Source organism: Tyto alba, unplaced genomic scaffold (genome assembly GCF_018691265.1).
Source record: "Tyto alba isolate M040663 unplaced genomic scaffold, T.alba_DEE_v4.0 Super-Scaffold_14, whole genome shotgun sequence".
In the NCBI taxonomy this organism is placed as follows: Eukaryota; Metazoa; Chordata; class Aves; order Strigiformes; family Tytonidae; genus Tyto; species Tyto alba.
This window is the reverse complement of record NW_024881276.1, coordinates 37,520,625-37,654,787: the sequence shown is the minus strand read 5'-3', so window position 1 is coordinate 37,654,787 and position 134,163 is coordinate 37,520,625. Positions and strand designations below refer to the sequence as shown.

The 134,163-nt window shown below is 39.2% G+C and overlaps 1 protein-coding gene and 1 long non-coding RNA gene across 3 annotated transcripts; one reads left to right on the top strand and one right to left on the bottom strand.

The window, feature by feature from the left end:
• Positions 1-19,598: 19,598 nt before the first annotated feature.
• On the bottom strand, positions 19,599-114,023 carry LOC104365485 (SAM domain-containing protein SAMSN-1). 2 transcript variants are annotated; one of them, XM_009972287.3, is made up of 17 exons: positions 113,880-114,023; positions 111,024-111,150; positions 96,033-96,170; positions 89,700-89,740; positions 87,266-87,303; positions 85,706-85,792; positions 81,303-81,367; positions 77,730-77,798; positions 73,669-73,792; positions 72,134-72,507; positions 37,891-37,962; positions 37,156-37,311; positions 34,926-35,046; positions 33,351-33,502; positions 30,821-31,027; positions 29,647-29,797; positions 19,599-20,823 (listed from the first exon to the last, which is right to left on the bottom strand). In XM_009972287.3, the coding sequence occupies exons 2-17, from the start codon at positions 111,045-111,047 to the stop codon at positions 20,618-20,620; spliced, it is 2,025 nt and encodes a 674-aa protein (XP_009970589.3). In that variant the 5' UTR covers positions 111,048-111,150; positions 113,880-114,023; the 3' UTR covers positions 19,599-20,617. The 2 variants fall into 2 exon arrangements, with proteins under 2 accessions (XP_009970589.3, XP_009970590.2); XM_009972288.3 differs by lacking the exons at positions 72,134-72,507; positions 73,669-73,792; positions 77,730-77,798; ... (5 more) ...; positions 111,024-111,150; positions 113,880-114,023 and adding an exon at positions 54,578-54,752.
• A 7,832-nt stretch (positions 114,024-121,855) lies between these two features.
• On the top strand, positions 121,856-125,980 carry LOC116960893. The gene is made up of 2 exons (XR_004406661.2): positions 121,856-121,963; positions 125,684-125,980. It is a non-coding gene; the product is annotated as an uncharacterized LOC116960893 (long non-coding RNA).
• The last annotated feature ends 8,183 nt before the right edge of the window (positions 125,981-134,163 follow it).

Sequence of the window (134,163 nt, the reverse complement as noted above, 5' to 3'; positions counted from 1 at the left end):
GCGGTCAAGTCTTCTCCAGCGCCAGCCCCGTGCGGCGGGGGCGATGGGGCCCCGGGCGACGCGCTCGCACCGCCGGGGTCGTGCTGCCGTCCCCTCGGCCCCCGCTCGCCGGGCGGGACGGGGCTGATTCAGTCCCTGGGGCTTGAAACGGAGCCCGTCCGAGCCGCGGGGAGTTTTGCCTGTGATTTTGGAGCGGACCGGTGCCAGGCTGTGCAGGGCCCCGGAGGGGAGGCCGGGGCCCGGTGCCGCGGTAGGTGGCACCCCGTCCCCAGCCAGGGCTGCCTCCCCGCGCCCTCACAGCAGCTGGTGCTCGGGTGGCGCTTAGCGTCTGAAGGCAACTCTGGTGTCTTGCTGGGAGGGTGAAAAATCCCACGGCGTGTTGGCAGAAGAAGAGATAGAAACCTTTCGGCATCCTGGCTGGACCCAAAATTAAATGGATCCGTTCTGCTTCGTTTCTCCTGCTTTTGGATTGTTGCAGCTGTAACTGATGCCTTACTTCTCCTAGGCTGAAGCATAGCCCTTTGAAACAGCCCTTTGGATGTATATTGCCGCACGCCCTCCTCCTGTCCCCCTCCCTCCCCCTCCTGCCCCACTGCCATGTCAGGTAAAACAGCATTTAACAGTGCTTGTTAAATTTGTACTGCACGTTAGTACAGCTGTGGAAACTTGCACTGTAGAAATATCCTCTTTTATAACTATTTTCTGTAGATTTTTTAATCAGGATTTGAAACCATGGAATAGAAATGCTTTTACACTCTTCTGCTGCTGGAGATGTAATTGTGAGACAAGGAATATCTTTAGTGCAGTGCTTTAAACTCACAACAGTTTTTTCTCTCAAAATACTTGTAACACAAATACATTGCACCAGGTGCCCTGGTTTCATTTCTGCATGCCCTCTTCTCAGAGGTTTCACATAACTCAGAAATGGAAAGTCAAACTACACAGCATGCATTTGCTGCTGATGGGCATATACACAGGGGTAGACTAATAAAAATACCACATTTCTTCTCAATACAGTGTACATTTCCAGTGCTGAGTAAATACTAAACACAATGGCTGAAAGATCCTGTTACTAAGGCAACCAACTCCCATGTTATCTTTAAATATATGTACATACTCCCTATGCTACTTGAAAAAAAAAAAAATCGTGTCAAGATTTGGCAAACTGAATTCCTGATGAGATCTGTCTTATAAAGGCTAAAAGTTGCGCGTTCCTCAGACTAGACTCTTGGGTTAACAATAAGAGTAAGAACAGAAGCTGATGGAAAGGAAAAGGATTTTCAAGTTGCAGAATATTGGCCAACTTGTACAGAATAGGTGTTAGGACAAAACCTTTCTAAGGCCTATGTATGCTGTGCCTTCACAGAATGAATAAATTGAAATATTTCATAGCACCTCCTTCCGAGACAGCTCTTTTTGCTTGCTATGTTAGGCAAACCAATGTATTTTTCTAGTATAGTAATCCTTGTTATTAATGAGCCTAAGCAAAGGAATGCCGCACGACATGGAGTATGGTGTGTAGTGCTGACATCATGCTGTTAGTATTTATTTCCATATACATATTTTCAATATTAGAACACATCATATACTATAGCAATCAAGTGTACATAACTTAGTGCTGCTCCAAAAGAGTGAAGACTGTACTTGAGGCAGTACTTGCACAGTAGTTCACATCGAACTGTCTTGGCCACGACTGACTGTTTTTTGCCATAAATGTTTATTTTGAGGGCCACTCAGCTGTACTTTATGCCCAATATAAAAAGAAGAGTTCTCGCAGTGGGGGTTTAGTGCTCATGATTATGCTGGTGCAGTGTCAGTTTAATTCAGGATTGAAAATTAACCCAGACACAGCACCCCAGAAGGGCGGGTGTGTGAAAGCCCATTACTTCATGAGCTGACCTAAACCATCCTTGGAAGCAATCTTTGGTTTCATGGCATGTGACCTGGGGAGTACATGCACTTGAGTGGACCTTGGACTGGACAAGTTTGCAGCTTCTTACAACTCGCCATGCTTTCAGCAAAGAACTACAGGTAACAATATGGTCTATATTCTAGTTTTTAGGAGTTACTTTTTTTTTTTTTTTTTTTTTAAATAATATTTAAATAACTTCAGCTTAGTGCCCTGTCCCAGCATCTTGGGTCGCTAAATGAAGTTCTCTCTGAAGGTGTTATTCAGCCCCATATATTCACTGGCAGTGAGTGTCTCTGAAGAGCCCATTATCAGCAGGTATGAAAGGGGTCACAGAATAACCTTGAAAAACAGTGAAATGGTATTAGGTGAGACTTCCTCCTCCAAGTAAAGTCTTAACCCAAGTCCGCCTCTCAGAGCTGTAAGTACTGAGGCAATTTGCAAATACTTTTTCCATCTTCTCTGTTATGTCTAAAAATTCACCTGTGGGGCACAAAGATCTCTCACTGCTTTTTTTTTTTTTTTTTTTTTTTCTTTAAATCCCTGAGAGAAATGTCTGTCCCTTCTCTCAGATCATGTAATAAGTCTGGGAGGTCCTTAGCCATGTCACTCAGTTAGGTTGCTCTCTCTCCATGGTTTGAGTCCAGGTACTTTCAGCTCTTTTCAACATCTTGGAAGTGACACCATTCTGTTCCTGTTCTTAGAAAATACCAGTGATACACCAAGGTTGAGAAAAATCCTTGCTCCTAAATAAGGTTTTCGGGAGGAAACTTTTCTTGTCTCATTTCTTTCCCAGTCTTTTCAAAGGTTTCCCTTGTGTGGTCGTACAGGCGGTGCTTGTAATTGGGGAAACTCTTCATTTCAAGCACAATTGATACAGTCCGTCTTCCAATTATCCCCCAACAGGGATAATAGTATTTTATTATCCTTAAATCCAAAGGTTAAATGCGTTTTAACCAAAGTGCCCAAACCTAATGCTTAACTGCAGTGTAAATGAGGTCTGTCCCATGCAGTCGTTTTCCTGGCTCGCCAGCAGATGCTCAAGGAAAGCACCTCCCCTCTGTCCATCTGGAGTTCCCAAGCAGCCCTGAGGCTGCGCTTCTCCCTTTTCATCAACAATAAGCTCCTTGCTCTCAAAACCTTCAGGGAATGTGGATTACACATGCATGGAAATGGGATTTTTAGTAACAAGTGGCCAAATGTTCAGACATCTCCTCTAAAGACATTTGTGCTTCTAGTGAAAAAAAAGAGCCTGATTCCAATAAGGAATCTATTTCTAAATTAATAATAATATTTAAAACCCCTCAAGTCTGAGATACATTAAAATACAAGGTGACATTTGAATATGTACTGTGGGCCAGACTCTGATGCTCTAAGGCACGATGAGTACTGTTTTACTTGCAAGTAGTTCCATTAATTTCAGTGACCCAGTTATGGAGTAGGACACCACTCAGCAAGAGAAAAGATGTTTAAAATCTTCCCACAGTGTTTGATGATAATTTGATTTCTGTACTGCCTTCCAGACCCAGTCACCCTGTTCCGCTTTCCCCACAGTGCAGCATCTCTTTCATAGATGCTGACATCTCTAGACGGCTGTCAGCCTTTGTGATGAAGAATATTAGAATAACATTGTAGCTGTGTCAATAAAGCAGATATGCATCCATTCATGAGGAGGATATTTTTTCAGTGACTCTTGTAAAATTCCTTGGATTTTTTTCTTTTAAGTTTTATATTCAGGTTTCTGTGACTATGGTAACTTCTGTGCATTTGCATATTGTAGGCTTTGCAGCCACAGAACTGTATTGGAGATAATTGATTTTCTCCTCAAAGTAATTTGGTGCTCTTCACTTCAGAGATCATCCTTTGGATTATCGACTCCTTATTATTAGTCATTTGCAAAATTATTGCTATGGCTATGAGGTTCACAGCCCTGTCAGACTTCTTTTCCTCAGGGTTTGCTTCCTGACCAGGAAGGTTTTAATCCTCTTGTACTTGTGAAAAAAAAAAAAAAAAAAAGGAAAAAAACCCCAAGCTAGCTCTGCTAGCACCTTCTCCCATATGGCTGACATTTCAAATCAGTTCTTTATCAACACATGCTTCTTGCTTGCCTTTACGATAGCTTCAAAAAATGTTACAAAGTGCTTGGTCAGTGATGATAACCTCTGCAGAGCACTGACTTACAGCAAGGAGAGGAGTGTTTCCAGATGACTACAGTATATTAGCAAATAAGTAGTTTGTGCTTCCAGTTGACTACAGTGTCACCCTTTTCAGTGTTTCAGAGTCAGACTAAGATTACGATAGCTCCACCGCATTTCTTTTTCTGTTTCAAAGGAATTTATAACTTCGGTATAAAACCTCATTCTAGGTTAATGGTACACAAACTGCCTGCCTGCAATTAATTGTATTGTTTAGTCCAAAATTTTCAAATTTATCAGAATAGCTTTTGAAGATTCAGAGTGGACTGACTGTATGAGCCTTTTTGGTTTGGGTTGGATGTTCTTTTAATAACAAAAGGTGAAATTCATGTTTGAAAAGATTTCACCAAACGTATTGATAGCTGTTAAGCTTCTAAAGCACAGTGGTTACTTATGTTGATTTTCAAAGCATTTAGCACTTCACAGAAGTTGTAGTGATAATCTAACTATAAGGGAGTGTTTTGAGTTTCATATACTCCTATTTTTCTGTTTGCACTTTCATAGCAAGAAAGTGGCATTTATCAGGCTCTACAGTGTTCAAACACTGCAGGTAGTAGTAGGAGTGACTCACTGCTTCCGTTACCATCTGTGGTTCTCTGCCTGTGCCTTTGATGATTTCTGGCTTGCAGTTAAGGTAATCATTGAGTAGGAAGGACCTGGTTTTAGTTGTGCAGCTGTATCTGAAATAGGTATTGTGTGGTTGTATCTGAAATAGGTGTAGGGATGAAAATGATGGAGCTGTTGCAGTAACATCCATGTCAGTAGCATGGTAACTTCTACTTTGTGCTTGATTTTGGTGGTGAATCAAGCTCTGTGAGCTAGCTTCCTGCTGAGCTCATCATCCTGTGGAAAGAAGGATACAGAATTGGGACCCAAAAATGTATATACAGTTTTACTGATGTCCCAGTCATGATTTCCATAGTGCTAGAGAAAGACTGATGTGGAAGCGTGGCGTTTTGGGACAAAATACGGTATAACAGTAAGGGCTGTGACTACCAATAACTTTTCTTTCACTGTATAGTGTTAATTTCAGCAGTATTCATATACATTCATGTGCATGTGCGTATACACAAACCTCTCATTTTCCTCTGAATTGATAGCTTTCAGTTTATTAGTAGCCCATGTTGTCTGCCTATGAGGGGCTCAGGAGCATCCTTGTGCACTGGAGAGGGATTCGGAGCTTCATTAGTCTTAGTCTAGCCCTGACAGATGAGTCTCTAATCTCAGCCACATATTTCTCCAGTAAAGGCGATTCCACGATCTTCTCTGTAAACTTGTTCTGTTGCCTAACTTTTCCAATAGTTATAACATTTGCCTAATATTAAATCTAAATTCCCCCTCGTTGCATCTTAAATTCATTACTTCTTATTCTGTCCTTGTTCTCTAATGAGAATAATTGGTCTACATCCTCTCCATAACAGCCCTTTGCATATTTGTAGACAGTAATGCTTCCCCTCAGTCCTCTTTCCTCCAGACCGAGCAGGCCCTGCTCTCGTAACCTTTTCTCAGAGGTCTTATTTACTAACTCTTTAATCATTTTTGTTGCTCTCATCTGAACTCTCTCCAATTTCTCTGTCTGTTTTAAAATGCGGAGCCCCAAAATGAATGCCGTTCTCTGAACGAGGCCTAGCTGGTGCTAAGTAGAGCAGAATAATTACCTTGTTTGTTTAACATGAGGTATTCCTCAGCGTGGCTCTCGCCTCATCTGCCAGAGCTCGGCCCTTTGGCCTCTCTGTCCATTTGCTATCCTTTGTAACCCCACAGAAAACAGGAGCTTTCTAATGTAATGTTTTTAGGGCAAAGACAAATAAATTAAGTCCTGATGTCTTAATTATCCCCCTTTCCAAAGGAGAGGCACTCCCCTCCCTTACTTACAACATGGAGGAGCATCCGTCAGCCAAGCTCTCAGGTCTTGGGGAGGTCCAGGGGGCTCTGAGGTCCTTCACCCCACCCCACAGTTGCTCCTCACTAGAAGCCGTCGTGCTATGGCTTTGCTCTCCCCTTCCCCACGCCTGCCCAGGGGCTGTGACCTCCCACGCCTTCCCCTCATGTCTGCCCTGCAGCTGGGACGCTTTCCCCGAGTGCCGTTAATGGAGACCAGCGCTGCCATGGCCCAGGGCTGCGAGAGCCCCCAGGAGGTTTTGCTTGGTGAGGTGGTTTCGGCTTGAGGCCGGCAGTTTCACCGCTGTCTCCCCACATCACCGCACAGTTTGACGTTACGTCTCGGGTAGAACCGAGCGCGGAGCCCAGGATGGCTGCTGCGAGCCCACGTCACAGAGCGGTGTGAGGGCAGCGCTGCTGAGGGCCCGCTTTGGGGGTGAGAGGCACCCCAATATTTTTAGTGAGGATTCACCATTACCCTTTTGGCCTGCCAGGAGTCAAGCCTTGCGACTCGACCCTTGGGTTTCCCCAGTCCCCTGCATCTCCGGAGACCTGCCCAGGGAGCGTCGCACGGGTGGGAAGGATGGGTCCGGGTAGTGGGGCTGGCAGCCACCAGCACACTGGTAACAGAAATAGCAGGGTCAGAGGAAGAAGAGCACATTATTTTTTTCAGTCACATCCAGCAAGTGGAGGATGTATTTATCTTAATTCAGAAATGATTATCAAGGCAAGGAGGTTTATTTTGTTTTCGTGCCCATATCGTGGTTTGCTTGAGCATCATTCCCGATACTTCTTTGGGCTCTTGGTGCAGAAGATTTGAGGGGTGCAGCCGCTTTGCAAGGGCTGCCTAGCAGCATGGGAACTGCTGGGGCAGCATGGCCTCACAGCTGGTGGCTCGCAGGCAGGCACTGTTTCGAAGCTCCCTCACAGGCAGCAGCTAAGATATTCTTTCCATATTCTCTGCCAGCTCACACCAGCGAGAGCTGGGGTGCTGATGCCCTCAGAGTTACATGTTCCAGGGAGAAGATAGAGAAACACAGGGTATCACTCATAATAGCAAGACCACAGTTTTGCGTAGGAGCCTTTAGCAAAACTTGAGTCTCTTTACATTACGATTTACACCCTTAATACAGGGACAGCGATACTTTCCAAGGAGTGCCATGTGGCACACTTAAAATGTCTGACAGGCTTTGGAGATGAACCTAGAGCTCTCTCAAATATCGCCTTTGACTTTGCAGAGCTTGGAGTCGGCTCTGGAGACCCTCCGACTGGAAGCACTGCTGAAGATGATTACTTCTTTCAGAGAGCAAGACGATACTTGCTGACACACTGTTTTGCCTGCAAAGAATTAAAAACTCAGCAAATGAATTCTGCATAAATGTTCCAGTCTCAGACTTCGAGGGAGAATGTAAGTGGTAAAAATACACCCGCATCCCAGGCTCTGTGTTCAGCAAAGGCGCAAGGCCAGAGCTTCAGCTTTGCTGAGTCCACGTTTGTTGAAGCAGAGTGAGAAACTGGTTATGGCTTCCTAACTCCTTGCCTGGCTGCCAGCCCACAGCCAGATCTGGGCAGCCACTGAGCTGCTCTGACATGTAGCATCTAGCAGTATCTCCAAGGCCTTAGTTACGGTAAATGTGGATGGACAGTGGTATAACCTGAGCGCATCCCCTGCACCCATCTTTCTCTTTCGCATCTCTGCCTCCCCTGCTGACATGCCCCTTGGAGCAAAGGTGGCAAAGGAGCAGCAGTGCACTCTGCGGAAATGTTTCAGTGCTGACAATCAATCATGCATGCAGGTAGCACAGCTAGTCTCTTTTACCTCAGCAGCTCTTAAGCAATGCAGAGAACATGCCCACAATTTACGAGGTTCGTGTTGAATGCAGCCAGCATCACTGACTGCTACATTTTTCCAGATCGGTGCACCAGTATGCTGCTTAATAGACCTCTGGCATAATGTGCAACAGTACCGAGCTCTATACCTTAGAGCTAAAAATGAGGAGACAGGAAGAGATGAACAGCATAGTTGTTTTTCATGCCACACAAAGTGAAATTACACAGGAAGTAAGTCACCTACTGAAAGGAGTAGACACAAGAGGAGTTATCTCTCTCAGTTAAATTAAAAAGAATGATTACATACCAGATAGTTAGAGCACGTATGGCAGATACTGCACAAGCACTTTTCCTGCTAAGAAAGTGACCACATAAGTTAACAACTGACTTTAAAAAGACTGAGAAAGTGTAGTTGGAAAAATCACTACTGCTTATTTACCTTCTGGCAGAAGTAGGAGAAACCAGCTTTGGCTGGGTACATGACTTCATACAGTATTAACATACTGAAGCCTCTAAAGAGCACCTGGACATGTGAGGACATGGTGTCTGGGTTGCTTCATGCTTGACTGATGCACTTGCATGGCCCTCACAAAAGCTTCACTTACTGAGCGAAGAACTGTGAAACCCAAACTCAGCTGACTGCATAGTCTGCTGTCTCTTTTGGCTTTGCAAAATTATGCAACACCAGATTCACATAAGCTGAATGAAGCTGGGGACACTGGAGTAAGGTCTCCTCAAACCTCTTCTCAAATCAGGCATCTCTTTGGCATTTCTTGTTAGCCAGGTTCAGTACACCTGCCAGAGGAAATCCTTTTCCCAGGGAATTTCTCTTGCTGTCCCAACACTAACCCTGTTCTGCCTCAACCATAGTGGGTAAGATAGACCAGAATGGTCCCTACAAAGTGCTAGAGGGTTTTCAGCACAGCCTACATAGCAAATATCTCTATATCAGACCTAGTACCCAAGGAAAGATTACTTTTTTTCACCTTTCTTATTTCATCCCTTTCACATCTCACCAGCTAGCACATTGCTCATATTTAAAGGAAAAATACAATTAATTTTAAAGACCATCCTACGCTGTATCAAAACCCTTCCATTCATCTCAGCAAATGCTAGCAAGTTGTAAACATAACTACTAAGGGAGAGTCCTATAGGGAGAGGGACTCATCCCATCTCTAAGCTCTTTGATTCTGGAGTTTAGCAACTTTCTCTCTGTGAAGATTTGCCTCCTCCAAGAAGTATGTGCATGAGTATTGTATTGTTTGGGCCTCAACTGGAACTGATCTCCTGTACAAAACTTTCCCCTACAGCTCTAGTTTCTTCATAAAGAGGAAAAAATTGCTGTATTACAGCAGAATAGAATTGTCTGCACAGAGACCTGGCACAGTAGTACTGCCCCACGTGGGTTATTTCATGCAACCAAGCCTTAAGTTAGGACCTAACACCTACAGGCCTTTCAGCTCCCCAGTCAGTGGGAAGTTTGGGGGAATTTCTTCATAGACTCCTGCTCTTTCAAACTTCTAGAATTGCCACAAGTTTTCTGACTCAGTGGAATAGTAGTTAAAAATAAAGGAGGGGGTTGTGAACTCGTCTCTCTTGTTTCCTAGGCTGGAGAGAGAAGCAGAAAAACCACATTATTCAGATCAGCAACATATAAACTCAGTTCTTCCCTGCTTGTATTTGGTTACTTCTCTGATTGCTGTCTGAAGGCAACAGGGAAAGGAGAACACCACAGCCTAACATTTTCCGATCACATCAAAAGCTACCCAAACCAATTTAATCTCTTTCTCCCCCACTTTTATAAATGATAACAAAAACTTTCATAGGATAGGGTAGGAAGAGATCAAACTTGCTATGATACCTTGCTCCTTTGAAACATATACTTCCAGTTGTCTTTTTCTACTTAGCTCCTAACAATGTGGTAGACTCTCTATAACCTTTTTTTAAAATAATCTTTAAAGGATGAGTGGGACAGGAAGCCCCTATATCTTTTAGAGACCAACCCTAAAAGCAGATTCCTTCTAAACCCAGCTATTCTGGTTAATAGGTTTTGGCACAGGCACTATGTCTGCTATCCCAGACCTTAAAAGATAATTTATAACAGAACTTTGAATGTTTCCTGGCTCGATGCATTTTTTAATATACTGGATCATTTGCATCAGTGTCTCTGTTCACCTTATATTTCATGAGTAAGTAAATTGTGGAAGGTTAACCTTTTCTATAAAAAAATAGGACTTTATGTGGAAGTCAATATTGGCACAGTCTGTAGAACTGCGGCTCAGCAGTCTGGGTGAATGTTTTGTCTGGTCTTCCTTGCAATTCTTTTGGTTTTACTTGGTCTTTCTTTCTTCTTTCCTTTTTTTCTGCACCATCTCTCCCCACCCCCCCACCCCCCCACACACCTCCCCAAGCTAAACCATAAAATTTAATAAACTACAATTATTTTCAAATTATTTAAATTGTCAAGTCATACTCTGGCTAGCTTTTCCCCCTGTATAGTTCTTTGTGCCATGGTGGACATTTATGCTTACAACACATCCCTTCTTGAGTAATTTATAGCATTTAAAAGCTTAGATGATCTTGTGGCCTTCTTGGTTCTTTGGTGCTTAAGTGGACTCTTGGCTCTGTAGCAGTGATTCCAGATCTAGCAAGCAGCAGTGTGCCACTGCAGTGCTGGATTGCTACTGTACTCATCCAAGGACATAACTAGCAGTACGAAAGATTTCTCCAAAGACTGATGCACGCAATTAACTGAATTACTTCAACAGGGTGTAGATAGGATAGATTTAAAGTGGAACCTGTTATTGTGCCAGTGACTGGATGAGGATCCTGCTGTGCCAGTCGAGGGGGAAGAAAATCCTTCTCTGCCAGTTCTCAGTGAAGAAGTTCTTGCTGTGACAGCAGGTATAGCTCGTATGCTTGATTTAATGCTCTCAATTACCATATCTTTGTAATTATCGTCTATGTCCGATAAGTCTTGTGGAAACTATCAGGTCTTGAGTAGGGGATCTAGGAGTCTTGTAAGAATATAATGTCTTGAATTGATCTTTCTGTTTAATGTTTCATCACTCTGCTACCGATTGATCATTCTTTGAATAAAATGATAGCATAGCTGTATGCCAACACTTGTGATTCATTTTCACTTAGCTAATCAAAATGTTGTTTCACAAGACCCTGATGATGTTCAGGATGCCTTTTAGGAGGTATTACCTTACTCCAAGCTGGCTGACTCAGATGGTATATTTCTTATAACGTTACCAGACCAAACCCCATGATTTATGAGGCAAGCTTTCCTTTAGCAAATAGTTCTTATGGAGGTACAGAAGTGTTTCATTGCAAAGTTTTTCAGCTAGTGAGAAATCATAGTAAAATTTTTTTTAACCGAAGGAACTGCAGCATCACAGCATATCCTGGATCAATAACTGCACATTTTATCTTTTTACATGAAACTTAGGGATTAGCAGAAGATTTCTATCCTGGTCCATACAGATCAACCATTCATCGTTAGGTAGCCAAGCCAAGCATCTGTTTTCACTCTATCTCATGCTGAAATCATAATGCTAAGATTCAGACACTGACTTGGTTTTAGGAGGGCTTCTTTTAGCAATGTGAACAAATAAAATTTTTCACCTCTTCTGTAGTCATGAACTCTGTTCATGTTTGTAGCTGAATTTTGAAAGCAGGTACCCATCAGCCAGTGATGTGGCTCATATTTTTAATGAATACTAGTTGCTCTTTTTACTGATGTAATCCTAATAAGTTAAACAGTGTAATGGAGTTTGATGTTTGCTATAGCAATGAAGTGGTAAATGAAGATCACCTTTAGGAAGACTTAAGCACTGAAGTAGGATGAAGCAGTGAGTCAAGATACTCTAATGTATTTAGGAGACTATAATTCTCAGCCTGCAATAGTGAGCAAGTGTTTCATAGGCCTTAGAGACACAAGTGAATTTTACCCAGAAAGCTAACCATTTTCCTACTTATGTGCATTATAATTATGTTATCAAGTTTTAGCGTATTCTTTTCTATTCCATGAGCCTCAGTAGCAGTAGCATTAGGAAAATTGCTCTGTAGCATTGAATGCTGTCTGCCTACAGCAAGGATGAAGATCACAAAGCACACAGAAAGAACATGCCCCTGTTAACCTCCAGTGAATGAAAGCTTGTTAGTACGCTCCAAGAAAGCCAGCTTTTTTTCTCACTAGGTCTTTATACAGTCTTGTATGTTTTCTTTTCTAGAGAAGGCACCACTGTAGTCATTTTATTACTGTTATCAGCCTCAGAAAGACTCTAGAAGCATCTTGTAGGGCCAGAATTGTGATTCATGATGTCAGCCACTGACTTGCACATTATTTTTTAAAAAGTGAGTTAAACAGCCTCTCAAACACTGGCAGATTGGATATAAGCCTGATTCAATGGTTGCTGTGGTCAGCAGCTGGAATGACTACTGGATGATTTCCTACAAAGTGATCAATAATCCATATTGAGTTTTGGGTTTCTTTTTTGTTGTTGTTGTTGTTTCTGGTTTTGTTTATGTTTGCTTTTAATTAACAATTTAGTTATTAACATCTGAGAAAATAAGTGTTTCTCTAAGTCCAGTGATTCACCTGTATTTTTCTGAGTGTGATTACGTATATTCTCATTTAAAGTGTCATGCATATTCCTCTTTCATAGACCAGTATATCAGACTTCTAACCACTTGCCTTTTCTTTCTACAACATTGATGGTCCTTTGAGTTAGTGATGCTTGTGCAATTCCAGATGAGAGCTCCCAGTGCTCACATGGTACCATTTCTTCCTGATTAAGCAGAACAAGTGAGCACCTGATTGACTTTTACCATAAATGCTGACATTCTGCAGCCAAAGGGGAGAGGGGAAAAAAAAATCTTTGATAGTGTTTAAGGCACACAGACCATTTTCAGAAATTATTTCCATTTCAAGAGATTTGTTAGTGTAGTCTTGGATTAGTGTATGCATCGAAAGCTTTACTTAGGAAGATTTTCATCCTTTGAGGCACACAGATATGAAAGCTCTTTGTTTTTCTGAATCTGTATGATTATATGCTGAATAGTGAATGTTTTTAAAAGTTTTATGCAGCCACACTGTGACACCTCACCAATTTCAGCCAACCTCACTCTCTCTTCTTCTTTTTTTTTTTTTTTTTGACATTTCCTAACATAAAACTTTTAACAAAGACTTTTAGCAATTTAGAAGTTCTTCAGTGCCAGGCAACTGAATTGCTCTGATGCTGATTTAAAAAAAAGGTATCTTATGCTGATTTTGTTTAGAACAAGCTGACTAGATGAAATTGAGGTTAATTGACCTTTATAATGGATACACAGGACAGTACTAAAGCTGTATACATAAACTGAAAGTTTATTTGAAAGCAAATTGTGTTAATTGACATTCATTGTGCATCTTTATGTTGTTTATTGCTAGTTGCTCATGTGAATAGTTTGTTGATATTATAGACAGGACAAACATTTGTTTCAGATAAATAGGATTTTCAGTTGAATAGGTTTTAATTAAATGATCTCCTGTACTCAATTTTGAAACTGTGAAGTACTATACAGTATGTAGCTAATCCTGTTACCTAGGATCTTAAATTGTTGAATTGTGTCTCACACAAATTTGTTTATTTTTGGCAAATAATGTCTAAATTCTCTGCCAGTCATGCAAGATTTAGGTCTTTCTCCAGAGTAAAACATGAAATTACGGTGCTGGCACAGACTGAGTTTAAGTGAGAATTATAGGTGGTTGGCCTGTCTCACAGGGCAATTCACTGTTACAGTAAACACTTATTCACTGCTGTTTTAAAAGTGTAAGTTAGACTGTATGCAGCTTCTCTCATACATGGGTCCTGTTCTGCTGGACACTCGTTGTCTTTCTTTCATACACCTCACTTCCTACCTGTAGGGCCTGGCCAATATAGCCAGTCTTAATGCTTTTTACAACATACAGTATTTTTGATCCCTTAACTAAGTTCTACATATGTTCATAAATTCAGTCCAAACCACTCAATTTTTAGTCACTGGTCACACAACCACTTCCACTAACAATGGCTTTCCCTTCACTCTGAAAGCAAAACGAGAAAGCAACCCCTCAGAGCCCCAGATGGAAGCCTTTTCTAGGTTACAAAGCATGTTTTGCTTAACTAAGTGAAAATGAGCAACGATTGCTAATACATTTTGTCTAAAAATAAAGCAGAACTAAGAAGACAGGTAGATGTCCTGTAGGCATGTTCATAGCATTTACTGAGTGGTGCAGAGCTATCAGTTACACTAATAATCTTCCAGCTCCTTCTGATACTTCATCGCTGTCTTTAAATAGCCATGTAGCTAGACAGATAGGCAAGGAAATAAAATAAGTATTTACTGTATATTTTTACCACAAAGGCATTTAAAGAGAAATAACTGTTCTTCCAGTAAATTGCATTTTATTTTAATATGGCGGTGTAAAGAATGGTGCTAGTCATTCACCTCATGTTAAAGATGAGAGCAAACTTAGGAGGCGAAGTAGTTAGGTAATATACAGAGAGATTTCTTTGAAAGCATGCAAGTTCTTCAGTTATGCTGTATTCATTTTTCTCTAAAGCATATTTTCCCCACATGAGTAGCTTTCTCTTTCAGTTTTTTTTTTTTACATTTGCACTCTGTGAAGTGTAAGGTTATTGCTGATAGTATTTTAAGAAGTGCTTTCCCTGGAGGATGTTTTTTTGATAGCCAGCAAGGGACTGCTCTCTAACATGATAGTGAACATTTTAGAGAGATTTGTGATATAATGGGTGTCACAGGCACAACATAAGTACTGTGCTTTTTTTCACAGAAAAGTAGCAAAAGGCTGGGGCCTGATTCACAGCTCTGGCTGAACTAACCAGCTCCAGGAGAAGTCACTGAGACCTGCACTGAGCACTGGGCATCCAAGCAAAGCAGGTGAGTAGTGTCCAGGTGAGGGTGCTTCGAAAACTGAGAAAGCAGAAGCAACAGAGTCTGTCGTGACAGTGGAGTATATACTGCTGTGTTCAAACTCAGTCCCAAGTTACCAAGTAACCCTTAATGCTTATATGTTAGTTTGCAGCCAGGGTAGCTATGTTTCATGCAGTTTGGCTCCTTCTGCAGGAAAGCTAAGGCTTAGAAATGATTCGGGTTGAAGTCCTCCCACATCTCCCCTCAGCCATGGGGACATGACTGGTAGCCAAACAGTGTCAACCAGCTTGCCCACAGTCTGTTAAAACTACCCTGTGGCCCTGCACGCTCTTGACCTGTCTCTATGTCCCAGTGCTGACTTGTACAGCACGTCTCCACCTTTGATATTCCATCCTAAAAACCCACATTCCATGTGTGGAGAACACCTCCAGAAACCATTACCGAGAGAGGGAGACAGGTATGTTGGAAAACCTGAGTTGCACAGCTTATATAATGGGAAAGTAACAGGACAGTAGTAAGGGTGCATCTAACCCTCACTCACTGTGAGCACAGAGGAACCATGGAGAATCAGACTTCAAAATCTGAGATCTCTGAATCATTTGGGAAAGCCTGGGGTTTGCCAGAGCCCCACCTCAGAGCACCAGTGAGTTGGGGGGCATTAATGCAGTTTGTTGGCATGGAGAATGGGCCTTAGGAGATGAGGACATGTGGGCTCTACCCAGGGAACACACGCATTGTGGGACACTAGCCAGGTTTAAATTAAGCAGCCAAAGTATGTGAACTGTTAAGGAACACCACTTGCCCTCCAGCCCTCTTGTCCCTCGTTTGTGCATGACTTCCTGGCACGGGCAGATTTTCTGTTCTCTTGCTGTGAGCAGACAGATCTTATGCCTCGAAGAGATTGCTAGGTATGTCAGACCAGATTCTGCCTAGCCACAAAAACCAAAATGACCATCTCAGATCCCCCTAGCCTATCATGGACCTTTTCCCACCTGTTTTGTCCTTCTAGAGAATACATATTTCCCAAGAGATTCAGGTTCATTGCAATTACTGCTGTTTTTTATGCATACATGATGCAATTCTGTAGATTTAACAGCTGTGTTTCCCTGAATGCATTACCATCCCCCAGTCCCTTTTGCCATGTGCTTGTAGTGGCATTTCTTGGCCTTCTCTAGACAGGAGAAGATAGAAGATTTTGCACCAATTTTGTTGGTCTTCTTCCGGTGAACAGACAAGCCCTTCTTCTAGGGCCAGGTAAAATACAGAGCTTGACAAAATCACTGGCTGGTTGGCAGTCTGTGGCAAAGACGCTAGCTAGTGCCAGACATCTGGCCAGCCCTCAGGACTTCAGAGGCAGATAAGGAGCTACAGGCTGATGGGTTCATCATGTAAGACAAACACTGGAGACATACAAACTGGATGCTCTACACAGCCATATTATAGTCTCTTCCACATTCTCCCCTGAGTTGTAGAGAAAAATCTGTTTGTTGCCTACCAAGAACCAAAGATCAGGGACGCAAGTGAACACCTCATGCAGGAACTCTTAGACGAAAAGAAGACACTTATACCCTCCTATGTAACGTATTCCTGGAACTGACCAAAGAGCGTCGTTGCACAAAGCAGTAGTACAAGATACACAGCCAGCAGACATTAGAGCGTGATGCAAATAACCTCTTCAGGGGCTAACGTAACCCAAAACCTCAGCTTCGAGCTGTGAAAAAGAGGCAGAGGGCTTGCCATGCTGTTACTAGACATGATGGAGCTACTTCCCTCTGTCATGAAGGAAGTCTCAGCCATCTATGATAACACGTGACCCCATTGCAAAACTGCCACTGAAGCTGTCTTAGGACAGACACCAAGGTGCTAGTGTGACCCAGGGCACTGAAAGAGACTATGACATGTCTTCCTTTAACTGTTGGCACCACAGATTTGTGTGTGTACATATGTGTGTATCTGTGGGCAGAAAGAACTGTACTGTATCTTGGCTTAATGGAACATCTGATTTCCAGGGAAAGGGGCAGCTGTACTCATCCTGTGTACTTAGTGACATCTAGGAACTGGCCTATCCAGTTCACAGCACCCGAGGTATCCTTTTTTTCTTTCAATATTGCCTTGTGCTCTGCACCAGCCTTCTTTTCTATTGTCTCCACCAGTGTGATGCAGAACCCCTGACAATGCCAGAAATTTTAATTGCCACTACTGGGGAGCAAGTGCTACGGTATAAGGGCCCCTCGTATATCATAGCTAGTGAGCTGTGGGCTTCCTCACGTCACAGGAGAGACTGGCCACTCAGTGGTAGGATTGGTGAAGCATGCGACAGTTAACTGGGTGGGTGGAAAATTGGCTGGACTGCTGGGCTCAGAGGGTAGTGCAAGTGCTGCAAAGCCCAGTTGGCAGACAGTAATTAGTTGAGTGCCTTGGAGATCAGCCCCCTTCAGAATTTCCACAGGTATGCTCATGTTCTGCCTTATGCTCCATGTGCTCATTCACACCTCAACAAAATGAACGCAAACCCCTCCTTGTTGCTGGCCTCTGCGCTGATGCATCTATGCCCACTGACTTTCAGAAGTTTTGTTACAAAACCTGGAGAGCAGGCTGCTGACTCCCAGGATCTGCAGACCGGTCTGCGTGGATCACAGGGCTGTGATCTGGCACTCTGCCACCCTCTTCCACGGCAGAGCAGCCCTCCTCTAGCGTGATGCCAGCGGTGCACGGCAGCCAGGTGGGGATGAGCACGAGGCGACGCCGCTAAAAGCGGCGTTAACTTCGACCAGAGGTGGTTCTACCCTGGGGACGAGGGCTCCTGCCACCACCTGAATTTTTCTGCGGGTCACCGAAGTCTTTCCGAGTTACCGGCTTGCTGCGGCGGGCAGGCGGCAGCGCACGTGCCAGCATCCAGCCCCGCGCTGCGGTGCCAGGGGGACGTCTGCTGCACCTGCACTGCGGCCCAGTGCGCAGGGGAAGTCCCCGCCGGCTAAAGACTCGGAGGGCTAGCCTCCCTTGCTCTGCCTCTACCATTACCGACTGGTTTTGCATCTTTTTTTGTGTGCTTTGTGACCGCAGGGAACTGTGGGCTCTCGGTTATCTTCAAATAAGAGACTTGCAAACCTTATCATCCTTAATCATGGAGGAAGGTTAAAAATGAAAAGGGACTTGACACCAATGAGCAAGTGACAGAGAGGAACAAAACCTCAGCTGCTTGCTTCTCTTCCCTGTCTATCGGACACTTTAAAGATTCCTCAAGAGTCGCCCAGATATCCACCAGATTTTCTCCAACAGTTCCTACAATTTTATTCAGATTATCCAGGGCTAAAGCCAGTCGGAGAACTGTTTGTGCTATTACAAACAGTTTAATTCATGATCTGTGTGATTAATGAGACCACTGAGAGAGGAAAGAAGGTTGGGTATACTTCTCGGAGGAAACATGCATTTTTTTCTTTGTGGTATGAAATTTCCTCATTCCTTTTCTCAGAATAGCTCAAGAGAACGGAAGTTTCTCAGTTTGAGATCTAATCTGCTCTGCCTTTGCAGGAAGTTACAAATGTCTCGAACAAGCTTTCAGTTGACACATTTTTCTAAACAAGAAGCCCTTCGGACAGAGCCTTACCGATTAGAGACAGAAGTGGTTAAACCACAGCTCATGCCCATAGTTGCCAACTTGTTAGCCTTACACCTTTATCCTCTTGTCATTAGTCCAAGTTATGCAGGTTTTGATTCCTGTAAAATAATAGCATCTCATGGCTTATTTTGGGTATTTTGCTCTGTTGAAAGCCTTGCCTGTCTCAATGTAATTAGTTAGGGAGGGCTATTTTCACTTGCAAACCTATGCAAATAAACATTTCTCAGAGTATTTATATCACAATATATCTCTGGTTTTTGTGGTTTTTACTCCTTGACCCAGCTAATTAGCTGTTTCTTGACAGTCTTAATCATATTTAAATTCACCTCAATATATTGGTATAGGTTGATCAATTTACAGATGTCTAGATAGAAGCAGCTTGAAGACTAAATTCCTCTGCTGCAAAAGCCAAAAGATAAGCCCCTCTTAGAGGAATTTGAGCTGACTTTAGTCCTCTAAAATGAGGAGATGATAGAAGCCAATCGAAATACACTATTTCAGATGTTATTAAAGTCAAATTAAGTCAGTACTGTGTGTCATGACACACTGCTGGTTAGAAAAGCATTAAGAAACAAATATAGATGCTTGATACAAATTCTCACATACCTCATCCCATCAACGGATTTTTCATCTCCACCATGCCTGGCAATATGGCATCATTGCTGCTAAATGATGGTGACTGTTGCCAACATAAAAAGTAAGTTAAAACCAGAAACAAATCTTAGCATCTCCCATTCCTGATTATTTTTCTAAACAGAGCTTATTTACAAAATCTTTGAAATCTAGTTAATGCAATTTTCTAAAACTTCCACTTTTATACTATAGCCTTCAAAGTAGATCTGTGTATTAGGAGTCTGACAGCAGTAGCCATCTGAGGGGTCATGAAAACTACAGAAAGCATTTCTGTTGGGGGGAAAAAAAAAAAAAGAGGGATAAAAACTTTCCATTTGTTCACAGCTTCTTCAGAAATACTCTTTTTGGAACTTTCCATTCTTCATCTCTTCTGAAGGTGATTTTCTTTTTAGGCTGTCAGCAATATGTGGAAACTTTTTAACATAAGTGCAAAATGCCTTAAATTATGAAAATTGTATGACTAATTAGTGAGTAAAAAGTTTCTGTATTAATTTGATACACAGATTATTATGCAAGATAAAAATATTCAGTGGAGTTGCCATTTACTGTGTTAGTCTTAGAACAGAGCAGTCTTTGAAATGTAATGACCACATTAAAAATCAGGTAGTTTTTAAAGGGCTCAAACACATGATTTTGTTTATTATTGAAGGAAGTACTCTCAAAGAAGACAGGCAGTTAAAATGAGTACGCCAGTGCAAAATATACTGGGAAATGACAATACAATCTCATATGAAAGACAATAGTGCAAAATAACCATATTAGATTCTGAGTTTTGTATACAAATACTCGATTAACAAACTTCACACCACTCACAAAAGGCAATAACTTCACAGAAAATTATCATAAAAGCATAGTATTGATACTGACTTTTTTTTTTTTTTTCTTGCATTCTCCGTATAATGCTTGGGAAGTATGAGAACAGGTGTGAAAATAACAGTACAGAAATTGCCAGTGCATAAGCCATTCAGATGGCTCCATTCTCTCAAAGATAATGAACATAGAGCTTGATTCAGGTTCACACTGCAGTTCTTTTGTACCTCCAGGATAAAGTGTAGGAGATGATAGTCTACTTTAGAGCCTGTTTTGGAGAAGAATGGTATGAAACAGCTTTAATATTAATGAGAATTAGCTTAGTACTTTTAAAAGTAGGATGTGAATGTAACCACTTTTTTATTATGATGAAAATACATTCTGTACAAATATCAGCAAAACACATCTGAAAATAGAGACAGGGTGATTAATCCATCTTTTTAAAATAAATACATATAATATTTACATTTTGGACAGTTCCAGAAATTAACATGTCCAGATTATGTACCACTACCTAAACCAATTCTCTATTGTTATAGAAAATGCATTTTCTGTACAAATATTTATAAATACATATGTATAAACTTCTTCAGTTAAATGTCTGTGGATTCAATGAAAAGAAAAAGCATGAGATATTCTTACTATTAGCTAACGTTTAGCTATCAAGTGTCCACATATTAAACAGTTTATAGCATTATACATCAGACAGAAGTAGATTTTCGGTGTTGAGAATATTTTGTGCTCCGCTTCTGTGCCATCATACTGGTAAATCTGATTGTATTTTCTGAAAATCTGCAGAAGAGCAGCAGGGCTGAATCAGTTTGACTCACTGATTGTTATTGACTGCACCATGTCAGACAGGGTTTCTCGATCTACTTCTTCTTTACCATTATCTGAATTTTCTGATGAGATGTAACAGCCAGAATCTCTTGGGCAGTCATTTAACTGTGATTTGTCAAAGCCATGGTGAGGGCTTAAGCTCTGTGTCTCCTGACCACCTTCACTTTTCTGCTGTTGTTCAACTAGAAAGAACAGAAAGAGAAAGAAAAAAATTGTCAAAATAAGTATCCTGGGAAAGAGCTAGAGATAGCAACATGACTGATCCTGAGGAACTGTAGAAACAGCGCTGGTAACGTACACGACTAGATCAATATCTTTTGTCTATCAGAAGCAGAAACCTCAGCATCAAAGAACTAAAAATATGATTCCATGAGTGTGACAACATCTAAGTTGATGTTGAGGTTGACTTTGATCCTGCAGTATGTCGCTCAAAGATGAGTGTCAGAGACCTTGGCCTCATTCTTTAGGCTGTCCACAGGTGCAACAGTCACTGTAAGTGGTCACCATGCCCGCAGTAGAGGTTTTCCCCACCCACATTCATGTATTCCAGAGCTCGCTCATGCAATTAATCATGCAGCCTACTGTGCCTTGTTTATAACACACAGCATTATAGATGTTGTCTCTTTTGAATGTAACCCCTGCTTTTTACCTACTCTGTGTACTGTGTAGTGATATATAACATGTGGGTCTTCAGAAGTGCTTAGCATAAAGATGTGGCAATCAGGTTTTCTAAAGCACTGGGCTTTTCAGTGGGAGTGGGTGGCTGATGGAAACTTCCTAAGCTTAGCTTGATGTCCAAAGGGTTATTTTCCAAAACACAGAAGCCTCAGAGAAAGATAAGATGCCTAACTCCTGCTGTATGGTTTTTGAACACTGTTCCAAAACTAAGTGGAAGCAAACTATCTTGCAAAATAACTTGTCCTTGTTTAGTTGCTGTATGACTAATCCGGTCAAACTTAAAAATTTGCAACTCGGTGAGAATATTGACAGATGTCTCAAAAAAACCTCAACAAGCTGCTGCCTTGCAGACAGGATATACCTGTATGTCATGAATCTAATGTATCTTGCGGTTAAAGTTTGTGTTCATATTTTCTGGCTGTGAAATACATGTTTATTCACAGTAAATTTCTTGAGCAAACAAGCTAAGAAATATAAAAAACTTTCCCTTTCTTACTTTTTTTTGTTGTTGTTATCGCCCTCCTGTAACAGTATTTTTACTTCAGGCTGTGGCTTGCTTTCCAAACAAAATATAAGGAACAAATCTCACAGGAAACAGATGGTTTTACCCCAGATTTTAGCCCTTCAGAAAAATGGTACCTTTTTGTTTTTGCAAAGAAAGCTCCCTTATCTCACTTGACTTGTTATTCCATGGTTAAACAGTTAGCTTAGAATCTTTAGATAGATTTAAGCTGTCTCAATTCAAGTCCGGGCAGAATGGAAGTCCTAATACATGAAGGATTTTATCCTCCATTAGAATCTAAATTTATCTCCCAGAATTATAAAATTTCTACAAGGAAAATCCATACTGACATTTGTTTCAGTTGTAAGTTATAAAATTTGGTAAGATGGGAAAGATTTTACATTTAGATTTTTTTTTAAATCTTGTGTTGTATAACAAAGAATAAATTAGAAATTAAAAATTGAAATGTTTCACTCTGAAAATACTGAAATAGAACAGCAGGAGAGTCAATACTTTGTTGTGTAATATTTCAACAATCTTATTTCACAAAGCATTTTGATACATTGAGAAACATTTTTAGGTCTTGGTGGAAGTCTTGTAGATTTGTTTGTACAGTTTAATTCTGTTTAATACTTTCTAACTTTCAATTGTATAATTAAGTTAATAAACTAATCTGATTTTTGAAGAAAACAATCCAAAATCTTAACTTAGTCATGTTTGCATTAAGCCTGAGGTTCTAGGCATAACCTGATATATTTAAGAAAAAAAAAAAAAAGATTACTTTAAATACTTTCCGAGGAATAGAAGTTCCACCTTGTTCCCAAATAAATGAATGGTTATTGCACTTGCGTTAAAGAGTACACCTTTCAGCAGATTTAATTGATACCTGTAACTGTTTGATCTCCTTCTCACCTTACAGAACATAGTTTGTCATGTCAAATGTTATCTCTCTTTGCAGGGAAAATATTTGATCACATAGGGTCCAATTGATTTCTGGCTTCAGTCAGGAAGGAATTACAAAAGGCATTACACCAGTGAAGGTATTACTGCTGCTATTAGTAGCACCAGATGTAGTTGAGCACAAAGAACAGCAGATGCCCCAGTAAAGCCTTGTCTAAACCGCGCCATTAGCTCCTCGCACCCATCCCACCGGCACCAAGACGACCCAGGCATCGGCCGCTGTGGGCTGGCAGAGCTTGGCCGGCGGCTGGGTGAAGTTGTCCTGCGTGGCCGCAGGCAGGGCTCCCCCGCCCTCCCCTTGTCAGCCTCCTTCTGCTTGCTGGTACTTCTGTCAGCTTCTCTGGCATCATCTGCTGCCCTAGCAAGCAGTGACCTAAAAAAGGTGCTAATCCTGTTTACATTTTCAAGGTCAAAGAGGAACCTCCATCCACTTTGTTTGGTTTACAGTGGAAAGAAGACCAAGTATCTAGTGGATTAAAAAGAAAATTCAGTTTCTGACAGTGCATCAATACCCTGTAACCAGTTGTGATAATCTGAGTAGTTCCTATGTGAAAAACAGATCCCAAATTATCTTCTAGTGATTTCTTTCCCTCATGTGTTTCAGGGAAAAAGGCAGAGGCAAGCCTGGAACTGAGATTTTTTAAAAAAATCTGAGTTTAGGTCAGTTAGGAGAATAAGAATTTTCTATTTAAGAAACATACAGAAATGTAAAACTTCTGTCTCGTTCTATAACACTTGAAAAATTTTTTACACAAAAACTGAAAACCAAAATTATTCAGGTGTTTGAGAGAGTAAAAATATTATAAGTTCTATTTTTCATCTTGAGTAGAAGCTGTTGAAGAACACCCCCCCATATTTAAGAAGAAAAGACTAAGAGCAAACTTTGGTAGTTTGTTTTGTTGTTTTTTTTTTTTTTTTTCTCTTTAAAGCAGCCTTAAATACCATACAGTAGCTACTAAACCACTTGAACAGGATGCTGAGTATTAGAGTATTATAAATATATGTAGCATACAGCTTTAGATGTTGCTTCACAAAAAAAGAAACTATGCTTTTTTTTTCCTTCTTAGCTTTTGACTCTTACATTCAGTTCTACTTAATTCCTTCCTCCAGCACGTACACATTCATGTTCCACATTAGTAAAGGTAAGTTTGCTGTCTTAATCTTCTAGACATCAGAAGAAAGATACAATGCACAGGAAACAGGAATTGATAAAATTAAACTGCTGTTAGATGTTGCAGAATAATCAGAAATAACTATCTTATCAACAAATGGAAGTCCTATCATTTTTCTACAGTAAAGCAGTTTCATATAAGATAAATAGCTTTCAGTCACTGTTGTCTATGATATGGCCAGAAGAGTCCAAGATACAGATCATTTTGACACATATATTCTAATAGGACTTTAGACGGTAGGATTATATTCAGACTTCTGAAAAAAATGTGAGGCCTTTAGCCTTGGTAGTAGATGTGTGATGCATACTTATCTTCCGCGCTATTTAGATCTTTGAAATGAATATTTGTTATTCAATGACATAGATGTGCACGACACATGCAGGGATAGATGTCTTTTTTCCTTCACCAGCTTTTTAATGAGTTTAAAGTCCTGATTAGGAAAGCACTTTAAGCTTAGCTTTAAGGCAATTCAGCTCAAGAATGTACAGAGGTCACGCTGACTCCTGTGCAGTTATGACAATTTAAGCCAGATGAGCGGCAGGAGTCTTGGAGTTTGTCTTGGAAGAAAAGAAGGTCATCCAGCAGCAGGCCATACTTCATGGGTGTGCCCTCTGAGAGTTTGCCTTCATGAGCTCTGCCCAGAAGAAGAACTGGGCTAGGAGCACGATGCTTTAGGCTGAGTCACTTGCGTGCCTTCCTGGAAGGCGCAGCAGTGACATACTGAGCAGCACCATGCAATAATTAAATACAACAGTGTGTCTTCAAGGCTGAAGTTAGACCTCCTAAGTACGTATGAGGGTCATATATCAACCTGTAGTGCCTGTACTAGTTAGACCACCTAAGTATTTAAAAGAAATGAAAACTCACGAAGCATCAAACTCAGAAAGGATCATTTTGAAGAAGTAAATGGTGATACTTCTCGAAAAAGAAGCAGAGAAACCTGAAGTGGTTCTGTACACACATGCAATACTCTCAGGACTCAAAGGAGTAAGCCTTTTGTGGATATTTACAGACATGAAACTTTAAAAATTGCACTTACTGAAGCCAGTGGCATGGCTTTTCTGGGAGGGATACTGAACTGATGTGAGAGGAGAGTTTATAGTGAAAACAGAAATGAGAAGCTTCTTTTATCTCTAAAATCTGGAAGCAAACATATATGCCTGAAAAAAGGTGAAATATACTAATGCTCATTCAAGGATGAGTTTCTTTGGGAAATATGGAAATATTATGTTCAGATCAATGAGTTGTACCACAGTACAGGATAGGAGATTGTCTTTGAGCACTATTTGACCTTGACATGGTAATGTGTAATCCCATGTACTTAAAGGGACTACCCAGTGTAAAATGGTACTCTTGATGCTGGGTCCTCACAAACGGAATGCAACTGAGAACTGAAAGTGGTGCCCTCAGCTATCTATGATCTCGCTGTCCAAGTACAATAAATGAGAAGCAAACATTACCTGGTACTGGTAGTGAGGTTGAGAGTATGATCTGGCACTTAAATATGAAAAGTAATCTAAGAAAGTGGATTTGGGAAGATAAGCATAAAATATCCCCCAAACTGAACATATGCAACTTTTTTTTTTTTTCTTTTTCCTATAAAATGAACTGTATGCACATATCCAATGAAGTCTAATTCTTCTTTAACTCAGAATAGCTTCAGACTAATGTAACCCACTGGACATCAGGAATAAACCTCTTGACTTACATCATCTAAGGGAGAAGAAAATCAAGGCTATTTTGCACACACAAAAACGTTTGTCCTGGGAAGCGGTCAAGAAGAAAGTTCCAAACTTCTTTTATTACTTTATTCATTAACCATCCAGTAACTGCTTCACTTTAAAAATAGCATCCTACAAAAGCACAGACATCCATCTCCTGTCTAGAAGCCATCTGGGAGAAGAATGGAAAGCTATTAAGAAATCCTTTATGAAAAAGAGCCTTTTTTTTTCCTCCCCAGCCATGAATTCATGGAAACCAATTATTTTGTCCCAAATATATAGGTCTGATCAACTTATAGAAAATCTAAAAAGAGATCTAGGAAGGGGGGGAAGGTCCTGAGGAGCTTACAGGACCTTGCAGTTCTAGGATAGCCTTCCTACATGAAGTACTTGAAGATGGTGAATTTGGGCCTAGACTCCCAGGAAATGTAGACGGAATATACTGCAGTACCAGGAAGCAAAATCTGCTTTAAAAACCCCATTATGTGGTAGCATTTGCTAAATAAAATTTACTTTTTAATTCCTGGAATAAGAAGGGTACATTTTTTCCTTTCAAATTCATTCAGGTCTAAATCAAATATAAGATGAAAAAGTTCTCACTGCCAGACATCCTACATTTTGGACTGCTTTAAGAAGCATATAATGTGGAAACTATTTCTGCAGGTATTTTGGTTAGAAAACTCAGTAACTGTTTATTCTGCAACATGAATTATGTAGTCACAAGTATGCAGCATGAAGGAATCACTTAGTATAACATGCAATAAATTTCAAGAAAAAGCCAAGGAAAGAAAAAGAAATAAAAACTCCTGTAAAAACATCTGGACATTTCACAATATCAGATATCACATTAAAGAAATATTAAATCTTGTTTTATTACATTTATAGTAGAATCTAGTAAAATGAGACTATGTTCCAGCATACTTGGATGTTCTGAATAATGGCAGAGTCACAAAAACTCAGAAACCCTTGCATTTCAAGTCTGGACCATATCTGAGACTCCATCTATTAATCAGACCTATGCTTTATGGAAGCACAAATGTAATGCAAAGACATGGAAGTCTTCCAAGCTTTGTGAGAAAGATGGGCTTAGAACAGTAAGTATGGTATATATTTTCACACAAAGCTTATAAAACAAGTGAACTTTTACCTGGAAGAGTGCTGAACTTCTATCTAGAATACTCTTGACCAGTAAACAGATTACCTTGTAGCTGTGGGTAATCATGCTGCTCACTTCTAAGCAATGCAGAGAATCAATTTTAATTAAAAAATCATTTATGCTGGACTGAGTCATGCCCATTGAGGAAAAAAAAATATTGACCTAGGAAAGTTCAGTTCAGATGCAGAATTCACTTTCACAGTAGCACCTAGCTTTTTCAACCCAATTTTCCAATTGGATTGACAGAAGGACAAAGAAGTCAAATGATTTGGATGAAGTCAGACTCACTCTGAGCTTATCCTCAAGATCATCTTGACTCCCCATGTTTCGTTATAACGACTTAACAGATAGTTTCTATCAATTTTAGTCCTCAGTATCATCCTTTTTAGAGCAGGTTGTTAAATTCTGTTCTGTCCCTACCAGTCACGTGATGAAAGCTATGGACCTTTGACAACCAGTCAAGGCAAAGATTTGATTAATTCCTGATTCAGGACAGTATCCCAAACCAGGAAGTATTTATGCATGGCTTACCTTAAAATAGACATAAGTCTTATGAAACTAAACTAGATTTAAATGAACGCTCGTAGCTGACATGGTATATAAAGATGTCTTGGTTCTGGTCCCTGTGAGTATTCATAAATTCTGGGAATATTGTTCTATTTAATTTGAATACAAGGAAGATTGGCTATAACTCTCTAACACATATGAGAGGAAATATTAATGTAATCTCTTGATCTAAGATTACAGTGTCATCACTGATTTTGAAGCATAGGCCACTTTGTAAGATTTAATACTATTATTTCCAGAACCATTGCAAGAATTTGAACTATTAGACTACCCAAAAGATAACATCAGGGACACTGTTTTGCCTGGAGAACTGATTTAATCCCGTGCTGCCAATTAGGAAGTTCCTTATGTGGATAATTAAGGTAAATTTATTATTTTTCACTGTATGGGACATGTAGGGACCTTGTTAGGTTTGGTCCTTGCACAGGTATGTGTAGAATATTAAGTGTTTAGACACCTTAAGAAAAAGAAAAACTTGGTGTCATCTTCTAAAAAGGTTAGGTGTCAAGGCTGCTTGCTATGCTTTTTATTATACAGGGAATATAAATAGTAAACCATATCCTCACTATTCCAGCATAGTTTGACGATCACATGGTCTATTAAAAACCATTGGGTTTTGGTTTTTTTCACATTGATGCCAAACTGAAAAATGACAATCTAGCATTTTTTTTTTTTTTTTTTTTTTTGGATGTTAAATATTGATATAGAAAAATGTACACAATAAAAGGTGCAGAAAGCACAGCAAGGCTAGTTACCATGAAGTATACACAAATATACCTATACTCGCTTTAAGGGAAAACTACTTCTATATAGACAGCCCTTCAAGAGTCCTGTTCTAGCCTGTCATCTCACAAAGCTGTAGACTACTGAACCCGGTGGTCAAAGAAAACCCTTCTAATGCATTTCCAATGTGTTCACAAGAACCTTACCTTACCCTGGAACCTGACTAAGAGCAGGAAAGACTGCACATACAAATAGGCTCACAAAAAAGCCCAAACATACAGTAAAAAGCAAGGTCATCAAAGACTCAGAAATGGAGATTAGTGAACATCTGCAGGGAAAGCTGAATGAATGAGGTAGCCAAAGACATGCTTAGAAACCCAGAGAAATTTATGTGCTGAAGCACATAGGTTACATATGTACGTGCAGGTATGTGCCCTACATGTGTATATGTGCTGGAGTGAGAACTAAAAAGTTACCTACCTACCTACTGAGGAGATAAAAAGCGGACACCTGATGAGAACTGATACTAAAATATTCCAGGAAGGCATTGCTTTTCCAGGTTTCCTTTTTTTTTTCTTTCCTATGCTGCTCAATTGCAAGTGCACATTTGATGAAATGACTGCTCAGCATAGGGGTGAGTATGCGCAAATATTAACGAAGAAGAAAACATCTGTTTTGGCCGAGTGTCTAATTAAGTAGATGCTTAGCTGTAGTTTCTAGGAATTTGACATAAATTATTTTAAATTAGAAGTCAGGCTAGAAATATCATTAAAATGTCATGGGAACAGTGTTTTCTGTTCTGTGTCCTAGATTTTCCACTCCCACTAAAAGGAACAAGTGAAGAAAATATAGTGATGATTAGTACACATACATATACAAATATGCTATCATCAGCTTTCGGAAGCTCACGAGAAACTTGAGTCAGATTAATTTTGAGAAAAGAGTACAAATTAGCTATTAGTATATGTTTGGATTTTGGTTTGGTTTGGTTTGTTTTTTTAAAATAAAGTTCCTACAGAAGAAACTGATTTGGATAAGGATTTAAATGTGGGATGAAGTGAGGGAAGGAAAAACTACATTATTCTGCAGAATGTTGTTTAAAAAAATTTAAAAGAAGATTCTCTACTGTAGCTATTTTTGTTATGATACTAGCACAGTTCGGAATGTTTTATTTTTTGCTCTTGCACAGACCTTGTGACTTTTGGGAAGTCACTTAAACTCTCTGGGGGTTGGGTCCCCAACCATAAATAGGGTTGTTCTTAAGCAATAGTTGCTACCAATCTCTAGTGTAGAACCTATAAATAAGGAATTTTAAATCATTCATATGTTACTAGTATAATAATCATATACGTATCTAGAAGAGATGCACAGTGTGCTATCTGAACAAATAAGAAGACCATCTGACTCCATGTTTCATGTTTAAAAGAAAAATTATGTATTAGTTCAGTGTGAGAATCACTATTTCTTTAAATGTGTTTCTTCAGTTAAAACCTGCACATGACTCTTAACAAAGCTTAAACACTTACTGTCATAGTCCTGTAGATTTTCAATTGCTGATAACAATCTTGCCCTGTCTTCTGGGTTTGAAATATTTAATTCAATCAGGTGGCTCTCCTGTAGATCTTTTAAGTCCTCTAGAGTTTCATAGCCATTTAGCAAGAGAGTTGAGGCATATTCCTGCAAAAAGAAACAAGCAAATCTTCACATGTAAACAAGCACTATGTTTAGTAGAGGAATAGGCACAATTTCTTTTTTACTTTTCTGTCAGGTTGAAACGGGCTTCGTTCTCCAGTCTGGTTGACCTGCCTTTGGCATAAAACCAGAGCTGGAGAGCAAGAGAGGGCAGAGGCGGAGATGCCTGGGGGTCCTCCTGGCCATCCCAGCATCTGTGCCAGAGTTGTCCAAGAGTCTGGCAGCAAATTGGACCAGGACAGAGCTCTGCCAGAAATCATTTAATCTGCTGAGTGTCTGGACTTTTGTGGGTTACCACATGAGTGCCTCCCATGCTGGGTCCAGGAGGGTTTCTGAGGTAGGGTGTGCTCTGCCTTTACACAGAAGGAGCCCCTCAGTGCAAGAGAGGGTGAGAAGCTGAGGGAGCCCTCAGCTGTGCTGTGTCACACATGGTCCCCCTTGAGCTGTTTGTCGATGCAGTATGAAACCGCATACTCCAGGGAAAGGAGTGTTTGCATCAGCACCAAAGCCATAACCGTTATTAAAAATGTTACCTGTAAATCATGACCTAATTATGCTTTGTCTCTTAGTCAAGAGCTAGGGTTGCAGAAGGAGAGGTGCAACATGAGCATAGTGCAAAAAGAGTATCGCTCCCTAAAGATCACAAGAAATTAGAAACCCAGATTCTGAATGTTGGCACTGGAGTCAGGCTGCAGTCATGTCCCTGAAGTGTCCACAGTCACAGCCCTCCTACGCTTAGGCACACAACTGCAGTCAGTTTACGGTGACTTGACAAGTCACCACCGTACCTCTTTGCATGGAGTCTCTTAGCCTAACCAAATGATGTGGTAAAATGCAGTTCTATAAGCCAGTTACATCAGATAAAAGACAGACACAAAGCTGCTTTGCTTTGCTGACATCAAAACTGCTGAAACGTGCCTTTCTGTTTCTGCATTTGACTGTAAATGATATCCAAATCCAAGCACACAGAAACTGTTTCAAACACAGCTGGGAAACACATTGGCTGACCTGCAGGTGGACACAGTCCAGGAGCTCTTGCAACGTTTTAGGCTTGGTCCTTTTGCTTCCCCTGTGTGGCTTTATCTTTTTGGGTGCAGATTCCTCTTCCAATACAATATCCACATAAATGAACTTGAAGTTTCCTACTTTGTTGTTCAGCATGCCTGTCCATATGCCCATGGGGGTTTTACAGATGATATCTATAATGTCTCCTTTCTAGAACAATAAAAAAAAGCACACCACTGCTTACACATTTGGTTTCTTATATGTAGCTTTTCCTCTGTTGACCAAACCCAGCACAGACAGCACAGAATCTTAACTAGTCAATGTGAAATAACTTTTTTAAAATTTCCTAGATTTCGCTTCTTTGCTTTTATAAAATCCCAGCAAAATAATTACAGAAAATTGAGTTAGTCCTTATCTCCAAAACTTTGCAAAAGAGAGGTGAGAGTAACCAGCCCCTCTCACTATTTTTGTGCTCCATTTGGTCCCTAAAAAGGGCTAGGGTTACATCAGCAATCAACTTTTTCCATGGATAGTGGTCATAGCTTTGGCAAAAAGCAAGGGAGCACTGTGAGGTTATTCTCCAAATATTTGCCAAACCATTTACACGATAATCTTATTATCCAGCATCTCAAGGGGCTTCAAAAACTGATAGCTGATCTATGTGAAAGGTGGACTCTTACCCATTTTACAGCTAGAAACACTGGCTACATTTCTCAAAGGCAATAAAGAACATTTAACTCTCTTGATATTTTCCTGTCTGTCCTTCCCAAAGGACTGACAAATTTTTCCACTGTTATTAATACAATTGACTGAGAAAATAGTGGAAGGTGCCTTAGCAGACAGATCTAAAGGCTTCAGCTCTCCACACCTGTACATTCACTCACAAATGTGAGTGCAAAAAAGTGACAACACAGCTACTTTAAGAGGGCTTTTTAGTAAAGGTGTTCACAGCTATTCTGTGGGAACCAAGGTCTCAGCTCAGTGAAACAGTCACTCTGAGTAATTCTCGTAGTAAAAAAAGCTTCCTTGTAAGTCATACCCCCCTACACAACTTGCTCCCATGACCTCAGAATGAGTCCTCTCTTCTGGACAGGTACCACAGAACTTATAAAAATGCTGAAAAGTCTTTAAAGAGCTACCAAATAAATCCCCACGTACACACTTCATTTGGCATTCTGCTACAAAGTTAAAAACCAAACTCAATTTGTTAAAATACCTGATAATAACTCCAAGACTTTAGAATCTTTTCAGGTCTGGTCAAGAAAGCAAGTAAAGTGGTCACCTTAGTTTTGGTACAAACCCAAGTATGCAATTGAATGTGTTCCAGTGACCTGGTTTTACTAGAATATGGATTTCAGAGCTATGAGCATGTTTGAAATGGAAACTAAACAAACATTTGTTTAAAGCTCTATAAGCACACATATTATTCTACACACTCACAGAAGCTCAGGAATTTCAGATGTGGATGCAGATCAGGATTAGGCAGTGGCTCTGAGCCAAACTGCAGATACACTTTGAATTCAGATTCAGAGTACTGAATTTTTTTGAGATAAATTTAGGGGATTTCAACCCTAAGTATTAGTTTATAATTCTAAATTCACCACCCCAGTAACTAAAAAAGGAGCCTGTGTAAGCCAGCAACCTTTTGCCATTCTGTGACCAGTTAAACTATTTTGAAAGAAATGACCTAGGTGTGGGTGGAAGTGGAGAGAAAGTGGTGAAGACTGCAAGTGCTGGCAGAGCAATGACTGTAGTGTAGGCCAGGAAGGAGGAGAGAGAGACTTCAGTGAGATACAAATGAAGAATTTGACAAAAAGAAGAGGTTGTGAAGAAGAAGAAAAGATGCTGGAGTGTGAATATAATCTGGATATGAACATGATTACAAGGAGGGAAAAAGAAAGAAGTCCAGATTACAGACATGAGTAGGCTGAAGGATGATGATATTGAATGTATCTGTGCATGGAAGGAGAAGGAAAGAGCTGGTATTTTTCAGTAATGTTCAACTGGGCCTACGTGTGGAGCTTTTTCTCACTCACACAGCCTGGACACCTCTGCCATGTTGTCAGTGCCAGAGAAAATCCATAGTTCAAAGGTATGCTTGAAGAAAAACTCAATGGAAAGTTAAGCTGTTTTCACTAAAGACAACGGGTGCCACTGAGCTTTTGATATACCCTAGTTGTGACTGAAAAAGCTGGGGGGGCAACTTGGCATCCCATGAAACTCAAGTTTTTCTTACTCCAGGCCTAGTGTGTGGGAAGCAACAGGTATTTTACTCTGAGGAAATCTGTAGTATCCCATGAGGATACTACAATGAGGTATCTACCTAGAGTCTATGACTTTAGCAGCAGTTGGCTTTGCAGCATTGTCTGAACTAAGTCCTTATAGTAGCATTGCAAAAACAGATTGGCCTTCCTTTTAGAATGTTACACATGCTTAACAGTTAAAAATGCATTAGTAAACGTATTCTTCACGTGTAAGAAATGCCCCCCTGGTACTCTTACTGGAAAAGAAGAAATCATTCTGATTGTCTTACCTTGATTTTCAGGGAATCGGTGTCATAAGGACTTGGTGTGAAGTCAGTGTGAACTTTGGCTCGACCGCAGAAGGGCCCGTTGTAAGGGACTTCATCATCAAACCGCAGGCTGTCCCTGTTGCTTGTTCCATCTGAGCAGCTGGTCACCCCACCTAAAAGAAAGTCAAGTTGAGAGATCTCCTGCACCAAATGCCCAGACATGCAATTCTGCACAGCAGACAAGAGGAAAGTGTTCAAAAGCACAGAATTAGAGGAAGAGTGTACTCTGTGTGGTTTTGACACATTCCAGGAAAAATTCATTCAATAAAAAGCGTACTACAAGAGACCAAAGAAAATAGGTAGGAGATCTTTCACTAACATCTTCCCTACAATAATGCTTTTCAGATGATGATACTAATAGACTACACATTTTACTTACAGAGTTTTTGAAATATTACCTCTGCAGATTAATAAAATGTACTCTAAAAGTGCAATTTAGGGAATTAATTCTGCTGAACTTCTCCTGTTTATTCAGAGAAATGAAAACAAGTACTGTAGAAGTTATTTTATTTCATTACAGTGCTAGCTGAAACATCAAAGGAGCCTGCATTGCAGAGGGAAATTTTAATCTTATCAACATTTCTGCCTGTCATTTTGTCCAAGTTGAGCAATAAAATATCGGCAGAGTAATTCAAGCAAATTTGAGCAAGCTCTGCAATATCCCATCCAAATACATTTTTAGATAAGAGCAGCAGTGTGTTGGAAGTAAACTCCCATATAAAATTTTCACAAATCACATCATAGAAAATGATCATAAAAATGGTTTTGTTTGAGGTGATTGCTTAAGTGCTCAGCTCCATTTCAGGGCTAGATTAAATACTAAGTGCAAACGGTCAGGACTGCAGCTTGACTCCCCACTTAGGGCTCACACGGTGCCTGCAGTGATGGCCCACCAACATCATCATGGACAGCTGTGGCTTTCTGCCCAGAAAATGTCCACAGCAGAGCAAAGGATAGAGAGGTGGAATCAAACACCGCTTCTCATTTGAGATACATCTGCCCCCTGACTGCAACTACCCTGTTGGGTGAAGGTTTTCAGTGGGTTTGTGGAGAAGCAGACCGTGACTCTCTACAACATGACCTGAAGCCACCAGGTCAGACCCCCATCATCTCAGAGAGACCTCTCACTTTGTCTCACTCACATCTGCAGGGTGAAGGATGAACTCACAGTCACTACCCCCCAAGAGGATGCTTGTGTGTCTGCACCCACTGATTGCAACCCTATGGGTGCCAGCACCATAGCAATGATAACCCCCCCAAAATCATCTATGGCATGTATACCAGCAACATCCCCTATAATCTATGTTATTTTTTTTTACTTTAGTTAGTATTTCCACTCTTAAAAACACTCAGCTTATTTCTGGAGAGGTATATCTACCCTAGCTGCCACCTATTTCATCAAATTACTCTTTTGTCTGCCAGACTGAAGATCCCTCTACTATCACATTTTTGATCGCGAGCTCTGATACCTCAGACTTAAACAATAAAAATATTGATCCAGTGACTGAATAAGAACCCTGGATATCTTGTACTTACTAGATGAGCTCTGGCCACTGTTCAAACTATAGAGACTTTCCATAGAGTCACTGGCTTTTAGGGAGACCTTCTCAGTGTGTATTCCACCACCAGGATCACTGTCATCTTTTCCTTCTTCATTCTTTAACACAAAAATTAGATGTTAACAACCAAAGGATGTAGTTTAGAGAAACATTTGGTTTTTTTCTTTTAAATCATAATTGGAGATTAACTCATCGTTACACTTCATTAAGAACCACTCTATGAAAGAAGGCATTTTAGAAGTTGATGCCTGATACTAAGGATGCCCAGCACCACCCCTAGCACCTTATGATCTCGGAGAGATCTTCTGTTTCCTCTCTGCTCCACTCACTTCAGTCCACTCTTGCTCAAGTAGCTAAACTGATTCTCTATCTCAGAAGACTGCGGTATCTCACAGCAGCAACACAGGATTGTAATGGGAAATTTGCAGGTAGGCAGACAAGGTATTTTTTCTGATTGTCTCAGAGGAGGAAATATAGTTTAATTCTGAAAGAACATGGTGAAGTGCCAGATGATGCTGTGTTTTGCACTGAACTTCTGAAAATCACGGGCGCTTGGCGGCAGGCTGGTACCCGAGCCAGGGTGTTCTGGAGACAGCTTGCACACATGTACAGCATCCGTGTGTTCTAGCACCATGCTCACCATATTGCCCAATCTACACATTGGCCGCAAAATCCAGTCCATTTCAGAATTAACAGATGCATGTTTCTCTCACAAAATCTAATGGTGTATGAAATTGGCCCCTTGAGTTTATAACATTAAATCACACCTCAGGAATCACAGCCTATTCAAAACAGTAAGATTCATATTTCAATCACAGGTAAGTTAGGGACAATGTAACAACTAAATGAAATAATGATGAGCTTTCAAAGGAAGGAATTTCTTCATCAGATTTCATCACATTGTCAATGTGCGTGATATTCTGATGTAACTGAAACATCCTGCAGTACTGAGGATGTTACGTTATGTTTGAGGAAGTCAAGCAAAGATGACAGTGCATGTATGAACTAGAAACCATAGGGGTATGTATAAGGCATAGCATTCAAATGAAAGACTATATTGGTTTTCAACTAGGACAGTGCTTGTTACACCAATCAGCAGCATAACCCATAGATTAATCAATGGGCCGGTATTGATTGTCATCATCTCCTGCAGGAATGAAGATTATGCTACCTGTGTGTCCAGTCAGATAATTCATTGAATTTCTGTCGTGTGAATCATTGCTGTAAATGTGCAGAAGGTAAATGGTGAAATTTTGATTTTTCTTTCTTATATTATAAACTTCATAGATTTCAACCTCTTGAATTATAACAAAAATTGAAAAGTAAACTAATGAAATAGGAATCCTTGTCTTTGACCTCCAAAAACTGTATAAAGGTATCCTGTGAAACACTATTTTCTACTTGTGAAGCTTCTTATTTTCCCTACTTATTTGATATTGACATATGTGAGATAGGATGCAGACTAGTTAGATTTTTTTAGGATGATTAAGTATGACAAGTCCTTTGTCCTTATGGTTTTTAAAATTTGGAACTCACTGACACAACATATTGAGAAAACAGGGTTTGCAGTGTGTGAAACATAGGTTTTTTATGTTTAGTAAAGATAGGTTCACTAAGATTAGATAAGGTAAAAGCAGATAAGGCATACAAGTTGTCATGCTCTAGGATGCTGGATGACTTCTACAAAATGGACTTCGGAAATAATTCTTGTATTGAAAGATAAATTCTTCTAATGAAGCATTTTGTACAGGGTGAGTATCAGACTGATGACAGGGTTCATCCAGTACTCCCTTGTGTCCACATCATAGAACCACAGACTCATAGAATTGTTTGGGTTGGAAGGGACCTTGAAGATCACCTAGTTCCAACCCCCTGATGCAGACAGGATCCAATCAGGAGATTTTTTTGGTGATGCTTATACAAATGCTCCTTGATGGCAAAGCAAAATTCAATTATGTGAAACTCTTGTGCCTATCTTGGGCCCTTCATGTGTGATGCTTTAATTGTATATGTGCATGTGTGTGTACATGAGCATGCACGTGAAAGAAAGGGTACATACTAAAAGCCATTTTAATTCAGTATGTGTTACCATGTTTTTATGGATTGTCATAAGTGATGACAATTGAAACATGAACAGGAAAAATGCATGTAACATTTTTACTTCACATGTTTTACCATTAAACACAAGATTCTTAAGCTCTATTTACCATCTCCTCAGAAAGTGCCTTGATGTACTTTTTACCCATCTTTTTCCTCATGGTAAGGGAAATGGCTCTCATCTTCTTACTCAAACTTCCTCCATTATTTGCTGCTTTAGTTTGTACTGCATCTCCAATGTCACTTATAGTCTCCAACTCAGATATCTGATTTGAAATAAAAAAGTAATCAACAACCCACCATGAAAATTAAATTTGGTGTAGTGTAATAGGAATTACAGAAAAATATTAAGGACGCCAATGCAGTTAGGATGACAAAAGTCAGTCATAGCCATTTTCCCGGGGAATCACATACCCAAACAGGTTTGCAGTACACCACTGTATGTGTGAATGACAGAAAGAAAATATATTTTATTCTAGAAAATATTGTTTCCCATTGTTTATTGTCCTTAGTCCAAACAAGAATTGAGGGGATTTATGCAGGTTCTTGAAAACAAAAATGACACATCTGTCTGTTGCTTGCACATGCCGATTACTTTGGGCATGCACCAACCTGAAGTGGACTTTTGTCTTTTTGAAAAATTGTTTATAATCTTTCCATCAAAGTACCAAAGTTTAGGTGTGATTCTCTTGTTCATTTTGGCAAGGGCTCAATGACCCAGACACATCCAGGTTCACAAGCAAAGTTCTCACCAGTGTAAAATTTACATAATTGTTTCCCAATGTTTTTGTGTAACTGTCGTGGGAAAATGAACTGAAGAAAGTAAAACTCTGTGTTATACAGACCTCAGCTGAATCATCTGTCTTTGATATCGAGTGATGCCTAAAACGGTCAAAGCTTCCAAAGCTGCTTGTGCGCTGTAAAAAAAAGAGAAGGCAAACCTTTACTCACTGATGCTGTTTTGTTCTGTTACTAAGACTTAAATATAACTGCTAAGTCATCTGTTCCTCCCAGGTGAGTGGACCATGAACTGCTACATCCAGCTAGAAACAAGCTAGGAGGTAACTATATGACAAAAAAATTGTGACTGTGCAGCCAGAAGCAGAAGAATGAATAAGAGAACCAATGCTCCTTCAAATACTAACTAGATCACGGATATGATTGAGTTCTGCATCAGTTTCACATTCATTATACACAGATATCTATGAGCTACTTCTAGGTAAGATTGCTGTCTGTGAACTTAGAAAAAAAGGTTTTTCTGTAAATATTCTATGAGCTATAGAGTTGGTTGTGATGGTGTCAACTGCAGCAATTTATACAGTTTACTTTTGCAGCTGGTGCGACTGTTTTCATTTCTTTACCAACAGGAATCAACAAGGACTGCTGAAGATTATGAATACATTTTTCCCAAAAGGTATGTGTTGCAGAGAAGTAATAGAATAATAAGGTGTGCCCCGTGTTTTTATTCCCAATCCTCCAATTTGAAAATCTGATTTTAAAATGTACATGAGTACAGTTTTGCCTTGTGCCACAGCACATAAGAAAAGCTGCATCACCTGGCCTGTGCATTAACAGACGGTGAACGGATTGCTTTTACCTCCTTCTAATTTTGACCCTTTCTGTGTGTGGATAATTGACATGGTAAGGAGGGAAGTGGCACAGCATATTTTTGCAAGAGAGGTCACACAGAAATACCTGCCAGACATGCCCAGGCAAAATTGTCTAACACTGCATTGCCCGTGGTGGAAAACTGCATAAAATTGACATTAATGTCAACTCAGAAGTCCCTTTGAGTGTGGCCCTAATAACAGCCAGAATTCAGACATTTATCAATGCTGCAGTGTGTTTAAGAGCTTGTTTTTATATCTTCACAAATACTCAAAGCTAAATCCAAAACAACTCCTTTTTCAAAAGTTCTTCACTCTTCCATACTAAATGAAACTCTTTTAATGCAGTGTCAGATTTCTTGAAGCAGGGTTTACCGGTATATACTATGCAGTATCATCTCAGTATATTTCTGAGTATTCAAAATCCCCCCTGGAGGGACAAAACCACATAAGTGATTTCAGACTACCTGGTTACAGATTTTCCTGTATTTATTCATCCATTTACCTTGCCCATGCGAGTTCACCCAAATCCAGTTCCTTGCTCCATTGCTTTCTTCCCCCCCAAGCCACACAAGCCATCTTTTCACCTGCCCCCAGGTTTCTAAAGCACAATTCGTGCCCCCTTTCCTTGGCATCTCCTTTTGCTCTCCATCCGGGAATGCTACAAGCCTCAAAGTGCCTGCGAGCTCTTAGCTCTGCTCTACCATTACGGCTTTCCAATCTTCTCTGCCAGGGAAGATTTTTCACAAGGTAGCCTCAGAGGTAACTGCAGTGACTATTCTACGGGCAACAAAAGATGAGGAGAAAAGGACTGGTTTAATAGCTGGTCCCTTTGCCTGCCTTTGCACGTCAAACACACTTAATGCCGGCATGAACCTGATTCCTGAGAAGCCAAGGCACAATCTCTGGGTAAGAGGAGCAGAACTGCCCAAAGACGGGGCACTGCTGGGAACACTGCCCTTGCTGCTCCCGTCCTCCAGTGCCCTGCTTAATTTCCTGTTTAATTTCCCTGTTTTCCCACACTTATTTATTAACCAGCTCTGTCCCCTCTCCCCCTTCCCCCCTCCAAAAAAAAAAGTATTTGGACATAGCAGTGGGAGAGGCCTGAGCACAGCCAGATGTAAGAGGAAAGTGTACCCACATTTTAGGTCCATCTTCTAAGCACTGCAGTTTAAGAGAAAAAGAAATTTTTTTCACTACATTTCTGGGCACATCAAACCTGAAAAATATTTCCTGTCAAAGGTTATTTAAAGAAGCTGACCCATATCTGTGAGTATTTTTGGACATGTAAAATGACATTAGTCTTTGCTGAGGGGGGAAAAAAAAAAAAAAGAAAAGAAAAAAAATCACACAGCTCTCCTTAATTGATTGTAATCTCTCAGAAAATCTCTATTGGCAAAACACTGTGGCCTATTTGTTTGTTTTTACCTTGTGAAATTGAAAAGGACAATTTGGATTGTCCATTTTAATTTTATCTAAAATTCCCATAAAGAACTTTGCTATTAAGTGGATGGACAATATCCTGTGACAAGGGTTTAGCTCAATAGTATGATACAAAAAAACAGCCCCAAGGATTATGGTTCTAATAGAGAGGATTAACACCTTTCACTGGCTTGTCAACCCAGCCAAATGTGCCCTGCAGCATGGAGCAGGAGGGATAGAAAGAGGGAGGCTGGGATTCACAGCAATATTGGGAAAGTATAAAATGGCCTCACACAGCACTCTCTCAACATACACCGACCTTTCTGTTGCATTCAATCACTCCAAGATGTCTAGTAGGAATAACTGTATATTAAAGTGCAGATGTGCTGCAAATACTTTAAAAGGAACAAGAGGAAAACCATTGTTTATTATTGGTCTTACCTATAAACAGCTTGAGCACAGGGAAATCAGTTATTCTTTTCCGACCCTTGAAACAACCTTATATCCTACATGTGCAGAAGCCTTGGGCTATTTTGTAGTGTACTTCAATGTTGCTTCATCCCTATTAAATATTAATAAGGGTTACAGGATGATTTCCACTATTCTAGATAATGGTCTTGTTGCACTGGAGAGCACTAAATAAGGCTGCTTCAGCAATTCTCTATACTAACTTTTTCCATTAAGTAATCAATAGCTACCACCTTTTAAAAATGTATTCAACCCCATTATACTGATAACGAAAAGCAGATTTAGGAGCTCTGGGCTGCAAAGGGAACAGGACTATTACTTTCAGTAGTGTCAGTCACTGCATTAGTGTCAGGGAACACCTACTTTGTGAAGATACGGACAGGCCTTATTTCCAGGTGAAGGGAAGCTTTTAAAGTAAATGCAAAGCTACTAGGAGAAAATATGCTATTGACTTTTGATACCAGGATTCAGCATCCTGTAAAGTTAAGTAATTTTTCTGGCTGGATTCATATAAGAGCTGACAATAGATATGTTAAACAAATATGAATTTTTCTCAGGAAAATATAATGGAGGCACGGGCAGGGGAGAAACACTTTTATTTTCCCACACAAGGATGGATCAAATAATTTCTACAAATCAATTAATTAACTGTCGTCCTTTCCCCTTCAGTATAACAAATTAGAATAATAGAAAATATCAAGTATACTTTTCAGTATTTTAAATCCTTCTTCCATCTTTTCCAATATCTTCAATTTCCCTGAAATTCAGGAAGTTTAAATAATAATTTTAAAGGGATAAGTGTTTTGTAATTGCTGTTCAAGTTGGACAGTCTGCAGTTGATGATCTGGTTTGTCTGTAAATCACCCGTCATTTTCCCCAGAAAATGATATGGTATACAAATAGAAAAACAACAAGAAAAGGTTCTGCAATCTGTGTCTTTCTGTTATAAAACATCCTTTCATTGTAGGGCATATCACAGGAGAAGTCAGTTAGTTCTCATGATAAACTAGCCAGAGCTTCTCTGTGTCTAAAGACAACATTTGAGCCAAAACTGAGAGCAGTTATCCTGCTAAACAAACATTATGGGTGATATTCATCTCATATTTTCCTTTGGACAATTCGCACTGCTCAGAGATTTGGTTCCCCGTCATGAGAAATTCTGGCCCCTTATGTTTTCTTTCAAGTCCTATTCAAAATAGCTTTTAAGTCCAGCATGACGCAATGGCTTTGTACTGACCCTCTCACACAAGTAAATCTCTTCAAATTCCTCTATGCATTTTCATTTTTAGCTTCCATTCATCCTTAGACTTCGCAGACCATGTAAGCTGTCTAGGGGCAAATGCAGTCAGAGAGTAAAAAAAGGGAGCTCAGCATGTTGCCCAATTTCCTTGCCTGCCACAGACACTTGTATTCTTCCCTCTCTTCTGGAAGAAGCCACAGAGGACAAGTGTCCAAGGGGACAAGTCTGTGCTTGCTGCTTTGATCAATGGAGGTAAGTGGAGCTCAGGATTTAGTTAATTTCTTCTATGCTCCTAGTCCCTTCAGAAGGAGTAGACTACTCTGTGAATGAAATTAAGAGTTACCAAAGTAGGGATGAGTATTGCCACTCTGCTAGCTTATCTTCTTGCATAGATAATCAAACAAATTGTCTCCTACTTTCCCAGAAGGCAAGATAGTAACTTTTAGCATTTGGGATGTTGCATTAAAAAGCAACAACATCAAAAAGCCCCTTACTTCTGTATAAAGAATGAGAATTTGCATACAAGATTCAGTAACTCTCCAAAGAGTAACAGAGAAGCAAAAAAAGAGAAGACATCATGACCTCCCTACCTCAGGGATTTTTTCCTATTTACACATTACTTACACATATAGAACTTCTGACCACTAACCAAGCTATTAATATAACTTTATAGCCCACACGAAACATGGCCTAAACCTTGTACTTCACCAGTCAAAAGCAATAAAAAAGATACAGCTTGTTCTTGCTAACTCGAATAGGGCAATCTACTGAAATGGCATTTTTAACTGGCTTAAAAATGACTCTATAAAAGACTGCTTGTTATCAGGGTCTGGTATTCAGGAACTGCATGGAGGTGGGGAGAGAGGGGAGCAAAGTGGCCTTTGAACAAAACTGCTACCACAAATCCTCAGATCAAACACCCTAATTTTAATGACGGAAAATGACTGGAAATGAAAAGCTGTATAAAATAATGAGTTAATCGCACTAAAGACTCCTCCAGGTCAACAAACTTTGCTCTCCAAAGTAAACACTGAGAAGCTGTTTTATCAGTGCCTCTATCTGGTACCAGCCTCGGTCTCCCAGGCCTGAACTGATGCTGACACAAAGCATGTAGTTCCAAATAACTCAGCTTGCACGTCAGAGTTTCCCCTAGAAACTTGGTTCTCGAGTGCTTTCAAAGGGCATCTCGTGCAGGGCCAGCACCAACACAGCCAAGAGCAAGGGGGAAGCTACTGTTAATGAAGTTAAATGAGGGCAAGATGGTTTGCAAGGTCTGTAAGTCTTCCTCAGGAAGAGGCAAGCCACGTAGGAAGTCTGAGCAAAAAGTCAATTTTATCTGGCAAAAAATGTGCTGTGTTTAAACAAGTTTGAGAAGAACTAAGTAAGGAAGTAATTTAAGAAATGTTGATCTTAACACTAAGAAAATTTTTTGCAACTGTGTTGCAAAATATGCAAGGGCAAAGGGATCTGACCCCTCTTCCTTTAAGTGCACATTGACCCTGAATTTTGAGCAGCTCCATTCCTGCCCAGTTGCTGCAGAGCACTCTCAGTTCCCAGTGAGAAAAGTCACTCCAAGTGCTCTTCTGGCAGTCTGTCCAATTCTGGGAGTGTGCACACAGGTATTTGCAATAATTATGTAATTAAGACTTTATTATTTATATGACATTTAATTAAAAGTGACTTTCAGTGGCACACAAAACCATGAAAAGAAAATGACTTTAAAAGAAGGTTAAGGATGTGTGACAAACTCAGAGGAGCTATGAAAATGACAGTTAAGGACTTGGCATGATGTGCACTTCTACCTCCCTGCTATCCTTTTTTACCCTTCATTTACACATGGGCAGAAACATCGAGGGACAAGCCTAGAAATCCACCTTCCACAGAACTGTGAGTGCAGTAAAGGGGAGCACTGTCTGAGTAAAGACTGGTTAAACACTACATAAGCATTGCAGGCTTTGATCTTTAATCCCTTAAATACCAACAGCTTTCCTCTCCTGAAACTTTCTCCTCTCCGAAACAGATGAATTCACAGAAAAATATTCATATTTTAAAAATGAATCACCTTGCTTCAATTACAGTCCTTTCCCTGCTTACTTATACAGCATGATTTTGTTAATGCTGTCTGTTACGTAGGTCCTGACCTTGCAGGGTTCAGCTGGATTTCTCGTATGAGAGAAATTACTCACATGCATGTTTGCAGAATAGGCTTTAAGTGAAGATGAAAATATATATGCCCAACGATGAGCCAAGAAGCATGCAGCCCCCTGGGGCTCAGTTTTAAAGGGAGCCCATGCCTGTCCAGCACCCACGGAGCGGGGTAGCTGGCGAGTTCTCCCAGCGGAGGTGGGAATCTCCCCTACCATGAATGCTCCCACGCCAGAGCAGAAGTGGCAATGAGGAGCCCAGCACCTTGTCGTGCTATACACAGGCTGCATGCAGAGTAGTGTGGGGAGACACAGCATGTCCGAGGGCTTTGGTGTTCTTTTCAGCAAGCCTGAGAAGTGGCCGTGGCTGCCGACTACAGCACACCCGCCTGCCAGCCCCAGAGCAGAGCAGCAGGGAATAGGCAGAAAATACTCCCCGCCGGTGTGACAGTGCTTTGGTCAGAGCCTCTGCCACTCAGGCATTGCGCCACAGCCATACGGGATCCCTTACGGTGGTTATTTCAATGGCAGCGAGACCCTCCTTGCCTATTTTACGCTTTGTTCATGCATGACGTGGGAGTTGGTCCTGCTCTCAGGGAGCCACTGAGAATGAAAGGCAGCTTCTTCTTTCCTTGCTAGGGAGAGGCACGTTTTCAGTGGAAGGTGTTCCCTCAAATGACCTTCCAGAGGGAAACAAGGTTAAAAACTAACCTCTAAGTCACGGTTAAATCTGACCGTCCCAAAAGCTCATTTGTTTCTTTTCTGAAGACTAAGAAAACTTTAGAAAACCCTTATACAAGTTTTACTGCCATCCTGCAGTCTTATCCTTGACAACAGGTAACGACCAACAATAAGCTAATTCTGAGAAACTTGGGGAAGTGGCGGGGAGAAACAGAGTTAGTTTTTATTACTTTTAAATGAGTGTTTGATACATCATGTTGGTTCCCCTGATTAATGTTCACAGCAAACTCAGCCATTGGAGTTGTAATGTTTCTGCAAGCTTCCCTACAGCAAAGCTTAGCCATTAATTCAGTGGCATATGTCAGCTCAGCAGAGCAAGGTCACTCTTCTCTTTCAAGGGGAACCTTTTTAGAAATAATAAAACTGACAGAAAGTTCTTTTTTGCATGCTTTATGTCACCTGAGGTTGAGTGCTGCAGTTAATATCACAGAGCTTATAAACATTCCCATCTTCCACAGTCTCCAACACTACTGGGCTCTTGGAACCTAAATGTTGGTTTTGTTTTGTTTTTTTTTTTTTTTTTTTTTTTTAATAATATAGTGACAGCTTTATGTTGGGCAGATATACAGTATGCAATCCTAAATGAGTAAAAAATGAGTAAAAAATGAACAAATCTTTTCTTAGGGTCTTTAGAGGAGAAATTTTGGAAGGCACTAAGAGACTGCTGATACTGCAGTATGCATTTAGGATGTTAGTACTTAGAGAAAAAAGATGTAGAATTAAGGACTTTTTCTCCATGGATGCTCTTGCCTTTGGCTAAGAGGGTGAAAATCTTAAAATCCTACCGGTCCACCTTTTTTCCATTTCACTGCTAACTGATACTGCAGGATGGAAATCTGTATGGGCATGGGATTTAGAGAACACAAAGTTAATTGATCTATTTATGGAATAATTTTGAATTTGTGAGTAGATAAAGATATGTTAGTCATCTGTTATGATAACTAATTGCAACTGGAACTTATTTATGGGGATACAAATATTATGGAGCATGATAAACAAACTAATTAGCTGAAGAATAAGATCCAAACAATAGGCCAATTTTTTCCCCCTCATTATCTCCCTTCAGACATCCCGACTACACTTGATTAATGAATCTATAGTGAGATTAGCTGAAATTGCCTTAATGGAGATGCACTACAGTAGAGAAGCAAAATTCAGTGCAGTATCTATCATCAGTCACTGTGAATTTTAGTGTTTCATCAAATCTATATGTCCATTTATTTACATTATCTTTATCTTAGAAGACAAAAACAAACAAAAAAAAACCCCAAACCACCCACACTATACTCATTACAGTGAGATAACTTTTGACTCCTTTACAATAATGACCAGTGGCACCATTTTTTTCCCCCTTCATGAATGCTCGCATCAGAAGACTGAGTTCTAGTGTTGGCTTATTGCCATAGATGGGCCAAGGTTATCCTTATTGAAGAAAGCACACGTGGCACTTCACTGAAGCCTCACAGGCTTCAAAATTGGACATTCTTGAACAACGTATGCCTGGGAGTCTAAAATATGGAAATTTGAAGTCATAAAATAAATTCAATAAGCTTTTGCTTTTGGACCATTATGGAAGCCGAAAGAAGGTTTCCAGCTGAGGGTCTCCTAGTGATTTAGCACGGCTTAGGAGTACCTCTTAGCACAGAAGTTATGATGTGTTAAATTCTGTGTTTTCTTTGTATCATAAGTCCTATAACTGCAATCCCAGGAAAAAAACCCTAGTCCTCTGAAGACAAGATAACAACCTGAGTCTGTTCAGGTCACTTTTATACCAGAAAAGAATTAGTACAATCAACAGCTCACTGCGAGGACTGGGTACAATATATAGTATTAGTCTAGTATGGGCACATCCATTCCCCTCTCTCAGTTCATTTATCTCTGTAGCAAGGGGTCATTGCGATCACGGCCCAGTGGAAAACTACAGTTTCATCTCATGTAAAACAAACGTACCAGACATTTGAAGTTTATTTTCATTGTGACACACAACAAAACAGAGACTAAGATTTTCATCCCTCCCTTGCTCCCACAACCTCCATGAAAACCATATGTAGTTGAGAGATGCTCACCAATGAGATGATGCATAGACAGCAGTGAGGGCTTTGAGGTGTTATGTGAATCCCAAATTTGAGGCCATATTCCAAATCCTACTAAAATCTGGCCTTTAATTTCAAAGGGGATTGTGCCACCTACAATGTTTTAAGCATTCATGAATGGGTAGGAACATGTCTACTCTTCCCATTCCCTCAAATACTAACCAAAATCCCAAACACATAGTTTTCAAATATTTTACCTATGTAGACACAATTACCAAGAGACATTAATCAAGCGAATATAAGCTCCATTATAGAGACAGAAAGAAAATAAATTAAATACCCCAACAGACAATATCAGAAGAGTCTTGCCATGTATTTGTGACTGCCTTCTCTACCATCATCAGTCATTTCATGCACTCTCTACACAGGCTCTGAGCTGCTCATCCATCAGTGAGCCATGTCCCCTTTCCAGCTCTGTGAAGACATTTTTGGACTTAATATCTGACCTTAAAAAGGTGGCAGACAGACAGAAGTATAGGAGAAAAACAATGCAGCTGTGGCAAGTGAAAACAATTCGTGAGTGGTAAAGCTCGGCCTCCACTTTGCACAGGTGAAGGCAGGACAGAGTCAAGCTGCATGAGCTCATTCAGCTGTCTTGGCCACTTTGTTATCTCATCTTCACACATCTACTTTTGGCTGTGCTGTTGCTAAGTGAAGCCGATTTCTTTATCTCACAGCTGCAAGCTGTCAGTGATAAAGCTCCATCTCTATCTCCAACATAATGGTAAAGGAAAGACATGAAACCGCACCACAGGTTTTCCATGATTTCTGTTTGAACAGCACTCCTATACTGCTACTTCTCTTCTCCCTGAAGAAGCCATGAGAAACCCTGCAGAAAAATTTAAACCCAAGTACTCAACTATTCCAGTAGCTCTATATCACACTTGCCTTTCAGCATACCTGAACCTACCACACCTTCTGAATTAGGTCAGCATGACCAAGTAGAGGAACTTCCCATGGTTCTCAAGGAAGTAACCATTCAGCATCCCGTGGAAATCAAGGACAGGAGTGTGAGGTTACTTGGTTGTTCTTATGAAGATTATAAAAGAGGTGAAGACATAAAAGGGTAGGAAAAGGACTAGAACTCCATCCAGAACATATAAGGGTGAAAAACGTTAGGTGCATCACTGCATGTTTTTCCCAGAGAAAGCTTCTTGTCATCCTCAATTCTGGATGACGGTTAGAGATGACAGACTCTTTGCTGTTGACATTCAGCCTACCAAATGTAGTTGTATGTCTGTACAAGATGCCAGTAGATGTTATGACTGGCCACTAAGCAGCCTAAAGACTCTGTACAGTTGAAGTCATTATCCAGCTTTCTGTGTATCCATGGAATAAACCAAAGAGGTATGGAGAAAAAGGTGACAGTATGGTCTATAATATGTATAGTCAAAGAAGTCGCTTCCCTGAAGCAGTTCAAAATCTCCAGACTTTTCCCTGGAAGTTCAGTATCAAGTTTGGGAAGAACAAAACAAACAAAAAAAAAAAAGTAAAAAAATGCTCTTGGTTGCATTGTAAGTGGAATAATATATAAAAAGCTAGACTGGTAAAAGCAAGCAGGTACATGGGAGAGATAGCACTTGGGGAAAAAGGTAGGTGGTCATTCATCTTCCCGTGGAATATCAACACACAGGCACACAGATGCCTTCATCTGGTATACGAGACAAAGTTTTCCATTTGGATGGTTTAAAGGACATATGACTTACTAAATATTCAGAGCATATATAATCTGTAGCCTGGTGCCAAGGAGAAAAATGTCTAGAGCAAAAACACTGACATTGCTAATTTGTGGAATAGAATGTAACTGTTTCTAAGAACTGAAGTAACTCTGCTATCTCTGTTGCAAGCTTTCAGAAGATAAAGGTTAAGGGATGTTGTGATTAGAGAGGCCCAGACGACTTTTTACTTTTCTTCTCTGCAGTGGGTATTGCCGTGGGTTTCTGCCCACACATAAGAGGTTGAGTCTTCCAGCTAAAGTGTTTGTAGCCACCCACAAATTGTTTATACCAGCTGGCCAGTGACGGCTTTATGATGACTGCAGTCTGGATTTATGCTGTGACACATATTACTAGAAGTACTGAAACCTGCAGAAAACTATATGCCACATCCTCTGCCTGTCCTGGCCATAAACAGTTACTGGGTTTTTTCCAGCAATGACAGGTATCCTGGCCAATGTTTAATTTGGGGTATTTTAGGTTTCCTAGAAACACAATATTGAAGTAAGTCAACTGCTCTATAAAGCTAATTAAAGAATTAGAAGGCAACTAATGCTGATTGATGTCACCTTGGTAGTTGTGCTACAATATTTATCAGAGAGTCGTTATAAATTATGTGGCTGATAGTCCAGTTTCTAAAAATGGCTGGAGAAGGTGGTTCAGACCTCTTGAAATACTCTTGCTTGCTTAGGAAGACAAACAAAGAACCAAACTGGGTTTGTTACTCTAAGCAATATTAATATTAATGTGAAAATATTCTCTTCAGGAAATTTCCTCTCACTTGTTTTAAAATATTCTGCTATTAAGGACTTAAGCCTGGCTAGTGAGGGAAAACCAAGACAGGGAGGAAGTAAGAAATGACCTGAATTTTGTGCAAAGTTTGTCAAAATTTAAAAGGTGCTGTAATAAAGAGAATACACAAAAGACATCAGAACTGGACCAGGCCACAGATGTAATTTTTTCCTTTCACATAGGAACTAGTTTAGAGTTGTGTGAGCCCTCAACGAGCCTGTGTGTTGGTCTGAGCATCAAAACGTGGAATCTGGACATCCTAATCAGCCTTCTGGCAAGGGGCAGCAGAGAGATGACTGTTCTTTCCCTACAGAGACCTGGACCCATACTTTCTGTTGAGAAAACAAAATTTCTCCAATTTCAAGACCTTACTAGAAGAGATATACTAACATATATGTTAAGACACAAACAACTTCCTGGAACTGCTATTGAAAAAAAACCCTAAAATTTGGCTGATGATCAAGAAGCAAAGGTGATAATATAAGTGAAGAAAAAATACCAAAGGTAAGAGGAGCACTAATATCATTGTAGAGCCTTCTACTCACACAAGAAAAATAACCCAAGGTTAACTCTAACCTTGTTCTAGTTTTTTATGAAGCCTGAGGGAGACAAGAAACACCTTCTGAAGTGTCACCTGTAATCCTCTTTTTCCCCATCTACACATAGTTAGTTATTACAAGTATCATATTTTCTTTTTCTGAACCCTCTCTGTTAAAGGCCCACAGGCATTTCCACTATAAACCAGGTTCTTGAAACTACTTCCCACATGTTGTCATCCATTTCTGCTTATTTAACAGAGTTCAAATGGATTTTGACAAACAGTCTTTCTTCAAGAGGCAATGCAGTAAAGACCTTTAATGACAGAACTATGTGTCATCTTTGCCTATAAGCATAAATTTGCACAGCGGGCAGTATGGTGAAAACAGCTTATCCTCAACTCATCACCTCTCATCATTGTTAGAATGAAATGCAAATGGAAATGAACATCAGTTCAGTCATGGTTGTGAAAATTAACATCTGTGACATTAGCAGTAGCTCATTTATTATACACTCAAAATTTCAGAGGGAAAGAAAAGAATACAAAACTTGCTGTTTTCAGAACTCTACCAGCCTTTACCTTTGAAATAAAATTAAAACCCTCAGCTTCCCCTACTCAAGGATAAATCCTAGTTAATATTCATTAACACTGAGCAATCTCTTCATTGCAGATCTTGTCCTAAAGAAGATCTAATTATGTCTTGAATTATTTTTGATGTTTAAGTTTGCTGTACCTATTTTCTATTTTCTTTTCTTTAATAAGTATTTTCCATTGGAGAGTCACAAGTCACTGTCTAAGGAAAAAAACAGCACAAAAAAATTTGCTTATAACATCTGTCTGTACTATGAGCTCCAAACACTTAGGCAAGTGATAAACTTTACTCAGATGACAAATCCCATTGAAATCAATGGGATCACAGTGAATTTATTCATTTAAGTGCTATCAGAATCAGGCCTTCTGTGAAGAATATATAAAAAGGGGAAATCCTGGCCTCGAGACTATGGCAAAAATTGATTTCTGTGGAGGCAGGGTTTCATTTAAACATTATAAAAAGGAAAATTATTGGTATAAAATAGTACTAGGGAACAAAGTTGCACATTAAAATATTTCCTCTCATTGGATTTGTCACTATTTTCTCATAACCCTGAAATAAATAATAGTTTATCACCTAAGTAATGGAATATCGATTTAATTAGAAGCTTGGACGTATTTTTGCCTAAACAAAATGCACAGGCATTGACCCTGAATTGTCTTACACACTAGAAGTAAGCTGAGTTTCAAGCACTAAGTGCATTTGGAAGCAGAATAAGGAAACAAAAATGTCTCAAACCTTTAGAATAAACATAGATCAACTGTCATGTAGAATAATGACACAAGACTTTCTTCAGTCAAGCCAGAAAAAATGGCACAAAGTAGTCTTTACTTCAGCTTGAAGTAAAACCAAGAATCATCAGGCAGTTCTCAAGTTTGCTATGTCTATAGGAATTTGAGAGAGAGAGGAAGAAATAGGCTCTACCCAGCACATTACATCCTGTGAAGTGGACAAGACAATGCAGAGATGTTTTACAGATTATTTGCACCTTCCATTGTCATTTGCACCTGGTCAAATGTGTAAAACAGTGCAAAGCGGAATGCAGAGTAACTGTGAAATGGTTTAATGGTGTTTTATTTGCATCATTCCAGGATATGGTGCTGCCTGAAGCATATGAAAAAGAGACGACCAGATCCTGTATAATTTCGTAGAATGTTTTTTCTTCCCATCTTTCTAAATCTACTTCAAGTAAGTCTCCAGACACACTGACATCTGTAACGTCATAGGGGCCAAAGATGATAAAATCCAGGTGATTTTTTGTTTCATTCTCTAAGGCAACTGCTCTCCTCCCCAGCTCTCTATGGGGTGCTGGGACAGACTGCAGAAACTCATAACTGGAACACATCTGGTAAAAGCATTCTTCCCCCCACTTGCTACAGTACTTTCCTGCTCTGCAACTAAAACTCTAGCAATGCAGGAGACACATAATCCCTGCCGTGAGCCGGTGGAGCTGAAGCTGGCTGCAGCCATCGGCATGACCACCGACCTCAGGGTGAGGTGCAAGACCTTGTTTGTTTGACCTCACCAGCCCACAGATAACACTGCAGCTCAGAACAGCTATGCCATATAAACCAAACCATGTCTCGTCTGGCAGAAAAGGAGGGGGTATAGGTGAGAACTGAAAGAAAGCGCTGAGAGAGAGCTGCCCCTTGGTGGATGCCCTGGTGGGAGGTGCACAGTCTCTGTTGTGATAGAAAGTCATTTAAGGTCCTGAATAGACAGGTTAGATTAGACAGGCTTGAAATAGAGAGTTTAGCCCTTCAGTGGGTTGACTTTCTTCAATCTTAAACAGGGTATTTTTAAGCCTTAGGACTTCTCCTTCATAATTCAACTACCTGGGTCCTCATCTCATGTACAGGGTATAAATGTACAGTTCCGTGGCAGTATGTGCAGCTACAATGATAAACATTGACAAGGGATCAGAATCCTTCCAGTATGTCTTTTGAAAACATTTATCTCACATTTCTTTCCTTATTTTCTCTGGGATGTCACCAGGTATCGATTTTTTTTTGCCTAGCAATAAATGTTTATTTCTTTAGTTTACATAGAAAGCATACAATAGTTATATGCATATCCATACATATGCAAAAGCTGCCAGATATGCAAAGAAGTTATTAGCATGAATGCTGCACTACAGAAATCCTGCTATATAGTGAAACAAACTGCAACACTACTATTTCATGGCAATGGACAAGTACCAACCCTTTCATAGCAGACACTGAGAACTGTAAGATGCTACTTTTTGTCTACATAGCACTGCATCTGTAGAAATCCCTTAAGCAGCACAGTAATCAATAAAGTAAAGTAAATGCATTGCACACAGGGAACTGGCAGTTAGACACTGAAAATCTGTATCAGTCCTGCATTGGTCACTGACTTGCCCACCACTACTAGAGTCTTTATACAGGGACAGTGACTTGCCCTGAGAAGGGTTTTAACACCAACCTTGCATGGTATTCCTTCTCCTTTATTCAAAGACATAACTGGATGCTGATATACTTCACATTAGAAAACAATGAAAGCAAAGCGGTTAAAAAGAAAATCCTGGTGAAACACTTGAATTAACGTGCAGAAGTTCATTCAATTGTGATAAAGACAACTTGTCACTATGGGTAAGATTCAGTTACCTAAAAAGATCTTTTTTTAGTGTTTTCTTTGAGGGCCTAAGGTAGCAAACCTGATTTTCACGTAACACTCCAGACCTTACGGCTCTCCTGTAGGTCTTGTCTCAGCCCCGTGTGGGTGCGTTGGAGGCACTGGGACATCTAAGCTGCCTAAAGGTAAGGTGAGGTAGCCCAAGACCTCCACAGTGACAACAGCATTCCACCCTGCGAGTACGAGGAGGTACCAAATGTTGCCTGAGCAGAGTAGGGGCAGCTAGGAAGTGATCTAGGGAAGTCACTTGTGAAATCCTGTAACTTCTGTTGGGAGGTAAGAACCTGTGCCCCGTGTTAACCAATTCAGTATTAAGCAACTTCAGTATTTGCGTTGCTTCCATGGGGCATGTTTCGAAACATCCTACAACAAGCTACGATTTCTGTTGCATGCGACATGGGGCTGACTCCTCCCATGACCTTTTTATGAATAGTACATTCAGCAAAAAAATTTTCATCTTGGAAAGTTTACACAATTCTGTGCAAAAGTGGGACTACAGTAAGCGAAGTGTTTCAAAGCACACTACTGAGGCAGAAAGACATCCTGAGCCACTTCATTTCCACTTTTGTAAACATTTACAATAAGACAAAGTCAGCACAGCAAAGTCATCAGGTTTAACACTCAGTCAAGTGGTTAGACTCTTTTTACCCCTGCTTTGCACATATGTTGAATCAAATCCGTGACCATTATATATATATATATGTATATATATGCATATATGTATGTACATATATATAAGTATATTCGAGAAGTGACAATGCCAGCATTTTAATAGCATGGAGTACATTCATGGATAATGTGGAAAAAAGAATTTCAAAAAATAAAAATCAGACTTTTATGAAGCAATATATTATTCTAGAAGAAGAAAGTGATCAAAACTTGCTTTTGAAATTATTTAACAGACAAAAACCAAAGTCCATCCACAGAGTCTCTTGTGGTCATTTCTTGCTTAACCTATAGTGTAACTAGATATTCTTCTGCCCTGTCTTTAAAAAACAGTGCGATGATTGAACAGAATAAAATACATACCATACCAACCGGTAAAATACTTAAAAACCCATTCAAATCAATGGGAAAATGGATTCAGGATTGTTTGAAATCCATGGAAAAAACATTAAATTTAATTGCTAATGAGTCATAGTCTAAAACTGCAAGTGCAATATACAAAAGCCAGTGATGAGTAAAACCAGAAGACATTCCTGCTGAAATAGTCTCTGAAATAATATTTAGGACCCAAAAATCACAGAGTGATGTGTGTTCCCAAACAATGAGAATATGGATCTGTAAACCAGGACCAGAACTCTCTAGCATAGTTATAGCAGCTTCACAATGATGATTCCTTAAATTGTGTCATTACTTTTGTAAAGTGAATATAGCAAATAGATTCATGAGTTTATACCACTGAGGCACTTGCTGGCACATCAGGAAATCCTAAGAAACTAGAATTTAGAAGGAAATTCTCCTTTTAAAAATTGCTAAGAATTCCTGTTATTATTCATTGACAATAAAAATTAAACATTCCTACCTTTGGCTTTTGACTTTTCTCTTTATCAGACACATTAGATGGTTTTCTCTTCAACATTTTAAATTCAGGTTTATCCAGCTGATGTGCAACTGCTACTAGCTTGGAACCAAACTGAGTGCAACTAAGCACACTGCACAGGCGTACATCAGTTACACAGTTCCTTATTCTATCAGGATGTGACTTCATGTGGCTGCTTTGCAGCATGGGTGACCAGGCTGAAATCTTTGGGGAGAGAGTGAAGGAGGGGAGGAAGTGATGAGGAAGAGAGAAGTGCACCAAAGAAATTAGGTGAGAGTGAGGAAAGGGTTCAGAGTGATAAATGCTTTAAGACTTATCTCCTTCTATGTCACCACCAGGCCTCAGTAAGACTTTAGACAAACTCAAGAAAATCATCCTCTTTTCCTCTTTCATTTTTCCTCACTCAGCCTTGTGGCACTACCTGTACCCTTCACTTCTTCTGCTGGGACTTGGATGTGAAGAGGGTATGATGCTCTCCAGAGGACCAAGGAATATTATACCCCAGCGTGTACCGCTCTGTGGTACATGGTCTAGCTGGTGCCTAATGCCTCTCTTTCTCTCTTCACTCTACAGTAATGCAATAAAGCAATGAGATTGAAGGTCATTGTTTGGCAGAGAAGGGACATCTTTCTCTTTTTCATGGTGGAATAATTTTTTGCCATTCATCACAGAATTTGGACTCCCTGAAATAGCACTCCTCAGTCCTTCATTGTCCTTGATTTGATGACAAAGTCACAGGGAGAAAAATAAAATCTAACAGAAGGCTTACAGCAAAGAGACAGAGGACAGTGACAAAGGTCCTTAATACCCTCTTGAAAAAGCGTCCAGAGAGTGAATAATAGTGGAGGTATATAGATAACTTTGAATTTCTGCTTCATTTTTCTTGATATTACTTGCCAAATTCAAACAAACAAAACTTGTGAAAATCCTAAGTAAAACTCATTTGTTGTGAATCACAGGCAACAAAACCTGAAACCATGAAAAAATCCTGACTTTTGATGAAAGATGGAGACAAATTATCAATTTCAAACCCATAACTTTTGGGCCACTAACTGAGCTTCAATTAAATCTTAATTTAACATTATTACAAAAGAAAAAGAAATCTATTTTTAAGTAAGTTGCAAGAAAAAGGTTCACAAGTAAGTTTCAAGAAAAAACTGGTAAAAAATATTATTTGTTTTCCCCAAACTTTATTAACAGTTTTTCAATATATTTTTTTTTTTCAAGCAAATCTACTCTAAGCAGTTTTTACTCATAAGTTTTGCATAGATAAAAGCTCTTTTTAAAAAGCAAGCCATTGTGGAGGTCTCTTGCACTAAATAAAAATTCAAAACTCCTTGTCAATCCAAATACTCAGTGCACAGACCTTTCTTTCTCTGTCATTCTTTTAGTATGGTTGAACTCAAATTTCAAGGAATGCTAAAACAGGAAACCATCCAAACTGAAAACCAAAAGAAGTGATGGTTGAAAGCTGATAAGAAATGAACAGGTGTTATTTCTTAGAAACACCTTTCCCCTATGCACTTCTAACTTTTTGAAGCATCTATGAGAAGCCAATAGATAGGCAAGTAGTCTCTTGGCTGAATTGTTCTCTTCTTCCTCTATTATATGAATACTCCAGGGAGGGATAAGACACTGCTCATCAGATGAATTCCCATTTCAGTCTGCTATGCTAGTTGGACTTCTATTTAAATGTATAAGAAGATTTTGGAGGCCTTCTTGGATTCTTATGGATGGGCAACTGAATGGACTGAGACTGACTGATAGAATAATTATTATATGTTAATAGTCTAATGAAATTTTCCTTTCCAGATCTTCTAGGAACTGGGTTGGTGAGAAGAAGAGGAGGAACTGGAGTTAAGGTGCTGAAATTCTGCCCAATATAATGCAAAATTGTTCTCTAGGTTATTGGCTCGCAATGGACTACATGTTGAAACTCAACCCATTAACCAAGATATTTCACTTCACATTTTAATCAGAACTATGCTCATCTAGAACAGCGCTGAATTTCTTAGTGTTATTATTAATAATAGCATGTCCATCAGAGTTAATAATAATTGTTATTGTTATTAATCAGTAATAAATTCTTAATAATAATGAACTCTGAGAGATATGTTTCACTAGTATATCTGATGGCAACACCTGAAAAGTCCATTTAAGTTTCTAACCATAAGGAGGGTTTACCACTGATATTTAATCAGCCTTAGTAAGTCAGTAGGGCCATATGTTGTTATAAAAGCTGTATGTATGTTTAATAGTAATTAAACCTGATTATTTGGCTACATAGATGTACATTGCAATATATTGTTTTTCTTTTTAATCTGATCCAAACTTGAGGATTAAGTCAGACTCTGCTGATCATTAGACTGTGATTTCCTGTCTCAGGCCACTGTTAAAATCTTCAGGATTAATAAAATGGGAACTCATCTGAAGAGTAATATATGAGCTTCCTTTCTGTAGAATATTTATTGTTAAACAGGAAGAAAGAGGTCATTTCAAGAGATATAGCACCCACCCATATCTATTTCCTTTCCTCATCCACATATCAGAAAAATTATAGCAGCTTGAAAGCTGACCTGATTATGTTCTTGCCCTTGGAAAGTTGACCCACACTAGTTTTAAAGAGTAACAAAGTGAAGAAAATCAAACATATATAACATTAAGTTCATTTAATTTAGTTAACCGATACATTTCAAAAGCAGCTCTTTTGAATTAAAAATTAATAATCTCTGTGCTTATACCCTCTGTATTTGAAGCTAATTTTTCAAAGGGGAATGAATATCTATGTAAAATTGAAAGAAAAATTCTCATACTTAGTTTTTTGCTGGATATGACTGCAGGTAACTTATGTTATTTCCTTGTTGGTCTTTCAACCTGATCCAAACACCAGTGAAATCAATAAAAGTTTTTCGGGTGAATTTTATGGAGCTTGGATTGACTCTTCCATCCTGAAATACCCAGGCAAGGCAATGTCTCTCTTCTCTCTGCGAAGTCCTATGGGGAAGAAGGCTATCCACTTAAAAATAATTAAGATGACCCCAGGAGAATGATTCCCACTGTCATTATATTTATAAAAGGCAACATACCTTATAGCTTATTATTACCATTATCCAGTTTTAATGACTGGACCATGATGAATGGTCCTGGATATTCAAGTGCTTTATGTGCCTCCCTCCCATGCGATATCAAGTGCTGCAACAGTGACATCAGTGGCTCCATCCAGTTACCTTGCCCTGAAAGGGGAGATTACTTCCAGTCTAAACTATAAGTGTAAACTTACACTTTCAATATTTCATTATTCTGATAAAATCAAAACGTAGAGTGCAAGGTAGATTGAAGGGTTTAATGTACTGTCCACCTGTCTAAAAAGCAAATGAAGTGAGAATTTTTTTGTATTAATAACTCATTTTTCATTGTCTGTCAGACAAATCAGATCCAAGTTTAACTGGAGACTCCAAGATACCTTGGGGCTGTACATTGTTTTTCCTAATGCTAAGCAATCCCAGAATGTGTTAGTCTGTTTATTTTAATTAAAATAAGACATGTATTTTGTACAAGAAAGGGATCATGCCTTCAGTCTGCTTTTATGGACATGCTTCTCCCTTTATGATCTAGCTCCTTTAGATATTGCAGAAATCTTGAAATAGCAAGTGGAACTGAGTGAATAATTTGCAGTGAATAATTTACTGAACAAATTTAATCTTTATTTCCTCAAGGAATGTTCATGACCAGAACAAAATTTCCTCATATTCATTAATTATGGGCCAGAACATAGCTAGATACTTCCCTCTCCTGGTTTAATCTGAGCAAGGGCCAGACACAGCTGCAGTCACAGCCACTCCTTGGCAGAGCTCTCTCCATAAACTACCTTTGAAAAGACTCTGTGGAAACTAAAATGAACAAGTGTGAAAAAGTGAAGTCCTTCCCCTGCCAGAAACCCATAAAAGAATCCAGATGTTGCAGGCTGGTCTATCTTTATAACTATTTAAACTAAGTGCTCACTTTTAATTTTAATTCCAAAGACTGAGACTGTGATTTTCCACTGGGATGCTGGGGAATGGTGCTGGATGCTTAAGGTCCCATCTTTGAAACTCTGACAGTCACTGCAAATTCATCACTGTGAGCATCTGGAACTTAGTACTGAAAATTAGTCCAAAATGCTTAGGGGCTTCAAGCATCAGGGTGTGTAATTTCCTATTGAACATCTTCTATGTGCTCTTCATCAGGAATAAAAAATGAAGAAGTTACAGAAACTCAGAGTCTTCAAGAGACAGGATGGGATCAAATAATACTTTAAGTTTACATCCTTGATTTGGCAGAAGGTTGACACTGTATCAAGAAGTTTTCTGTCCCATGCAAAGTGTAATTCTTATGAAGCCTGCAAAAACTGGCTGTTCAGAAAAGCTAACATCTGAAGTTAGCTTCAAAAACTCGATCTTTGCTAAATAATTTATGTTGGGGAGATTTTTAATGCCATACATCCACTGAAATAGCATGAGGGAACAACAACAGAGTGGAGTCTAAGCTTGTTTAAGCAACCATCAAGGTGCAGAGCAGCAGGAATACCCTCATCATGCCAAATCCCAGGAATCGTGAATTTAGCCTCTCTCAGACTATTGGGCTTCCTTCTCTTCCTGAAAAAATACTTTTGTGATCCTTCCTTATTTTAAGCTAATCATTTGCCACTAAGGTCAATGGAGTCACAAAGAAATATGGCAGGGACAGGCTAGAGAACATCACTACCAGAGCTACTGAATTTGAAGATGTATGTGGTACAAAAAAGCGGTTGCTACTCTGTGAGTAAGAAAACATGTCTTATTGCCAGGCTCTCAGACTGTGTTCAGGGCGTGCTCCCAACACCACCTGGCCTAAAGGGAAAATGGAGTAGCAAGAACTCACCTCAAACTTTGATCCCAACACATTCTCTTGCATTAGCAGTAGATGAACAGATCAGTCATACCTACGCTATGTCAGGTTAGCACTAACACTAATAAAAATCTATATTATTGTGTCATCAGGATTCTCAAGGAGATTGGCTTTTGCCTATTGAACAAGTCCCTTTCTTATTAACCTGAAGAGTATGATCCAAAGTTGTATCTATATCTTCTAGGTATTCCTGTTGGAAAAATTCAAAGTCAGCAAGGCTGGTGTCTTGTAAAACACAGCCACAGGCTTATCCAGCATCTCTGTAATAATTTCCAATAGAAATATGTGCGTCACTGGTGGTTTTCCTGTACAATTTATCGTAAGCAGAATGCATTTTACTGTCTGTGATGAATAACAGAAAGTAACTGGCAGGATGCTGCTGCTGTGGGTTCAGGCATGTAAGTGAACAGTATGCTGTTTCTCAGAGTGAATGTTAAAATGTAGCTCAAAGCTACATCACAATCTTCATGCCTAGAACATCTTAATGGATTCTGTTAGTAAACACTGTGATTACTAATCAGCTACAAGGGAATTTTATCCCACGTAATTTGGAGGTTTATATGAGTGTTGTTTTATAATTATACAGCTGAAGCTCAGCCTCCCAGAAATGCATTTACAGATGAAGAGTGACAGTTGCCTTGAAAATCTATTCAGAAAGCTCAGATATGAGATTTTCGATAAAAGGAACTGATATAAAAATAAATTTAGGCTCTCTGTTTTAATCTCATACATAAAATACTACATGCTTCATTTGGCATTTAGAAGACCAGATTAATGCACAAAATCTGGCGGTACAGCAGGGGATTTTTCAAGGTATGTAGATGATGTCTGCCAGCCTATCTCTGATTAGAATCAAGATCAACAGAAGTAAATTCTGATTAACTCTAATGCACAGCCTGCTCTCAGGAAACTCTTTGTTGTTTGAACCATCTTTTACCAATAAACAGCTCCTGCTGAAATTCTTCACTGATGCCAGAGTGTCAAGCTGCTGTGCCATTACAGCATTAGGACTGCTGTGCAAATACTAACATGAAAAGGAAGAGTGTGGTACATTGCATATTCACTTGTAAGCCATTGATTTCATTTTGGTTCTAGAGGAAAATGTTATTCTTCCTTTCTCCCTGAACATGGTTTCAAGTGGGTGAAAATCATAATGTGGAAGTGACAGAGAGGGACAAGATGGCTTTATCTGTGATTGATTTTAAAACTTTCTGTTCTACCCATCTAACTGATGTGATACCTGATTGACAACCAACAGAAACACAAAAATGCTTCATTATCAAGAATAGGTGATCAGTTTCAATCTTACATCTTATTATATTTTCTTAGAACACTCTGTACCAGACCTGTGGGCTTCTCTGGTGCAACATGATTCGGGTGCAAACATTAATGGCAATACCTTCAAAACCAAGCAGGATAGGGTTCAAGCTAGCTCCATCACCAGACCTGCCAAATCACACATACAAGGAATGAGACTTGAGCAGCTGATTTGCCCTCATGCTCGCTTCCAGGCCTGAACCTTGCTGCCAGGAGGTCTGGCTCCTGCTCTGTACGTCTGTCTGACAGGTGGAGGTGGTTACCCCTGCCCCATCAGCCACTTGCCCCAGGGCAGGGGTGACAGAGGGTTGGCAAGCTGCAGCCATGCTGAGCTTCCCCGTAAAGGAGAGGAGGTCCTTTTCCTGCTGGATTTTGGCACCAAGTCCCTCACTGAGGAGGACTGGCCAGGTGATTTTTGCATCCTGTGCCAGTCAGGGTTAGTGTCCTGTTTGCCTCACTCGGGGCACCGTGGGACGCTTTGGGCTGTGGCTGGATGGCCACAACTGAGTAAGTTGCTCCAGGACAGCTGGGCCTCACTAGTGGAGTGTGAACTTATTCTTAGCCCACCAAGATGAAGTGAAGCACAGTCACAATAATTTATTTTATTAAGGATTTAAGATAACATTCTGTACCTTAGGCTGTGGGCAAAAAGCACACACAGGGACAGTCAAGGTACTCGGTAGGTATTAGGTAATTAGTTACGTAACTTGTCTTTGGGGAGAGAAGGGAATGGAGAGGGGAGGCTTTCTCCAGAACTGCTCTGTGAAAAGAGATGGATGTTTTGCCTCTTCAAAAACACCTCACTTTTTTTCTGGATTCCCTCCACCAATCTTGATCTTTTTTTCATTGCATTATCAAACTCTTCCCCTCTCACTTCTCCACCAAGTATATGAGATTTTGACTTGCACCTTGCATACCACTTCTCTAGAGAATCTTTTTTTACCTCCTACTCTCACCTATCTGATCCTTTTTTCTTCTTTCACACGTATTATCTTGTGTGTTTTCTGCCTCCTTTGCATTGCTGCTGCCACAGAAAGCAGAGGCTGGTGAAGAGACAACAAAACTTTTCTCAACAGCTCTGTGATCTGCTAGAAGTTCTACTGAGTTACAGACACCAAACTGGAGAGCAGTCTCACTCTAGGACCTGCAAAACTCTGAAAGCTAAGCCTGTTAGTTCACAGCAAGTAATTTCTTTTAATATATGTACAAACTGGTGAAGATAAATGTTAATAGTATGCTCCTCTACTTTTGGAGGTGAAAATTCACAAAACTCTTTGAAACATCTTTGGGTTCAAACACCCCTATAAACCTAAATAATAATGCCTAAACCCCTAAAAATTAGCACCCTTACTTACTATACACACACAAACTCATTAGATTATGAAAACAAAATTTTAAAGCCACGAGAAAGCAGAATTAATGCTATCTGTGATACCTGATTATCACACCTACACATGTATGTTTTATGACGTAATTTTAGTGATGCAGCTTTAATATTTACCACATTTTCTCTGCTGAATTTCTGTCTCATTTAGTGCAAAGGATTAATCTGAATAGAGGTGTCAGACCCTGCAAATAAACTGTTTGAACTCCTACCCTTCTAGTGCACCAGTTGATATGTGTATTCTTGCTTGTGCAATAACCATGTGATGTGTAAAATAACATACTACCCCCATTTTGCAAATGAAGCCTGAGGCAGACAAGTTAAGTGATTTGTCTCACATCACACAAGAGGTCTGCAGAAGTGCAGGGAACTGAATCTGCATTAACTACATCCTTAATCACTGGATCATGATTCACAGAGTTAAGGAAGCTATGCTGCTATGAAGAACTGGAATAAGGATTTATTTTGTCATTATAGTTCAGTGAAATGCTAAGAAATTGTGTTAAAACTTATTTACTTTGCACTTGATCATTTACTGCATGTAATCCTCAGTTTTTGACTCTGGTTAGATGTGCATAAAATCTGAGCAAATATAGCTCCAAGCAAAGTTTTGGGAATTTGACTTCAAGGCTTTCAGACTAAACAATCTGAATAATATCCTGCCTATCTTAAAATGGCCACCAGAATTAACTGATTTTGCCCTTTTCTACCTGTATACGTCTTGCTGTAGGATGTGAGCTGTCATCTGTATTTATCTGGGAACAAGAACTGTCTTGTGAACTAGCTTGGCAGCTAACACACTAGTCCCCTGTTGTAACTGAGGCCACACATACTGCTGTATTGCCATGCTGATTAAGATTTAGAGGAGTTATGTGGAAGCAAGGATGATCTGTGAGGAAGGAAATCTAGGTATTAAAACACCTACACAATCCAGAACTAAACATAGAAAACCTCAAAATATCTGCAAAAGTTTCTGTCTCATGATCTTAAACTATCTGAACTCTTGATTTTCCCACTTCCTACGCACTCTTTGTTGTCGTTTCTTCTGTCATGTCGTCAGCCTAAGTTGTAAGTAGAAGAGAATGAGAAGTTTCATGTAATTTAACCTAAATAATTTGGTCCTTTCATGAAAAATATTTAGCCAGATTTCTTCAAATGGATTGGAGTGTAGGCACTTACAACACAAATTATGTTGTGTTCAAGTTTCCAATTTGCTTTGCTTATGTATTACGGAATGAGAACTTCTTCAATCAATTAAATGTCTACAGAAAGCCAGTCCGGAAATTTCACTGCCATTATTTTGAATTCCTTTCAAAATAAGAGAATACTCAGATACAAATAATTGTCCAGTTCTTTCTGAAAAGCCCTGGTCTTTGTCTTCTAATGATCTGTTAATATACCTGAAAGTATTTAAATAGCAAAATCAGAGGTGTGTCCACTGTGTGTCCACTGTTTCACTTTCAGTCTTAATCTTCAGGTCCTATTCTTGTTCATTTTACCCACAATTATTTTTTCAAAGCTAGATGAAAACCCAGTATTCAAATTAAATTTTCAGTTTCTAAAACCAAGTTTTAAATTACACAAGACATACCCTGCTTTTGGAGAATGTCACAACAGAAATACTTCTTTTACTGGACTTTGAAATACATTCATTATAATAAAGCTGCAGTCCTAGAAACCTTAATGCCTTTCTGGCACTGAAAATTCTCATTCTTCCATTTATGCTGTTGCTGAGCACTGATACCATGTGACTTTTCCTACATTTCTACGTGAGGGAGATGAAAACAGAACTAATTTTTTTCTGATTTATGAAGAGCTTATTTCACAAATAGGTTTTACAGGAACACTTTAAAACATACAAAAATGACTTACCAAAGAGAATAACTAGCTCAATCTACACTCACAAAACAAGCAAGAAAACAATCAGCTCCTGAGCCAGCTCAGAACTTCCAGAAAACTAATGTTTTCTAAAATAAAAGTAATTTAAATTAGCTAGGGAAGAAGACAAGGAATATCAGGCATTGTTGTATGCACTGCTACCTATCGCCTACATATTCTTGTAACTTAAGGTTGGCAAGGATCCTTGAGGCATCTTAGGCTGTGACTTCCTTACTGAAGTCTTTTAGCCTCAAAATCCTTACTGAATTAGTCATGTGGGTAGCACTTTAATTTCTACTTCACCAGGGACCCTGAAGAAATCTGAAGCTAAGCTTTCTTGTTCTCTTGAATAAAGATGAACACACATAAAAGGTATAGTGAGATAATGCAAACACAGTGAAGATTAAACATTTTGACTACAAACAGGAAGCTTGTCACCAACTCGCCATGCACAAGATCAGGCTAAAGTTTAGGTTTCAGAAGTGAATCTATGCAGAAGTAAAACTGCATTACTTTGTGTAAGGAGATAAATGCACTTAAAAATTTGCAGTCTTGGATAGGCAGATCACAAGGCACTTGATGGCTTCATTGGTCAAAATGTTTCTGCCAGCATCAGGAGCGAATGCATTAGAACAACACAGGATGAAAACACATGTTGTATTAACTGATTCATTTGGCAGGAGCATTGCTCAAGCAGAGTAACGTTGTTGGGTTTTTTTGCTTTGTATAGTGAATGGGAAGAAATGACAGCATTTTTCTTTTAATATTAAAAAAAAAACAAGAGGAAAAATGTCAATTATAAACTACTGGACTGACAGCAGATCCACAGAAGGATAATATTATCACAGCGTAGGTATGTAAAGCAGCAGGCAGACAATACAATCGACTTCTTTCAGTATGCAAAGTGTATAATTTTGACAATTCTAAAGGATGCTAACAGGAAGTCATGTTTTCATCAGACAGTTTGCTATCAACAACTGCATTTAGTTTAATTATATTTTGACTCTTAATCATGTTTCCTGAAGCAGGTAGCATTCCTTTTTTCTATTAAGAATTCATATGCCATTTACAAAGAATAAGTATATGAAATGCACAATTTTCTGTGCACTTTCAACAATTATATTCCCCTTCATACTACATTCATGACAGTAATCCAAAATAACCTTTCATTTCTCTCTCTAGCTGTAGCACTGCAGTACCTAACAGCTATGTCAGAAGCAAACCCATGAGATCTGCTGAATTGAATTGAAATGTATTAAAAATGTTGTGGTATTTTAAAATACCTTTTACTGTAAATAAATTCACTTAATTATTATTCTGCCTTATATACACTAGCGAGTACTATCAATCCAACTTTACAGAACAGTCCAGCAATGTTTGGAGGGAAAAGTTTGGAAGTGTAGAGCTTTTTAGTAGAGTTGTGTATACATACCTCTAAGATTAACGGAAAATGTGTCATAATCCCTATGTAACTATGAAAATTCTAGTAAGGTATTACAAATATAAAATAGACAAGTGTTACAACAGTGAAGAGCAGTGGCATCAGGTTTTTAATATTTTTTAAAACCTGCTTTGAGATTGCATAGTCAAAGTCACCACCCATGAAGACACTAAATTGCTAAATTTTTCACATTACTATGTAGGAAGGAGCAAAAATCACTGTAGGATGCAGAATGGCAGTGACAGATATTTACTATCAGCACAGTGCAAGAGTGCAGCTACAGCAAGGCTGGACACCCTCCCAGGCTCCTCTTTTCCAAGCACAAAGCTTGAGAGATGAAGCCTTGCACTTTAAGAGGTGATTTTCTCTCACTTTTTGTATTTAACTGAAGCAAGCCATAGAATGTTTACCAACTTCCTGATGTAATAGTTTAAATAAAACTCCCTGTGACAGGAGACAAAGTAAGATTCTACAGACACTGACGCATCAGGAAAATGGGTGCTCTTAAATTCACTAGCATTTGTATCTTTTCAGCTGAGTCCATATTTTGCTTGGTATTTCCTGGAAAATTAAACACTGAAATTCAGTCATGGATCTTGACTTTTCTCTAATTTTAAAATCAAAACAATTCATACTTCACCAGCATTGGACTACAACAGACATATATAAAAATATCACAATCCCTACCCCCACACAAGGCTTAAAGTTCAAAATGAGCTTTCACAAGGTTCTGGGACAGGATTTCAGCTGGGAAATACAGTGCCTTTGAATTTAACCATGTGCAGGATTTAGCTGTAGCAGTGTTCCTTTTTGTCTATTAGTTCATGTATCTTTGAAGACTCTGCAGTCTGGGAAGCACAGGGATGTATCTAGATATCTCTTTACCCTGCAAGAGAGGTGCTGAGTACACAGGGTGAAGGGCCGAGATAGTGGACTGACAGGGAGAGCAGTGTAACAGGTGAAATTATTTAGAATGTTATAAAAAGCAACAGGAAACCTGTTGGGGGGCTTTTAAATAAAGATATGATAAGACAAAAGAGAAGCAGCTGGGGACAGTTTCTTATCTTAGAAAACAAATCCTGTTTTCATGTCTCAGCCACAGCTTATTATCTCGACCAACTTGTGTACTGCCACCCTTTCAGCTGCTCTTCATCTCTTCCCTGGGCAGGCTTTGGGCCACATCTTGGGTACAGCTTAGCAGGACTTCCTAACACCATTAGAAAATAGATTTATACTTGGTGAGGATCTGGCTTCCTGCCTTGTCACTGAAATAGGAACAAATGAGAGCTACACTTTTAAAAGGACCACTTATTACTGACACTGAAGCAGCTAGAATGACTGGAGCAGTTGAAAATTGGTGTCTCAGAAAAGCAATTTTGGGATTTCCAAGCATTCTTTTTAGTGCTGTTATTTGTGCCAAATGAGGATTCAAAATGTAATTGAGAAAGCTCTTCTAAGGCACGTTCAGGTGTCTCTCAACAGAAAGACATTAGCTGAAGAAAGAAAAAATGCAGACAACAGTCAAATTGCTTTATAAAACTGAGCAGCCAGAAAGTCCATTAAAGTTCACAGCATTCTAGTGTGCAGAAGAAGCTGCTGGATGAAATGAAGTAGAAAATTTCCCACAGCCATTCTCCAGGCTGTGCAAATGGTCAAATGCAGCTTTCAGCTTTGAAATGCATTTTGCTAGAGATGAGCACTCTCTGTCCTGTTTGTTTGTTATCGTCTGTCCATACTCTTCCTCCCTACTCCACTAACCTAGAACACAATGATCAGTCACTGGTATCACAGGAGATCCAATAACTTGCATAAACCTCAAGGCAATATGCAGCATCTCTTTGAGAACCAAGATGATCAGGAGCAGCAGAGGCAGCACAGAGTGCAGGGTAAGAGCAATCATAACAAGCTAACAAGTCTGTTATGGGGCAACCAGGAACCAGAAACTATTAAGCAGAATATGTCAGGAAAAGTTAGGGCAAGAAAATGTCCAAAAATAGAGCTGAGAAGTGTTTCTTCAACAAATAAATGTGTGTCAAAACTAGACATGTCTACTATGAGTCAAAATGGAGATTCTAAAAGATGGCTTTTCTGGCAAGAAAGCAAGCCAGACCAGGAGGAAAGCAAAAAGCCACAAGGTGGATGAAATGGCAAAGAACCATGGCCATAATAGTAGGGATAATGTGACCATGATAAGACCATAGCACATTCCTGAGAAGTATATGGAGAGAATGAACACTGGTGTTGGCATAAAGTCACTTGCAGTTTTCCCAAACTTATTTTTCATTCCACCACAATGTAATGCATTCATATAGGATAGAAACCAATCTTTTGAAGCTTTCTCCTCTCCTCTTAACCTGAAAATGGGAGAGAAAAGATATTTTGCCCTGCAGCACCCTTAGATTTTTTCTTTCTCCTCACCAAAATCCTAGGTCTTCGCTAGTCTTGGGAAATGTCCCTTGTCTTTTCATTCTCAATGAATACCAAACACAGCTTGCAGCAAATAAATGTTCTTAAGGTATCAATGACTAAATCCTTCTTCTGTTAAACCTAACCATGCTTCTGAAATACTGCAAGAAGAGAAACCCACTTCCAGTAGCTATCTGCTGATTTTTCTCCAACAGGAGATGTTGTCTTCTCTCCCTTTCCTGTAATGGATGCTTGTGTCATCCTACAAACAGAGCTTCTATATTGCAGTTATTGGGAGAGTGGATGGTTCAGCCAGTGAAGTTAAACTATTGGGGAGAGGAAAAAGGGACTCATCAGCTTTTCTCTCTCTGTCTCAGGCTGTCCAAGACAGTCTGGAAACCCTTTTGTGAAGACTATCCCTCAGTTGTCACCCCACTATGTGCTTCACTCTGTGCCTGTTTAAGGGCCAGTCAAGCCCATCAAACTGTTGTATTTTTCAAGCTTCTGACTCTAGATTCTCCATGCCTTACATGAGGTTGCAAAAGTCTTATGTAGTTGCACAGATTGAGAAAAAATAAAAGAAGGCTGAAATGGCTTGTATAAAAGTCGTATGGACATGGCACTTCTACATATACTACTTTGTTAGCATACGAATAGCAGGAGAGCTTCTAGTAACCACAATTAAAAAAAGGAGGTAAAAAAGCCTGAGACAGACAGTTGATCTGTTTTCTGCAGGGCTAACCTTGAGGAATAAAAAGAAGCATAAAGACCAATAACCTTTCACATTAAGGCCAAGTGGCTTTAAAGTGGTGCCTGGATAATCTTTTCTTACATCCCCTGCCTGATTTTCAGCTGATTCATAACATTACAAACACGAGTCTGAATCACTCATTTGTCTCCCCAACATACATAGTGGTAATATGAAAAAATGCAGTGTAGTAGTTTCTTTATCCAGGCATAATTTTTCTTTTTTGCTGAAGTATTCAGTATTTTCTTAAATATATTCTTCCACTTTCTAAAGAAGAACTATTTACAAATTACATCTCCTTAGGTAGAATATCAGTAACAATAATTCCACATGGCAATCCTGACACATCAAAAAAAGCAGTGCTCTGTGTTGCCCCTGGCAGAATTTTGACCATCCACTAATTGTATTGTAAACAGCTGAACAATGCAGAAAAAAATGACTTATGTCTAAGTTAACTTTGCACAAAGTTGCTAACGGTGGCACCGTGACTGTAAAATGGTAACACAGCACACACAGCTCTGTATTTAATTAAAGGACAGAAATATCTACTTCTAAAATGTTTTCATAATACATGAAGGCAGGCAGGATAGGTGAGATCTGAGTTGTCTCCTATGTCCCTGTGCCAGAGGCAGTGAGCTAACACAACTGTTTATTGTGCGCTTAACTGGGGGAGGCTGAAGGAAGGGTAGCTGGAGGAGTTTGGTGAACCTGCTGTAGCTGAAGATGGATGTTACTTTTGCAGTCTATTCTCACACTTCTTGTTTAGGTGACCAGCTTGGATGGTCTCTGTCAGCATTTTTACTGGTTTACATGAAATAAATAACGTCAATATGAAATACCATAAAGGAGGCTGCGTAAAGTGCTGAGGAGGAAGAAAGGAAGAGGAAGAAAAGAGTCAAGGGGAAAAACTGGAGAAAGGGAGTTAGGATCACTCATATTCTGTCTCTCTAAACAGCAGTCTATCATGAAGAGATACAGGTCTTTTTGCTTGTGATTATGGGAGAACACTAGTTAATTTACTATTTACAAGTCAAGCTTTAATTAAGGCTAGGATCAATTGGCTTTGTGTATGTTGCTGAGATGAGTCTGGATAATGTGCGTCCAACCTAGATATTTGTCTGTCTCCCAAGCAAGATCAGCCACAGTTTTATGATAAAATAGTAGAGTCTTGGATCTTAGTCTTGCATCTACCAGTTTTGCCATTTGCCTCAATTCAGGACATACCAACTAGCATTCCAGTAGTACAACTCAGGCTATCTCCTCCACATCATGCTGCAGCAAAGACAATAGAGTAGTAGCCAAGATGAGATCAGCCAAGAAAATGAAATTGTGCTTTACTCGTAGAATCAGAAAGATTATTATGGAATATATTGGTTTTACTCTAAGTAAGTCAACACTAGAAGGAACATCTGCATCATCCCCAACGCCTGATCCCCTCATAGCAAAACCACCAGTGTTGGCTTGTTTGATTCTTAAAAAAGCAAAACTGAAAAGACCATCTTTGTAATCATCAATTGAGCCAGTTGGTAGAATAAAAATGCAAAGAATGAGATGTCTTACCATTGCCTGTAATCTAAACCTAAAGACACTAAGCCCACAGAGATACATTAAACTCAAAGAGCCCATCAGGAAAGCAGATGGTAAAATAAACAATAATGCAGAAAAAAAAGCACTAAGATTCTTGCTGGCACTTAATAGTAACATGGGTAGGACAAATCTCACCAGGGTAGGGAACGTTAACAGCCTGTTTGTGACAAAATGAAATAAAATTATTTGAATTGACGCTTATGCTCTCATAAATCTGACCGACACATCTATTGCTGTTTTGCCTTGGGACTTCAGCCTTAGCCTGGGATCCTGAAAGTTGCTTTCATGAGGAGCAGGCATATGATGGAGCCCAGCATCCCTGACACAATTCAGTTTTCTATAGAGAGTCCTATTTACTGGCAGACAGGAGGAGTCACCCAACAGCACAGTCTTTGTTCATAGCTCCCAGTCTATTTCTGCCAACGCTCTGCCCCAAAGGTCTGTCTCCAGGGGCTCTCGCTGGGAGTTTGCAGTGCTGAGGCTGTCCAGGATTTCACTGCTGCACCTTTCTTAGCTTTTTTAAGGGCTAGTTTTCTTTCTTTCTCTTCTAATTACAGTTCCATGAATCAAAGCTTTAGCCTTTCTGCTTTCTATGTCAAATCCTAGGAAAATCTTCTGGGTTACATTCAGCTAGATAAATCCCATGTTTCAAGTACTGTCTGTTGTTATGTCAGCTACTGTGTCTTTGAAAAGTAACTGAATAACTATTTCCATGTATTCAGAAATATGGTTGCTATATTGACCCATACATCTATGCACGTGTACCTTTTCTAATGAAATATGAGTGCATGTTAGAGAAAATGCTGTTTTCAGCAGGAGACTCTCCGATTTAAGGTTATGGTTGCTCAGGTCTCCATTTGAACACTCAGCTGGCAGTTTTCAGCAGGTATCTTGCCTCCTGTGGTTTAGATGCACTTTCCTGGGAGTTGGCTATATTGCAGAGTGAGAACCAGCTCTGTCCCTGGAGTACTGTAAAAGTAACAGGCATAAAGGGAAAAGAGGCTACTCTTTACTTCTTCCCTGATATATTTCAGTGAAGCAGTGCTTACTCCATGTGCTTACCACTACGTGGAGTGCCAGAAGACTTGCTGTGGCTGGTGAGGAGAGGGAGAAAAGCCTAATTGCAGTGTCTGTATTTTGTATATCTCACCAACTAAAGAATTTATTGGTTTTTGTTTTGTTTTGTTTTGTTTTGTTTTTTTCTAGTTTTACATAGCCCTTTAGAAAAATCCATCAATTACAATAGAAAATCCTGCTCCAGACAGCTATCCAGAAAGGTGATATCAGACCAAAATTAAACTCTGCTCCTTTGTATCTTGCCCTAAAAACTTCTTGCTGCCACAAAGGTAATTTCAAAAATAGGGTCCACCAGCTGAGCTGATCCAAGGTGGCAGAAACACCAATACCTCTTCAACCTCTGACATTTGTCTAAATAACTCTAGTGTCCTTTACTAGTTTTGCAGTGACCTCTAGGGGCCTGATCCAAGACCACTGGCTTCATTATCCCTTAGTGACTTACCCCAGACTTTCAGAAAGTTTTCTAAGCCTGGAAGAATGAGTATTTAATGTACAGATGAAAAAATAGTGTGTCCGATGAAAAACAGAATAGCCTAAAGACTTCCATCTCAATGCTGCTGATGTCTGCATGGTTAAAAATTAACTACCTGGGGCTATATGAACCCCTGGTGTTAGCCTGAACAATGCATTGACATCCATTTACCTGAAATCTAAATTTGGTTTATTGCATTTCATAACCACATGGAAGATGACAACATCTCTTTAATGCTGAATCAGAGCAAAAAGTTTCCACTTTTTATGCATATCAGCACAACAGAAACCACTTCCACTTACCCAGGAGTACTGTAGATCCATATCAGTTAGGGAATATGTAAGATGTGGCTGATGAGAAGAGCAAGTACAGTTTTCCCATTCTTCTATTTTTGAAATCAAGAAGTCACAAGGACAGAGGTGGTTATCAGGAAATGGCTTCCAGTCACTCCACAAGTGAAATTCGGTTTCCGAATGGATTGAAATAGTTCCTAAGTTATTAAGTTTGGAAGTGTATGAGCGGCCCAGAGATGCAGAAATAAAATCTGCCCTAGTCTCAGTCTCTTTTCTTCTCACACTGTCTTTCCAGGTCTTCTTTTCCTGAGGTTTTGTCAGTTTCATGCAAGAAGTTATTGCTTCTTCATCCTCTTCAGAGACATAAGCATCTTCTAATGTATCTTTAAAAATGCAAATACTTCTGTTATACCGTGTTGCAATTCATAGAGAAAATAGCACACTTTTTTTCTTATATGCTGTCTGTTGCATTCTATATAACGGAAAAAACAAGGACTCCATAAAAACAAACAAACAAACAAAAAAAAACAAACCCAAAACAAATAATAATAATTAGGGAGATGGAAAGGATTTTATACTGGGCCAGACATCTGAGCCAAAAGCAAGATTTATTCTCAATTTCATAAATTTGTCTTGTTTCCTCAAAAGCCTGGAAAATTGTACTGGTTCTGCACTGAACATGAAAATTTGCTAAGTGAATGTCGTATTGCTGCATAGTTGCAGAGAGCATGAATTTAGCTTAAATATTGGAAAAGTTCAGAAAGTTTTTCTGGATAATTGCTCTCCCACCCCTTCCCAGTATGTATGTTGTAGTTACATAGTGCTGAAATCTAAATTTACTCATGTGTCTCAGCCCAAGCAAAGATTTGGCTGGAGCAGTAGTTCATCAGATAGTTTAAACACATTTTGCTAGTATTGGTTTAAAAATAATCATACACACAAACATATTGTACAACAAATGCATACACTGTTAAATTAATGTTGGCAAAACAAGTTCAGATGAACTGCTGCACAGTCAAATCAGTGATCTATAGGAGACTCCAGAAAGTAACCTGTGTTCAGCATCAATTTAGAATTCCTGTGTCTTATGTCTCTAGGCAACCAGGTATGATGAGAGGCCGACTTATTTATCATACCACAGACCTTCTTGCGCTCCCAGCTGCTACCAACTCATGGATTAACACTGAAAGTTATTTTAGCATTTGTGAGTTTTGCCTTTCTGACCTGAAACGTGATACAAAACTAGGAACTACTCTAAAAACAAATTTTCTCCAGCACAGAGGCCACACTGTTATACAATTCTATTTAGCTAAAATCCCCACTTGCAAGATATACTGTTACAAAACTCAAGCTAGTGTGACAGGAAACAGGTTTTCACACTATGAGGAAGTCAGCACTAAAGTGGTATCACAGTAACATCTCAGTTGGGGTTTGAAGATTGTGGGTGGTGAATGACAGACCAGGACAGGATTGTTTACAGTTATGTTCAATACAGTGTCATTTGCCAAATGTTGGAAAGAATGCTGATATAATGCTTTACTTACTGAGGGGGAGCAAAACATGTTTGACATCCTCCAAGCTTTGTGTACTTGTTTTTTTGGTTCGGACCAATTTCTGTAATCGTTTTAGTGTTCCCATGGACTCTACTTTATCATCTGGTTCTGTACCCTGGCAAAAAATCAAAGATGTTGAAAGTGTCCAAACTCTACAAATAAAACCTAAGACTAACATGGTACTTATTTTGAGAATGACAGTCTCAGATTCTAAGAATTAATCATCCACACAATACTTTAAAAGTTAGGTACGACCAATAGACATGAAAAAGGAAAAAAGCAAGTCACAAGAGGCATTAAACTTAGATCAGTGTTCATATTCCTGCTTACATATTACTCTTCCTTAATACCCCAGTATTACTTAATACTTAATTACAGATTAGTTCTAGAAAACATTTTAATATATCATCCACTACATTATCCAGAAGCATTTTGGGTATACCCAGAAATCCCAGATGTGGCAAGCTACTGCATTTAAATGTGTTTGGGAATGTGTTCTGAAATACTGATGTCTTCCTTTATTCGAGGCCTTATTTCCTTTCCTAGATTAAATGTCAATAACATAATGACAATTCAAATACATTAACGTACATTCCAACAATGTCCTACTGGAGGAACTCAAGGTTTGGTTATTACAGGCTCCTAGAGCAGGAACTTTGTGAATGTGCAGCCATCTCACACACCTTCACTTATGTTAAACCAGCTGCTATCTTTCAAATCAGTCTAGAAAAACTTGAGTTCTCTTCCAATCTGACTCTGAACTTTGTCTCTTTCAGAGAGAAATTTCATACTCAGACAACAAATAATCTCTCTTCCATAGTCATATGCTGTGTTTCACATAGGCTATCTGCTGTTCACTAGAAACCAAAAAAAAAAAGTAAATATATTAGAAATGGGTAAAACCATAATTCTCTGATGGCTACATTTTGGGAGAGTACTGTCTGGATTCTATAGATGTTCATCTACTTACACTGATAATGAATTTGGCCTTTTGTGGCAATGCATCTTTGGCAATATTGCAAGTGATTGAGTGCTAGTGTTGATATTATCAGAAGGTAGAAATGCAAAGAACTTTATTGCACTCTCCCCAGAAATTAGGTCACACATCATAGACCCTTTCTGCCTCCTTCTATTCAAAATCCTTTGAGACAAAGTCATCACAGAGTTTGCCAGCAGTCTAATGTGTAGTGAGCAGGCTGCTTAGGGATGGGTCTCAAGAGATTCTGAGCTCCTCCTTTCATTTGGGTTAAAGACTTTTTTCAAAGTCTTAGCATGAAGCAATCTGAAGCCCCAGCATTCACATATTACAAGTTACATCCATTCCCTGTAGCAATAGTAAGGCAGAGGGTGTATGTTAATTTCAGATTTAAAACAGGACCACTGTTCACTTAACAGAAACTGCTTATAAAGATGGCTGTGATTCAAGTGCCAAAGTTTCAGATAATTTCCTATGAAGACATGAGGTTCTGTAAGCAGAAATAGAAGTCCAAGACTTCTATGCCCAGCAAAGGACATTTTATGTGTATTTAGTTAGTTTTGTGTCACTAGACAATTTGTTGAAATTTTAACAGTCATCTATCTGGGCACGTGCAAAGCCTTTGACACTGTCCCACATGACACCTCTAAATTGGAGAGACATGGATTTGAGGGATGAACCACTCAATGGGTAAGGAATTGGCTGGACGGTCGCACTCAAAGAGTTATGGCCAACAGCTCAATATCCAAGTGGAGAGCAGTGACAAGTGGCGTTCCTCAGGGGTCAATGTTGGGACTGCAGTGTTCAACATCTTGTTGGTGACATGGACAGTGAGATTGAGCGCACCCTCAGCAAGTTTGCCAATGACACAAAGCTGTGTGGTGCAGTCGACACAGTGGAGGGAAGGGTTTAAAATTATAATATTGCTCTAATGTAAGATCTCTTGTAGTAATAATCATTTGTTCACTTATAAGTAATGATACAAAAGCAACATGATGATTCTGAATTATGATTTGGAATTTCCATCATGGAGACATCAAGATAAATGAAAGACAATCTATTCAGATAATTTTATTAATGGCAAACTCTAATCCTCTTTAGTTTAAAAGTACTCATTTGGTAGAGTCTACTGTTAGTGAAATGTCATAAGTGATTAAATAATAAATACAGTAACCCCCTTTTATGGAGAAAAAATCTCATGCAGTATCAGTTAGTGATGGGACAGGTTTTAAATTTACAGTGTATTATTTTGGTTTACCTAAGCATTCAAATCCAGAAGTTTAGCTGCTTATCAAAACAGAAGTAAAACATTCTTTGATGTAGAAACCAGACAGACTGTCAGGTGAACTGACCATCCCGGTCTCACAGTTTTGATATATTGTCCTAGCAACCCTCAACCACAGCTTAGTGAAAGCATACATAAAAGTGAGAAAAACCCATTACATGTTATGCTTTGGTTTCAGGCAATTTTCCTCTTGCTGTTTGTGTTATCTGGAATCTGGTATCTCTAGTTGCCTCTGTCCAGGATATGAGAGAAGAAAGTGCAGCGACAGAATGTGCAGTGCTACTGGTCAGACCAGTAACATACACTAATTTGGAATATGACACTTTCCAGTACCTTCCTTGTCTGTGGAAGGGAAAGGATGTTCCTAAAAGGAACTATGGAGGAGTATTGAAGACCAGTGCACAGAGCAGTAAGTGTCCACTCATAAAAAACTGTTCATTTAAAACACATTTAAAGACTTTTAAATTCCCCCCCGCTTCTATGTTCTAGGGTCATTTGCTCACTTGAACATTATAGCTGTGTTTGTGTTTTGCCCAATCTACAAGCAAAGATATTTGTAAGGAAAAATTTCCCTCATGAACAAGAATATTCTTTATTTTCCTGATTAACAGGTTTTAGTCATGAAAAATCATCTCATACCACAAACAAAAATGAGTTGTGTAAAAAATAAATTGCAGCCTGCCCTTTAGCTGCAAGTAATTTGCATGAAACGTGCATGACTACTTATGAGCAAAAGTATACATTTTAAAAATGCACTTATAAAAATGTGTTAAAGAAAAAAAGACCTAAATTGTGTCTGATAAACTGTTTCCAGTTTATCCTAAGATATTCTAAATACCTTAGAAATCTTTAATCACTAAGATGTTATGAGGATTAACCTGGTGACAGAAATATAGCAATTTGGAAGCTAAGTGTAAAACACTGTTGGTCAGATTCCAGCAATCTCACTCCTGTTGAGCACTCTCTTTCCTGTGTGTAACTGCATTAATTTCAATAAAAGCACTTGCACAGCATGTCACTTCTCAGCATAAAGAATTTAGTCCTCACAGAGGATAATCTCTGTGATTTTTCCTCAACTGGTTTGCCTTTCCCAAAGAACTGCAATGATTTAATCAAGATTACCTATGGATTTATATTTAGAGTACAATGTAATAGTGAGAAGACAAAAATTATGGTATGTTTACTTTGTCAATGGTGCTATCATCATTGTATCATAGAAGTTTTTTTGAAAGTTTCAGTAATACCCTCACTGCACATAGTAAATATTAAAATAGTACCTGATGACAGAGAACTTTCTGCTCTACTTATACAGAGTTAGCTCTGTAAAATGCACTGAATTTGGATATATTTTATTTTTAAAAATGTCAGTAAAGCCACAGTCAATCAATATATAGACAAGCACTGTATAAACTTCTTTCATGTGCTCCTGCCCATACATATCTGACTTTTAAATACTCCCATTAATATAGTCTGATACTCCAGCTACTCAAAAATGACTGCAGAGTCAAACTAAGCAGGCTAGGATTATAGGCAGATTTTCTCCTGGAAATCACAGAGCAATACTAAGATATTCTATAAAAGATAAAAAAATATCATGATTGATAGTGGAGAAATAATAAGGTATTTTATAAACTATAAATAGATATCATGGTTAATAGCATGAATACGGATTAAGATCTTTCAACTTTTGGGGAAGCAACACACAGTAAAAGAAATCCTACTAAAACAGAATGTTCTTCCAGGCTGCTAGCTGCTGATGAAAAAAAAATAACAATTTTCATGGCAACTCACCATTTCGCTGTTACCAGCCACATTTGGATTGTGAACTCGTGGTGGAATCCACTGCTCATAGTCTGTCACCTAGATGGTAAGAAAAATAAAATAAAAAAATAATCCAAATAAATAAGATGTATAAACATAATTACTATCATGTCACTGAATACAGATTGAGAGCTCAGCAGTCTTCCAAGAGAGTACTATGTGCATATAAAATTAATGGTCAACATACACCAGCTGACACCCATTGAAATCAGTTTGATTTTGATCTGTCTTAATTTCCATAGTTATCTGGGACTCAGTAACGTCTTGGAGATATCACAGGGTATGTGATACAGTCACAGAGCCATGCATTATATCATGAGATGCTTGGGTCTCATCCTATATCTTGGCTCTCTTTTCTCAATGAACAGGAAAGCCACAGAATACCCCTCAGCAGCAACCCCTCAGCTGAGGAGCAAGTGTCACTGATGCATTTCTAAAGAGGTCCTTGTTCAGTTCGCCTCATTTTGCTGGGGATATTGAGCCCCAAGAGTGTGAGTTTGAATTGGATTAACAAAGCAAAGACAAGACTTTCATCATCTGCTCGTAATCCATTTCTTGGTCACAATGTCCTCGTGATAGGAACACCATGAGAATACACTTTCCCTGGGGCACTGATGCAGTCCCCAGTGGGCAAGTCTGACAGTGCTTATAGCTTATAATGAACACTAGTCTTCTTTGTTCATGAATATGAATGACATTTTGAAGGCTGAATGCAACCTAAGAATTTACGTGAGAAATGAGGCATGAAACATTTTGGAAAATGTATTAGCCCAAAGACTGTATTACTTCATATTTTATGTCCTTCCCAATATGCTACAAAGGGTTTGAGCCATCAAGGGAGCCCTGTTAGACATGAACAAACAAGAACAAAGATATGAAAAATAAATGCAGAAAGTAAAGCTATTTTTCATGGTAAGGTACAATTATTACAGCGTTGCTCATGCTGTTCCTCTCAACCTGTACTTCTGCTCCAAGCCCCTGTTTTCCAGCATTTACAGAATGAATAGAATTAAATGAGCATCTATTTAGGAAATGGAGAGGGACTGAAGTTTTTATGAAGCACTCAGGGAAGCTTATTTGCTTTCTTTTTTTTTTTTTCTTTTTTTTTCTTTTTCTTATTTCTTTTTCTTTTTTTTTTTTTTTTTTTTAATTTTTTAGAGCGAGAGGGAAAAAAAAGCTAAAATGTTCATCTATTCTATTTAATATTGCTTGTAAATTTGTTTCTTCCTTGTCTCACAGAATCACAGGCTCACATAGACCAGCTGAGGCAAGAATGCATATCTGGGGATTGTGCCTGCTCAGAGCAGGTCACTGGAGCAAGTTGCCTAGGTCCATGTCCTGACAGATTTTGAGTATCTCCAAAGATGGACTTTATACAGCCTCTCTTGGAAGCCTTTTCCAGTGTTTGACCCCCCCTCACAGTAGAAAAGTTCTTTCTTTATGCTAAATAAATTTCCTGTATTTCAGTTTGTGCCTGTTGCCTCTCATTGTCCTGTCACTGGACACCCCTGAGAAGAGCCTGGCTCCCTCTTCTTTAGTCCCCCATCTGTACACATGGATCAGATCCCCTGACCCCTCTCTGCTTCAGGCTGGACAGTCCCAGCTCTCTCAGCCTCTCCTCATATGACACATGCTCCAATCCCTTAATCATCTTCATGGCCTTACATTGGATTTATTCCAGTATTTTCCCTGTTTGTCTTGTACTGGAGACACAATAACTGGGCCCAGCACCCATATCTAGCGGGTCAGCTCACCACTGCTGAGCAGAGGGGAAGGATCACCTCCCTCGATCTGCTGGTAGCGCCCTGCCTAATGCAGCCTAAGAGGCTGTTGGCCGCCTTTGTTCCAAGGGCACATCGCTGGCTAATGGTCAACTTGGTGTTCACCACGACCCCCAGGACCTTTTCTGCAAAGCTGCTTTCCAGCAAATTTGTCCCTAGCCTGTATTGGCAGAGGGGGTTATTCCTCCCCAGGTTCAGGACTTTGCACTTCTCTTTATTGAGTTTCATGAGGTTCCTGTTTGCCCATTTCTCCAGTCTGTTGAAGGCCTTCTGATGGGCAAGCACAACTTTCTGGTACATCAGGCACTTGTTCCAGTTTTGCACTGACTGCAAATTTGCTGAAGGGGCACTCTGTCCCATTGTTCGGGTGATTAGTGAAGATCATAAACAGTAATGGACCCAGGATCGACCCCTGGGGTAGATCACTAGGGGCTGGTTTCCAGTGGGACTTTGAGCCATTAATCATATTACTTTGAGCCAGTGGTTCAACCTGTTTTCAATCCATCTCACTGTCTGCTTTTCTAGTCCCTATTTCATTAGTTTGCCCATGAAGATGTAATGGGGGACAGTGTGGAAAGCCTCAGTAAAGTCAAGATAAACAACATTCACTGCTCTCCTCTCTTCCACCAAACTAGTCATTTCATTGCAGAAGGCCCTCGGGCTGGTAACGCATGAATTCCATTTCATAAATTCATGCTGACTATCCCCTGTCACCTTCTTGTCTTTCATATGTTTGGGAACAGTTTCCAGGAGGATTTGCTCCATCACATTCCTCGGGACTGAGGTAAGACTGACTGGTTTATAGTTCCCCGTATCTTTTTTCTGGCCGTCTTGAAGATAAGAGTTACATCCGTGGCAGCTTACACTCCAGTTGTGTGAGCTATCCCATCACATTTCTGTGGTCTTAATGAGACTGCAGCATTGCAACTGCATGCAGACCTCTAATTCCTCCTCTTCGTTCCCCATGCTGTGTGTATCAGCATACAGGCACTTCATAAGAACACTAATTTGCAATGATTTTGCAGAAAAACTGTGAGAGCTTTTCCCATAATGCTGTTCTCCCAACACGTCCTTATTTGTGTGCATAATGCAGTACAGTAAATGAAAACAGACATAATCAGACATATGCAACATATACTAACTGGCTCCTTAAGTAATATATTATCAGGGCAAACACTGGACTGGAGGTGAAATAAAAAGCAAATGTTAGTCATTCTAATTCCAAAGCCACAAGTCTTTCTCCTCACCTCTTTCTGCTCACCAGCTGTTGGGTTGTTTCCTACTTTTACGTTATTATTAGTATGCAAACCCAAGGATCAGAATTCTTTAACTGCTCATGTTAGTGGGATAACTAATGTAGTATTATGAAAAGCAGATATGGTACAGGTTTATAGAAATTCAGAAAGTGTTAGGATATATATGTCACTATGGAGCATGCAAGACTGAGAGAAACACTTAGTAGAGATCTTGCCAGGTACAATTCCAGTGTATCAACTTAATAGAAATGTATTCACTTAGGGAAAGAAAAAGTTTTCTAAGTATTAAAACCCACACGGTTTTCATAATGAAATTGGTACATAACTTAGGTAGTCACCAGAGTCTTCTTTTAAAGTCAGCTTCTAAATTACACAAGCATATGGAGTATGAAGTTTAGGCTAGGCCAATATGGAAGTTTAGGCTAGGCCAATAGGAGTGGAAGCAAGAAATATGCCTTTTATTTGAATGAAATTTTAGATTCTGAAAAAAAGAGTATTTCTTTCACCTGGCATGTTGTTTCTTCTATCTTCTTTCCTTGGAGAAAATGTATCCCACCACCAATATTATCTTCTGTGAATTATGACCAAAAAAGAGAGAAAACATTATTTAAAATGTCCTGGTTTTTTTTTAAGGAGTATAATTTCAATTGCACTTGATGTTTTGAGCTGACATTTTGACTCTCTGAAGTTAACCTTACATCATTTAAGCATGCATTTTATCTCAAACTGCTTTGACGTAAAACTACAAAACAAACTGGCAAACTGACTCACAGAAAGAAAACTCATTCATGCTTACTTCTTCATCTGTATTTAGTCCTGTTTACTAACCCACAACCCCACAAAGAAATTCCTCTTGCCCTGCTAATTTACAGCAGAAAAGTGTAGAATCTTAATATATAAAATGAAGGACAAAAATGATCTTTGCAATTGAGATCTGTTTAACATAGCTTAGATTAGAATTTGCTTTCAAAAAATGAGCGCACTCCTATTTCTTCCAAGAAATTAATGCTTTGCATGGGAAGAGTATTTACCTTCATTACAACAATGACCAATAATAGGTCAAACAACTCTTTGAAAAGTTTATTTTTAGTAAGCCTACTTTGAGAGATATACTCTTACTCCCACTTAAGACAAAGCATCCACCATTATACTACTGTAGAAAGGCCCTAGCAGTTAGATTCCATCGACACAGATATCAGAGGCACTCAGTTATTTTGAAGGAAAAAACAGGAAAAATTAGCTGCTAATCACAGCACAAAGTGCTATCCTATTTTCCCAAAGTTACTTGAAACCAGCAGGAATGTGTCGTTTTTTTTTTTTTTTTTTTCTCATGAATCCTAACTTGGCATCCTTGTTGCTGCTGAGGAATATCTTACAACATGAGTAATTCTGCTGTTTGCAGGAGGACAGCTAACTTAATACACATATTCACAAAGGCTAATTGTAGGCAGGTGAGACTGATTGCATTGGTTTTTCTACAATCAACAGAAAGATTAATTCAATGAATAATTCCAAGTGACTGAGATTCTTTAGTTATCACATGAAAAAAAGTGTTTGAATATGATCATGAAAATTTATATTCAAAGAGGTAAGTAAGATCCTAGTCCTCAAAATGCCTATGCTGGAATTCAATGAGACTAAAATGTGTATAAAGCTAGACAAAAAAAAGCCCTTAAACTTATACAAGTGAAACAATAAAAAGGCCATTGTACAGATAACTTAGCAGATATATCTTCACATGTTAGTATTAAAGCAAATTCTGAATCAAGAGACATTATTAGCATTGTAACACTATAGCAAATAATATCCTCATGGTTTTGCAACTTGGATGTTGTAAAACTGGATAAAAACTCACAAATTACAATCTGGACATAGGACAAAAAAAAGCAACAGTCTTTTCACATCCTAGTTCCACCTCAAAACCATAAGTCAGTTGTATAGAAAACCCCATCAAACAATTTCCTTCATTTGCGATGTGCATCAACAGGAAGACGAAAAATGAGTCACAGAAAATGTTATTGCACAAGTTTGCCTCTAGAGGCTTCTGTAAGAGCTTCTGTCATAGTAGGACAGTGTCTTTCTCCTACAGACCTTATGGTTACAATGAAACTAAAAGCTTTTCCAAAAAACATGTTATATTCCAAAATGTAATGTGACTGAACAGATTTTAAGTTGTCTCAAGAGCCTATAAATCTCCTCGAAGTCACTGAGGGCCAAGTGTCTGACAATATAGTTTATTTAAATACAGAGATAGCTGTGCTTCTAGAATCAACATAACTCATGTCAAGCAGTGCTTATGCAACACCAGATTAACATAACTGGGTTGTTTCTGGTCCTCAGGCTATTTTGTTTTCATCTCCTGCAGGCATCTCTGCACACTGTAGCCCTGTGCTCTGTAAGATTACTCTAAAAGTTAAGTCTTGCAGTGTTCATTCCTGTGCCCGCAAGTCATCTTAAAGGCTAGTCCAAAATAGTATTATTTGGTAGCTGTTTGCGGTTGAATCACAAACAACCGTGGGGCAACATACAATGACATTAGCCTGAAAGACTGCATGCAGTGACACCACTCTTAACATAATTTTGTTTGAAACCAAATGAAAAACAGGAAGTTATTAAAGCCCCCCAACCATCATGTCTTTTGCCAGCCATAATAACATGCATCTGCAGCACTCCTAAATCTTGTTTAAATCAACTCTTCAATCCACTGAAATTTATTTGGGGAAAAAAAAAAAAAAAAAAAAAAAGCCACACAGCATGCAAAAGATGTATGTAAACTATAATGTTCTTGTCTTCCTAATCTGGCAATGGGTATAGTGTGGAGTGAATTGGGAGCAGTGGAGAATTATGTCTGCTGACTCTGAGAGGTGTCAGCTCTTTTCTGTTTGTCTCTGTAATAGTCTTTCATGAAAGCCCAATGATTGTGACTTGCATAGCCAACTTTTTCAACAACAATATTTTTGGGCTGGCAAATCTGATACTGATCATTCGGGTTTGGGTTTGTGAGACAGGCATTCTCACTATTGTGTCTGTGAGATATATATGCTTTTACCACCTTATCAGTCTGGAAAACTGATTTTTGTAGAGCTAATACACACAGCAGCATTAAGGACCTAATCTAAAGGCTACCAGCATCAGTGGATGTCTTTTCACAGATTTCTGTGAGATTTGGGTCAGACCTGTAGATACAGCTCTGAAGTAAGCAAAGAAGTCTATGCTGGTCACCACATATGGCTTATTACATCTAACCAGAATTTATATTATGCAATAGATTTGCAGACCTTGAAGGATTATGTCTGTAAGGAGAAAGGTTTGATCAATAGTGACAAATTATTTTGATCAATAGTGATACACTGTAAATCTCTTTGTAATGGTTTTCACCACTGTGTGAAGGGGACTTCCCTCAAAATAATTTTACTGCATAGGGGAAAGGAAGATTTTTAGTTAGCTGCCAGCTTTGCTTCCTGTTCCCTCTGGGCCCCTGCCCTTCAGTTACATTTGTCAATTTTTAGAATGTGTGCTGCTCCTTCTGCATGCTTTAGATATTTAAAAGGGTAAAAAAAGTCTTGAGTAGAAAAGACTCTGGAGGAAGGTCAAAAAGTTCTGACTTCTCATTCAGCCTTTTTCCACCTCCAGACTGACAACCTCTGGAGTAGTTTGAGGAAATAATTCCAAAATGTGTTTGGTTAAAAGTAGGACCTGTCTGGAGAAAAATGCCTAGTATTTCTTTCATCTGCCATTACAACCTTTTCTCCTGCAAGCCAATGAGACTCACTGGAGCTCCCTTTTCCCCTCATCAGTTCATCACAAGAGCAGAGTTCCTCTAAATTTTCCTGTCATATTTTCTTTCTCGTTCTGTTTCCAAGAAACCAAATTTGCCCATACATAGGCAAATACATTAGGTATTGCAATTTCAGATCTATTTTCCAAGCATTTAAGAGTTTATCTTCAAGTGGTGAAGTGAATGAAATCCACAGGGAAAGCTGGTACCCTGTCCACTGTTTTCTTTTGCATATCCAGTTAACAGTGGAATCTCCTAACAGTGGGTGATATGTAAACCATTTGTACAGGAGACATTAAAAGTTAAGGCAATGGCCATCTTCCCACTTTGTTGGCTTAAGTAGAGGACAAAACAAGCATCCACTTTATCCACATATCTTGGTTTCTGTTTCTGCTGAACTTTGTCTGGTTTGGTCTGTTTAGGCAACTATAATGGATCTACCTTGACTTTAAAAAGTAGAAATACAAATTCCATTCTGGGAAGAAACATTAAGCAGATTATCAAAGCAATTCAATTTTTAAAAGTCGGGTTTGTGTTTAAATAGATAAGATGACTGCTCACTTGTTATTTCTCACAGTTATTTTAATGAGTTTGTTCTGGTTAACTCTTAAACAGTGTCACTAGCAACTTCCCCTGTATTAGCTGTAAGGTTGTTTCAACAAAGTTGGTCAAAAGAGGTTTAGAAAGAATTAGACAAAACAGTTGCTTACAAAATTTTGCCAACACTTTTGCACCTGTCACAAGAGGTTTTTTTCTGGGAAAAGTTACACAGTTTTACTGTTGGATACCTGTAGCAGTGTAAAGTATACAAGGAACATGGGTTCCTACTATAGGCTTATATTACAGTTGGCAAGCCCTATACAACATGACTATAGCAATTTACTGTAGTGGAAGTCTTCTTTGGCCTGTGGAGTACAAAGTAAATTAGTCACAGAGTATGTTCTTAGCTTCCCAGTTTTAAGGTAAGCTTTATTTTAACTATTGTTTTTTCCCCTTGAACAAGACAAATCTCAAAAGGACTTGACAAATTATTTAGCTAGATTATCAGTGAAAAATTAGAAATTTTCCTAGGTGCCCTTTTAAATACTCTGTGGAAAATGCAAAATCAGCTGAAATATGTTTAGCAATTACCTTCAAGCTGACAGTGCCTTCTGATGTACGAATCATTCTCCAGCTTCCTGGAACCCTGCCAAAGTGTGCCATTCACATTTTTCCTGTCTAAAATAAAAGTACAGAGAGCAGTCACCTGAATTCATAGCAAACCTGTGAAATAACAGGAAAGTCTATAAAAATAGCATCAGAATACAAATCAAACAAGCTTGTGGAACACTGTATCATCTGCTCAAACACAGAAATTAACTGATGATTTCACAATATAAGAAATTTGATGAATGGATGGTATTTATTGTGGTCAGACTTCAAGTTTTATCATCTTTTGCTGCTGTCTAATACCTCATTTAATACTGTTAAAACATGGTCAGAATGATTATTATCTTAACCCTGGCTTTAAGACCTAGGAGCCCACAGAACATCTGTGCCTTTATTTTGCTTCCAGGAATTGTATAAATATTACTTAGTTTTACAGTTAGCAATTTAGTGTTATCAAGAAATAGCAGCAAAGGTGCCCACATCTATGTCATACACACTCCAAGGACAGTCCTGTCTCAGCTTGAATGGGAGAAACTAGGCTGGGTTTGAGAACAAGATGGCCATTCTCCTGTTCCCTGGGTGAACTCCAGAGTGGTCATGCTTCACAGCATATTTATAACTATTAAGTTTTTGTGCTTTCTGGTTTTGTTTTTTGTTTTGTTTTTAGGGTTATTTTCAATGTTGGGTTTCACTCTGACTGTGTCAGAAAATTTTCTTTATGAAAGCACTTGTCAATTCTGTTAAGTGCTGGGAATTCATTACAGCCTGGATGCTGTAGACCAAATGATACTGTTCTGCATGAAAGTCTTCCCAGTACAGGGCTACAGAATGAAGTCTCAACATAAGGGAACTTTCATCTATTATTTGAGACATATTGCTATGAAATATAGCTGCATTGTTACAGGCAGGTATAATAACCTAATAATTTACTCAGTAAAGACTAGATACAACAACTAAATCCAAACTCTAAAGAATAAATAATAGAATGTTAACAGGAAACTCTCCCTGAAAAAAAATAGGAAGTTTTACTTTTTAAGAAACTGCTGATTATTTCCTACAGAGGATTTACAAAGTAGAACCCACTGAATCACAACTGTGGATAATAATATGCAGCGTCAGGACGGGCTGAAAAAAACCCCAAACCCCTAAATTTCTTCTGTGATGAACTTGTTTAGGAAAGCTGAAACAAAGTAGTTTAACACAGGAAAAGCCAGGGATCTGAGTCTGATTAGATAAGAGATATTTCAATTTTTTTATTGAAATGATTAAAAGAAACACTGGACATGTTGAGTATTTCTCATTCTGCCTCATAATAGGTTATTTAAATCGCAATTTGTCTTCTATGTTTACTAATTTGTTTTCAATATATACCTATGAATGTATTCATGGAAAGCAGGGGTGGGGGATATATTGATAGCTTAACTGTATTTTTTCCTTTCCTTTGCATTTGCTCCAACAGCTGTAAAGCAAATCAGACCCTTAATTAAAGTTGGCTCTGTAAGATTAGCAAGTATACAGTAAATGATTTAAGCAGTTACTAACCAAATGCTTCATTTTCAGACATGGACTTCTGGATGGATCTAAAAGAATTAAAAGAATTTACCATTAGCTGAAAGTCAGAATGAAAAACGAAAGCACATTTAATCAAATATGGATATTTTCAAACTAATTCTTCAAAACAGGGCACAAGGATTTAGCTGTGCAATTCCCCCTGGCTTTAATTGCTGTTACTTGGCTTTTCTCATTTACCCAATCATCATCTACTCCCACATGCCACACAAAGCTCTGAAAGCTTCTGAGTGTTCATTCTGTAAAAATATGTTATTCACATTTCCTTATGGAATGAAGAATTCGTGCCTGAATCAGGGAGCCCATCAGGAAGAAAATAAGAAATTTTTCTTTAGACAGGATCTGAAGTGCCCTACAACTTTTAGAAATGAGTGTCTGAAGTCTGTTGACATAGAAATGTATTGTACCAAAGAGCTACATATGAACATACCATCCCAACAACACCGAATGACATTTTATTGCCCAAATAAAACTCAAGCTTTTTATACATTTATGTCAAGGAATAGTTATAACTCATGCTTCCATCTGTGATCAGTGGTTTATAAATGATGACTCAAAGAATATACCAGTTTAAAAGCAGAAAAATAAATCTTTGAATTAAGAAAGATTTAGCCTGTGAATTAGTTTGTTTCACTTTATCCATAAGAAGCCCAATGGAGAGTAATTTATGAGCTAGAGAATGAAGTCAGAAGATTATACTAGATGAGACCAGAGACTCTCTAATCTCTGACAATGATCAGCAGAAGGGAAAGAGCACAAAAATTGAGGTTCATCTCCCAACTTCAGGCACATTGGTGCTGAAGGGTTTCCTGAGCAAGAAGGTGCAATTGAACTATTGATTTTTTTAAGAAACTAGTCTGTAAGCACTAGTTCCTTTTGAAACTACTTGGATTTTTTTTTGCTTCCAAAGTGCCACAATTTAATTCTTACTGTCTAAACAAGACAACTGTTTATTTTATTTCTGTTACTCTATTTCATTTGGTTCTTCTCTGTTGTCCCATTGTAAGAAAAAGAGAATGGTAATTCCTCATTCACTTTCTACAGAAAAGGCCAATGTGATAATTTCTGCATTATCAGTGGGGGTATCATGCCAGGACAGTGATGGCTGGACACTCACAATGAAATAATTTTCATTACAAAGTCTTTTATTGCTGAGTGAAATTATTTTCATCAACCTTACTCATTTTTTATATTGATTAGCCAAATGATTTGGACAACCATTCTAAATTCTGATAATTCATTTAGATTAGGATTAGTTTTAGAATAGAATAGTTTTCATTGTAAGATTTGACACTGTGTCTATATACTACTATTTCTATTCCTAGGGCAGACTTAGTTCTGATCTAAGCAGGAGACTCTTAGGCAACTAGGTGATTGCACCATATTTGGTAGAGTTTGGTAGGGTAAATCTTGGGTAAATCCTACACAGTAGTTTGGCTTCCTTAAAAGTGTTAAAGAATGATGAGAAAACTGTGAATAACAGACTTATTTCCATACTTTAACTAATGCAGTTTTGGGAGTATTTTCACAGGGCTCTGGCTGGTCACAGATAACTGAGTTGTCACAGCTCTGAGTGCATGCATCTCTGTATTTGCAGTCGATAAATTACTAGTGTTTTTATCAGATGACCAGAAATAGATTAGAGCTGTTACTTAAGACAAAAAAGCTCTTTATTTTATTTGAAATCTTTATCTATTTTGAAATTTCTCAGCAATAGACATAGATAGTATTGTTGTTCTCAATTTAGTGGAGTCCCACCTAAAAAAAAAAAAAAAAAAAAATCCAGGGATTTTCCTGTCTGTCACATTCAGACAGAAAAGATCTGTCTCTATCATTCCATCAGTAAGGAATAGCCTTCAACCTCAAGCCAAAAAGAATCTTCAAAATAAATTCCTCTGCTTACTAATATATATTAATCATTAGCCCAAACTATAGCATTGTGTCTCAACGAATGGATGCAAAGCATGCTGCTGTCACAAATATACTTGATAAAATACAGTCTGACCGGCTTTATCTGAATCATTTTGTAAACTGATTTTTTACTTGGATTAAAACCACAAAAAACTCTTCAGGAGATTATCAGGTCAATGGTGCAAACATGCTATAAAATAGGTTACCACTTCAATCTTTCAGAGAAACAGACATATGGTTAAACCAAGCTCAGATTAACTGCATTTGATTTTAGCTGTCCTGGTTCTGATGTTTTGGAAGAAAGCTTTATAGATATGAAAAATCATAGCAAAAGAGCTTTAGTAATGCATTACAAGCTTGTTACTTGCTTTCCAACTGCAACATTAATACATGTACTCTATAAGAATTAAAGCAACATTGGCAAACAATAAAACAAGGATGAAAGTTACAGACAAATATAGTGACACTGTGTAGAACTCAGCTGGTCTCAACTTACTTTCTTTTTTTGGTCACTGTGTTCTCAACTTCAGGAAATTCCTTTTAAAAAGATAGAGAAAAACATCTGTGAAAATCAAAAATGTTTAAACCAAATATAATATTTTCCTCACTGGAAAGACACCGAATAATATACTTTTGATTAGTGTTTTTAATATCCACTAACACTACTAGTCTTTCTTTTTTCCAACAGCTGAAATTGTGGAGGACATAGTGCAGCAGAGAATATATGTAGTTCTGTGTCCTAATTCTAGAAGGTTTCAATATCCATGGCTCTCAAATAGCTGGCAACAGTAACACCCCTGAAAAAATACTTTTACCTCAAGAATGAATATCATATTTCTTCCATAGTAAGATTCTTTTAAATTTTATGAGGATAAAATATCCACACATTACAATGAGATAAATCTTTCTGAGGGGCACAGAGGACACAGACTCTGTAACTCCATTACCTGCAGAGGAATGTGGGGGACAGCAGGAAACTCTGCCAAGTAAAATTTAAAGTTTTCCAAATCATCCTGGCAAGTTCTGAGGGGTGCCAAATCAGAATCAAGCACTGGTCTGGAGGCAGGATCATACAGCCTCCAGGACCCAGATGATATGTACCTTGACAAGATGTGGGAAGGAAGAGTTCTGTGGGTGTTAAAAGAGTGAACAAAAGGATGTCTCACTCTGCAAGTGGTGCCAAAACTTCTCACTGCATCTTTGCTGTCACAGTTACCCTGGGACTTGAAGTTAATTTTAACTTTAAGAAAACCTGAAGATGTCATACTAGGACAGAAGAGATCTCTGATCTCTATACTATTTTGATATCTCCTGAGACAGAATATCAAAGCACTGTATCACTTTCATATCTATTTCTTCTATCCTGGAAAGCAGAAACTGGGATAAAAATGTCAATGATGAATGTCACCTCAATCTGCTGTGCAACTAGAGACAATTAAAAAAAAAAAAATCATTATTTTATAAATATGAAAACTTCAGTGTATGGACCTATTTCTCATAATCTAATGTTTAATTTATTTCCTTTGTGTAATGCTCCCTACGTCTGCATGGCTCTGACCATGGTAACTTAAAAATGTCATCTAAGTTGCACGATGAAAAGCCAAAATACCTACTACATAAAACAATGTAAGCGTATAATTGAACATTTTATATTTTTCCTCTCCTCTCGGTAAAACCAATCATAGATTTTTTTTAAGCTTCTTCAGGAGAGTGCATTAAGAAAAGGCTGTTTTACAGCATTGAGGTTATTTTAGCTGAGTGTGGGAGGTCCTGTTAGCACCTGGACATTTGTGAATGCTAAGAATTATATTCAGTTTCCACAAAATTTTTTTTTGCACATGTAGATTTGTTCACAGACACTGTGCAGATCAAAAGAACATACAGAATTTATCATCCACTTTGAAATATTGCAAGCAATGTAAGAAAAATTTCTTGCTGAAAAAGAATCAGCATTTTAATCTTGGGACAAATCTTTCCAATAGCTCTAAACAAATTACTAGATGAGGTGCACAGGCACACAGAGAAGTTGAAAAATGTTGAAAATGTGATTTTATGGCTCTTTCAAAAGGGTAGTGTCAATATCTCATTAAAAATATCAAATGTTTGATTTCAGAGAAACATGTTAAAGGAAGCATTATGCATGGAGGTCAGAAACCAAAGGATGTTGTAAGTTAGAATCTGTATATGATCCAGGGAAAAAATTGAAAAGAAGGCCCTCTCTAAACCTCATTGTGGCCATATACCTGGAAAGACTATTAATTCATATCTTCACATGCTAAACATCTGGTGTGGAACATGAAACATAGAATTATAGGTTTAAATTTTTGTTCCATGATTTGAAACCAATGCTTTATCACCACTTTCTTAAAATCCAGCAAAAGATGGATGTATGGCATTACATCATACACTGAGGTGATACTGATGTGAGTTCACTAGATATCATGGGATGCAGTGCCACAATGAAATATGACAGTGGGTTTAAATGACCATTTTAAAATGGCACCTTTTATTTTACACATCTCTTCCTGTTATGTCTGAATCATCTGGCTAAATTGGGGTACAGGAATAAATTACTCTTGTTTGTACTTTTTGGTTTTAAGTACCTTTTCAGTATTTGACTACACTTAAAATCGTATGTAAATTTAATCTGAAACTATAATTTAAGCAGTTTTTAAAATATGTTTTATCTTAGAACGTAAATTAAGGTTCATCTAAACTCTACTTTCCACATTCTCTGAAGTGCATAGTTACCTTGTTTATGGGAATAATTCTTTCCTTCCCTATCCCAAATATGAATGATCTGTTTCCTAGAAACAACTGCACATGTGGAAATGCAGCATTATGAAATTATTAATAAAGTCCTTTCCTCTGTGCTTTTATCAAATAACTCTGAACTGAAGAATTGGATGAGTCCCTCTGGTGTTTACAAGCTGGCTGAGAAAGCTAGAGGTCCTGTGTCTGTGAAGACTTCCAAACAAGGCAATTATCAATTCAGATAGCTAGCCCTCTTCTTTCCCTCACTGGAATCAAACCCCAATTATAACACTAAAGATTAAAGCAGGTATCATGAATGATTGTGATTTTCCTGGCAATAACTTAGAAAGACTGATAAATTATTTGGCACTTTTCTGATATACAGGGTAGTTGATCATACCATGGTCAGCAGTTGAAAAATATGTGGATCTCATGACATTTCGTGATTACAAACTGACAGGAAATATATGAAAATAGGTTTAATACTGAAGACTCTTTTCTTGAGAAGCTTAAGACATCTCATGAGGTAGAAGACTGTAATAACAAGCTACTAGAGGTAGAAATTCAGTTTCCCAGTTAATGGCATAGTTATGTATATATTCATTATGTACTGTCGGCTACCAAATGTTTCTGAGGAAGGTCCAGTTCAGCTTTGCTATGCATAAGGTTCAAAAACAACTCTATCAATCTATTTTTTTTCTTTCTGTCTGAGAATATTACTGATGCTGAGCAACAGGCAAAGTAACCAAAAAGTTAACAGACCAGTTCCCTGAGGATTAAAAACGAAAGGCAAATGTGTATAACAGGCACAAGACAGTACCACAGGAATCTAGAGTGGGAACATACCAGGCAAAACATTTCTTATACTAAACAGGTCTTCTAAATTATGCAAAGGAGAAGAACAATGTATATGAAATAGAGATTATTCTCCACCCAGGATGTGTCATTTGGGCAGATGTTTGGCCAGGAGCAAAAATAACCGTGGTTCAAAAAGATGCTCAAAGAGTATGTTCACTGAATTATGTCCTGAACAGCTTCTGTGACCATAGTGCCCCATATTCCCACATTTTCAGAATGTTACAGCCGAGCTATGATTAGGACAAATCACAAACAGGCAAGATAACCGCAATAAAATAACTACCTTGTTGAAGCATAAGGAAAAATTTCCTCTACTCCCAGCCTCCCTTTTTTGAGTTGAGGGGAGCAGACTTCGAACACCTGCCCTGTGGATTTCTGAAGTTGTAGAGGAAAAAAGAAAGGGGCAAAGCTTCCTAAGGAGGAAATGTGTCATGCTAGGCTGCTCTACCCTCAGGATATTTAACAGATCTGTGGAATCTGCATGGCCACGGTTCAGCCGACCATCTAAACATACACTTGAGCCCATACCTACTTAGCAGAGCACTTAAGTATGTGCATTACTGAATAATGATAGATGGCTAAATCAGGGCCTGAGGGAGCCAATAATGTTCTGAATTCATCATGCTGTGGGGGCCAACCTGCAGACTGGAACCAAGTGACGGAATTAAAAATGGGAGAGAAGTACAAATGGGCTCAGTTAATAAGCTTAATGGCTTCATCCAAGGTGTAGGTCTAATAACTCACATGCTAGAAATAGCAGATAAGATTACACATAGTCCTTTGGCCTTAGCGACATTTTCCCATAGGTCTTACTGCTGACACGTCATCACTAATCTTGTTTTCCATTTCTAGAGAGTATTTTATAAATAATCATGTTGATTCTACAGCCAGCACAGTGACACAGCATCCAGCCATTATTTTAAGTTAAGTGCTGAGCTGAATATTCTCTCGAAACAGAAAAAATAAACCCCACAACCGATCTTAGGAATCTTCTTGTTAATATTTAGGGAGCCAACAGTTTACTTACCTATTTAGCATTGCTTTTATTGATGATGAGATTTAAATTTAATAATGAAAAAATATGCCATTGCTAAAATATCCCCTTTAGGAAAACAGAAATATATATGAGTTAGCAGAAACCAAAGTTTAGGATTCTTCTATTCACTGATGTTCATGTATCTTCATGGACTATGCAGTGCCATCCCATAAAACCAGCACTAAGCAATGCAAAAAATGTTTTCCTACAATTTGTTCAGATTTATGTACAGGATTTTCTAATCCTATACTAGTAGCAAATCTGCTTCTTTAGGCTGGCTCAATGAAAATACTGTTCTATATTGGATAAGTTGATTACTTCTATTTAACTAAAATATTTATGAAGCTTAACTCTATACTAATATAATGAAGAGTCTGAAGTATTATTGCCAAATCAGAAAACAGAACAAAACAAAAAAAAAGGTGAAAAACAAAAAGCCTGACATAAACGATCACTGCAGTTTTCTTAGCCCTACGTATGGTGAAAACCATTGCAGACCACAGTGCTATGGATGTGTCTTTACCTTACCTTGACAAGATAAAGGATAATTTCTAGTAGTTACCTATTGCAAAGTATGTTAAGATGTCATATCTCACAGGCTGGGTACAAACCAAAAATTAAATCTGCTTTTAGTTTTGATTTTACTTTGTCTAAGTACTGTTCCTAGCAGATAAACATCTACTGGACAAGGAAATATTAGTGTAGTTGTCATTGACTATTAAGTTGGTTTGTAGTCACAGCAAAGGGGAAAAAGATTGAATGGATGAAGGAGCTGAACTATAATGTCCACCTTTGTTAGTAGAATGGCATGTTTCAGTAGGGTCGTATAACACAGCCCTAGCCAAATAGCTAGAGCTTCACACAACTGAAATGCTACAAGCATGCTAGGATCAGGTTACAGCCATATTTCACAACCATGATTAAACACGCTTAGCTGGAACAGTGTAGAGGTGGCTCATTCTTACAGTAACAAGGTCACAGCCTGATAATGGGGAGAAACCTGTCACACAGGGGAGCATCTCCCACCTACTTCAGTAAGATTAGAATGTAGGCACATTTCAGAACCCAGCCCATAGATCTGTGCCGATGCTATGAGGAATCATCTTGAGATCTATGCACTGCTATGCTCTCAAAACAAGGACCATTATATAAAGCTCCAAGGTGATTATCTGGAACAGAGGGACATGCACAGAGTGAGATGACTGCAACAGAAGGGTCTGAGAAAAACAAGTTATTTCCATTCCTTTAGGAATTCAACTACTGCATGCCACAGTTCCCCAGCCATTCTCCTCTCCCACCAGCTCCAGTACTTTCTTCACCCAAGTCCTGTGTGCAAACCTGTTTTGTGACACTGCAACACCATAGGCCCAGCAGTCTATAGGTACATGGTACCTAACCCAGAGTGCACATGGGTAAAGCTTGGCATAATTTCTGAAGGGAGGACATTATTCTCTGAATAATGAACATCCTGTTTTCTTTTTGTTCCTTCACCAAACTGCATCATATGTTGCTATAGATAGAGATAGTAATTATAAATGAAGAGTATTGTAAAGCAGAGAACAGAGATTATGAAATGGAAGAGATTATGAAATTTAATATAATATGTTAAAGTATTTGTCAAAGCCTCAATGATATATTATACCAATAACATAACAATGATAAAGGATTAAGTGGGTAACATTATTTAGGAATAAAAAAACAAAGACAACCTCCTTCACCTGTTTGCCTAATGAGGTCTTGTAAAATGTAAAGTTTATTCCTGTGGCCACCAGTCACAAGATTCATACAACTCACACTTTAGAAACGCTTCTTTTTTATTAATAAAAAGGACAACTGAAGACACCAATAGTGTATCCTGTAGAGACAAACTCTACAAATATCTGTACCCAGCATTTTCATGTGCTATTACATGCAAAGAGACATTCCCTTGTACAGTGAAGCTGCACTAATCTTACTCCGCTGCTAGCTGGATAGAAATTCATGACCTGTTTTTCAAGTCTGCTTTTTAAGACTGGACAGAAATCAGGTCATTTGATACAGAGAGGAGATTTGAGCGGTGGCTCTAAAGAGCCTAAATAGTTCAAACAGGCAGTTAAGCCAGCTGAACACACATGTATCCACATACAGAGTAATAGTTTTTTGAAAAATATATTGCATACTTTACAATTAAATTTTACTTACCAAAGACACAGACCTATCAGGTGGTCCACAATTTACATGCATGCTCACTGGAGTGTTAGCCCAGCTGTCAACAGTATTTGTATCCTTGGTTTCTTGATGTTTTGGGACAGGCTCATACAAGCTGTCCGTTGAGCCCTCCTAAAATATATTTAGACAGAATTTCAAAGATAAACACAGGTAAGCACATTATAATAATAGCAGTTAAAAAAACAACCAGTGATTTACAAAATAGAGAGTGATTTTCTTCCCCTGTCCTTTGAAATCCTTTATTCACTTATTTGTTTAAAAAGACATATAGAAATTGATTGTAGTCAGTAGCCAAATGCTGGAGTTCACAGTATCATGTCTTAGAGTTCACAGACTGGCAGAGGTAAATCTGAGGGTACATCAAAAATTAACATTATCTGCTTAGAAAGTGTAAAATTAAGTGTATATCTCCACCTGAACAGTACATGAAAATTCTTGTGAAAATGATGAAAATGGTAAACCATGAAAATTTCTCTATAAACTGTAAAATTGTTTTATAGTTAGTACTTATTCTTTATGGGAAAAAAAAAATAAAATAATCATCTGATGTAGTAATGTAACCCTATTCCTTAAAAATAAAAGGAAAAAATGCTGCCGGCTCCCAGATTTTGAGAGTCATGATTTAGACCCCCAAAACAATGAGAATGTCTAGAATTAAAAATAAATTCCATTTGCATTCAAATTTTTGAACTCTATTTCTTAATGCACATGGAAATGTTCTTTTTCTCCAACCAAGAATAAAAATATTTTAACAGAAACTATGATTTTCACATTTATCCCATGACTCCAAGAGCCAGGATTACATATATACACCACCATTCCATAATTCAAGAGTTAAACGAAAGCAGATGGCAAAACTAAAGACACTCTAACTAATGATCCTAGAGTTTAGATGTTGCCACTTCTGTCTCCACTGAATATTTTCCCAGTGAATTTTGATTACTGATTTTAACTGCATTAAGGAATAAATCAAATTTATAGCAGTGTGACTTACAGCAGACCAAGACCATTGAAATTAACATGTTATATTATCATTTAAAAACATTTGTTCCTCTAGTACAGAAGATAAACACAGACGTATATTTGAAGTTATATTGTTAATATGTAAATCTTTACAGGCAATATTAATTGACTCATGAAACAACAGTGCAAAGACACAACTAATTTTTGCAACCACAATGTTTATCTATGGATCTTTATTTGCTTCAGTCCACTACAGTCTTTATAAGCCAAGATAAATGTTGTGGGAGAAATATTGCAAGTTGAACCTCTTGAAAATACTAAAGTTATATACTGGAGTTTATTCTAGGTATTAATGAGATAATGCTTCCTGAGAAAGTGGCACTTGGCTTATGAAGCACACTACACATGTGCTCCTACACATGTGAACTACACTGGTGCTCCTAACAGCCAGCTGAGCCTAGGTTTTGACAGCAACTGCATTTATTCATAAGAATAGTATTTTTTCTTACTGTAACTATGTTACCATGTAGAAATGATGATTCAGGCTCCCGGTCTGAAGTTGTGGACCGAGCATTTCTAGACAAAAATGATGAGTTTAAAACTTTGTTACACACTTCCAGGCTTTTGCAATGTAAAATACAATCATATACTTCTTCCTCAATATGGAATAACACAAGACTTTGGTGAAGAGAGTATTTAAGAGATGGAAGCATAAAAGAGAGCTTGTGTGAAAGAGAGAGCATGAGAAAGAGTGAGAAAAAGTGAAAGGAGAGAGGAAGAGGATGAGAAAAAGAGGGAAAGAAAAATATGTAAAGAAGAGAAGGGAGGAAAAGAGAAAGAATAAGAGAGGGGGAAAATGGGAAGACAGAAGAAGAGGGGAGAGACAATGAGCAAGAAAGGGAGAAAGAGCATGAGGGGGAGCGTGTGAGAATGAGTGCTTAAGAAAGGGAAAGAGAGAGAGCATGAGAAAGAGCTCAAACAAGAGGGAGAAAGCTCATGTGAGAAAGATGGAGCGTAAGGGTGTGAAAAAGGGCAGGTGTGTAAGTGAGAAAAAAATCAAAGGCATGAGAAAGAGTGAGTGCATGCATGCAAAAGTGTATTAGAAAGACCACGCAGGAAACAGGGAAATAGTGTGTAAGACAGAGAATGTGTGGAAAAGCGTGAGAAAGAGATGGTGTGAGGAAGAAAGTGAGCATAAGGGCATGGGAAAGAGTGATCACACAGTTGCAGGAAAGGCCAGAATGTCACAAGAAAGACTGCAAAATTGTGAGAAAGAAAGTGAAGGTACAACAGAGACCAAGAATGAGAAAGAGAGTGAGGGCATGAGAAAAGGAGTTGGCAGGAGAAAGAGTGTACCAATACCCAAAAAGAGCAAGCGTACAAGGGAAAGTCAGAATGAATGAGAAAAGAGTGTGAGCATGACAGAAATGGAGGGAAAGAGAGAGAGGGTGAGAGAAGGAGCAAGAAAGCAAGAAAGAGCAAAAGCTTAACAAAGCAAGAAAGATTGAAAAAGAGGGAAGGCAAGATCAAGAGGGAGAAAGAACATGTGAGAAAGACCACTAAAGGACAGGGGAGAGAAAGAATGCATGAGAAAGATAAAATGAGAAAGAAAGACCAGATGAGAAACAGTGAGTGTGAGAGCATGGAAAGGGGTGGTCACAAGAAAGGAAGGCATAAAGGTGAGATAAAGCACATAAGCATGTGAGAGCGTGGTTGCATGAGAAACAGCAAGCAAGAGGGAGGGCACAAAAAAAACAAGGCTGCAAGAAAGAGGGAGAACTCCAGAAAGGGAATGCACAAGAAATAAAGGATACAGCACAAGAAGGAGAGAGGGCACAGGACGTGGGGGAGAGAGATGGTGTGAGAAAGCAAGCATGAGGGTGTGAAAAGGATCAAGCACAAGATTGTGAAAAAGGGTGTGAGTGCACAAAAAAAGTGGAAGTGTGAGAAAAATCAAGGGCATGAGAAAAGGAGAGGACAAGAGAAAATATGCCCGAATGCAAAAAAGAGTGAGCTTGTGAGAAAGAAAGTGCAGGTGAGAGAGAGAATGAGAAAGCCAATACAAGTGACAGAGAAAGCAAGCACACATGGGAGGAAATACTCAAAGAAAAGAACACTCATGTGAGAAAGCAGGTGTGAGGGCACAGGAAAGAGTGTGTTCAAGAAAAGGCAGGGCTGAAGGCAAGAGAGCATGAGAGCACAAGAAGGCAAGAATGCAGGGAATAGCAAGAGCACAAGAAAGGCAAGAACATGAGAAAGGGCAAATGCTTGAGAAAAGAAGTGTGCAGAAAAATCACAAGCATGTGTGAGCAAGGGTGCAAAAAAGTGCACGAGAGAAATACAAGAAATAATTCAAGAATGAGGGAGGAAGAGAAAGTGAGGGAGTGTGCTGGGAAAAGATGGCATGCAAAATAAAAAGCAAGCATGAGGAAGAGAATATGAGGGCATGAGAAAAACGGAGTGCAAGTGTACAAGAAAGGATATGAGGTCACAAGAAAGTGCACGATGGTACTAGAAAGAAAACACTGGCATAAGAAAGGATATGATGACCTGAGAAATGGAGCAGGCACTGCAAAGTAAGTGTGGGTGGGAAAGAAAGTACCTATAAGAGAAAAAACAGGGGAAACAGAGTGGAAGAGCAAGAGGGGGAGAGGAAGAGTGAGGGAGAGGGCAAGAGTGGGAGATCATGAGACAGTTTAGAAAGGGTGAGAGAGATCACATTAATAGTGCGGAGACCCTGTGTGAGAAAGAGATGGCATGTGAAAGAGACATTGTGCAAGAAAGCATGTGTAAGAAAGTGAGCATGCAGGCTCTCTCCACAGTGAGAGTGAGGTTGTGAGAAAGGGCATGAGGTCATGAGAGAGGCATGAGGAGAGATGGTACAAGAGAGGGTGCAAAGCCTCAAGACAGAGAGGGTTGAGAAAGGGAGCAAGCAAAAGAAATATCAGGACAGATTGTGAGAAAGAGTATGCATGTGAGAAATGACAAGTGTGTGCAAGGTAGAAAGGGAATACTTTTGTGTGAAAGACAGCTCCCAAGAAAGAGGGAGAAAGAGTGCAAGGAAGTGCGCATGAGGGCATGAGAATTAGTAATCGTGAATTCTCAAAAAAGGCAGCAATGGCATAAGAAAGGGCATGAGGGTGCAACAAAGAGAGTGAGGTCATAAGAGGAGCAAGTGGGTGAAAGAGCAGGACTATATGCAAGAAAGAGCAAGCACAATAAGAGGTAGGTGTGAGGGCACATGAAAGAGAGCTAACAGTTGAGAAAGAGCAAGTGTGCAAGAAAGAGTTTGAGTGTGTGAGAGAGATGGCAAGAAAGAGTGTCTGAAAGAGAAAGAAGAATGAAGTGGCAGATGAAGAAAGAGGGAGAGGCAGGGTGGGGGGAAGGGGAGATAAGGCTCAATAAGAGATTGAGATAGGAACCACACCAGAAACTGACAGAGAGTATGGAAGGAGGGAAAGCATGCATGAGAAAATGAGTGCAAGAGCATAAGAAAGAACAAGGACAAAGTAGAGAGAAAGAGGGTGAGGTCACAAGGAAGGAGGTCATGAGAATGGGAGTTGTCAGAAAGGCAGTAAGGACACAAGAAAGATAACAGGTTGAGAGAAAGGGAACAAGCACAAGAAAGCTTTATTAACCAAGAGAAGGAACAAGTGCATGTGAGAGAAAGAGAGCTAGATAGAAGGGGAGACACAGAGAGAGATAAAGGCCCTCCAAGAAAGAAAACTCTCAAGAAGGAGGGAGATAAAACTTGCATAAGAAAGAACGAGCATGAGAAAAGGTGGGTGTGAGGGCACAAAGAGCCAGCACACAAGAAACAAGGGAGAGCAAGCATGCAATAGAGAATAAGGTTGTTAGAAAGGGAAAGGTCTCAAAAAAAATAAGGACACAAGAAAGAGAGTTAAAGAATAAGCACATTAAAGAGTGATAGGGAGACAAAGGGGGAGACAAAAAGGGAGAAGAGAGGGAAAGAAAGAAAAGGATTATGTGAGAATGAGAGAGAGGGGAAAACGGAAGAGAAAGAAGTCATAAGAGAGGGGAAAGAGTGAGGCAGACAATGAAGGAGCATGAATGAGAGTGGTAGGGACTGTGAGGGAGACAGTACACTAAGACAGGATGCTTGGGAAAGAAAGGTGGTGTGAGAAAGAAAGAGAGCACAAGGGCATAAGAAAGGAAGAACAATGTTGTGAGAAAGGGTGCAATGTCATGAGAAGAAGAGTAACATTATGGGAAGGGGGCATGGCCATGAGAAAACGTACAAGGGCACAAAAAGGGTTGCATTGGTGAAAGAACAAGAAAGGGAATAGGAGAGAGAGTAAGCAAGGAAAAGCATGATCATGTGTGATAAAGAGCAAATGCACATAAGAAAGCGTGTGTGCATGTATGAGAGAGAAAGAGATATCGAGTTAGCAACACCAAGCAAGAGACAGAAAGAGCAACAGAGGCACAGAGACAAAAAGAGAAGAGGATAGAGTCAAGGATATAAAAGATGAGAAAATGAGTGAAGGGGTAAGAGAAAGAAGGAGTGAAACAGAGAAAGAGAGAAGTCAAGAAAGAGGGAGTGTGTGTGCAAGACTGGGGGAGTGTGGAAGGGAGAGACAATGTGTGCACGAGAGACTGAGTGCAAGGGCATAATAAACAGAGAAAGTGCGGTTTCAAGAAAGAAGATGAAAATGTAAGAAAGGATGTGAGGAAAAGCATGGATGTGAGAAAGACAGTGGCCACAAGAGAAAATATGATCACTTGAAAGAGAAAGCAAGAGTGCACAAAGAAGAAAGTTAAAGAAAAAAATGAGAGAGGGAGAATGGGCTAGAGTGAAAGAGCATGCAAGAAGGATGGGGAGAGAGGGAGCAAGACACAGGAAGAGTATGGGAAATAGAGAGATGATACAAAAGAGAAAGTGCATGCAGGAAAACTAGTGTGAGTGGGTAAGAAAGAGAGAGTATGACTTTGCAAGGAAGGGCACAATGGCTTGTATCAGAAATAGTGTGGCCAGCAGGACTAGGGAAGTGATCATCCCCCTGCAGTTGGCACTGGTGAGGCCACACCTTGAACACTGCGTTCAGTTTTGGGCCCTTCACTACAAGGAAAACACTGAGGTGCTGGAGCACATCCAAAGAAGGGCAACGAAGCTGGTGAAGGGTCTAGAGCACAAGTCTTATGAGGAGCAGCTGAGGGAACTGGGGTTGTTTAGCCTGGAGAAAAGGAGGCTCAGGGGAGACCTTATCACTCTCTACAACTACCTGAAAGGACATAGTGAAGTGGGTGTCGGTCTTTTTCCCAAGTAGCAAGCGATAGGATGAGAAGAAATGGCCTCAAGTTGTGCCAGGGTATGTTTAGATTGGATATTAGGAAAAAATTCTTCACCAAAGCGGTTATCAAGCACTGGAACAGGCTGCCCAGGGAAGTGGTTGAGTCACCACCCCTGAAAGGATTTAAAAGACATGTAGATGTTTCGCTTAGGGACATGGTTTAGTGGTGGACTTGGTAGTGTTAGGTTTACAGTTGGACTCAATGATATTGAGGATCTTTTCCAACCTAAATGACTCTATGATTTTATGAAGTAGTGCAGTCGAGAGAAGGGATATGAGGCCATGAGAACAAGCACGCGTGAGAAAAAGTGAGCATGTACAAGAAAGAGCACGCATGTTGGAAGTAGGGAGAAGGAGAGAGAGGAGACTGTAGGAGAGAGAAAGAGAGAAAGAAGAGTAAAAGGGAAGGGAGAAATGAGGAGAAAGAATAGACTGAGTGTGAGGGTGGGGAAAAGGGTAGACACAAGAGAAAGTGGGGGCAAGGGTGCAATGTGTGTCACTGAGAAAATGCAAGTGCAGAAAAAAGAGTGAGCACATGAGGAAATGAAATCTTGAGAAAGTGAGAGCACTTGAGAAAGGGAGCTCATAAGAAAACATGGGTGTATAGAAGAAAGGGAGCACAGGAGAAAGTGAGTGTGTGAGCAAGCAATAAAATGAAGGAGGGAGTGAGCAAAAAGGAAAGAGTGAGAGAAGACATGAGAAAGGTGGAAAGTGAAACAAAGTGGCAAGAAATTGTGTGTGACTGAGAAAGCAAGCATGAGGTTGTGAGAAAGACTGGATGTGGGACTGCAAGGAAGGATTTGAGATTGTTAGGTTGTGAGGTTGTAAGAAAAGACATGAGGTTGCAAGAAAAGGCACAGTGCTGTGAGAAAGGGTATGAGGCTGCAGGAAAGGGTGTGAAAATGTGAGAAAATGAGTGGGCATGAGAGAGTGAACATGAGAGAGAGAAGAAGGGAAAGAGAGAGGGAAAGAGAAATAGTGAAAGAGAGCAAGCACTCAAGAAAGGGGGAGAGAAAGCATATGCATAGAAGGTGTGCTGGAAAGATTGCATGAGGTAAGAGGTGGCGTGAGAAATTGCATGCAGGGACATGACAAAGCACAAGAGCAAGGTCACAAGAAAGGGCATGAGGTTGCAAGAAATGGGGTGGGTGCATGAGAAAGGGCATAAAAAAGGGACTAAGGGTGCAAGAAAGGGAGCAGGTGCAAGAAAGTGAGAAAGAGCAAACATGTGGGAGTGACTGTGTGTGTGAGAGACAGTGTGAGAGCAAGAGCAAGAAAAAAAAAAGCTAGAGAAAGAGCAACATGGGGGAGAGAGAGCTTTCAAGAAAGAAGATGCTCAAGAAGAGGGGAGACAGAGTGTGTGTGGGAAATACAGATATGACACAAAAGAAGTGAGAGAGCACAAGAAAAAGCTCATGCAAGAGTCCAAGTATGGCTATGTGAGAAAAAGCACAGGGTCACAAGAAAGTATGTGAAGTCGTGAGGACAGCAAGGGCATGAGACAGAGAGCAGGTGCCCAGCATGTAAGAAAGAGTGAGAATGTGCATGAGAGAAAGGATGAAAAAGGCATAGAAGGAGGGAAAGGAGGAGGAGTGAGGGAAAGGGAGAGGGCAGAAAGGGAAGAGAGCAAGAAAGAGAGCATGTGAATAAGTGTGGAGGAAAGAAAGACATGACAGGAGAAAAAGAAAGCATGTGCAATAAAATGCAGGTGTGAAAAAGAATGAGAACAAAGTCATAAGAAAGGGTGCAAAGTAACAAGAAAAAGGTGTGAGAAAGCTCATATGGGCATGAGAAAAGTGCAAGAAGGGGAGTGAGAAAGAGAGCAAGTTCATAAGGAGGAGTGTGGATTAGATTGTGACCATGTGCAAGGAAGAGTGAGCATGGGAGAAAGAGCAAGTTTGTGTGAGAGAGAATGAGAGGGCAACAGAGAAAGAGTGAGCATGCAAGGGAGAGAGAGATAAGGCTTATGTGAGAAAGGGCAAATATGAAGGTGGAAGAAACTTTGGGCAGGAGAAAGAGAGAGGGCACACAAAGGCATGAGCATGTGTGAGAGAAAAAGTGTGTGCAACAATGTGAGAAAGAGCTAAAGCATGAGAAAGGTAGAGTGTGAGTGAGAAAGGGATAGAAAGAAAGAGTGATAGAACATGAGAGTGCAAGAGAGAGAGAAGGATCATGAGAAACAGCATGCAAGAAAGACAGAGTGCAAGAGAAAGAGTGACACAAAAAAAAAAAAAAAAAAGAGTATGAGAATGAGAGAGCTTTAGCAATACAAAGAGTGAGAACAAGGGTGCAAGAAAGACTAGGCTGAAGAAAGAACAAAACTGTGGGAAAGAGCGAAGGAACAAGAAGGAGAAAGGGCACATGAGAGAGTGGCCTCAAGTAAGAGCAGACACGAGAAAGAGTGAACACATATGAAGAAAAGAGTGGGTGCTAGAGAGGACTGCCCAGAAAGTGAATGCGTGAAAGGAAGTATGCACAAGAAAGCACAAAAGAGTGAAAAAGAGGACACCCAGGAAAGAAAGTGCACCTTCCACTTACAAAAGAGGTTTTTCTGATGACTGGTTTAACACTTGTAAGAATATATTTCCCTTGTAGGAGGGAAATATTGAAATAAATAAATTTCTTTCAGGGCAACCCAAAGTATTTAACTGAAAATGAAATTTTCTTGCTACCTTTTTTTATTTTTTAATTTAGGTCTGCTTTTATAACAAAAAATGCAATGTCATTAAAGTTTTCCATTTCACACATTAACTCTTTCAGTGGTCCTGAACACAATAAACATCACAGAACAATATCAGAGATAGCAGAAGAAAACTTTAACTTAATTCTGGAACAGTACATTTCCCTTCTCCTACATGGGATGAGAAAGGCTTCTGAAGCCCTTTGCATCAAGAGTTTTATGGGAGAAAAGATCCTAGTTCAGATCAAGAAGAAAATAATTGTAGCTCTTTTCTTTGCACAATATTGTTATCATGCCATGAAGAGACTAGATCTATCATAAGACAGAGAACCAAGCATCTAGTAATGCAGTCAGGTCACTCTCCAGCTCTGTTTAAATGTGAACTCCTGTGTATGGTGGGATGATAGCAATCCAGTTAAGATGAACAAGGAGTGTATGAAGATGATTACATGGGAAGCACTACAAAACTCAATCAATCTGATCTCTCCTACTTACACTACACTTTATAGAACAGTCTTTCCACATTCAGGTAATTATTCTTTGTTAAAATGCTTATTTTTAAGTCAAAATCATTTCTAAGTAATATCATGTACCAATAGTCATAACAACATTAGCATATTTCTATTTACTCTATGGTTTCTTTAACATATGGAGGCTCCATCTAATAATTTATCTATTACACCGCTTTTATTAATAGATATTTTCTCTGCATCTTGCACCATAGAAACATTAGTTTTCAGTGCCAAGGTCTGTTTCAGTTTATAATATTAGATGCAATATATTTTACATTGTGCTGACAGCACATCTTCAAACCGACTGTCAAGGTAAAATATATAACTAGTTCAATGCTACTCCAAATCACTAAGATGATTAGATTTTCACTCTTTACTTAACTTTACATTTTACTAGCAAAAGTGGTGGTTAGCAAGATACCATATGGAAGAGAAATAGACAAATGCAAGGGATCTTATTTGGCTTAAATCCTAAGATCAGTGCTCAACTTGAATAACTGATCTGAGCCACCTTGTGATTAGAAGTGTTGTATCCTTTCTCTACTGCCTTTCTTATATGGATTTCCGATATACAAAATGTTGGCACCTATTAAGTATCTGAAATTCTTTCATGTCTTCATTAGTTTCATTACTAATACCACCTCCACTGCCACAGAAGTTAGGATCTAGTCTTTAAGTATTGCTTTGTGTAAGGAAGTCTTTCATTTCCCTCACATTCACTTTCTTATGGAAACATCACTGAAATTCATTGTTTCTTTGAAACAGAAATACATCTGGCTGCATCTCTCTTAGTAAATGAAATGATGGACAAGAATGAACCAGGGTACTGTAACGTGATCATCTGAACTGATGCCCCCCTGACAGAACAGTCCCTGGCCCACACTTGTCTTATGTCAACTAACAGGCATTCAAATGACTCCTTGGCACAGTTGTTAAAACACCATCAAAACTATAATTGACAGGCAGGTTGCATGGAGCTACCTTATTTTGGAGGGTTTGCTAGAACAGACAAAGGTGCTTCTGTGCTGAGGAGGCTCAATGCCTGGACAGGTTCCTGGACGTGTGTGCTTCATTGGAACCTCTGTAGAGAAATATCTCAAAAGCCTGTTATTTGGGCTAAGTGTAATACTGCGGTCAAAGATGACCCCATCCAAGCAGACAGTTCTGCTGCTTTCAGGAGTAAATGCTACCAAACCAGTAAAAGTATACCCTGTCAGAAAAGAGAATAACTCAGGACAGGATTAACTGGTAGTGTTCCAGGTGAATTGGTGTCAACCCCACAGTATATATCCTCAATACTGGAGTGTTGATTCAGGAAAATAATGTAAGAACAATATTCTACCTTAACCAAAGGCCTTGATGATTCCATAATATATTTTATATCTCAGATTTGTGGGATGCTGCCATTTATTAGGCAGGGTAACAAAACAGATGGTTTGGCAACATAATTTCTTTCCATTCATAAAGCAGCAGTGTTTAATTTGGACACCTCTCTATATATTGTCCATAATACAAACAGTATTGTTTGAATATAATTGTCTGACATGCAGTCCTGGGTTTCAGTGAGTGGTGGGTTTTTTGGTGGCAGGGGAGGGGGTTATAGGGGCAGCCCCCTGTGAGAAGCTTCTCAAAGCTCCTCCAGCTCCAAGTCAGCTCCACCTCTGCACCAAAACTGAGCCAATCAGCTGCACCTCTGCGATAACGTATTTAAGAAGGGATATGGTAAGGAGGAGTCAGATTTGTGAGGAGGAGTCAGACTTATGAGAAGGAGTTGCGGCAGCTGCGTGAACACCAAGGTCAGTGAAGAAACAGAGGAGGAAAAGAGGGGGGGAGGTGTGCCAGAGCAGAGACCCCCCTGTATCCTGTGGTGAGATGGTAGGGCAGCCCCCCCCACACACACATGAAGATCTACAGTGGAGCAGACACTGATTTATGGCCTGTGTTTTTCGCATGGATGATCAAGGTGCTGTGCCCAAATAAGGCCAAGGTCTTGTGGGAAAAGGTAGACCCCGCTGTTGTAGTTCAGCGCTGGAAGGATTGCAGCATGCAGGGGTGTCCCACGCCGGAGCAGCTCAGGAAGGGCTGCAGCTGTGGGAGGGACTCCAGTTGGAGAAAGTTAGTGTCCCACGCCAGAGCAGTGTGGGGAACGCTGCAGCCCATGGGAGGGACTCATGTCAGAGAAAGTTTGTGGAGGACTGTCTCCTGTGAGAGGGGGACCAGAATGGAGCAGGGAGAAGAAGTTCCAGAAGCACTCCCCACTGAAGATGGAGAAAGTGGCAGCACTGACTGCACCCCCCATTCCCTGCCCCTGCACCGCTGGGGGGAGGAGGTAGAGATATCGGGAGCAGAACTGAGCCCAGGAAGAAGGGAGGGGTGGGGGGAAGGTGTTCTCTAGATGTGGCAATGCTTCTCACTGTCCTACTCTGTTAAGTGTTGTTAGTGTCTGTAATAAATGGATATTCTTTTTTTTCCTTCCCCTAACAAGACTGCCTTTTGCTCATGACCATAATGGGTGATCTTCCCCTCCCGGTCCAATCTCAAATCCCAAGCCTGGCTCATCTGTCCCTTCTCATTGCCGAAAGAGAAGGGGGAGTGAGTGGCTGTTTGGTGTTTGGCTGCTGACCAGGCTCAAACCATGACACATGCTAAGCACCATAAGATGGAAAAGGCATTGCAAATTCAGTTTCTAAGGTTGACTATTTAACATAATATGTCTACAAAGGAAGGAACATTTATCCTTTCGAACATTTTGTAAATGGAGAAGGGACACAAGTTTCTGAAGGCAAACTTAATTGTCCTGCAAATCCCTTGAGACCAAGGCAATGAGTCTGATGCAAAATTCATTTCACTTGAGAAACCAAATAATTCTGAAGTCAACTCAGCACACAAAGTATTGCTGGGGAAAGACCCCATGCTGGAAAACTCACACTAGGAGATCAAAGGGCTACCAGGTGGCAACAGATTGGAGCAATTTCTTATGTGTCCCTGATAAGGGCAGAGCCCAGTCCAGGCTCCAAAGCCCTTACAGCCAACTTGTGACTCTTGACTGCCTTCAGCATCCATGTCACCACTTGCTAGACTGGTCCATAACACTGTGTCTCTCGTGTTAAAAATATGTATCAGTTTCATGGACAGGTATGAAAGCAAACCCACAGAGAGTCAAGTTGAACAGCATAAACTGATGTTCCTTTAACTACCATAGCATTCCACCACTTTGGATCAGCCAGAAGTCTGGTTCTACTCTACACTTTTAAATTATATTCTTGTCATTACTTTAGGTCGTAGCTTACTTCAGCCACTATACAACGTAGGATAAAAAACTATTGTCTGAGCTATAAGATAATTTTAAAAATATATGCCTTTGTACACACACACGTACACACAAGCACACGTTTGTTGCAGACTGAAATCTTGTCAGTCAGTCTACATGAGAAAAGCACCTCCATGAGAATATTATTTTTTTGGATAGCTGCTTTTGTTCTGTCTGTTGATAGTCTAAACTTCTCTCCCATGTTTTCAGGTTTAGCTGTTATTCCAGATGTTCACTTGATGTAAATCAGCAGTGATTTCTATTCATCAGTGGCTATTTTCATCTGCTAAGGAACGGGCTCCTCTACTGTCTTTAAAAGTTGTGTTTGAAGCCCAACTATTTAGTTCCTGTGCATTGTTTCTGATTTCACTCTCTTGAAGAGAAAAATACCCTTCTATTGATACTTCAACCACTTTTTTTCCAGCCTTTTCACAGTCACAGGCTGATAGAGTAAAAGTAGCTAGTGTACATGCTTGGATCACTAGCTCATATCCAAGCTAGACAATCTGATTACAGAAAACAACTACACTGTGTTACATGCATAAGAAGGACTGCACAGGGCTCTGAGTTTTATGAAATACTTTAGTGAACTATGAATTATCTTTAGATCTTGATAACCTGTGAGGTATTTTGCTAGGTGTTTGAAAGATTACCTAAGTGGACAGAATGGATCCCATGGAAAGTTTATAAAAAACGGAGGTTATCTTCTTAGCAGCAATCTTTAAACAGAACTAATTATTTAATTACAGAAACTATCATGGCACTAGCTTTCACTTGTCTGAACCATCCATTTTTACTGCAGTCATCTCTCTCACAGAAACTCCAGCTGCTGCATACCTGGTTTTACAGAGAAACTGCAACTTGACCTACTCTCACCCATACAACCCACCTCACATTTTGTCTAAATTCTGATTTCTCAACTGATAGAAGACTCAACACCTTTTTAAAAAGTTAACTACATAGAAAGCAAGAAGCTTCCCCAATGGAACAATAAAATATCGATAGAACAGTTCTGTCCCAAAGAACTTCAGAAATTAGTATTTTCAAGCTGTCACAGATTGTACCACAAAGCCATTGTTAACTTTGAACAAATACACAGGTATTCACATTAAACTATGATCAAAAGTGTCATTGAATTCCCAGGGAATTATTTTTTATGAGTGACTCTTGTCACAGAATCTTAAAATACCACTGCATTTTACTTTAAGTATTCCAAAACAGCTTTTAAACCTTACAATCTGAAGAAAACCAGTATTCTGCACTAAAATAGCATTAGCAGTCAGGAACAATGGTTTATGCAAAACAGCTCCCCTATTTGAATTCATGTCAGTACAGTTTGAATGTTGATTTTTACTGTTCTTTCTAAACATATGGGGAAGATACACTAAACATCTGGACAAAAGATGAAAAATGGGCAAACAGATCTACTGTGCTGTGTAAATACAGCAAATATACTCATCTAATTACCATTACTAATACTGAGCATTGGTATTGGCAGACGGTTAAGCTTTGAAAACAGAAACAGTTTCCATGGATCTCCTATCCTGATTTACCTGTTCAGTTTGACTTGTTGTCTTGGGGCAAGGAAAGAGGAAAAAAAAAGGAAAAAAAAAAGAAAATAAAAACTGAAAACAAAACAAAACAAAACAACTGGAGAGGATCTTAAATCAACTCTGTGAGCAAATATTGACATATGACTGGATTAGCCCTGATGACTATGTATTCATGTTTGGCTATTAGAAAACTAATACTTGAAAATTTCTAGCAGTTCTCACAAACTACTTAAGAAGGAAAATAAATACTATTATCTAAAAAAAAAAAAAAAAAGCAAATTATGGCATACATATATTTAGTAATTTTAACTTGCCTATGAGGTGTTCCACTGTGTTGGGGTCAAATGCCTCATGTTTAAATCTCCATGTTTTTGTAACAGTCACAGATAGTCAACAGTACATTTGTTATATGCTTTTTGCTTCATCTTAATTTTATTGAATCATATTTTTCTATGTACAATTTCTCATACATAAATTCTCTTTCATCCATGCTAGGGATACCCTCTGTTGTTACGCAACCCTTGCACAGTTTGTGATATAACACATTGATTTTTTTTCCATCCAAACACACCCAACCAGTTCATTTTATCAACTCATCAACCCACTAAATAAAAACATGAGTGTGTACACTTACCAGAGAAAAACAGAAAAGATTCATGTTGGTATTAAGATCCACTCCAGCACCCCAAAATTCTGCTCCACAAACTCCTGCTGCACAATGCAGCTCCTCCTTGCTCTCCCAGCTGTTTGTACATTTCTCCCTGGAGATTAACGCAAGATAAAATCCTTACAATAATCCACTGGATTCAGAGCCCATTATCAAATGAGACAGGCTACCCCAGGCCAGTACAAACTGTTTTCTGAATTAAAGAACAATGTTTACCAACAAAACAAAATTATTTGATGATGAATGATTATGATGGACTTGGGAAATGCTCTCTTGCAGGCTGTTGTTTCCATTTAGTATATCATCTAATAGAAATAAAACTCTTTCTGCCCAAGACCACTGACACATACAGCTAACTCCAAGGCAAATCTTCTCAGCTTACTCAGATTCTCAAAAGACACAAAGAAATTCTTCAAAAATGCTGATTTTCTATACAAATTAATTAATTTACAAAATTCAGTAATTATTGTTGACTACATTTTGAGTGAAATCATCTTACTTGGGGACCTTGGAAAAGAAATGTATGGGCCACAATCAAATTATTAAATTAAAAAAAACAGCCAGCCAACCAACCAAAAAAAAAAAAAAAACATGAAACGCTCATACTCTGGGCCTATACACTAAAGAATAATTATCAAACTGGTGTCTGACATGTTGACTGCTTGGTGATGCAGATTAGGACTAAACCAATTTTGCTATTAGAAAGCATGGCAGATCTGGAAATTTAAAAATTGGGAGTATTCAAAGATGATCCATGGGTTATAATGAGAGGTATTACAGTATATACAGGCAGGCAGATGAGGGATAAGCAATTGTAAAGAAAAACAGTAGTCTATATCACTAATTTGTATACATCAGCTAAATTCCTTCACCTTAGTGAAGTAGAACAATCTGAGGAAGAAATAATGCCTAAAGCACTGTGAGTCTCGAATTGTTTCAGATTATGAAATACCTGAAATTAGACTGGGTTTGGAATAATATTGCCTCCCAACCCACAACTAATTTCCCATAGCTCTTATGTGAATGACATGATATTTGGTCACAAGAACAAGCAGCAGTTGATACCAAAGACATAAGGTGAAATTCACCACAAATGGAGACATAGTGGCATTCTGTGACCAAGTTCTTGCTATCCTTCCTTTGGGAACAGAGCTCCATATTCGTAAATGTCAAGCAACTCTTTCATTGCTCGTACCTCTGACTATTTCAGTTTATTTTAGTAATTTTACAGTTTGATTCTGCACCCCACTGAATTTGAAATTTCCATATTTTGGCAGGATAAATATATTTCAACATAACTTAGTTTCTACTCTGAAAAAAAAAAAAAAACAAAAAAAAGCAAACAAACAAGGCTCACACAAAGGCATGACAACAAACACCAGAGGAGAGATAAGATTCAAGATTTTAAAAGGAAAATATCTTTAGTTTGCACTTTTCATATTTACTGTGAACTGTATAAAAGTCTTTTTTGATGGCTTTTCCCAGGCCTCCTTTTCAGTAATAATTTTGTGCTGGTTTCATATTAGAAAAGTAGGGTTGGCTATGAAGAGTTTCATGAAAAATGTTATAATTTAGAAGCCAATTAGCAAGAGACTTGTCATTTACTCCTCCTACAAACTTGAGGAACCCTAACAGATTTTGTCAGTTAACACCTAGTGACACTTTTCTAACGTGATTATACAAAACCAGACACCTGAGAGGCCTAGTTTGCCACAGATGGGCTTGCATTTGCTTTGTGGATCCCTTGTTAGTTTCCTGGTGAGGGAGCAAGTTCTTATCCTTCCTGTTCCTCAGGTTCTTCAGCTGGAAAAAATGAAATAACTGCAGAAACCTCATGTGCAAAATACTATGAAAGTAATGATCAAAAGCAACATGTCCCAGCTATGGAGAATTACTCTTTTTTTTTATTTCATTTTTTTTACAGTAATAACTATCTGAAAACTCCAGAAAGACTGGAGTCTTTCTGAAATGCTAGTAAAATGACAAGATATAATAAGGAACCAGCACCTAAATAACTCAGGGGGATATGTTTTTCATTCAGACTGATTTAATCTCTTGATTTTAGGTTGCGGCTTTTGAGGGGTTTTGTTATGCATATTTACTCTGAAACCTTTAAGAGGAAGCTTCTTAATTTTATACCACAAAACCTCAAGGTAAGAGTAGCTAAGAAAGCAGGGATCTTATACTGAGATATTAAGTTTTCATTATGCTTTTATTTGTAGACATGCAGAGAAAAATAATAATTTAGGAAGAAAAACAAATTAAAATATAAAAAGCAGCCTGTATCTACAGTTTCAGACATAGACATATATAGCAAGCAACTATGTAGGAAGGCAAAAATGCAGAGCTGTAGAAGACAACCTTTTGTGAAGACAGATAAATACTCATCTGGAAACTTTCTAGGGCATTGGGCCAATTCTTGTTTCAGTTGTTCTTGCTTCACCATTTGGACAGGTGTAATTCATCACATCAGGCTTGAAATCTCAGGAGCTAGGCCCTATTCCATTGAAGTAAAATATGAAAACCAGAGGAAGGCTTTTTGCAAATACAGAGCTAGAGATTGAAACTGGGAGTCATACTAGTTTAGAGTCTGTGGACGTGCCTCCTGAGTACATGCCCCAGATGACTTGTTTGACTTCCTTCATTTTCCAAAAGGCAGTCCTCCAGTATTCAATCACTCTCATTTCATATCCTGGTACATTAATCTTGTTGTTTCCAGCTGTACCAGCTCTCCACATATGTCTATACCAAAGACATTACATTGAAAGTACTGGGTGAAAGTTGTTTGAGACAGGTTTAAAATATTCAGTTCGAATATCTCACCTGAGAAACAGAGAAATTTAAGCCATTTTGATTTCCATTCTGCTGGGCTAATAGCTTTACAGGAAATCGCCGTCAGTGAAGACTTCAAGTGCAACCCAAAGCAGTGCTGCAGATATTCTGGATGCAAGACACTAAGACCTTAAGACCAAAGACTGAAAATTTGTTATTACATGGTTTTGAGTACTTACAGTGTCAAGACTCCTTTTGTGAAGAAGTAACATTTTAGACCTCTGCTAATTCACTGATATGGCAATATGAAAGGATCAAGTTTGTTGATAGGCCCAAAATATAGATGACATTATCCATCAAGTTCCAGTCCTAGACTAATGGATAAATTATAAAATGTGAGGAAGCACCTAATATAATAATTAAAATAATTTGCAACAGCTTATGATTGGTTGATCAGGATGAATGATATAAATAAAATATTTAAAAGAGTTCTTAATGCCACTTAATGCCACAGCTGTCTGTGTAAAAAATTGAGCTTTGAAAATAAATAAAAACCCAGTAACTAAATAGAAGAAATTTGAAGGTAGTAGAGAAAATTTGAAGGTAATGTCAGTGTTGTGACATCTATGTACATTTTATCTGGTATAAATAGAGCAATTTGCAGCAGCACTAGCATATCAGAATAGCAAACCCACACTGTAAAAACGAGGATACAGAAATCGGTTTAACCAAACAGGAAACACATGAACCTTCACTTCGTAGCTCTAATCTTGCATTACTGTTAGCATTTAATTATCTTTCTTCAGTGCTAAATGATTTCTACATGCTTGGGCTCTACATCGTTGCAAGAAGTTTAAAGACAATAAAAAAATAAAAAATGCCCACAAATAGAGGCTTTCAAATATGGAGGTTTTTATTCCTGCACAATGAATAGACTTCATAGCTGAGATCTCTAGGCATCCTTGGCCTTTTCAGGAGGCTGTATTTCAGCTGTGTATTCATAGCAAGAGGCAACCCATAATCTAGCCTGGAATAAAAGTAGTTAAGGTCAAGGCATGATTCAGGTACTCACAATTCAGCCCTGGCTCCAGGTTCCCAGTCCAATGATAACCAGTCTACTGGTGCAGCTTCTTCTGTCACTGGGAGAAGTCACCATCAGAGCTGTGCAATTCGCATATTTCTTTGGTTTGCTGGACAAATGAAAAATAATGTATTAGTAATTGTTAACATGGACATATTTCAGTAAATCTGGAACTAATATTTACGCCTATTTTCTTCTCCCTTATTTTTTTCCTCCCACAGATATTTATCCTTAATGAAAAATGTACATATATTTCTTCTCTGATCATCATCTATTTGTCATCTGAGCACCTTCATACAAATTTAAAACTAAGAGCAACAATGCTACTGTCTTATATAGTATGAGTGTTAAATACATGACTAATCATATGCTAAGTGGTCACATTTCTCTATTCAGTCCACATAAAATGCTGAATTAATATTTTTTCATGCCTTGATACTCTGCGCCACAAGCTATCCTGGTGTAAAGTGGGATATTCAGAAATTAAGTCAATTAGAGCCTTCCTCTTGGCTCTCCCACTTCTTTGGAAAGAGACTGTGTGTCTACTTTCATCAAGTGCCTACTGAATATACCAGATATCCCCTAACATATGAAGGCAACCATGCAGGTGGCACACTGGATAAAACCCCTGCCTCATTTCACCTCCTTCTGTTCACTTACAATAGGCAGATGACAAAGCAGTTCTGTGCAGAATGCTTTCCATGTTGTCCCACAACCCATGACTGAGTGCTCTATGAGAAGCCACTATTTGAACCTAGGACACTGCTATTATAAAACAAGTTTAACATTTTCTATCATGAATATCCCCTGAAGATACTAGAAATTGTAGAAAACTCTGTTTCAGACCACAAACACAATAGTGTCTCTAAGACAGAGGTACTAACATTTGATATTCCTGAATGAAATCTTCTGATCACTGGCTCTAAATTACATCTACTTAACAGTTTGGAAGACACCCATGAAGTACTAACTAAAAATCTGATTCTTTAAACGTTATTGATTTTTTTTTTTTCTTTTTGAATCTCCTTCAATTTAGAGACAGCTTCTTCATTTCCTCCTTTTACATTCAGCATCTAATTAAAAATTGGTAAGGAAAAAGCTTCATAACCTCTTCACTCCTGCCAAATTGCAGTATTCTTTTCCTCCTTTGAAAAGACAATTTTACAGATCCAATGATCAATTCAACACAGCAGCTTTTACACCTTTGCAACAAGGATTTGCAACAGAGTTTAGCTCAAAGATTATTTTAAGGTCACTCAGCATAAATAGCTGTAACATTTACTTCAGCCCAGAAAATCAAGCAAATGAAAACACAATGAGCCAATATTCTATAACGCAAAATCAAACAGGCAAGTAAAATGCTTTCACAACTTTCAGAATCCCAGAGAAGGTCTGTTCCTATTAAAGTCACTAGCAAAATTCCCATCAAATTCAGCACAATTAGAATTTCATGCATCTTCTCCTGCTAACTGATCACATTTAATCATAACATCATAAAAGCACATGGTGTTTTCCATGTGATTCATTGTAACATTCATCCATGCCTTGAAGCTAACATTCCTTCTAGGATAAATAATCACATTATTCTTTCCCTTGTCCCAGAAGATTTACATTCTTTTTCAGAGCAGTTATATTTTAATCAAAGGAAAAACTGCGTCTCTGTTCTAGAGAGGAAATGTGTATTTTCTAAATGGGAGGGCCAAATCCTCTGCTCTATAATATTACTGAAACTCAATAAATCTGGCCCACACATTCTTTATTGCTATCTAGCACTATACTGCAATTTAGAGTGAAAACTGCTAACTTCTATCGTCAGGCCAATTTATGTATTATCAGACTAAACTGATGTCTACAGTGACTTATGGGTATAGGAGTCATTATCTTCCAGGAGCACCTTGAAAACGAGATGTCTAATCTCAATAATGTAAGTTTCCTGGTTAAATAAATCCCCTGTGCTTAGTAATTCTATGCATTTATAGAAAAGATGTCACCCCCCCACGCCTCCTTAGACTTTAAAAAAAACATTTTAAAGCCTCGAGGGGATTTGAATCCTCACTAAACAGAAATGATTTCTGTACTTACTACTTAGTATTCTTAATCACACAGTTCATGCATTTTTGTTATATAATGGATTGGGAAATTCAAAGAACTAGCCTGTTTTGCAAACATTTAGCTTCCCATCACCCCACTTCCCTTTTAATTTGATGGCTTTTTTTTTAATATCAAGATGACAGTCTTATTAAGCACACCCTGCCTGAAACAGCTCCAAACAATCAATGCTGCCCTCTAAGTTTGTAGCCACCCAGGCCTTGCATGAGAATTTAAGAACAGAACTTTGAAAGGCCAGCAGAGGTTTTCCAATCCACTCTGCAAGAAAGATTGCCTCTCCACTTTTGACTATGAGAATTCAGGTTAAGGACTTTAGTCATCTATTTATTCCTTGAGAACCTGATCCAAAGCTAACTGTAGCCAAAAGGAATCCATCTATCGGTCTGATCACTTCTGGCAACTTAATTCAGAGTTACTCTACTAATTTATAAGCTAAGTTGGATACAGACTGAGGACAGTCTTTCTAACCTAACTTGCACGCGCTGCCTGTGGCCACAGGCACCCACTCCTGTTCCCACGCGCAGCCTTACCTCCGGGAGATACCCACAGATGGCTGATGACAGAATCAAGCTCCAAGTGAAACAGAAAGAACTAGCTGGATCACACAGCTCCTCGCACCTAGATGGGTAACCTTTGAGCAGAATGTACTGTTTTGTACATACCACCATCTTATCTGCAGTTTTCTGGACTGTAGCTGGTTCCCAGCCAATCAGTTGCATCTGTCTATATCTGTAGACACAACACTAGATTAAAAATATTCTTCTGTCCTTCAGGAGCTTACACTGAGATTCTTGGATGCTGTCTCTGCTCTCACTCTCATACAGATCAGAAGTAGCTTACTGGAAGACAGCAAAACCACAGTAGTATCTAGAATAGAAAAACTAAAGCCTACAAATTTCATTGGTGAGCTCCTGGCATACATTCTAATTGTATTATCAGATCTGCGTGAGTCTCACCTTGTTGGACATCAAAATTAGGGACTTGGAATTTCCCCATTCAGTTTACACATATATCTCATGGATCCTTAGATGATTTAGATATGTACCTGCTGTCCATAGCCTGTTCTTTTACAAATCATTCCAAATAAATTCTGCTGTACAAGCACCACATTTTGATCACTTATTCTAAGTTAGACTCAGTAGCTTTTTAAAACTATCTTCCTGATAAAAAAGCAATTCTTTTATACTACCAGAGAAGACCAGCAATCCATATCTGTTATACATTGAAGGTTATAGAGTTGCTGTTGTGTCAAATAAAGCTTTTCTCTGACACTCTGCAACTTAGGTTTCAAGCTGTACTTAGTCAAATACAGTGATAAAACCTAATGTTCTAGACCAGTTCTGAGGTGTATCAACACATCCAGGAAGTATAAAATTTGCTTAAAAGACAATGGTCTAAACATCTTATGGCTGCAAATATAGCCAAAAGCTAGAATCAGCCACATGAAATAGTTCATGTTGCAGCAAGAAAGACATGCTTCTACACAGAGCAGTTCTCACTTTACTCTTTTACATAGCTTAACAGCTCTGCACTGCTTGGACAGGCCCTTTACATTCTTTGGAAGTTACTCTGGATAGACCCTTAGTTGGTAGATATTATCAAAGCTTCATATTTTGCATCTGAATTATGCCAGCTCATCCAGTGTCACCAAACAGTTACACCCATGTAGCTAATTTTTATGACAGTGCTATTTTTTAGAGGCAGGGATACACCAACTGATGCAGTAGCAATTTGAGATGTTTACATCCCTATGCGTGTGACTGCAGAGCCTCCAGCATGGAGTGTCCTCATTTTTGACTATCCATGACCCTGCTATATTGTCTTTCTGCCTCTTCATGTGTTACATCACTTTCCTTCACTTCTACAAACATACCACGTCACGTGAGAGACAAACTGTATTTGCCTCTTAGGGCCTCTTTAAAAAAAGTGGCAGTCCTCATGCCCTATTGGAATTTATGCTTATATCTACTTGCAAAATATGCCCTGTCTGTATCCACTATCACTGGCTTTTATTGAGGTAATCAAATACGCAGAGAAGGCTGATTTTAAGGGGAAGAAGGCCATACACTGCTGTCAGGACATGTTTCAGGAACAACACATAGTATATCTGTGTTCTAAAATACTTAGGGAAAATAAAATTTAAATTTGATTATCACATTCCAGTAAAAAATTGCATCAGCTACACACTGTCTGCACTAGTCGCATTAAACTCAGACTTATACGGTGGGAACTGTAGATGCCATCTGCAGCCCTAGAATAACCTTGGCAGCATACCAGCACATATTCATTTCTGTGGAGAACAGTATTGTTTGCAGTAGCTGAGTCCTCATGGTACCTCAGACTGCCAAATTGTCTCAGAGCTAGTAACTGAATATTATCACTCATTTAAATCCATCCTAGTTAAACAAGACACTTGGAGTTGGTGTTCCCTGAAACTTTATTAAAGGTTGAGTAGGTAACCTTTCTCATACACACACACACCGATTTAGCAGAACATGATTACCTCGGGCAACTTACCAAAAGCCTATGATGGATAACTTGAAAACTGGCACATACATGAAAAAAAAAAAAATACAAAACAGTAGAGTAAAAAAAAAAAAAACATCACTGTTGAGGAAATTTCAGAGTTGCTCTGCTTTAGGTCTTTCAACAGGAGAATTAATAACATCCTAATGAATTATAGATGGATTGAGAGGGTAGACAGAGGGGAAACTACACAGCAGTATTTCTGTATTTGCATAGGAACTTCTACCTGGATAGACTATCTTCCTTTAACTTATGAGAAAAAGGTACAATCAGGACAGTTCTTGAAGAGGACTGGCATCCAGAGATCTGCAAAAAGGGTACAGACAACAGATAGAGTCACAGTTCAGACTTGTACATCAAAGAGTGACCCATCCCCTTGTGACTCCCCCTGCTCTTATTTCACTCAAGTTCTTCAAAGTAGGATTCAATGGAATAGATTACTTCTTTATCCTGGATAACCATGGAACAGCCAAGATTTACTGTAACTACTGAATCCAGATGTGGTTCAACAACCTGTTACTTAATAATACACAAAAGAAAACACTGCTGTATGCAGAAAGTAATGTCCACAAATAAGTGCCAAATGTCCATCAGGAATAGATTAGTGAACCACACACATATTGGTTTAGTGCTACAAACTGCAACAAGCAGTTTTACCCAGTATAATGTATTAGTAGGATTTCAAAGATGGCACTTCTAGACATACATTCCAACATTCATTGTAGGTGCTCACATGGTACCATCAGATCTAAAACTTAACAATCTTTAGCACAGTTATCCTTTGAACATCCCTATGAGAGGGAATGTGGTACTATTCCCATGTTATCATACAGTTGAACTTCCTGGCTGTATCAGTAAAAAGCTGTCCTGGGTTGAGTGAGTGGTGGAGTTTTTTTGGTGGCAGGGGAGGGGGTTATAGGGGCAGCCCCCTGTGAGAAGCTTCTCAAAGCTCCTCCAGCTCCAAGTCAGCTCCACCTCTGCACCAAAACTGAGCCAATCAGCTGCACCTCTGCGATAACGTATTTAAGAAGGGATGTGGTAAGGAGGAGTCAGATTTGTGAGAAGGAGTTGCTGCAGCTGCATGAACACCAAGGTCAGTGGAGGAACGGAGGAAGACAGGAGGGGGGAGGTGTGCCAGAGCAGAGACCCCCCTGTATCCTGTGGTGAGACGGCAGGGCAGCCCCCCCTGCCAACCATGAAGACCTACGGTGGAGCAGACATTGATTTATGGCCTGTGGCTTCCGCCTTGTTGATCAAGGAGCTGTGCCTGAAGAAGGCCGGGGTCTTGTGGGAAAAGGTAGACCCTGCTGTTGTAGTTCAGCACTGGGAGGATTGCAGCATGCAGGGGTGTCCCACTCCGGAGCAGCTCAGGAAGGGCTGCAGCTGTGGGAGGGACTCCAGTTGGAGAAAGTTAGTGACCCACGACGGAGCAGTGTGGGGAATTCTGAGGCCCGTGGGAGGAACTCATGTCAGAGAAAGTTTGTGGAGGACTGTCTCCTGTGAGAGGGGGACCAGAATGGAGCAGGGGGAAGAAGTTCCAGAAGCTTCCCCACCGAAGATGGAAAAAGTGGAAGCACTGACTGCACCCCCCATTCCCTGCCCCTGTGCCACTGTGGGGAGGAGGTAGAGATATCGGGAGCAGAACTGAACCTGGGAAGAAGGGAGGGGTGGGGGGAAGGTCTTTTCAAGATGTGGCAATGCTTCTCACTGTCCTACTCTGTTAAGTGTTGTTAGTGTCTGTAATAAATCTATGTTCTTTTTTTTCTTCCCCTAACAAGTCTGCCTTTTGCTCATGACCATAAAGGGTGATTTTTTCCCCATCCCAGTCCTATCTCGAACCCCAATCCTGGCTCATTTATCCCTTCTTATTGCCAGAAGAGAAGGGAGAGAGAGTGGCTGTGTGGTGGTTGGCTGCTGACCAGGCCCAAACCATGACAAAAGCATAATCATATACATATCATCTAGCCATCAATGATGATGGGATGTCTGAATCCAAAACACCGTTTTTCAAATCTGTAGTTTAAGTTGCTTCCTCACTCTTAAGGTGCTTAAAGATACTTAGAAATGTAAAGTCTGTCTGTTAAGAAGTCAAGATACCATAGAATTCTTGACAATATTGAGCAGCTAGACAGCTATCCTACATTTAAGTTAATTCAGGATCTATAATTTATGCATTCATGCTTCTATGTTACCTCTGTGATTAATCTGATTGCTTTCCTCAGAGGAAACTTACTCAAAGAAGCTTTGCGGAGAATAAAGGTCAAGGAGTGGATAGGATTTGCCCCTCCCACTGCCTCTTACCTGGAAGCCCAACAATTGCAGCCCAGTGATCGCATCAGCCTTTCTCATGATGGGGATTACGGTTCAAATTTTCTTCTTGGTTTCTGTTCTCTGCAACAAAACACTGCAAGACCACCAGGTGAGAGACTTTCTCCTTCTCCAGAACCTTGAATTAGCTGTTCTACTTTATACAGACTATACCAGTTGAGATAAGGAGGGGACTGTGTGTGCATGTGCATATGTTTGCACATGACTCTCCGGCCTGGTTCCTAGAGCAGTCACCTGATAGGGGATACGATTGGATTCCCCCAGTCCCAGCTCCAATAAACATTAAATATTAATTTAGTTCACTGAAGCAGAAATGAGAATTGTTGCAGCAAGTGAAATATTTTGGAGGGCTGGCTATAAGTGATCAGGCAAGAAGGCTGCAGAAGACAGAAATCTGAACCACACACTGGAGTTGTAGATTAGTGTCCTGAGCACCCAGCCAAGATACTTGCTTGTCCTCAGAATGAAACTGGAAATAGTTTAATTCTCCAGTTAGTCTGCAAACTGCACAGTATATGTAGTACAATTGCCAGTCTCTAATTTTCTATATTATCTCCAATGCATGACCTCCAGAGGGACAAAGGATGGCATACATCTTTTTACTGTCAGCTACTTCTGCTCACTGCTTACCTCCTTCCACTGGTCTCTGAGAATTTACAGGAGAGAAACTGTCAGGGTGAGGAAGAAGTCATTTCAAAAACACAGTGGGAAAGCCAAATGCAATGAGCTGATTACTAGTAGCTTGCTGCTGTGTGTAGCATTAATCACAGGGAAGTCAGACCATTTTGTCAACAATACCTTTCGTAAAAACCCAGTCAGATGGAGTGGATACAGGGAATCTTATGTAAGATAAAATGATGATACTATGTGAAAATTGAATAGCAGAGGATAAAGATGTGTGCATAGGTCCTCACCCAGAACTGGAAAGTCTTACTGCTACTATGAGCGGTGTTAGCCGCAGCCATAGCTTTGCGGGGTGTCACTTTACACTTACTTAAAGAAGATGTATTATCTCACATACAGCAACTGAGGCATAATACATTATTAAGGGATTAGATAGTCAAAAAGAAAAACCACAATATGGGGGCTGGAATTATTTTTCTGAATATGACTAATAACAATTTCAGTCACTGTTGGAGATGAGATACTCATCTGTTCTTGTCCAGACATCGCAGTATATCTGCTTATGTGGTCTTAAGTACTCCAGAGATGTTTTCCCATTTTCAAAAAGTATCCTACACCTGCATGTTACCTGTTGATTTTATATTAATCCTAGTAGTGGAAGATAAGATGGAGTCCAGCCTACAGAAAGCCAGTGGGAGCAAAGATGAATAGAACAAAAGCTAGAAGATGAAAAACTGATCTTTAGCAAACATTTGCAATGGAAACTGAGACAAAAATACCATGTAACAGAGAGATTCAGTGTAGCTGTATATGAGAGTTGCAGGCTTCAATACAGAAATCCTACTACTGAATTTGATAGAGAAATCTTATGGAAAATTTTTAAAATAACTCATCACTTTCACGATTAAATATATTCTCTTGAGGCAGAGAAGTATATGTGTGTATATAAATACTGGATTCCATAAACTGGTTTAAAATAGTCTAGAAAACCAGCAATTATAGATCTGTTGCTCTCTATCTTATTAAAATCCATGTTACATTAATGGGTTTATTTACAAACTAAACAAGAACTCTGTGATGTCATCTGCTTTACAGAAAATCACAGTAAACTTGCCAGTTGAGTATTATAACTTTGGGTTTGTATAAACTCAGAAATCATTTAAAAAATAATGCAGTCATAAAGCTCTGCTAAACCTAAGTGCACAGCTTAAACAGAAGCGTCTAGAAAAAATATCAAAGCATACAAATGAAAACAAACATGAGGGGGACATAATTACAAGGGATAACGAGAATTTGGTTGTAATCTCTTGCATGTATTGGTATTATCAGCTGAATCTTTGGATAGGCCTGATCCAAAGTCTGCTAAATGTTAATGAGGGTATTTCTTTTGATTTTAATAGATTCTGAACTTAATCCTAAAACATTTTGATTTTGTGATGTGAAGCACAGTTTATGAACACAAATCCTGTATGACATAAAGTATCACAAATAGTGTCTCATTCTTTATTTGCAATGCAGCAAAACTAGCCTTTTTAGAAATAAAGACTTAAATTTTCAGCAGTGCATTTCTTGGGTCCATGCACTTAGATTTTGGCTTAGATGTGCTATGATCAATATTTCCAGGTGAAGCAATTAATTTCCTCTGTTTGGCATGTGAATAAAACTCTTGCAATGCAACTTTGACTTTCATTTTAGTTGCAGTCTGTTATTGCTAATGAAAAAAATTACTTCCTAGCTTTCCTAATGTATCAGCTAGATAAATTGTTAACACTTAAGAACTCCCCAGGCAGTAATGAATGACACAGTTTTCTGTGTTATCCCTGATAAAGTTTAGGATATGGAAAGCAGTTTAATCCTCTTTCTATACTCTCCCATCTGTGCTTTAGAGCTACCATAGTAAATTACCACATACTGAAGCACTGCTTCAGATGCAATTTCATATTTTCAAAGCTGAGATAATTTTACTCCACAGTGTATTTTTTAATCTTTGTAAAAAAAGTAAAATGTTTAAGGAAGCCAGGTCAGATAAAACTGTTGAATTTAAGAGATGGTTGGTAGTTTTCAGTGAAGCAGACCTTCAGTAAAGGTTGCTTGGAATACAGATTTAAACCAACCTAATCACTTTGTTTACAGAAAATCTGCAATGCAAAGTGTTAAGATTTAACTCAATTGAAATCTTTTGTTAATTATGAAACACTCTTTATTCAGCAATAGCTGCTGACAAATACAGCTTGAGGTACTCTTTTTATGGTACCTTAAATATGCTATTGCTGATGCCTAATGTCCCTCATTCTGCTTTCATACTGCAGAATGAATTTACTTGGTACAGTTCTGCCATTAACCTATTCAATCAGGTTTAGGGCTTATTTTTTTCTCTGTGAGGGAAGCTTAATTTTGTGTTGGATTTCTCCACATTTTATCAGATGTGCATTTTCCTGCTGTCTAATCATTATGGATAAAGGGACTGATTTAGTATCTATTGGAGTAAATTGACTGACTCAGTTCAGAGTCTGAGCGTAAGCAGCTGCTCAAAGAGTAGAAATGGATACAGAGAGACACAGACTGATTTAATAAGCTTTTCTATCTTGCATTTTTCTGCATCCACATAAAAACCTACATTCAATAACACCACAGAAATCCAGTCAGTCCAGTGTCTTGCTCAGGTCACCATATGGCTGTGGAACAGCTGGTTAATGTTAAACCTTCACAAAATTGAGATTATGCTTACAAGAAGCAGCAGATACTTTTAAGAATCTGCAGCCACAGTGTGGCATCTAAGACAGACAGCCACAAATCATCAAAACACTCTGCCAGACAAGAGTTCCTCTGGAACCCTTTGTCACTTTGAATTTCAAAATGATATCTTACTACCTGACTTACGTCCTGGGACCAACCTGAAGAAAATAGCTCACCGCACCTGATGACCTAAACCTAGCTAAACACCTCATAACCAGATTATGGAAATGCATCACTTTCTCTGAGACTTGACAATTGCTCCTAAGACTAGCAAACTGTCAAACCTGAGTGGAATCTCCTGATTTCAGGGTGCAGAAAAAGGGTCTGTGGATTTTTCTGTTGGGGCAGGTAACCTAACTCTGCAGACGATAGCCTGCTGACATTGAATCAGAGCTGCTTCACACCGAGTATGCCAATAAGAAACTCCTCCAGTTCATTTTATTTTCTCTAGATCTTCATTGCCACATGCCAGCTGCTGGTACTAAGGAACAGGCTCCCATCTTCACTGCCCTACCCACACGCATCTGCGCCTCTGGTGCAGTGTGGGGTGGGTGGTGAGCAAAGAGCACCTCAGCAGGAAAACCTGGATTTGTGTTCACCAACGGGAGAAGTGACACATGGAATTGAAGACAGCTTGGCAGCAATGTAAAACTAGCCATTGTAGCTAAATTATAGTTGCATAATTTTGAAAGAATAGTGAAGTGACATAGCTATGCTACTGTAAAGCTGAAAGTTTCAGAAAGCTCTTGAAAAAATAGAAATACCTGAATATAAGGCGTTCATGTGGTCTTAAGTTTGCCCCTTTGGGTACATAGTATGATATTATCAATAGTGACAGTAATACGAGGGATCATGTAGGATAGGAAGCAGGGAGGGGGTCTAAATCCTGCCTCTGGGAAGGAAGGAAAGCTCACTTCAAAGCTGATACCTCAAGAGGCAAGAGAATGAGTTACCTTGAGGCTGAGAAGGTCGGAGAACAAGAAGAACTGCTGGCAACAGCCTGCTTCCCCCCTCCTTTCCTGCTCACCCCCATCCCAACGCCCTCCCCAGGAACCCGGAGGGCAGACTGCAGGGGTTTGCCTCCTGCACAGTCCTGCTCCCCAGAGACAGCGTTCGTCACCCTGCACACCCCGGGGAGCTCTGAAGAACAGGAAGGGGAAACAAAAAAAGGAGGTGGTTGAGGAGGAGGACCTGGCTACTCTTCTGCAGTTTAACCTGAGCATTGTTTCATAAAACTAAACAACAGGTGCTTCTCAAGACAAACTGTAAAGGCCTCCTTGAAGTAGGGGAACTGCTAAAGTCTTTCAGCTAAATTTGATGGATTTTCTGATAACAGAAAATGAAGCAATCTGAAAATATGCTCTTCCAGCTATCCCTACAATCAGTTACAGGTAGATCATAGCATGTTTCATAAATGCCAAAGCTGTCCTGACATCATTAGTCCTTTATTTAAGACATTGATAGAAGATGATGAGCTATTTATTTATGAATATTCAGAGTGCTATTAGGACAAACAAAGCATGTAAACAGATCAATATGAACACTCTTAATAACCTGATCCAAAGATAAGTCATGGTTTCAAGTCCTGACTTTTTTTATTTTTTATTTTTTGTAGCTATAACACTACTTGACTACATGTTATTTATTGTACTGCTGTATGCAATAATGATTTAGAAGTATACAAACAAAAAGCAAGCAGGATTTTGAAATGAGTAGCTAAAAATTAGCTAGGATGTTAATACAAGCATCCTGGCTTATATCAGAAATAGTGTGGCCAGCAGGACTAGGGAAGTGATCATCCCCCTGCACTTGGCACTGGTGAGGCCACACCTTGAACACTGCGTTCAGTTTTGGGCCCTTCACTACAAGGAAAACACTGAGGTGCTGGAGCACATCCAAAGAAGGGCAACGAAGCTGGTGAAGGGTCTAGAGCACAAGTCTTATGAGGAGCAGCTGAGGGAACTGGGGTTGTTTAGCCTGGAGAAAAGGAGGCTCAGGGGAGACCTTATCACTCTCTACAACTACCTGAAAGGACATAGTGAAGTGGGTGTCGGTCTTTTTCCCAAGTAGCAAGCGATAGGATGAGAGGAAATGGCCTCAAGTTGTGCCAGGGTATGTTTAGATTGGATATTAGGAAAAAATTCTTCACCAAAGCGGTTATCAAGCACTGGAACAGGCTGCCCAGGGAAGTGGTTGAGTCACCACCCCTGAAAGGATTTAAAAGACATGTAGATGTTTCGCTTAGGGACATGGTTTAGTGGTGGACTTGGCAGTGATAGATTAGTGGTTGGACTTGATGATCTTAAAGGTCTTTTCCAACCTATACACTTCTATGATTCTATAGTTTTTGTAACTTGCCAATAAAAGAATGGAAATACTATACTTGATAGAGCAGAAAGTAAGTTTAGTCCTCAGGTACAACTATATAGCAAAGCACATGGTTTTCTTAATGGAAAAATAAATTTATTTAGCCTTTTAGTGAATTTGTGTGTTACGTTGGAAATCTTTGTAAACAAGGTAACAAGTTTTGGAACTGAGCATTCATATAAATGGCTAGTGAAATAATGCTGGGATTTCTGAGACATGTGAAGTTACTGCTTGAATAACACTATGACTCTGAAAATATCATAATATAAGAAGAATGTAAATAAAAAACTAAATATATCCAAAAAATTAAGTATTCAAAGTATATTGTGGAGCATCAAGCCAATGGATGGAACGCAAACTGTGACATTTAGGCATAAAAGCAGCAGGGGGTTCAGTCACAGGAGGATCTGTTTCTATAAGACAGCTTTGTCAAGTCTTGTGAGGCCACAGAAACCCTGACTGGGATGTAGGGATCTTCTTAATAGTAAAGAACATTAATAATAAGCAGTGTTTCATTTATATGTTTCTGTGTCTACCATGCAAGCATACCATATTTCCTACTGATTTTTTAATAACTTTCATGGAACTGTTTAGAAGGAAGAGCTGCATTCAATATACATCAGAGAGATTTACCATTGGCCTACCATTATCTGACAATCAACATCTCTTCACTGAAGCTTGGGATACTGACAACCGAAGTCCCATTGTGAAACCAAAATATATGACATTAAAAGCTGGGAGAATGTTTAACAATAGAGTAAAATGACAGCTAAGAAGGTTTTGATAAAACTATGAAAAGAATTCTTTGTTCTTTTTTTAAAGGAAAAATTGTGCTTCCTCTCAAAAAGCTTTTCAGGAAATACTTATTTCCTAATCAGCTCTAATCATAAGTTATTATTAAGGGCACTAGTCTTTATTTCTCTCTCTGACAAGAAAAAAAAGCAATTAAATGACACAGATGTCACTTGTTCTCATAAGTGTGTCCAACTGTGCCAAAATAGTATTACCTGTAAAATACAGTAAGCAGCATTTGAAAATATTAGCATAATCAGCCAGGGACAGATTATATTCTGGCTCATAAAGAACAAGAGTGACAAGAAGGAAGGGGAGGGTGGGGGTTAGAGGAAGCAGGGGCAAAGGAGGATACAAGAGACCTCCATTCATTCTCTGTTTTGAGTTCACTTGCAGACACAAGACCCAGTCTGGTTTTCACAGCTTTGTAGAAATGTCAAGAGTGTTGAAAGCAGCATCCATCATTTCACCAAAGGCGACAGGGATTTGACCCTATTCAGTCATGCATTGGCCCACAGAGCAGGCTGTGTATGTATGCTGTATATGTATATGCACTCTATTAAGAAGACTCTGTCAGAGGGTACCAGAGGGCTTTCAGGAGAACGGTGCAATGTTCTCTGAGTGACTCCCTAACTTCTTTGGAGATGAGGAATCAAAGGGGTAGCTAGCCCTGACAGGCCCCAAGAACCCCTGAACACCTTCATGTTGGTTAATACTGTTCTTTTCACATAGCGTGCATAGCCAGTCTGTACAGTGAGTTAAATAATTGTGGTTAATCAGCGGCGGCCTTAATTAAACTTTTGCCGAGCAAATTTAGTTAATCGTTCAAAACACATTTGTGAGATTCTGCAAAATGAGCAGCTTACCCTCCACCTTTGTGAAATTACTGTTAATCATTCACTAATGTCTGCATCATCCTATTTAAACCTTCCCCCTGTGGTTTTAGACTTCTTTCGGCTTGCTAATCCACCACAGGGGAGTGATATGTAAACATGCAAATACATTTTTATAGGCTTTTCCTATTTGTGGTGGTAGGTTCTATCAAGCCATATTTATAGCCTCACCAAGAATTATTTATAATTCATTCGTCTCGCATTCAATTGAATTAATTTAAAGGTATAATTCAATTTAACAAACATGCAACTCAGTGTACTGAGCAGTGAGACATACTGCAGCTGTTTCAGGCATGCTGCACTTGACCCCATCTTTCTGTTTTCATCCAGCCTCTTGGCTCAGTGGTATTCTTATATATCAAACCAAATACAGACCAGAAAAACAATGGACCATAACAAGACAACAGCTTTTAAATCTCCAAGCTGTGTAACTGTTACCTACCTGTCCCAAATTTCTCTAAATTCTCCTTCTCCATGAAGAGTATGTCCTTCATTGTGCAGTTCTCTATTATAAAATCCCGTTGATATGAACTACTGCAGTCTTGCTCCTACCTCTGCTGAAGTCCATTATAGACAACCCTTTCCTGTGATTTACGCCCCATTATAAAAATCAAATTTCTTGGTTGTCAAAAGTAAATTGACTGCAGCAAGCTGAAGGAACTAACTCCGACATACAGAGCCATCATACCAGTCTAAGGGTGTAACTTCAAATGTGATGGAAGGATATCCTATAAATACAGGCCTCTCTTAGAAAGGAAAATGAAAAACTGATTATCAGGTTAAGTGAAGAAAGTGCAGACTGTCTCTCTCCTAACCTTAACCCTAACCACCAGGATGGGCTGAGACTTGGCCCACACTCAGAAGCCATCACCCAGATAAAAAGGCTGTTAGGAGAGAAATTGTTCTGCAGGATACCACTCCTCTTGCCAGCACTTTTACAGCCCCACTACAACTGGAGATCTAGGCAGCCTCTCTCCTAACACTAAATCTAACTTCCACTGTGCTTTTAATCATAAGCCTGAAATATGTTGTGCTCTGAGCCATAGCCTGGGACCCTAAGCCATGGTTGAGATGAAAATTTTATTACATAAGAAATCTTTTGGTAGCCTACCCCCTTCCTTGGCACCCCACATGCAGCCTCACTCCACCCTGAGTCCCAAAATTTTTCTCTCTCTTAACACTCTGCCTAATTATGATGCTAATCCTAATGGTGGATATGGACTAAAATTCAGCTAAGGATGAACAGCAGCGGCCCAGAAAATAAATATTTTGGCAACCTATCCCTTTCCTTCGCAACTTCTCTGCAGTCACGTTCCAATGGGGATATAGGGTTTGGCACCCCCCCTAACTCTAAAGAGAAGGATGAGCTGAGCCTTAACCCAGGATACCAGCCATGGCCCAGATGAAAATGCTGTCAAGAGAGAAATATTCAGCCATCTGATCCTACCCTCAGCATTCTCTTTGCAGTCACACTCCAATCAAAGCTCAATGCTTTGTCACTCTACTAAACCTAACTCAGAAGCTAGCCAGCATCATGGTGCTCACCCACCACAGTCCATGGTAGCTCCTTTCCAGCCACTTTGTAACAGAACAAGATTCTGCCTCTCTCTAAAACTAAGCATAACCCAAACTGTTTAGCTCCACCTTAGCTCAGCATTAGCCCAAGACCCCCAGACACGTACAAATTAAAAAGTAGTCAGGTTTTGCAGCCTACCACATTCCCTGGTATAGCTTTTGCACACCCACTCCAACAAGTGCTCTAGGTTTTGTCTCTAAACCCAAACCCAACCTTAAACCTAACCCTAACCTCAACCTTACTGCTTGGCCATTGCTGAACTTTAGTTAAGGATCTTCTGTGCATGGCTAGATAAAAAAGTAATGAGATTAATACTCTTCTAGGCCACCACCTCCTTTGGCAGCCCCTTTTCAGTTTGATTCTAATAAAAGGCCTAGGCTTTGTCTCTATCTTAATGCTAACCCTAACCTCAACCCTAAGGGGTGGCATTTACTCATCACTGACCTGGCAACCTTGGTCATGGTCAGAACTAAAAAGTCATGGGAGTAAAGTTTTTGTAGCCCACCACATCCCTTGGCAGCTACTTTGCAACCCCACTAGCCTTTGTTGCTTCACTGGCACCAAATGCAAACCATTTCAGAAAGTTCAAGCTTTCCTCAGGGTCCCTGGGTAAAATCTAAATTAAAAAAATTTGAGTAATATTTTTCTAGCCCACCACTTCTACTGGCAGACCCTTTCCAACCCCACTCTATCTGGAGCTCCAGGCTTTGTCTCTCTCTTCACACTGACAATTACCCTGACAATAACTGTCACAGAGAGCTTGGCCTTATCCCAGGACCCTCAGGCATGCTCCAGATGGAAAAGTTATCAGGTGATTAATATTTTTGTAGTCCACATCTTCTCTTGACAGGCACTTTCTAGTCAACTCCAACAAGAACTCTGCACTCTCATAAGCCTAACACTAATACTAAGCATCATAGAGTTTGACTTTACACCAGGATTCCCCGACATGGCCTGGATGATAACGTTATCAGGGTGATAATCTTTTCATAACCTACCACTTCCCTTGGAAGCTTCTTTCCAGACACAGTCCAAAAGAAAACCTAGACTTTGTAACTCTGCTAACTCTAAAACTGTCTCCAATGCTAAGGATGGTCTGAATCTTACCTCTCGACCTCCAGTAATATCCCTAATTAAAAAACATTCAGGGGAGAAATCTTTCTGTAGCCTACCACCTTCCTTGGGAGACCCTTTCCAGTCCTATTCTTACAGGAGCTCTAGTCTTTCACTCCCTGCTGACTCTCACCCTATCTAATCCTGTTTTGACTTTGGCTGAGCCTCAGGCAAGGACCCCAGGCAGGACCTAGATGAAAAAGTTGTCAGGAAATTAATAGTTTTGTAGCCTGCTACTTCTTTGGTAGTCCTTTGCTGTTCCACTCCAAAAGTAGATCTAGATTTTGTCTCTCTTCTAACCCTGATGTTCACCATAACAGATGGTTAATCCTTACATCACCCATATGAAAGTGCAGTCAGGGAAGAAGTCTTTCTGTATCCCACCACTTTTGGAGCCCTTTTCCCATCCTGCTCCAATGGGAGCTCTTGGATTTGTCTCTCACTTAACTGTAGCTTCAATACAAGGAGTGGGATGAGCCTTACTCAAGGATTCCCAGTTACAGTCCAGATGAAAAATTGTTCAGTAGATCAATCATTCTGTAGCCCACCACTTTCCTTGGCATCCCCTTTGCAACCCTACTCCAGCACTGGACTTTGTCTGTCTTCTAAACTCTCCCCTAAACTTAGGCTTGGGCTGAGCCTTACTCCCGGACCTTGCTTTCTCTCTTACTTTACACGATACCATCTAAAAGGTCTCTGTAAAAAAAAACAAAGAAAATCATGTGTGTCCTGGTTTTGACTGGGACAGAGTTAATTTTCTTCCTAGTAGCTGGTTCAGTGATGTGCTTTGGATTTAGTATGAGAATAATGTTGATAACACATTGATGTTTAGTTGTTGCAAAGTAGCGCTTAAGTTAAAGGTTTTCCAGTTTCCTATGCTCTGCCAGCAAGGAGGTGCACAAGAAGCTAGGAGGGAGCATGACCAGGGCAGCTGACCTGAACTTGCCAAAGGGTTATTCCATACCACAGGACGCCATCTCCAGTATATAAACTGGGGGAAGCTGGCTGGGAGGGGCTGATCGCTGCTCAGACATCAGTCAGTGGGTGGTGAGCAATTGCATTGTACATCACTTGTCTTTCTTAGGTTTTATTTATCTCTCTCTTTGTTATATTCCATTTCACTACATTGTGTTCTATAATAAAAATAATAATAGTTATTTTATTTTAGTTTAGTTTAGTTATTAAAATATTCTTATCTCAACCCATGAGTTTTAGGGTTTTTCTCCAATTCACCTCTCCATCCCACTTGGAGTAGGGAGCAGTGAGCAAGAGGCTGTGTAATGCTTAGTTGCCAGCTGGGGTTAAACCATGACAACATGTAACTATTGTTATTGCCAAGTAAGACTGCATTTTTGCTTTACATGTAAATCACTTATTTTTATAGCTAATTATTTGCTGAATTAAAATAAGAAACACAGTACATGTTCAACAGACCCTTCATCATACCCTTCTTCATTGATCTAATCAACCATTCCTCATCAGCTCTGAAATTCCACTTATATTCCAAACTTCCTTCCAAACACTGGCAATTCTAGCAAAAGAACAATTTTTAAATTGACAATGGGCCATATATTTAAAATGAAGCAAAGGATCCAGTTTTATATTTTTCCTTAAAAAAAGAGATATAATCATAAATTGGTTTTACTGGAAATTTTTCATTAAAATTAGTGACAATATTTGACTGCCTAAAGACACAGTCTTTCTTACACACATACATAAATATTACAGACTCTAGCCCACAGCACATTTCCTCAGATTTTCTTAATTTTTTCAGCTGTTTCCAATATTTTTAAAAATTATTTTTAATATTTTTTTTCCTGTGTATTGTCAGTGTTAAAACATTATTTTCTTCTTCTATTTACTTTGAGGGCATGCAAGCTAACCGAATGCAACAATACTACTACTGATCCATAGACTACCTCATATATCCCAGACCCTTTGTTTCCAGAGGAGTAAAGTTACACCAGCTTCTACAGCGAATAGCCCTGAAAGTATCATATGAGCAAGCTGCATTTGTGACTGACTTTGACTTCCCCATGCACAAGACCAAGAAACTGTTGTCAGTAAGTTTAGCAATGGACAGCTTTGGGGCTGAATCTGGAACAAGGTATGGACTCATGCATCTAGCTCTGCAGAGAATCACCTTAGTTATCTCATCAAAAGGTCACAGTTAAATTAACTTTGCTTAAT

Coding starts and splice junctions, on each gene's coding strand:
- LOC104365485 (XM_009972287.3), bottom strand. CDS start 111,047: ATGAATCTTTTCTGTTTTTCTCTG. Junction 35,047..37,155: donor AGGCACTTTCTGAGGAGATG/GTAAATAGAGCT, acceptor TTTGTGTTAAAG/AATGAAGAAGGAAAAGATGA. Junction 33,503..34,925: donor CAGTGGCCAGAGCTCATCTA/GTAAGTACAAGA, acceptor ACTTTCTTTTAG/GTGGGGTGACCAGCTGCTCA.